Raw genomic sequence first — 144,179 nt, 5'->3', positions numbered from 1 at the left:
CCTCCTCCCTTCTATCAGGGTGCCATCAACTCCGTCCCCCAAGCCAAGAACCCTGAATTCTTTCTGAACTCATCACTAGCCCTCCCCTTTCTCATCCAGCCCCACTGAGGCTACCTGCTAAATATCATTTGAATCTTTCGTCTGTATTTCTGTTGCCACTGGTATCATTCATCATGTCTCTCTCAAATCCCTGAAAGAGCCTCTAAAGAAACACTGAACTTACCCACTTTCCCCTTTTTTCCATCAGCATTGTCTTTCTAAACCGCAAATCTGATTATGCTAATCCTCTGCTTAAACTTGCTAAGAAAATCCTAACACTGCTGGATAAAGCACAAAATCCTGAGCGGGATGTTCAAGGCCCTTTGTGGTCTGGCACCGACTTAGTTCTCAAGCTTCAATCCTCAGTACTCCCTAACTTGTAGGCAGCCTTCATTTCCTCTAAATGATGTCCAGATCCCCCAGCAAATCCTGCCTCATGCACGTCCCTGACTTTGGATGTGCAGTCTCCTTAGCCAAGAACTCACAATCCACTCCACCTCCTTCTAACCAGCCAGGACTGCAGGGACAGTTCACACCCACACCCCCTCCTCTGAAAGCCTAGCTGGACTTCCTGTACTGGGATGAGAGCCTGCCTCCACTCACACAGCATCTGGACCTTCCCTTTCATAACACCCATCCAACTGGTGTAGGATCACTATTCTTTTTTTTTTTTAGGAGATAAAAAGTTTATAGAATACACTGCAAGGGAGCAGCAGACTGGACAGCAAAGGATCACCATCCTGCTTATCTATCTCCCCTTGGAGGTCACAAAATGATTTCTCTCACACGATATCCAGCCTATATATGTATTTTATTTTTCGCCAAACAATGCTTTAAAATAACACGTTAGTTGACAACATTAATAATCAGGACATTTTCCATAAATTTTTTTTAAATTGGATTTTTAGTCTTTCTTAGAACATCAGGCCACGCTGTTCCATCCTCCAGAATAGCAAGTTTTTCCGGAGGTGAGTTTGGATGCCCCTTTCCATAGAGGAATTGCTCTCTGGAAGTGAGTTTGGATGCCCCTTTCCATAGAGGAATTGCTCTCTGGAAGTGAGTTTGGATGCCCCTTTCCATAGAGGAATTGCTCTCCAAAATCCCACAATCCCCACATGACTTTCTTCCCTCACTGACCTTACCTGTCTGGGCTCCGGGTAGGCATCTGACCGTGTAATCTCCCCAACAGACTGTGTGCTCCCTAAGAACAAGGATGGCATTTTATGTCTTTTTCTATCCTTAGTGCAGCTTAATAATCTTCCTGAGTTTTCTTCCACTTGCCACGGTGAGCCCAACAGAGCACTCGGCATCCAATGGGTGCTAACTAAATGCTGCTGATCGCTTGAACCACCGCCCCATGGAAGGGACCAACATGGCTGGGCCTGTGCCTCCATACAGGCTGGCCAAGTGGGCAAGAGGGTGGAGCTGGGGGCATGTTGGAGGACCGTAAGAGAGAAAGGTGGCAAGTTAACACATTCCCGCTCCGGTGGCTCTGGGCATCCCACTCCAGTAACACTGGGTGTTTGGTAAATGAAAGGTTGGCCCACAGCTTCTAAACACAATCTGGAGAAGGAAAATAAATCTAACTTTCCAAGGAGATGACATTTTTCTTTCTCTTTGGAGAACAGACCAAGTTCGAATCAGTTTCCTCAAAGAGCTGAAGTTTTGTTTTGTTTTTTTATAACTGTTTCATATTGAATCTGTAACAGCAATCCATCTTATTCCATTGCCAAGTTAGTCTGTATTATTGAAGAGTAATACCCAAGGCTGTGGCTTTCTGGGAGGGAAAAAAAAAAAAACCCAATTCCTAAGAATAACAGAGTAACAGTTGAAGGGGAAGAAATGTTATTTCAAAGGGGTTCCACATGACCGACCATACAGCCCAGGTGAGCTCATGGCTCTATACTCCAGCCCTGGCATGAACAAGCCAGCAGCATCCCCTTATTTGCCTAAGGGGCGGCTCGCTCAACCTTGAAAGGCAAATGCACTGAAGCCTTGATTCCAAAATGAGGACTGCTCTTTGTCCCTTGTGCCTCGGTCAGCTGGGCCAGGCAAAACTTATTTTTACATTTTTTTATTCTTTCTCACACGCAACACACACAAACCCTTTCTTTCCCTAGCTGAGAACATTGGCAATTTTAGATTTATGCCCTATCCTTGCAGATTTACCTTTCCTTCTTTGTTTTCCTTATGGCTCAGAGATAGAGATTTTGGGTAACGACAGCACAGTTATTTCCTCTTTTAGGCAATATTGTTTTAATGGCATAAGTTTTGAGGTCAGGAAGAACCATGTTCATATCCTGGTGCCAACACTTCCTGGGTGACCTAATTCACATCACTGAATTTCACATCCTAAATTACTTATGATACATCAGTTTGGTAAACTATTGTGCATTAGACAGAGTAAGTATGGGAATTATGAAATAGGAAAAATATTTATAATACTATATGACCACAAAAGTTCTCTCATTATTAGTAAAACTAGCATTCATAGAATGTTTTTTAGTTTACAAAGTCCTTTATACATAGCTTATCTAAATGAGATAATAAATAATACCACATACTGATCTTAATAGCGTGATACGATCATAAATTTTATTTTACAGATCAAGAAACCCAAACTGCCAAAAGTTAGGTAACTTGTCAAGAGTCGTACACTTCAGAAATAACAGAATTAAGACTTGGCTTCTGGAACCCATGTGATAGCTATCATCTTAAAGATAATTTTAAAAGTCAAACAACAGGGGTGCCTGGATGGCTTAGTCTGTTAAGCATCTGACTCTTGAATTCCTGCTCAGGTCATGATCTCAGGGTTGTGAGCTTGAGCCCAGTGCCGGTCTCCAGCACTGGGTCTGGAGCCTGCTTAACACTCTCTTTCTCTCTCTCAAGAAATAAAAATAAAATAAAATAAAAGTCAAAAAAGAATATGATATCATTATAGAAATTTTGGAAGATTTAGAGAAATTATCTCAAGTCCTGTACTAAATAAATAAATAAATAAATAAATGGTTTCTCCCACTGACCACCCATCCACCCCATTTATTTCATAGAGTGGAAGTCCTTTCTACTACTCTTCCACCACTGTCTAACCATCCCCCCATCGGTAAATTCATGCCATCTTCATACCATTCTCTTCTCTCTAAGGACATCTACCAACTCCAGAATTTTAACTTATTTTCATTAAGGAGTAAATATTTATTGAATATGTGGTGATAGTGTGATGAGAATTGGATAAATGTTCTATGAATCTGGCTTATGATTTCTTTGTTACCCCATTATCTGCCAAGACATCATCATCTACATACCTGCCTGATAATTTGTCCATTTCTTCTAACTTTCGTGACTGCATGCTATTCCATTATAGTTGCACACATTCAAGGCTATTATTTCTTGAAATAAATTCTCTTTTGGAGTCATTTCATTTTTAAATGGCAGAAAACTCAGAGCCTATGGAGTCCAACACATTTGAATTTAACTCTTGAACTTAACACTTACTGATATTGTGACATGGACAAATCAGTTAATAGTAGTTATCCCCCGTTTGCACATGCAAATTGGGAGATGATTATGATTAATATTTGATCCTTAATGAGTCAATTTGAAGTTATATCCAATGATAGAATTTCTGTATCTTGAATGAATCTCAGTATGGTCCAGTCTCAACTAAATGTGGTCATCAAAGCAACAGTTCAGTTATAAAAAACATTACTAATATACTTGAGTGAATTACATTCATCTCTTAGAGAAAACGTAGTCAACAAAGCAAGGCAAATTTTTTTAAGTCCCCTTCCCTCCTTTTAGTTCTCCCAACCTATAACTGTTCCAAAAAGGAACAGTTCTCCCTTTTTTTCCCTCCCTCCTGCCATTTTGCCAGATTTTTTCCTCCTTCCTGTGTCCCTCTTAGCTCTTTAATATGCACGTTGGCCTAGCTTCATTGATATTTTCTTTTGAGTTTCACTCTCTGCCTGACCTAGCCCTCAGATTCACCACAACAAAGGAGAGTCTGAAGAATTACTTTTTTCCATTTCCTTCCACCCCTCCAGGCCTGTCTCTGTCTCTTCTTATTTTCACAAGTATGCTTTAAAAAAAAAAAAGAAGAAGAACCAGAATGGCCGGGATAAAACAATCCTCACTGAGCCGGGGATGTGGTAGAACTGATGAGTTCATACAAAATTTTGGATGTATCGGAGGGGAGAAAGAAAAAGTTGGAGAAAACATATATGCCCAAAGGGAGGGGCTGCCTAAACTTTAATTATCCATTTTAAGGGTAGCAAACTGTGAAATTGCCCTCTCTGACCCTAAGGTCCCATCTTGAGAGCTCTTCCTGCTCTGTACCCAGTGTGACTATAGGCACTCACTTCTTCCTATTTTCCCATATTTTAACCTTCTCCTGGCTTCACTAATCTCCTAATCTGGCCTCTCCCTAGAACCTTAGAATCCTTATTCCTTCAAATAATTTTGTCTTTCTTGTTATATCCAAAATCAAGATGTTCCTGGGCTCCATTCTTTTTTTTTTTTAAGAAAATTGTGCTAAGAACACATAATATGAGGATCTACCCTCTTACATTTTTGAGTCTATAGTACAATATTGTTATCCATAAACACAATGATGTACAGCAGATCTCTACAACTAACTCATTTTGCATTCCTGAAACTTTTACCCGTTGAACAAAAACTCTCCATTTCCCCCTGCCTCCAGCCCCTGGCGACCACCATTCTCCTTTCTGCCTCTATAAGTCTGACCATTTTTAGATACCTCACATAATTTGAAACAACCTAAAATCCATTGACGAATGAATGGATGAAGAAAATGTGTGTGTGTGTTGGGGTGGGGCGGTTATTCAGCCATAAAAAAGAAGGAAATCCTGCCACATACAATAACATGGATGAACATTGAGGACATTATGGTAAGTAGAATAAGCTAGATTCCATTCTTATAGCTGACCTTTGAGTGCAGATATTTCACAGAGAAGTCTTACTTGTCTTTGTGTAACCATACGTAGAAGACACTTAATAGTGTTGAACACATACATGATGGGATGAATGAATTTGTCTCTACTAAAATTCCTACCACCAGACCTGTATTAGATGTTGCCTGATTGATGATAATATTTGTGCTCATCAATAGCCAATTCCTTATTAAATGTCCATAGCGACTGTTTCAACCCTTTTACGTACCCCTCCATCCTATGCCATTTCCCCACCACCATCAACCCTCTTTTAGCCAACCTATTCTCTCCTCTGAAGTTCCCTGGTAAGAACAATCTTTGCACATCAACATTTAAGGTTATGCTTCAGAATCCCCAGCTATACATTGGGTTTTCTGCTGATAGAAACTTCTTCCAAATCACACTATTGTGATTAAGTCCACACTTTTTCCTACTGAATATCTAAAACACATTTTGAACCACATGGGACAGTTTTTAAACTCAATGTTTTCTCACAAAAGTCTTCATTCCTCTTCAAGTTACCAGCCTCCAGGACTTGCCTTATGAGAAACCGAAGAAAAAAGAAAGAAAAATCTATGCAAATATATCAACCAGTGTAGTCCGAAAGTATTTGCTTCTAGAAGTCTACCAATTTCAAAAACAAGCTCATCCACATCAAGAAGTCTCACACATTCTTTCTGGGTTTTAGATAACCTCTACTTTCCTATCAAACTGTGGAAGGATAGAAGGAAAATGGCATTCACAGAGAGGCACAGAGGTATCAACCCTGCAGAGGTCATTCTTTTAAACAAAGAAGAGACTGATTTCCTTTGGGTGAAAGGTCCCTGGTAATCAAGCAAGTTCCCTGGGGCCATGGCAGAACGGAGGAATTTTGAATTGACTCAAGATAGAAAAAGACACTTAGGCAGCTTCTGCAGGAATTGTTGTCAAAAGATTTTAAGGATAATTATTTTATCTTGGGCCCTTCGCTAAGTATCTAAGGTCAGGATCTCTAGAAGCAGGAATTGAGGTGGCCAATAAATGTGATTTATAGAAGGAACACTCTTTGGGAAGAACCTCTAAGGAAGCAAGGAAAGAAGAAAGAATGTTGAGATAAGGTGTAGTCTTGGCCTTAACCACCGTGGCCCCCTGGAACATAAATTGCATCTCAGAGTAATCCCCCATTAAAGCCAAGGTCAATCTTTTGTACTCCCATATCCATCAGTCATTGGCTCCAGCGGTATGTACCCTTCTGGTCTAGGTGGATTTCCTTGCCTGGGAAAGGGGCAAGCAGTTGTGAGATGTTTACAGAGCATCCTCACAGTAGTTGGGAATGAGAACAAGGAGAACAGAAACCAATGTGTATGGACCACCTTCTACCAGGCAGTATACTAGGTGCTTTGTGTATGGGGTCTTGTGTAATCTTCCCAAACCTATTATAGCCTCATTTTACAAATAAGTAAACTGAAGTTCAGAAGAGTTAGATAAATAGTCTAAGATTATTTAAGTGGTTGGGGTAGCTGAACTGACATTCTAGAGAGTTCCCGAATCAATCTTCTCTCTAGATTTCAGGACCCAACTCAGTCATTGGCAGACCTCTGAGTAGGCAAAGACAAAAATATTCTTTAGGAGCCATTTTTTTTCCTAACTCACATCTCAGAGGTAACTGAAACTTCCTGCATTAAAGAGATGGGAGTCCCACAGTCCCCAAAAATAGGTGGGAACTCTCCTGAATGAGTAATTTGATGCTGAAATCCTTTAAATTGGAAGTTTACAAAATTAACCTGACTTCCCCTGGAGTTGAGCACTGATTTAATGCCTATCAACAATAATTATATATATAAAACCTCAATTGGTTTCTGAGTCCATTCAGGCTGTCAGAACAAAATACCATGGACTGGGTAACATAAACAACAGAAATTTATTTCTCACAATTCTGGAAGCTGGGAAGTCCAAGATCAAGACACTGGCAGATTCAGTATCTGGTGGGACCCTGCTTCCTGGTTCATAGACGTCCTTCTTGCTACTTCCTCACAGTGTAGAAGGACCTAAGAAGCTCTCTGTGGCCTCTTTTTTGAGGACACTTACTGCATTTATAAAAGCTCCACCCTCATAACTTAATCACCTCCTAAAGGCCCCACTCCAAATACATTGAGGATTAGGTTTCAACATCTGAATATTGAGAAGACACAAATGTTTAGTCTAGCAATTGGCAAAGCTTTGTTGACTGATTTCTATCAGCCAAGCATTATGCTAAGCCACCACACACAGTGTTTTATTAATTTTCACAGTCATCCTATGAGATAGGTTCTAACATTATCCCAATTTTATCAATGAAGAAACTAAGTCCAGAGAGATTGAGTTTTCCAAAGTAACAAATAGTGGGAATGTCAATTAGCAATAGGAGCAACAAATCCATTGAAAATTGCAACCCCCTTGATTATCTATCTCGGAGTCCGAGTAGAAATGTAGACTTACTTTGCATTTTCCACTAAGTATTTAGAAGACAGCACATTTGTTTGCTGCTCTGGGAGGTATTATGGCAGAAGTGACTATCTCTAACTATCAAACCCCTAAATCCTTCTGTTTTTACACTCCTATAGTTTTGCATCCTATTATCAGTCTTGTCCAACTTAGGTTTTTTATAGATCTAAACTCTACTGAGGTTAGCCAGATGGTTAACATGAACTCCATGTTCATCACTGACTGCAATCATACAGTGTTCCAAAAGGCTAGATGTGAAATTTGCCAGACCAGATGAAGGTGGACTATATCTAGAACTGGCAGTGTTACTCCTACCATATTCTGTTGGCCAAAGCAGTCCCAGGACACTCTCAGATTCAAGGGGGCAGAAAACTTAATTCCACCCTTGGTTGGGGGGCTTAGATGGTAAGGTCACGTTGCATGTGGGATGGGAGTTGTTGTTGTGCCATTTTGAGAAACTATAATCTGTCACAGTTATTATTACACATATGCAGTTAAGTGACTTGCTAAAGGCTACAGACGTGGTAGGTGATGGAACCGTATTTCAAACACAAACACATAATCCCTACACTCTACCGACCATACACTCAATTTACACAGTACACTGCAAACATCTGCTTACCTGCCTCTCTCTTCTGGGAGATGATGAGCTCCTTGAGGGCTGTGTCTAATTCCTCTTTATATTCTTGCCAGTGTCTGGTACAAATCCTGCTACAGAGTGTGTTTGCAGAGATAATAATTGAATCATACAATGTCACTCATTATCAGTTCCACCAAGCGAGGATGGAGTTCTTTTCTGGGATGACTTGTTTTCTAGCCCATCTGGGTATAATGATGCTAATGAGAAAGGAATTCCAGAAGCAATCAGCCAATCATCCATTTGCAAGTCACTGTGGAGCACAGATATGACCCCGTACTGAAGAGCTTGTAATATTTTTATTTGTTCTTATTGCAAATGTTGACAGTAAAAATAAAGAGCTAAAAAAAAAAAAAAGTGGGCCTTTGCTGGAAAAAAAAAAAAAACAGCTTTGCAAACTACTCTAGTTCCATGTGTATAAAATTATACCTGAAAGTAACATTTACATTTTTCGCTCAATTCCTGAACTCTAGGAGGTACACTATATGCTACCATATGCTATATGCTCTATACCGTTCCATCTTGCTCAGGGGCCAAAAAGACTGACCTTTGTAAACGGCATCTTTGAGTTTCCTTTCTCTCCAGTTAGTATTGGCCAATGGGAAGCAGGAGCAGGAGAGGAAAGGACAGGAGAAGAATGAAGTTGGGACAGTTATCCCCCTGGAACTCTTTCCTGGCAGTTCATGGGTAGGTAGGGGCCAGGTTCCTCTGTTGAAGCCACTTCACTGTTCCAGGCAGTCAGCCTTCTCCTCCAGGTGTAGCCCCTTTTCTGGATTCCAGTGTTGGCTCCCACTCCTCGGTCTCCAGGCTTAGGGGTCAGGTTAGGGTTCCTGCTGGCTCTGGGCTACTTTACTCTTCTGAGTTGGTTTCCCTTAAATCAACTCTTACCCTCATCATTAGTCCATTCATTTAACTCACCTCAATCATCTTGTTTGAATCTGTTTCCTCTAAAAGCTTGACTGATAAAAGTGGTGTTAAGAATTTGAAGATCTGTAAATGCCTTGGAATGCACTTCTCATGAGTTACTCATTACTTTGGTTAATGTTCTAAATCCATGTTACAGAGGGAAATTAAGTGAACAAACATTTATTTAGTAGATACCATGGGCCAAGCACAAGATCAAGCTCTGAGAATAGATTCATTGATAAAATACACACACACATATTTTATAACAGCTTTATTGAAATATAATTTACATACCATTCTGAATTAAATGAAGTGAAATCGCATTGTTTTCTGTAGCAAATAAATGCAAATAACTTGAATGCCCATGAATAATAGACTAGAATAACACAATAGTTGGATAAATTTTGTAGTACATATTCCAAATCGGGATCTACTAAATAAAAATAAGTTATATCTACAGCTATTGACATGGAAATATATTAGTGATGTATTGTCAAGTAAGAAAAGCTATTGGTAATGTGCATGGTATTTCATTTTTTTTATTAAAAAACATAGCCAAAAACAACTCTACATGTGGTTATGCTCTTTGTGGGAAAAAAACATAGAAAATACATATTAAGGTGTTAATATCAATTATCTCTGGGGTAATTGGGATAGAGAAAAAATTTAACATTTGCTTTATGTAACTTTGCACTTATGCAGTGAATGTGGTATGAACATTTTCTTGTCATTTAATGTATATGTGTAACTCTGTAGAGAAATTTAATAAGAAAAATTTTAGGAAAAACAAGACACAACCCCAAAGCTACAGCTGTTCCTGAACTCTTTTCTGAGCAGAAATAGCGACTCTACCAGCTTACATTATCTGCCTCAATGATGCATGGAAGGTGCACTAAGAATTTGTAATCTATTCAGTTAAGTAAGGCAGAATCGGCATGCAAATAGGATTAGAGTTGTTTAAAATAGTGTAACTAGTTTTCTCATATGTAAGTATTTCTCTCAATGACCAAAAAATTAAATAAATAGTGCTGACGGGTTGACTATATTTTGCTCCTGCTTCCTGAAGCAGACAGTGCAGCTGCATGCTTAGCCTCCATTGGACCTGCCCCCATTTTACTACAAAACAACCACTATTGCCAAAGAACGCCATTTCCAGCATGGCTTAGGCACCAGCTACACATCCAATCCTGAACCAATTACTACAGGAACAAAGAGGGGATTATATTCACCAACTTAAGCTAGTCTGGACCCACTCCTGGAGCTGGTAGAGTCAACCTCTTCCTGTTCACGTGGCAACCATGGTTGATTCATGAATGTACTCATGTCTAAATTGATCATAGGTAAGCAAAGGACTTCAGTTAGATGGTAGAGAGAAGATTCCCTTCTTCTTTCCCAGATGTAAACAAGAAGACATTTGGCTTGAATTGCTGCCAGCAGCCAGTTTAAACCACGAGAGGACTTTTAATGCTGTTAAACCCTTGGAAGGCAAAGCAGAACAAGAAAAAGAAACTGATGCCTTGGTTCCATCATTGAGCCACTGATCAAACCTAGCCTAAAGTACACACTAACACTGGACTTTACAGTTATTTAAATGAATACATTTTCTTTATTATTACAACAACTTGAGTTTATTTTTCTGCTATGGGCAACCAAAAACATCCTAAAAATTACTCCCCGCCGCCACACACACATGCCATCTGTATGGGCCATATCTTTTAAAAACATCATCAAAGTTGTATTTCCCCCCATAATGTTGCGAAAGTCTGGCATTTTTCTAAAGCACCTTAAAGAACATGTCCCACTCAAAAGAAGCAATGAAGAAACAAAACCTGAACTGAAGAAGGAAATGAAAAAGAACCAAAACCTGGATAAAGACCATGATGGATTTTTTTAGGGCCGACATCCTCAGAGGGCACTACAACAGCTGGGATGTGCTCTCCACCAGTTTTATATTTTACTCACTCAAGTCCTGTTTCTTGGCATCTGCTTTTCTCAGAAGTAGGAAAGGCCACAGACAGAGTCCTTGGTATGTCATAAAACTCCTAGGCAGGGCAGGTCCTTGTCTCCACTGGTAATAAACATTTCAGCCCTCAGCCAGCAATACCGTTCTGTGGGAAGGAAAGTCTGTGTTTGTTAAACTCATCTTCTCTTTGGCTTCCCAGGTTACTAAGTTTCACCCCATGTTTGGTCTGAAAAGCACACACACACCGACAAAGCTCTCCCAGAAGGCTTGGAGGCCATGGCTGGAAGGCAGGAACCTGGAGACGGGTTGGCAACTTCTCAGCAAGTGAGCACCTTCAGCAGCTTCTAGGTGGAGACTGGTTTAATGCGATGAGTGGAGTCTCTGGAGTCAGACATTCCTGGGTTTGAATACAGCCTTCACTTCTTACTAGTTCTGGGACACGGGACATGTTTTTTTTAACCCATGCATACTTCACATGCTCATCTGTAGGTAGAGATAATAATACCCACCTCCTGGGGTTGCACGACTTTGGCAAAGTGATCTCCCTAAATCACTTAACACGGGGCCTAGTAGGTAGTGAGCACTCAAGAAATGTTGGCTATAAAAAAGTAGGGGAGGGGCGCCTGGGTGGTATAGTCAGTTAAGCATCCAACCTCTTGGTTTTGGCTCAGGTCATGATCTCAGGGTGGTAAGATCGAGCTCCATTAGGCTCTATGCTCAGTGGGGAGTCTGCTTAAGACCCTCTCTCTCTCTCTGCCTTACCCTTCCCATACATGCACGTGTTCTCTCTCTCTCTCAAATAAATAAATGAATCTTTAAAAAAAAAATAGGGGGGCACCTGGGTGGCTCAGATGGTTAAGCGTCTGCCTTCGGCTCAGGTCATGATCCCGGGGTCCTGGGCTCGAGTCCCGCATTGGGCTCCACACTTCTTGGGGAGCCTGCTTCTCCCTCTGCCTCTGCCTCCCTCTCTCTCTCTCTGTCTCTCATGCATAAATAAATAAAATCTTTAAAAAAAAGTAGGGAAGTGGAAATAATAATAGAAATCTCCAGCTCCACTAAGATGATTAAAAATCTGGGTTAGGGTGACTTCCAGATGAGTGACAGGGAGCAGGGAGTACAGATGTTTAAGAAATATTACTCAGACCTCCTCATAAGGAGCCTATACTGACATTTTTTACCTCATCCTTTGCCAATTCTTCCACATTATCAATATGAATTTGCCTATCCCACATGTGAACAATCAGATCAGGGTAAAACCTTTCAGGCACTTCCCTCCTCCCTCAATAAGTTGAAAATGCTTTTCCAGTGCCCAAACACACACACACACACACACACACACACACACACACACGAGTCAGCAGCTTATTGAGGTATATTTTGTGCATGACAGTGAGTAAAGAGAAAAAAGAAACTATTACTTAAGATCAAACATTGTTTTCAAGTCTAGGTTAGCATTCCTGGAAAATCCATCCACAGTATTTTTCGGGCAGGTTAAAATCTCTGAGCTGTGATCAAACAGTGCGCCAAGAACGTGGTTAGACAGAAAGGCTCGGAAAACTGGAAAGGAAGCTTTGTTTCCAAATGAAAAGTAGAGCATGGTCACAGCCGGTATTCTGGCGTGAGGAGCTCTGTGGGCAGGAGCCTGCCCTGGGGTGACATCAATCAGTTCGGAGCCTGGGGCCCGTACACTATCAGGGTGTGACTTGAGTCTTCTCTCAAGGACTCACTCTTCTCTCCTTCCGCAGTTTTAAAGAAAAAACTTCATTATGGTGCTTTTTGCTCCCATGGGAGTTGGTTAAAATGGTCAAATTTGAATCAGTGCGGATGGCACATCTATGCTCTGTTACTTAGTTTTGCTTTTCCTACCTCGGTTATGACTTTGAGTCTCATGACAAATGTTGTCCCTAAATCCTATGAACTGGATGTACCCTCCCCATGAAGATAGGCTTCTACTTCATCCAGGAGTTTTTCCAGAAAAGGCTAGACGGCCAGACAATAGGACTGAGAAGCCTTAGTCTTCCAAGAGGCATCACAGAAAGAAACTTGGTTTCAGATTTGGTAAAGAGGACAGATCTTACTGAGCAGTGGTTTACGCTAGGACCTAACCAGTCCTCCCCTACCTGGCAACCCAAATGTGCCTGCAGTTCTAGGTTTTTGCTTCAGCAACACAATATTTAAAAAGTAGAGCATGCAATTTAGAATGAAACACACGAATTTGACTCCTGATTCTCTGTTTGCTGGCTGTGTAATTTGGGTTGGAAAGGTTACGTTCTCTGACTGTCAGTTTCATCAACTATGAAATGGGAATCATAAGAATGGCCTCATAGCATTGTAGACATCAAATGAGAGAGTGGAGGTCGTTCTCCTTTGCAAAACCAAACAAAATAAACACAGCTAACATTGAGATGTTTATGATTATTATGCAGTACACTTCCAATTTCTATTACCAGTAGCTGCCAAAATAATACTTTTCCTTTGAAAATAGCACTTTAGCCACACTGATTATGTGCACTGTAATGTGAATGAAGAATAAAAGTAAGGGGTGAAGAGATGAACGAAGAAGGGCCCTAAGAAACAAAAATGTGAAACTACACCAAAAAAGCAAAAAAGGTGTGCCTGGGTGGCTCAGTTGGTTGAGCGGCACACTCTTGGTTTCAGTCAGGTCATGATCTCAGGGTCGTGAGATAGAGCCTCGCATCAGGCTCTGCACTCAGCACAGAGTCTGCTTGAGATTCTTTCCCCCTCCTTCTACCTTCCCTTCTGCCTCTCCCCCTGCTCTCACACATGCGCATGTGCTCTCTCTCAAATAAATAAATAAATAAAATCTCTTTAAAAAAAAAACAGGTCAGTTTGAAAGCTTAACATAAATCTTTTCAAAACTTTTCCACGCAGCTACTAGGTTAGCTTTCTTTTCCCCAACAGAAAAATGTAAAGGATATGAACCTGAAGTAAAAAACTAATGATGTAATGTATGGTGATTAATATAACATAATAAAATAAAATTTAAAAAAATTGGGTATTTATTGAGTGGCTACTAAGTGCCAAGCACTGTTATAGATGTTGCAGATATAACACACAGACTCATCAACTGACCTTGAAGCCAACAATTCACGTTGGTGGTTGATACCATCTAGAAAAGATAGTCTGGGACAAAGCCCCGAGGGATTTCCCTATTTAAGGATTGGGGATATGTAAGAAACTTGAGGAAGAGGGTGAAGAGAGCTCTGTGGAGAAGCAGGAGGTGGTGAGAAGAGATGGGATCCAGAACAAGAGTGGCCATCTATCTTAGGGAAGAGAAGGGTAGCCTCTCTGTTTATAAAAGGAATCACTCCATTTTTTCAGCATGTATATATCTGCGCTTACTCTAACCTAGCCCAGTTCTTCAATTCAGTTATCAAAAGACAGTGTTTCCCAGGAAGCAGACTCTGAGATGGAGATCTGCATGCAGGAGGTTTTTTTTTTTCTTTTTTTCTTTTTTTAAATTTTATTATGTTATGTTAATCACCATACATTACATCATTAGTTTTTGATGTAGTGTTCCATGATTCATTGTTTGTGCATAACACCCAGTGCTCCACGCAGAACGTGCCCTCTTTAATACCCATCACCAGGCTAACCCATCCCCCCACCCCACTCCCCTCTAGAACCCTCAGTTTGTTTCTCAGAGTCCATAGTCTGTCATGGTTCATCTCCCCCTCCGATTTCCCCCCTTCAGTTTTCCCTTCCGTGCTTTTTAAGAAGTTTAAGATCAACACCTGATAAAGGGAGAGGGTTGGGAGAAGCAGGGTTGGACAGAGAGACGGGTCAAGCTGCAATGCACAGCCAGTGACAGCCTCAGCAAACTTCACAAGGAGCCCTGTTGTTAGAATGGCCCTTCAGACTTGTCCCCATCTGGGCTGAGATGGCCACATCCACCAGTCCTTGGATGGGAACCTTCCTGGGATGTGGACTTGGCAAGGTGTCTGTCTACCAATGAGGCCGTCATTAAAGGGGCTGACAGCCGAAGGTCATCTACTAACAGTACTCCCAGCATCTCAGGGAACAAATCCTTCAACGATGGAGAATTGGGGAAGACACATCACCATGCTCACCCCACGAACTGTACAGTTTCTGCTCCCTAAAGCTCATGGTGTCCCCAGAGGTACAAAAGGGAAACAACTGGTCCAGCAGATGGCAGCATTATGACTATGGTTGGCCAGCCTGGATTAAAAGAGTTTGTTGGGTCAGGGTTCTTGGATGCAAATGACCAAAACGGACTCTGGTTACCTAAATCATAAAAGGATTTATGGAAGGGCATGAATTCATTCAGAAAATTGATGTGACACCCTAAGAAACAAGCTCAAAAATGGACAGAAATACTGGGACACCTGGGTGGGTCAGTCAGTTAAGCATCTGCCTTCGGCTCAGATCATGATCCCAGGGTCCTGGGATCAAGTTCCGCATCAGGCTCCTTGCTCAGTGGGACGTCTGCTTGTCCCTCTGCCTGCAGCTCCCCCTGCTTATGCTCTCTCTCTCTGTCAAATAAGTAAATAAAATCTTTAAAAGAAAATGGGCAGGAATAGCAAAGAGGGGATGGGCGTCTAAAATCTCAACCACGTTTTTGCCAGGGAAGTAACCTGGAATTGGGGACCACTTCTGATGCCAATGCACAATGAGGTTCACCACTTCTGCCTCTGCAATAAATTCTGAGCTGCTCCCTGCTACTCTGAATCACTGCCTCCAGATTCAGGGACTCAGGCAGAAGCATCTCTTTGAGCAAATACAGGCAAGTGCCCATCTTCTAGCTGCCAGGGCTGAGGATGGGGAAACATCTGGCCTGTCAGCTTCCTTAGCAGGAGGCAAGTTCTTACCTCCCACCTCAACTTAGGAGAAGGCGCATCATCAAAATCAGAAGGTGATCAGATAATGAACTGATGTGAAAAAAAAATATGCAAAGAACAAAGACTTATTCACCTTGGCTCCCCACTTGTAAGAAGTGATAAATGAGTCATGCAGACGTCAGGGCCTACCTACATATGAAAGGGAGACAGATAACGGGCTGATAAAACAGAACAAAACGAAACAAAACAAAACAGAGACAGAAACCCTATACACCAGGCCATGTCTTGGCGAGAAGGAGTTAATGAGGTTTATGCAGATGCCAGGCCCAGCTGCACAGATGTAGTGCAGACAGAAAGCTTCACTCTCAACTCAACGAAGTAAGTAACAGAAATGCACTCAGGAAAAGAGGCTAAGGGCCAGGCAGAAGGTGGAGAGTGGAGAGGAGAACTGAAGCCCAGAGAGTGGGCAGACCCCCAAGGCCCACCCACCCACCCCAGCACAACACTGGCAACAACCCTAATTCCAAATTCTTTTCAACGGTAAGGGGAGGGCCCTTAAAATATGGCCACATTTGGCCAAGGCCAAGTAGGGGCTAAGTCTTTGAGTTGAAAGTTTTGTGTTCCAGCAAATAAGTGGGGCTGGGCGGTGGGGGGCGACACTAGGAAGATAAATGACTCAGAAAGAGCCTGGAATAGCTTTCTTCTCTGTATCTCCATCTCCTCCAAGAGCCCTCCCCCAAATAAAAAGCAAGTAACATTTTTTTACTGTCAATGATGCTAAACCTGTGCTAAGTGTTTTTGCAAATATTCCCCCTTTCAAATCTAACAGAGAAGTCTGCGATCCTCATTTTCCCCAATGCACGAGCTGAATGTCATAAGCGTTAACTAACCGTCCTGACTCTCACAGATTCAGGATGCAAATCTAGTCTACCCGAAGCCAGAGAATGTTCCTTTTCTAACAGCTGAACGCTCTCTCATCCTTCCCTTTATTCCAGATCCTTCATTCCTCACCTGACTCTGACAGCACTTTGTACTTCTCAGAGTCATGCTTCTCAAACTGGAATTTATATTCTTATAAAGTTTAAGGTTTTTGGAGGTCACGGACTTAGCATAAAGCACATTCCTACAATGACAATTTTACTTGAGGATTTTGCAGGGCTTGGGGGGGATGGTAGAAGGCTGAATAGTTTAATTGGTTAACGTTTAAAATATTTTCTCACTAAAACAAACACGGGTGCATTCAAGATATAAATATTTAAGGGGCACCTGGGTGGCTCAGTTGGTTAAGGGTCTGCCTTTGGCTTCTGTCATGATCCTGGAGTCCTGGGATCAAGGTCCACATCGGGCTCCCTGCTCAGAGGGGAGTCTGCCTCTCCCTCTGCTTCTGTCCCTCCCCCGCTCATGCTCTCTCTCTCTTTCTCTCAAATAAATAAATAAAATCTTCTAAAAATATATAAATATTTAATACAAAATAGGTGATGTCGAAGAAATTTCAAGCTACCTTCGACTACCTGCAGATCCATCTGAGATATGTTTCGCTCTTGTCATTTAGGATATATATATATGTATATATTTTCTTTAAAGATTTATTTATTTATTTGACAGAGAGAGAGAGAGCAGAGGCAGAGGGAACAGCAGAGGGAGAGGGAGAGGGGCCCTCCGGCCGAGCAAGGAGCCTGATGCGGGGCTTGATCCCAAGACCCTGGGATCATGCCCTGAGCTGAAGGCAGCTGCTTAATCGACTGAGCCACCCAGGAGCCCCTAGTATATGTTAATAGCAACTCATAAGAAATACTAGTTATGAAAAGAAGACCTGGAGAAAACTCAGCTAGCCTCCCCACTACCTTCCAAGCCCTCCTGCGTGTCAGTCTCCAGGCTTCATGCTGGAGGTTCCCGAGCTTGGAGACGGTGAAGCACTGGTGAGCATTCCAAACAGCCAGGGCTCTGGGGAAACTCCTCAAGACTGCCAGCCTTTGGGAAGAGTAGAAACGGCTAGAGACCAAAGAATGAGTCAAAGTTGCAGCAGCATAAAGGAGGACTATTACATGAAATGGAGCAAAGGAAAACTTTGGCTTGGGGTTGGGAAAATTTCCAAGTAGTAAGAACTATTCGGTGGCCGACTCATGGAGGAGGGAAACGAGGAGTGCCCCGACACTTGGCTCATCGAACCCCACGGAGCTACAGCAGTCTCGTCCACAGGGAGCCACCTGTCCTAGCTCTGGAAGGGCAAGACGGCCAAGCAGGCCCTTTTTAGCTCTTGTTTCTGTGACTCTATGGAACAGGGGTGATTCAAACCGTATGTCTTTAAAACCACTCTTCATCTCAGTGGTTTGGTTGTTTGGGTTCTTTTAAAGTACACGTGACAAAGGCCCTTGTGACAAAACAAAGCACTCTCACAAACAAAGTTTGTTCAAACCTAACTCCCTGATCTTCTCTTGCCCATGCATGTAAAGTAATGTGCTTTCTTTTAGAACTCATTCCAGGGTAAACTGGATTGATGTTGTGCTTTATGTAAACCGTGAGGCCAAAGAACAGAAGAATATGAAAGATCCCACACTGGGTAGGATCAAATTTCAGGGCAGCCTGGGGTTCTGAATCTGACAGTGGTACCCAGGGACATGTGGTAAAAAAAAAAAAAAAAAAAAACACCGGTTCCGGTTGTTGTTAACCTCAAAAGGGCAGGGATGAGCTCTGAACAGACAAACACGCCTATCTTGTGGGCAGACATTTCATGGATGTTTTGCTCCATCTCTAGTAAAAACAGCCTGGCCTGCGGAATCAGACAAACTGGGTTCTGACATACCCTGTCACACAGAAAAAAGAGACTTTGACAAGTGACTTTATCATCTCTGAGCCTCACCTGTAAAACGAACACAGTTAAACCTACCCCAGAGCACGGCTGAGAGAATGAAATGAGAAAATGTATATACAGCATCGAGTGCAGTCACTGTTGTATAGCTGGTGCTCAATGAATTTTGACAAGTAAAATGATGGATGTTCTATCTATAATTCTCCTAAGACCGTAGGTTTTCTCAATTCCTGGTAGTTGAGTTGTATATGAGATCCAAGCCATTACTATAATCACATTCCTTTAATGAATGGCTTCCCACCTTACCAAGAGAAACCTGCTGCCTTCTTAGTCCAAAGCTGTCTCAGTCTTAGTCTGCTCAGGCTGCTCTAGCAGAATAGCATGGACTGGGTAGCTTAATCAACAATTATTTATTTCTCATAGTTCTAGAGGCTATAATGTCCAAGATCAAGGTGCTGGCTGGCTAGTTTGATTCCTGGTGAGGGCCCTTCCCCACTAGGTAGATGGCCGTCCTCTGGCTGTGTCCCACATGGTGGAGAGAGAGAAAGAGCTCTCTCATGTCTCTTCTTAAAAGGGCACTAATCTCATTCATGAGGGCTTCACCCTTATGATCTAGTTACCTCCCAAAGATCCCACCTCCAAATACCACCAGAAATTAGGGCTTGAACATTTGAATTTGGGGGTGTGGGGAGAGGGGGACACATTCAGTCCATAGCGGAAGGGAATATTAATGTTTTCCCATTATATATATATATATAATATATGTACATATATTATATATATATATATATATATATATATATATATAATGTTTCCCCAACTTTAAACTACAAGGGAAACTCTGCTCTGTTCATTTTTGGTCCCTAGGATGGTCTTTACACCTCAGACTTCCTTTCTCAACCCCTTCCCGGATCCTAAGGGATTAACCTATTCCCTACCTGCTATGAGTAAACTTTCCCCTTTTATGGATTAACTGAAACAAACATAACACTCTCTAACATCATCTGCCATTTATATAAGAGATGTTTACTCACCTGTTGCAATGAGGATGTCATAAGAGTTAAGAAGAAATGTGTTAAGAGTTGTGGTTGCCTTTGCAGCCTGTTGGGGTCTGCCAAGCAACGTCTTTTCTTTCCATTGCTATGTTTTTCATAAATCTGGCCTATAAATTTGAGAATGCATCTAAGTGAGTGAATTAGGGGCTTGCTTTGATGAGGAGAAAGTCAACAGATCTCAAGTTCCTGACTGGAGGATCCAACACATTTCTTTGTGTCTACCAGTTTTAGAGCTGTGGCAGAAATGGAAAGATGGCCCTGGGCCCCTCACTTAGTGACCAGTCCTAATCTATTATACAGTTGCTCCTCAGTTCACTGGTAATCACTTGTAAATAAAATCAGATTTTGTTCATTTTTAAGGAGTGGGGGTATCCGAGATGTATTCCTGCCAACACAAAATGTCCCAGTGTCACATATAAACAGGGAAAACAGAGAATAAAGACTACAAGGAACAGAGTCAAGGCCACAGAACAGTAGGTCCCTGTCATTTATATTTGCTAGCCTATCACTGAGTCATTTCCTTCACTGCAAAGCCCCAGGCTTCTTAGGGCAAAGAACAAGGAAGTGTTTTCACACGGGGGTCTCAGTGGTGCAGAAGTGCTCATTCCCCTCAATCTCCAGCTACCTTGCACTGATCTGCCCTAAAGTTCAAGTGCCTGAACTACTCAACCCCATTAGGTGTGTGTACTCCTAGGACTTATGAGTGTTGTGGGGTATTTGTTTGACTAGCTAGAGCTTGGAATGCAAATTACAGAGACAGATTCTGCCTAATTCAAGAAGAAAGGGGATTGACTGCAAAAGCACTGGATACCTTACAGAACTGTCAAGAAGATGTGACAACTGGGAACCAAAGGAAACCTAGCCAAGGTCCTGCCTAGAGACAGTCTGCCTAGAATGCCACTCTTCTAGGTGGAGTGTTCCTTAGCCACCAAATTCTTGCTATAATGACACTGGACTTGTGAGTTTGCCACAGTCTGCAGGAACTATTGTTAACTGACCATGCTACTTGCGGCATACCCTCAACATTTAAAGTTTGATGCTAGAAAATCCCATTGGCTACACATGGGTCACAGGTCACTGTCTTGGCTACTAGATGGCCAAGCTAAGGAGAGGACGGTCCACTCCTTTCAGTTCTGTAGAGAGAATCACCTCCCACCTCTCTCAGGATTTACCCCAAAATACGGAGGACATTCTTAGACTCCAGGCAGCCAAAATGACTAATGTTCATCACAGTTCTCCTCTTTGCCTAACATCTTCCCAGATTCTTCTTCCCCTTCTCAACATCCAAAAATATCGCTTCTAACAGAATGGCAACCAAAGGACAACCAAAATCTTACCACCTCCTAACAGGAGGCAAAACATGGCCTCGCCTCATCTAGTACTATCGCCAGCTCCAGGTCCACGATCTTCAGATGATGTCGATTCTTCTTCCTGATATTCTGCCACCTGGACTAAACTAAAAGCCAGCCCCCGACATACACAATATGTTCATACATATAAAGATGGGCTAGAGTGAGAGAGCAGAAAAGGGAAAACAAGTACACACACACACACACACACACACACACACACACACACACACATGCACACTAAGGAAAGTAATTTGGTTTCAGGTTACATTTCTCATTTTTGTAACTGTGATGAGGCTATAACTGGTGCTACCTGTTGGGTTCTTTGGGAAGTAGATTCTGAGATGGTATTTAGTTTTCAGGATCTTTATTTAGGAGAGCCCTTGGGATCAACACCTATGGAAAAGTGAGGAAGGAAGCTTAGTAGACAAAAGAGTCAAGCTGCAATGTGGGCCCTTTGTAAGACCATGGGTAGGCAATGAGTAGGTGAGTCATACATAATTAATCTATTTCAACCTTCCTATCTCTGGAAGTCTGAATTCCATTTCTACAACGGAATTGGCATCTTTTTCATGTAGCCCCAGATTTCAGTCAACAAAGTGAACAATTAGAACCACTCCCAGATATTCTGTCTTGTACAATGAGCCCACAATAACCAGGAAAGGGACCAATATCAATAAATTCAGCCTGAAATAAAATCATCTTCTTCTATCCTTAATAGGACACCCTCAGAATACATTCCTGCATATATATCTTAGATTTCTGTCCACATAAATTAGTAAATTCTTGTAATACTTTTTGGAGTAAAAGATTTCTCCTCTCAGATTTAATTTTTTTTAAAATTTACTTTTCTATCCCATGTATTCTAGGAGCAAACTTCACAGACAGAAAGTCAATGAGTTTGGTGGAAAGAGGACAAAGGGAGACTTGGCTTTCCCTTGCAGGAGTTAGGGAGTTAGTCACAAAGTCTTCCAGCAAGCTTGGAAAGGGAGACGCTGTTTCAAGTAAACATGAAACTCACTTCAATATACCAAATTCTCCCACATATTCCCATTCTAATCTGGGAGTCTCTTCCTATTTCATTGTCCCAGTTTTAGGAGTAGTCTAATAAAACTTTGAAGTGAATTGATTGTAATTTGTCAAACCATAGAATGAAATTGGTTTTTGACCTATCCCAGTCCTAAGCCTCCAAGAGATAAGGTCATTCTTTATTCATAGAAAATTCCTCTCTTTCAGGTTGTTCCTTGAGCCAAGAATGTAGGAATTTGAATTGGTCAGTCTCTTCCAAGCTATCTAGTGTCATTAGAATTAGTTGTCCTGTGATGTTTAGTCTCCATTTGCCCATCCTGATCTACCCTTCATTTTTTCCCTCCTGGCTCTTTGTCCCAGAAAAGTGATCCTGTACTGTATCAATCAGGTGACTTTAACTTTACAGCCTCAGGTTGGGTCTGAACGATGAAATGCATGAGAGGAAAATCAGATGAAGATAGGGGGCAGTTTATTCCCTGACCCCCAACCTGCCAGACTATGCGTTAGCAGTGGCTGAATTCTACCAAAGTCCTCAGTTCCTATCAGAAAACCTTACAGCTAAAGCGGCAACTATCGTTATCTCTAGGTTCTAGTTATTGCACCTTGCTCTTTCAGGCATAGGGGGCAGTAAGGGATCTTGTAGTTCAATTCCCTAAGATCCTTGCTGATTTTTCTTAGCCCTGCCCACAATATTGTAAATAAGCCCTCTGTTAAACTCTCCTCAAAAATCCCACTTGAGTGTACCATCTCTTTCCTGCTGAGATCCCAAATAATACACACCCCAACCCCTAGTTCTCAAATTCCTGTGGGTCTTTATTCCATTCTAGGGCATTAAACTACTCAGTCTACCAAATTCTTGCCTTTAATGGACATTTCATTCCAGATTACCAGGGATAGTAACTTAATTGGCAGATTCCCAACTGTGTGCCATGAACTTCCAGATTGTCCTCCCTGAATTCGAACTGAACTTCGACTGCTTTTAATTCTAATTGATTCAGATTGCCCCATATTTTTCACAATTTCCTGACATACACCTGCATGTACTCATACCAGTATCTGCACTGGTCAGGGTTCTTGTTTATAAATGACAGACGGTAACACTGAATAACTTAAGCAAAAATAGTAATTTACTGGAAGAAAATTGGTAGCTCACAGAAATGACAGGAAAGCTGGAAAATGATGTTCCAAAGAAAATAAAATGAGACAAAACAATCAGAACACCATCACCACTACCACTGACGTCACTGCCATAGAATTCTGTCATCATAAATGGCAGCAGTGCCCCTGGACTTGAACCCTTCTGCCATTGGCTACTCAACTCCACTGCAGCTGTCCCAATAACCTGTAACTTCATGGCCGTTCTTTCACCAGTCCATTGGCCCCAACATTTTCACATCAGCCACAGATCAACCCTGGTACTCTTCTTGGACTCAGAGCTCCATTGCCTTTCCTGTCACCTCATTTTTGTCCATTTCTTTCCCTTTAAGGCATTCTAACATAAGACAATTCATTCTACTCTCTTTCTCTGACAATAGAGTAAAATATAGCCTGAGTAGGTATTTGTAAATCAGATGTTCATAAATTCATTTTTCCTATCTAATTGTTTAGATTTCTTTTTTAGATCCATTCAGTATTCAACTGTCAGAACAAATGTCTGTTCCCATACAGAAGGCTTATTCAAATATCTGTGTCACCCTAAGGCTTTCAACTTTTTCAGCAGTCTGCGACACTATTATATCAAGTTGCCTTGGCAGGCAAACATTAATTTGTTCTTAGTTTTTGCTATGTAAAAAATCTGAGGACATATCTTCCTGACTTCTTGATTCCAGGAAGAATCATTTAAAATGCCTCTCTAAAATATATAAAGATAAGGTGAGTAGACATTATTAAATTGAATTATTTGGGGGGGTATTTGCCAAAACACTTCCCCTCCTGACACTCTGTTGAATCAAAGACATTGCTGTGATTAGATGAGAAAGTTTGCACAGAGGTTAAGGAACTTTTAGATACATAGGTGGTAGAGGCTTCATCAACTTCCATTCCAATGTTCAACATTAAACCCAATTTGATAGATTACAATGATGTCAACCTAAGTCCACCAAAGCCTTCAAGAGGGGGTTCACAGTGAAGAAAGATGGAGCCTGGACTTAAGATTTAGGTTCAAAGCCAAGGTCTACTGTTCATAAGAAGAGCACTAATTTTTGCTAATGTTGAATTCTTCGTGATCCAAGAGCCACTATGAACAACTGTAAAAATAATGTCTTCCCATGAGAATAAACCAAAGAGCTATAACAATTGTAAATTCTTTAGCAGCAGATAACAATGAGGGAGTCAGATTGTTCTCTCTTGAAAAATCACTGCAGCAGGTACAGGAATCTAGACCAGAAATACCATTCTGCTAAAGCAACTTGAGATGCAATTAATTTGAATATCAAAAAAAATTAAAGAAGGAGCTTCATTTATACCATTAAGCTGGTAAGGCAGATCATCTTTGTTAAATGAAACTTCTACCCATAAAAGATTTCCATCACAGTCACGTCTTATTCTTTATAGAGCCCTCTCTGTCTTGGGAGGAGAAGCCTGGTATATGTATGATAAGGTGATACACATTTGGATTAGTGGATCGGTAAGGCCACCATTGTGCTGACAGGAAGATACACCAAAGTTCAAACCTTGAAGAGCCAAGTCATTGTCTTTCATGCCTTTTCTATCCTCATTATGCCTGCCTGCCTAAATCTGTCATATGGACATTATCTGCTGCAAAGACTGAACTGTCATTTGTTAAATGAGTATATTGTAAAGTTTCACCATGTAAGTCCTCATGGTTAAGTATAATAAGCACTAGACTGGGAATGAGTAGACCAAGTTGATTCCCAGACCTCATAAACATTTAATTATCTGCGCAAATATGGACAAACAAGTTACTCTCTTTAAACCTAGTCCTCATCTGTAAAACCCATAAAATGGAAAAAGCAAGGCCATTCTTGACTACAACCCAGAGTTACTATGAAGATCAAATAGGATAATGCATGTGACATTACGTTGCAAATTGGATTAAACAATGTATAAATGTGAGAGGTGACCTAATTCATCTTCAAATTTTAACTGGTGAATTTGGAATTGGCAAGTACTCATTTGAAATAACATTTCTCAGAGGAGTTTGGGGCCTCTTGATCATCAGTTCCCCAAGGCTTTTAGAGAGAGTCACAAGGCTAAACCTCCACCGCCACACTCAGTATGAAAAGCCCATTTAGCTGTCATCCCCTGCTCTTGGCTGACTTTCAGGGAATGCCAGCAAAACGTCTGAAATTGGAACGGCAACCCACCAAGTATATCCAAATCTTTAATCAAACTGTGCCTAGTTTAGAAGCAATATTATGTTAACATTACCCCCACCGTGGATTATTTCTAATGAAACCAATCTGCCAAGGTGAAATGAGAGCATGTGTTACGGAGAAGCATAATTGGATTGACCTGAAAACTGAATTTAAAAGTAAATATCCTTTCAATTAAAGATGAGCAGAAAGATTCCAGAAAATATGAAGACTTCTGACTCCTTTAAATCTGTGGCCTGTCCCTTAGACCAAAATATAATCAAATCTTTTAAGGTTTCTGAATGTCATTAGAATAGAAATTTGCAATTCTGCTTATTGAGTCAGAGTCCCCTGATGGCTAAGCTCTCCTAATTGCAGGCTAGCAAACTTCAAAAGCAGATCCAGCTCTTTCGGGCTAGCACAGTGCCATTCAGGATGTGGAAGATACCACAGCAGTCTTTAAGTTCAACCTCTGAATTGTCATCATTTCCTTCCTCTCCTTCATTGCTTCATCATCTCCTACCTCCCTTTGTAGCTACCTCCTCCTAGAGCCCAGCATTTTCTAGACACCATAAGGGTTCTAGGAATATAAAGATGATTAAGACCCTGGCATTGATTTGCTTTCATCCCAACCACCTCCCGTGCTCATTCTTTCAGTCTCAAGTCAAATACCTCCTCTATGATCCTTATTCCCATTCACCTAGGAAGACTTAAAAGTTCCTTCTTTATGATTTAACAGCTCTTTGAACGTAAGCCCATTCCAATATTTATGTTGGATCCATTACAACTGTTAATTTGCATAGTTCCTTGAAATCAATAATCAAGTCTTTTCATCTTGGTACCACAGGACACCACATAATATCTGGCACAAAACAGGTATTAAAAATATTTGTTGAATAAATCATTCCCCAATCCAATTATTCCCAAGTCACCAAACATTCATTTCTACCTAAAGGTGGTTCTGCTTCCCAAGTCCCTTTTCTTTACTGCTGTTAGTGCCCAACTTTGGCCCTCCCATCGCCTTTTACTATATCTGTTTCAAGTACATTTCTCATACACTTTTCTTACATACCTCAGATCCATGTCTATCCTATAGAATTATCGAAAGTGTGTGTTTCAACCATCTTACTTCATTCATTACGTATTCTCTTCTAATTAGACAGTAAAAAGATATGGTCTAATTTACATTCTCCAATCTATTTCTGCCCTCTCCTACCAAGTTCCCTGTGATGCTAAATTATTTATGCATATTTGATATCTCTATGGCCTTGCTCATATGTCCCCAAAGTTTAGTCGGCCCTTCTACCCATGTTGAAAACCCAACCTACCTTTAATAATTTAGCCTGAAGATCCCACAAAAATCACCAAGTACAGGCTAGTAAGAAACTCATCTTTCAAACTTACTAAAATATCTTGCCACCATCAAATCTAAAGGCAGAGCTAGAACTAATATCGAAGGCTCCTAACTCTAAACCTCTTTAAACTGGCCCTGTGGCCTTGCCTATAAACAGGGTGTTCAAATCACGTGTGGTTCAATGTTAAAGAGAGTTAAAGAGGGCATGATGAACAATCACACTGTTAATAATTACACCCACACAACAAGTGTAAATCAGGACCTATGGTCAACCTACATCTAAGCCTCCTTAAGCTATGGCAAAATTTCATGATCTCTGTTTAATAAAAAGCTCTACATTATCTAAGTTTTTCTCCTAATTAAAGTCCATGAGATAATTAAGATGATTTGAGCCTTTAAAGTTATTTTGTATTCTGGTTCCCTATTTTAAAACAAAAACAACAATAAACATACACACACACACACACACACACACACACAGGGCACTGTGAATAAGTTGTTTTCCTAGTAACTGCACAAGCTTTTGTATACCAGGTATTTCTTGGGTTCTAGAGTCAGATACACCCATGTTAATGTACATAACTCTATCACTTATTCTGTAAGCCTCCCCATGAAGACAATGGGGCCTAACAGGACTTTTGGTTCATTCATTCTACAAATATTGGTAGTGTGCTTAACAAGTTTGAGATAGTGTGCTGGATACTGGGGATACAATGCTGAACAAATCACTGCTCTCCATTACGGCCTAGTCAGACAGACAGATATGAAGCCCAAATGAATGTGCTATCCCAAGCAAAGATGAATGCTGCCGACACTATACTACCACATAAGAAAAGACTCTGATCTATATTGTGAGGTCATGAAATGCTTGAGGACATGATTATCTTGCGGGCTTAAGAGTAAATTTGACTGAACTAGGCAGAAGAGGAAAGGAAGTTTATCCCAGGAATAGGGAATAGCATGTGCAAAATCCCTGTGTCCGTGTGGGACCCAACCTAATCAAGAAACACAAGAAGGGCCTGTGTGACAGAAGCACACAAAGTGAGGAAAGAAATGGTGGGTGATGGAGCTACAGGGACCAGTACAAAAAATTGATTCTGTTGGTTATATTAAAGGTCTGTTTTTTTGGCAAAGAGCAATGGACTATTAAAGACTTTTACGTAGATAGTTGACACAGGGAAGAGGAAGGAGAAGACTGGTACCCATAATTAGATTTGCATTTGGAAAGATCACTTCTGTTGTTGCATGAATTGTGGGTTAGAAAAGGACCACAACACATGCAGGGAGATCAAATAGGAAGCTCTTACAAAAACTCTGGGAAGCAGCAATGGTTAAACAAGAAAAGGATGAAGGCAGACAAAGTGCCAGAAGGAAAAAGAAAGGGGGCTAAAATTGACAGGTTTAGTGATGGTAGAGTAGATCAAAGATAATGGCAAAATTGACTCAAGTTTCTGTCATTCTTTGAAATAGCAAACACTATTTTGCTATATGAGCTTAGGGAGAGTTTACACATTGTCTTGGATACCATGAGTCTAAGGTGGCCTTGAAACACGTGGGTGGTGATATTGAATAGAAATTTGGATATAGGGGCACCTGAGTGGCTCTGTTGTTTAAGCACCTGCCTTTAGCTCAGGTCATGAGTCCAGATTCCCTGTTCAGCAGGGAGTCTGCTTCTCCTTCTCCCTCTGCCCCTCCCACGCCACTTGTGCGCGCGCTCTCTCTCTCTCTCTCTCTCACTCTCTCTCAAATAAATAAGTAAATAAAATCTATTTAAAAAAGAAACTTTTATATACAAGTGTAAGGCTCTGAGGTAAGATCTGGACTAGAGACTATGTGGGAGGTTGTCCCTGGTTCCGTGCTAAAGGCAGTCACATAATCAATGAGATTCCTGAGAGAAAAAAGAGGAAGAAAAAAAAAGAGAAGGGCGCCTCAGGTCAAACCTTGAGAAACCTTAATATTTAGTGGCAGGTTAGAAAAGCAACATGCAGGGCACCTGGGTTGCTCAGTCAGTTAAACGTCTGCCTTCGGCTCAGGTCATGATCTCAGAGTTCTGAGATCGAATCCTGTCTCGGGCTCCCTGCTCGGTGGGGAGTCCGCTTCTCCCTCTCCCTCTGCCCCTCCCTACCCGACTCATGCTCTCTCTCTCCCTCTCAAATAAATAAGTAAAATCGTAAAAAAAAAAAAAAAAAAAGCAACATGCTACAAAGAGAAAGAAGACTCAGCCGAAGATGGAAGAGGCAATCCAAGAAGGTGTGGCATTTCGGAGTGATGGCGTAGGAGACAGGCCGTGGTATCAAACACTGCTGAGAGGTCAAGAAAACGTGAACTAAAAAGTGGCCATTGAATTAAGTAGCATGAAGATCATTAGTGGACTTAGTAAGCTACGTTGGAGGAGTGAGAGGGCAGAAGCAAGGTGCAGGGTACAGTGGAAATGGAGGCGCCAAGTGTAGACAGATTTTTTTTTTTTTTGAGAAATTTGGCTCTGAAAATTGGAAAGGATTAGACTATTGGAAGAAAAATAGTAAGAAGAAGCTGTAAGAGAAGACATGTATAATATAAAAGGAATTTTAATTTAATTTAATTTTTTTTTTGCAGGTTGAAGAGAGTTAAGTATGTTTAACTATTTATGAAAAGATCCCATTGTGGGGACTCATTGATAGTGTAAGGTCTCTGTAAAGACAGAAGAATGCAGAATCTGAAGCACAAGGGGAGGGTTTGACCTTAGGAGGAGGAACACCCCAATCACATAATTAGAAGTAAAGATGGGTTCTGCCATTGAGCAGTTACAGATTTGCTGTACCATATTGGAATTTCAATCTGATGGTTTCACCTGCCACTGAAAGTAAGAGAAGAAATCAAAAGCTCAGAGCAAAGGGGCTTGAAACATGGTCAAATGTTGGGGCAGAGTGATGGTAGTCATTGTAGAAGGTCGTTAAGAGAACTGATGGCCCAGATGGAGAGCTCATATGAGGAACGATCATGAATGTTGTGACTCCACTATGTCCCTGTCATGTGGCTTTCTCCAGGATCACCACACTGCTCAGACACAGACCTGGAAAAGCAGAAGGTAAGGTTAGGATTTTGCCATATCAATGTGGGACAACGGCAGGTGATCAAGACAGTGGGAAGGGGAGAAGAGCAAGTCTGAGGACTGCCACTGAAGCTCTCTGCTCTACTGAGTAGCCCTTTTCCCGACATCCCAGAATTGCAATGAAGGCCAAAAGCTGAGGACTCAGTCGCCACTTGTAAGCCACATTCTAAAGGGAGTGTCTACCATAGGCAGCCAACAACTGGGGCCAGGCTCTTGTCTCCCTTCCTTTCCCTACTTCTACCACTAGGACTTATTAAGAAGAGATGGAACAAACCCTAGGACCATGGGACTTCATTCTTAACCCCCATCACTACTACCAAACATATGCAAGCATCTATACACACCTCATCATTTTAAAAAAGAAAAGACTGAACAGGAGAGGGGTAGACTTTCTGGAGGATGCAGAAGTGGTCAGGAAGTTCTGGTCTTTGGTCATAGAAGGTGACTTCGCCTGGTCTTCTGGCCATAGAAGGTGACTTCACCCCCCATGAGTTATCTCTCCACTTCAACACATCAGTTACATCAGCCACACGTGACCCGTAACATGCGGGGTAGCCTGAGTTCACATGAAGCAAGTGTTACATAAGGAACTGTGGGCTTTGCTGAATAGCCCAATCTATTGTTGTTTTTCCCTTTCTTAGGCTTGTGTCCCTCTCTCATGCTTCTGTGTCAATAATTGTGCTTTCTCACTTCCCAAACTCAGCAAGTGGAGCAGAGATATGGGCCAAGGGTAGAAATGTCTAGCAAGATTCTCTCTTACAGCTGCTTTTCATCTGCAGCTCACATTTGCCCAGATGAACCAAGTGACAGATGCTCTCCCCACCTTCCTCTTTGCCAGTGTGGTGGGACAGAAGGTGAGGCTGGTCCCCTTTTTGTCTTAAGGGAATTGGAGCTTCACTTCACAGACAGCAACTTGGTCCTTGGAGGCACAGGAGGTGTTACCTTTGGAAGGCTTACACTCAATATTTTCTGACTGCAAGTACGTCACCCCATTCCTGGATCTGGGGACATGGCACCTCTCCCAGCCTCAGAAAAGAGCAAGGGATTACTGCCAATATTTCAGTCCCACTGGTGTGATGAGATCTCACCTTAGTGCAAATCCATCACTAAGCTCCAAAGCAGTGACTTCCTCTCCCTTTTCCAAAACCAACACTCAACTATTTGATGAGTCATTGGTTCCCTGACATTTGTAGAATATCCTTGAACTGCTCCCAGAGGGAGGAAAATTATACTGTGATCACACCACACTCTGACTCTCCTTTGCCTCCCCTTCCTCCAACCTCTACAAGTGAGGAATCTACAAGCTTCACAGTGGAAGCCTCTGGAGCACCTCTCATCTAATTCAGCTGAATGAGCTGGTCTGTGGGTTTGCAAAAAAGAAATGAACTAGGTCTCTCACCAGCCTCACACAGGATCTGGACACTAAAGTTTATACTTATAACTGAGAAATCTCAAAAGGAATACAATGGGACTAGTTGCTAGATTAGTATTGGTTATGTGTTTGTTCATTGCTGCACTTGAAAGGTGTGGGTGGCCAGATTAGAGTTACTCAAAGACCAGTAGGCACTGATGAGGGAGCCAGGCACTGGGAGGGAGCTAGTAGGAGGGTATGATTGTGACCAGGAAGGACATAGACGAGATCAGTTAATGGAGGTGGGAGTGTGGCAAAAAGAAGTTGAAGCAAGAGCTCTGAGATGAAGCCGCTAATGACAGAGGTGAAAGGGCGCTGTGTTGCTAAGACTGTTTTCTGAGTCTGGGATTGATTCATGTAACTTAATCTGGAGAAGGACAAAATGACCAACTCCTGTGTGAGTCTGAACTCTTTCAGTTATGTGTTAAATTCGAGCCCAAACTAGCTGAAGTAAAAAAGACATTTGTTGGCCCATGTTACTGAAAAGATTAGTGGGTAATGCACACCTAACATGCTTGCCTTAGGGGGGAGGCAGGGGACCCTGGTTGTTTCTCTTTACCTCATTCTGTGTCCACTATAATACACCATACCTGCAGTGGTCTTTTCTCCAGGAAGAAAGAAGAATATCCCGGTCCAGCTTTACATCCTCCTGGGTTCAAGTCTAGTGGGAAAGAGAATCTCCTTTCTGGATGTTCCAGCCAAAGCCCCACTGTGTCTCATTGGTCCTGATTAAGTCACATGCCATTCAGAACCACACACTGTGCCCAGGAAAAAACAAATCACAATTGGTCAGACCTGAGTAACATGCCCATACAACTGGAGTGGATCCATATCACTCAAATTGCATGAACTCAGAAAGGGATAAATGAAGGTGGTATCTTAGAAGGAGATTGGAGTGCTGCTACCCAAAGGAGTAGGGGTAGATCCCAGCAGCCAAAGACACTGTAAATTTTCCTCACAGTTCATTGAGTCTTTTTTATAATCTCTATATTCTGATAGCTTCAAAGAAGATCAAAAAGAGTCAATTAAATAGTCTGACTTATGTAACAGTTTGAGTTGGGGTGTGTGTGTGTGTGTGTGTGTGTGCAATAGACACTGCTAACCTTCATGTCAGCTTTATCTCAGTTATCTAATAGAATTCTCATAATGATCCCTTGAGGTAGGTGCTTTATTAACCCCATTTTACAGAGAGGAAAGTGAGGCTTGGTGAAGTTAAGTGACTGTTGCAAGTTCTCATTGCTAATAAGTGGACGAGTCAATATTCTCAACCAGGCCAACCTAAGCTAGAGATCATGCTTGAAAATTAAGAATCACAAAATCTGGTCCAGAGTTTTCACTTTAGAGATTATTAAGAGAAAATCCCTGGGGGACAAGATGTCTTGCTCATAGTCAGGCAGGGAAGATGTGTAAAGGACCTATATAATTTAAAAATCACATATAAGAGCTATGGTGCCCAGCTCACTGCTGAAAATCCCTTGAATTTATTTTGTCTCAAAGTTAAAGGAAAGCAAAAACTTGACTACAAAGACAAAATGTCACTGGGATCTAGAATCCAGTCCATCCTGCTGGGTGAGTCAAGTCTCTCCAAGTAGCCAACTAGGAAAGAAGAAATACAAAAGGAATAAAGGTCAAGAGGGAAATGTGAGGAGAGATGGGTATCGAAATGTCCAGCCATTGGCAATGGCCCTGGGCAGCAAAAATCTAAAAGCAATTTATGTTATACATATTTGGTTAAGTAAGGTAATTTGATGTTCTTCTCTCCCTATGAAAATCATTTAAAACTCCTTGTTCTTAGGCATTCATCCATTCCTGGGACATTTATCAAGTTCTTAGTGGACAGTAGGAATACACTGATGCATAATGGAGATTTTTTTAAAATTTAAATTCAATTAGCCAACCGATAGTACATCACTAGTAATGGAGATTATGATCCAAATAGCCCCAGCCAGGGAGGAACCAGTGGCAAACAACTCGCTAAAAAGTGGCAAGATAAATGTCATCTCTTACTTTGATAGATTGGGATGGGAACACAAAGATGGGAGTAAATAACCTTGACTTTGGAACAAACTATTGGTAAAGGTTATATAAAGAATTCTACATTTAAATTGAGCTGACAAAATAAATTAAAAAATAATAGAGTAGACAAAGATCCAGAGATTAGGGGTGGAGTGGGATATAAAGTTTAGAAATTCAAAGTTACAAAATTCTAATCATTGAATTAGACTAGCGAGATCATCCAACTTGCTCTCATTTTACATTTGAGACAAGGCACATAATTCCAAAAATTAGTGGCAGCATAAGATGAGAACCCTAGTTTTCAAATTCATGATTTAACCTCAGGCTTATCTTGCTGCTGATTCATTGAATCAGACATAATACTAGGTGCTGTATATTCATTATCTCTAGTTTTCACAATAGCCAAAGTGGTACCTATGACCATCCCTATGTTACAAATGAGCTGGCCACAATGTGAGAAACATGTCTGAGAACCAGCATATGGTGGAGCCCAGACTTGAACCCACATCTGATTTCAAAGCCATAGGGTCTTTCCTCATGTTGCTGATTCAAGCTGTTTATGCAAAAGGGGACAGCGAAGTGGCTGGACTCATTTGACCAAGTGGGAAACCGGGTTTCAGCAAAGTGGGGGAACAGGACAAAAAACTTCAGGTTTCTGGCTGAGGTGTTTTCATGGCCCAGAGTGGATGTCACCAACACAGAGAAGAAACGCAGTTATCATTTCAGGAAGCCAGAAGTTGTGAGTGAGTTGTGGGCCTCTAGATTACCATTAGACCTTCATCTCAGCCCAGTTTTTCACCCATAATGACATTAACTATCTCAGAGGGTGAAGAGAGAATAGGTTCATCAGTCACTCATCTATCACTTGATGATAAGAGACCCAAGCGAGGCACTATGTGAAGTGCTCTGAATAGATAATCAACTAGACAAGATCTGCCACTTTGGAGATGGGAGAGATAAAGAGATTAAAGTACAACACTGGCTGAAGTTACTACCGAGATGGCAAACAAAAAGCCCTATGGAAGGAAAGAGATGAAAGATTATTGAAGATAATTAAACGAGCTATTTAAAATGGCAATGCCTTTCCAAAGGCAAAGTACTAATAGAAATGTAAAAATAATGTAAACCAGCTCCTCATGGTTTGCCCAAAACTTTCCTGGTTTTAGTACGGACAATCCTTCAGTCCAAGGCATCTGGTCACTCCACATGGGGGTCAAAGTCAAATGCCTAAAGACAAGCAAAGTAAATTGATGTAGTAGGGCAAGTTGGAGAAAAACAAATGCAAAACACAATTAAAAATGGAACCTGTACTCCACCTAGAGTGGAAAGAACAATGGGATGGGTGGTGATCCAAAGCAGCAGTTAGGAACTATCCAGCCAGCCACCTGTTTGTATCTGGCCAAAACACTAAGAACAGTGAACATTTTTCACGGTTGGGAAAAAACCCAAAGAACAATATTTCTTGATGCATGAAAGTGAAATGAAATTGAAATTTCAGTGTCCACAATCAAGTTTAGTGCAACAAAGAAAAGGTCTTTCATTGATGTAGTGCCCACGGCTCCTTTGGCTCTGTAATGGCAGAAATGAGTAATTAGAGACTGGATGGCAAAACCTTTTATGGAAAATATTTATTTGCCAACCCCTGTTCTAGAGAATGATTGCCCTAAGGGCAGCCAAATAGGCTTCCACTGATTGTTGACAGAAACAATAGCTTACAAGGACTAACTAAAAAACTTCTAACGTTTTAAAAGAAGTTAAAAAGCTGGATTTTTATGTGAAATTTGTTGATTTTCAAATTTGGCATCTAACTCATTTTTTAAAATATCCCATGGGCACAACAAAGCAATCTGTGCTCTGTATCCAACCTTCAGGCTACCATTTTGCAAAGTGTGATGTACATAATGTGTTCTATGCTAAGACTTACCCCAAGAGGTAATTCTATTAGTTCCTCAATTTGAAGGCAAATCTATTACTGCTAACTCTATCAATTGCTTTCAATTGCAAACGTGTTTGCAATGCAACTGCTTTACCCATTAGTGCCTTTCCAGGATTATCAAATCTTCTCAACAGCCTGTATGAGCTTTTTCCCATCCTAAATAGAATCAAATCCTCCCTCAACTCTACCCCCCCAGCCTGCATTATTGTCTATTTATCCTATTTCTTATTTCTTCAAAGAGTAGTGTCTACTCACTGCCTCTGGTATACTCTCCCATTCTCTCCTCAACCCAGGGCAATTTGGCTGTTTTTCAGGCCACTTCACTGTGCTTCCAGGAAGGTCAGAGATGACCACCTTATTGCAAAATTCAATGGATGCTTTCAAATTCCCGTCTAACTTCTCTCTGGCTTTTGATGTCACTGACCACTTCCTCCATTTTGAAAGTTTTTATCCTTAGGTTTCATAATACCCACTGTTTCCTACCTCTCAGGCTGCTCTTTCCATGTCTTTTTCTTTTTTCCTAGCTCAATTTTATTCAAATAATATTTATTGAACACCTGGCAGGTAGCAAGCATGGTGCTAAGCATTTTCCAAATGTAGCTGGTATATATCTCACTGCACAAGAAGTAAAACTTTATTTCCCTAAAATAAATTTCATTTCTAATCTATGTGTCCAACTTACATGGCTTATGTCATGTTTTCATTCAGTCTTTCTTGAGGTTCCCGTCATCCCCCCCAGGGTCATACCAGAATCTAGTAAATGAAAAATGATGTGAGTTCAGTTGGCATGCATGTCTCCACTGTGCATGTGTCTAGGTCCCTTGAGGTTTGTTGATCTCCTGTTTCCAAGCTCTGGCCAGGACCCCCAGGGCCTAGGGTCCAAATTCCCCAAAAAGATCACATAGCACATCCTGGAATGTGACCACATGCTCAGACCCACAGACTTCTCTCCAATTCTGAATCCAAGGAAAGGTCCCCCCACTCTTCTCTCTCTCTCTCTCTGTCCTCTCTCTCTCTCTCTCTTTCTCTCTCTCTCTCTCTCTCTCTCTCTCTCGGCACTCTAAAGGCTATTTCTTTTCACCTCTTCAGTGGATTTCTGTTTCACAAAAGACAGGAAATCCATTCATTTCAGACTGCTTCTGCTTCCCACCCCTACTCTGCAAAAAGATCCAAAGCCAAGAAAATACTTTAAAAGTGTATGCCTTCCTTGGTGGGGAATGGAGAAAAAAAGGAAGGGAAAAATTTACCAAATTATGTTTCAACGAGATTTCCTGCCATAATTCTTACACCAACTCTGAGAAGTAGGTATTATTATCACTGTTTTGCAGATGAAAAAATTTAGAGTTGCTGTTGCCCAATACCATGTAACTGCAAATCTCCAGCTTTAAAAAAAAAAAAAGAAAGAAAGACTTTATTTATTTGAGAGAGAGAGTGCAAGTGGGGGAAAGGGCAGAGGGAGAAGGAGAAAATCTCAAGCAGTCTCCTCAACCAGCGCAGAGACCCCACTCGAGGCTCGACCTCTCAACTCAGAGATCATGACCTAAGCTGAAATCACGAGTCAGATGCTTAACTGACTGCACCACCCAGGCGCCCTGGCACATCTCCAGCTTTTAACCGTAGCCTGATAGGGCCTGTTCCCTTGCCTCCAGCCTGAAATGCTGGTGGTCTTCCTTTTCCAGAATGCTGCTGAAGGCTTCAAGCATTCAGTCACCCAATGGAACACTGATCAGCACTTGAGGCTTTGTGGGAGGAAATACCTAAAGGTAGGGAAGGAGCCATCTGAAGGAATTAGAGGAAACAGGGCCCAGTGTCACACAAGTACTGGAGTTTTGCCTGCTCCCAATGGCCAGAGTGCAAAACTTCATAGGTCAAGGACATCATTTCCATTTTCATATTCCAGCCCAAACTGAACATCCCTGCCAAGAGGGGTCAAGGCCATGGGCTTCCTAGAAATGCAGCCCAAACAGGAACTCCCGCCTCTTTTGGTGGGGCCTCCAGCAATGCTCTATTTACCCCAGCCTACAAACTCAAACATCTAAATCTTGTTCCTCACTGTCCCATACCGTCCCTCTACTCAAAGCCATGGGAGAATCCCCATTGCCTTTACCACTTCCCACCCACAAGGCAGCCCGGTCCTGACTCAGCACATAGTGAGAGACAGTTGGAGGGAAAGAAATCCAAACAGGAGGAATCATCTGGACCTCACTGTGGCCATCCTCTTCCCAACGGCCACAAGGAATAATGGACACGGGATTTGGGGGTTGTGGCTCTTGGGCAGTTCTACAAACCCAATTGGCCCCAAACCTTACTTTTGTTCAGAGATTTTTTTTTTTTTTTTTAAAGTCGACTCTCCTAAAAACAATTCTGAATGTTTTTGCTCTTGGGAAACTATGTGGCTGTTTTCCTGGTTTACACTATTTACAATGAGCTCATTTTAGAGAGGCAGTTTCGGAATTCATCCGCTAGCACAGGACCACCATGCTAGCAAGCCGTTGGCAACTTGCTCAATGAAGGCATGAATGGACTAAGGTCTCAATATAAAAAAATAACAAATATCCCCAACTTAAAATAGTCTTTCAGGCCTCATTTTAATAGAGCCCCTGTCCATTCAGGGACTCTTGTAAATAACCCCACAATTAATGACATGTGTTTGTCGGCAAAGCCACTCACCTGAAACACAGAGTTGTTGATGTTCTCTCTGGGGATGAAGTTTATTTATGAGAAAGAAAGATGTGACCTAAGGATAAAAATAGAGCAGCAGGACTCGACTAAATTTGCAACTGCTCACCCCAAAAGCCTTGCGTATAACCTATTTTGAGAAGAGTTCACTGTGAGGTGATATAGAAACCTATCTAACTAAGCAAGAGCTTGCAACTATTGCCACTATTAACGAAAAACAGAATTGACCCTTCTCTTGTAATGTTACTGTTGGGAAACAGCATTATAGCACTTAATAGGTATCAGGTGTGTTTTCTGTGGAATTACGTTTAGAGCATACCATGTAATTGTTGCATATCTATTCAATACACTGAAATCATAAATCAGATTCTGCCACACCTCTGCTTGACACTTCTTTATTGTCCATTGCACTTAGAACCGAATCCAAATGCCTCAGTGGGCCTCGAAGGATCTGCTCACCTGGTCCCTATCCACCTCGCCGCTGGGCTCAGGTACACCTGTCTTTCAGATCCTCACACATTCCTAGATCTTTCCCACCCCCAGGCCTTGGCCACGCTTTTCCATTTGGCCCCTGCTCTCCTCATCTTCCAAGTCTTGGCTGTAACGTCATCTGCAAGGCTCTTCTCTTTCTACCCCCTTGTCCCTCTGCACCTGTTTAATTCCTTCATAGCACATATCACAACCACAACGTCTGGAACCACGTCTATCTTTTACAGTGTTATCCCCAATAGCAAGTATAGGTCCCAGCATGTAGCAAATGATCAATACTTCGTTATTGACTTTCAAGTGAATAATGAGTCATACTCCAATTCACTTCTACAGTATTTTCACCCTAGCCCAAACTACAAAGCCCAACGCGAGCATTCTTCCCCACTGCTATCCTCATTTGTCTCCTTTCCATAAAATCTTCCCTGAACTCATTTTTCGGTGTTTAGAGACAAGGCATATGAAGGGTCAGAGATGTGCCTAGAACACAGAGGGCGCTCAGGAAATACAGCAATCTTTAGTATCATCGTGTTCACTTCCTCCCAGGAATTCTGACAGCGGGTGTCCAATCATCACTTTTTTCTCTTACCACTGTCGTCATGTTTCCCATATCCTGGTAAAATTTCTCCTATTTCTGTTGTAATGTGTTTTTTATTTGACACAATGTTTTCCTTCTTAAACAAATTTATTTTTAAAGGAAACTTTATAGAAATTAAACACCCATTTCACTGACCATAAAAGGGGCATTATGTAAAAACATAAAACAAAGCAATATGCTGTCCTCTTTTTTTTTAAAGGCGGATTAGCAACTGTTAGAGATATGAGGACACTAATGTCATCCTTTCTCCAAGACACAATCAGAAGGACTGAAAATCTCTGAGTGACTTCCTCACTCTGTGTCTCATTACTTAAAGCTGTGTCCATCTACAGTCACCCCCACCTCCCCTTCAGGCCCCCGTCATATTGTATTATTACTAACAATTTTCACTTGGCATTTGTTATTTTCTACCTGAATGGGTTAATTACACCTTTATAGCTATACCCCATCCCCCTGTCTTATTTCTCTTTATATCTTCCGTAGTTCATAAGTTGACCTCATACCAAACACATGCTGAAGAAAGTCTCAGTTGAGTTGAATATTTAGAGCTTTGAACAAACTTATCAAGAGAACCTACTCCTCCAAAAGTCAAAGTATTTTTAAAAGAGATTGGTGAGAGAGAGAGTATTCAGGAGATCTTCTGGTTCCCCTTGTCCTCTGCCCTCCTGATTTCTCAGAGATGTGTACCCAAACTATCTCATCCAGGCCACTGTGGTTGAATATCATGGATGTCCTTTTGACTATACGTATTCTATTCAGCAAGGAAGAGGGCTCAATACAAAAAAAATGTATACCTTTCATGCATGAATATACCAGAAACAAATACTCTAAGTGAAACGAAGGCCAAGTAAACCAGAAAAAAACTGGATGTGTGATTTATTATATTTAAGATTGGTCTATAAGGCTTTAAATATGTCTGTCATAATTAACAGTAAATGAATGCAACTTTACAAAATCAGTATTTTGATACAGTACAGGACTAAATGTGGCAACAGTGCATTGGAAAAATTAATATTTCCTCAATGCAAATATCAAATTTGCAGCACCATTTAGAAGCTTCCACTAAAAATGCAAGCTGCAGTATTTATTACAAGCTCTACTCAGAACACGAGACTACCTAAATCAAGCATTAGAGAAAAACAGTGGAGTCATTCAGGCATAATATGTCAGATTTGGTACAGGATTAAAATACTAACTTTTTTTAATGTCCTGGTTTCAAATTAATAAATACAAAAACAATATAAAAATATACACCAGTTGATAAGACTGTACTGCAGATGATCAGATAGTTAGATCTCACTCTCGTACGTATGCAGGTATGTCTTTAGTGTTAGAATTTCTGGATAGCTGCGGCTCGTCTTTCGGAAGAAATCCAGACTGGTGAGCTGTTCGATGTCCCGCACCCGAGCTGTGTGCATCTTTATGAGTTCTTCCACCCACTGCGACTCGTCCTCTGAGCTCTGCAGTGGAAACAGAATACAATCAGAGCCAGACTCTTCCAGAGGAGATTCTCCAAGTCCACAAATGAGCCCTCCATACTCCTGCACCCAGAGCCAGTGTGTCGTATTCCTTCCTGGCTTCCTCGGCTGCTCTACCACATTCCTGTTGGGAACGTGCCACAAATACCTGCCCTTGGCTGTAAACATTTTCAACAGCAATTAGCTGTACCAAACAAATGAGACATGTGGTGTGAAAGGGCATTTGACTCAATAGGTTTTCAGAACATAAATCAAAATTACAAAAACCAAAGGTCCTGGAGAATTCAGCAATGTGTCTCTTTCCCGCTGCCGTTGAACTACACCGGGGAGCACAGAGCACGAGTAATTTGAAATGCTCTTCTGACGTCTAAGGGAAGTGAAGAGCTGATGCCTAATGCACAAACTCTCATGGGTGCATTCCTGGTCTTTTGGAAGAACCCACGATATCAAGTACGTCGTCCATCAAATTGCAATGAATTGATATTTGAATGATGAGTTCCACTTAAAGCTGCTCAGTAGCTACACCTGGCACTTTGGAGCCCAAGAGGCCTAGGCTGGAATTGTGGCTTTATGACTTCCTAGATAGGAGACCTTGGCCAAGCTACTTAACCTCTCTAGGCTTTCTTCATTGGTTCACAAGGAAAATAATGCTTACTTCAGCAGCTCCCTGGACAGTAGGAAGAAGAGAAGAAAAAAGGGGGGTGGGGCAGACAAAAGATAAAGTAAGGAAACAACGTCGTGGAAAAAAGGAAGGAAATCTCTTTCTGTCTTAGCTACTTGCCAAGATGGCCCCATTGGCACAAATTCCAATGAAAGACGTCCGGATGTCCCACACTAAATAATTTATTCATATCTAAGATGAAAGTAGAAAGTCATTCAGGAGGAGTAGTTCTTTACATTTTAAACATATCTTCTTTCACTTTTGAAAGAAAGAATAAGATCTGAGAGCCCTGAGAATTCTGGGGGAAATGGCTACATTCATTAGTAGACCTGAGGCAGGAGGGCCTTTGCCCCCAGAATTTCAATGGCTCCCAAGAGCCATTCTACAAGTTGAAGGGTGGCTGTGTGTCTGAGGGCTGAGTATGTTCAGAAATGCCCTCGCCCAACTCCTTCACCACCCATGGTCTCAATGAACTCCCCACCAAAGCCTGAGAACCTGCAGTGGGTTTTCTCGGAAAGCTCCAACCCACACAGACCTGGACAGGGAGCTAGAGCAGCTTTTGCCAATGCTAAATATGTACCACGAGGGTGTTGGTTCAGGAAACTGATGCCTGGCTATCCCGGGCAAAATGAAGAAATAGGAAGAAATTGCTTTGCAGGCTGGGGAAGTAAGGAGTTTAACCCTGCATGCCCCACCCTCCCAACCCAAGCTAACCAAGTTCTCTGCGATTCACAGGAAGAGACAGATCTAAATATAACTCTGCCCACAACGGGACTGACCAATCCTCACTGTGACCATATAATTAACGAAGTAGGAGGTCTCCAAATGGATCAGGACCCCCTCAGAGTAAGCAGAGTGAGCATGAAGCTATATTTTGGGAGAATTTTCATATTCAACTCTTCATTTGATTTTTCAGTGGCCTAGTTTTTCTTTTGTAAATGCAGTCATCCAAATATACAGACAAAGGGGTGAAAAGGTTTTTCCTAATTTAAATAGTGGCCAGCTGGGATTATAAGAATCCATAGAAAAAAGAAATTGTCTTTTGTTATTTCTTTCCTTGGAAAGTAATTTGCCAATTTCAATTGAAGGGCATTTTCTTCTGGTTCTCACATGCAAAAATCTCGCCAAACACTAGTCATTAGGAAATCCTGGCCATGCAACACAGGAAGAAAATATCTTCTGCCTGATGCAAGCTGGCAGTCTACAGAAATATTTGCTAGAGGAGACTCTGGTGTAAAATGCAAAACTAATAACATTCAAATAAAAGCTCATGCGCACCTAGGGAAGGGAAGGAAACACTTTAAAAATAAATAATTTAGAAGATAAATGCAAAAGCCCACCCGTCAACTTGCTTATTGTCTTTCTTGCTATGGACATTTACTCTTCACCCGCCTTTTCTTTCTGACTTTCTCCTAAGTAAGTTTGTGAATTCAAGCCCCAGCAGTTTTAAGGTGACCTTCAAAGCAAGGACAGGTGTCTGTGCAGGCAGCATAAGAATAAGACATATGCTTGCCATAAACTCTGCAATAAATATCTCTAAGTTCTAAGCAGAGTCAGGAGCGAGAAAGGAGAGGAAGACCTGTGAGGACATCTGTGGATTTCATTGGTCAGTTCTACAATTTGGGAGGCTGAAGAACGCCTTTGAATTGAGTGTCCCATCACCAAAGTCCCTTGACGACAGACACACTTGAACATATACTTCCCAGGAATCTAGGTGTACCTTAAGTGGCCTACTATCATCTGGAATGTCCCTGTAGTCTTCTATCTTAAAAATGCATGGCAATTTGCAATTTCACTCTATAATATATGGTTTAATTTTTTTTTTTTTTTTTTTTGCAAAAAAATTCACCTCCCCATTAGTTTTTAGTAAAACTGAAGTCCAAAGAAAGTATATCATGCTTTGCAGAGGCCTTACATCCCCCTGGTACACCACTGGCTACTCTCGTGGTTATGAGTAAACAAAATGGGGGAGGTCAAGCCAATAAGCTGACGTCAGCTTGCCTTTTACTTGCAGTCCCCCCTGCTTCTCCACCTCCGATCAAATTATTGACAAGATCTTACTGATCCTTCAGTATAATACTGCTGCCTTCCACTTTCTTTTTTAAATTTCCAAGACCACAACCTCACTTCCGGTTCTGTGACCTCAATCCCGTGAATCTTGCCAAAGCACTTTTTTCATGCTTGACCCCTTCCAACTTAAATTTATCTCCCTGAAGCAGAGCCCAAAATGCTGCTCTTAGGCGTTGGCGTTTTCCGTGGATACCTAATGCTGGTGTGATTGGGAAAGTTTCTAAGGTCCCAAGGTCCTGCTATGGAAATCTGATAAACTTTAAGGAGGATGGGCTTTTGAAGTCAGAAGCCTTGAAGCTAAAGTTCTGCTCTCCTACTAACTAAGCAGGTAACAACGTATCATACTTTTCCTTTATTACCTAGAGCTTTCACAACAGTGAACACAATGGGAGTGGGGGGAAGACCATATAAGCCTGCCTGGGGGAGTAAAGAGATGATTAGAAATAATCATCATATGTGGAGGACCTGCGCGGTTCTTGGCTCACAACATGGACTCAGAAAAGGGTTGCAATTATTACCTCTGCCACTACGGCTACTATAACCGCTACTTTTATTTTAAATTTGATTCCAAGCAACTTTTAAAACCTTATGTCCCCCTATTACTCTCATCCCCAATATTCTGGTCAAGCTTCACTAGCTTTCTTGGCCATATTTCAAATTTCCATTTTTTTTCCTGTATTGCTTTCTTGGCTTTGGGCATATCCACAGCCTCCATCTTCACCCACAGCTGAAGCCATAGTCCAACAGCTACCTTGTCCATGAAGCTGATGACCTCTGGCGAAGCTACTTTTTTTAAATTCGATTAGCCAGCAGATAGTACATCATTAGTTTTTGATGTCGTGTTCAACGATTCATTCGTTGCGTATAACACCCAGTGCTCATTCTTAGGGCTCTGTGCCTTTTGTAGCCATTTCTGCACCTGTTTTATTTGCTCTGGCCCATTGCAGACCCCTGGAATAGTAAGTACGTTTAATAGACTGCTCTTTCTCCCAGAGCGCCTTACACCATTTAGGAACCAAGTGGGACTTGTGACTAAATCCCTCTCCGGTAGATTACATCCCTGCTCCTTCTATTCTATAAGGCAAAATCATGGGGACTATTACTTCTAAAATCAATCTTGGAGCACAGCCTTTCTGTCACATTAAAGAGATCTGGGGAAGGGATGTGATCTGTCCCCAAGTGTAGGCAGAATGAGTACAGGGCCAGGAGCCCACTGCATGGCTCCCATCCCCACCCAGGGCTTTCTCATGACGCCTTCTTGCCTCCATGGATGAGTCATCTGTGGTATTTGAGAATGGGGTGACCTGTTACAACTGCTCTCATAACTAGCAGTAGATGAAAAATCTGATTTATAAAGTATATATGCCTGTGTGTCTTTAAAAGAAGTTTTTATTAGAGACACTTTCAAACATCCACAGAAGTAGAGACTAATATAAAGAACCCCTGTGAATTCTTACCTAGTTTCAACAATTATCACAACGTTTGCTCCTTTCATCCTACCTTTACAAAGTATGTCTCTTGCAAAAGCAAAAACATTTGGGGACTCTGATCATTTGACAAAATCACACCCCTAATTAGAACTACAATAAATGTACACCCCCATGCTCCTCCTCCCCACACCCTTACACTGAAAATTGAAAGTTCAAACACAAAGTTCCCAGGTGATAAGCAAAATTGTCTTTGGGTCTTTTCTTCTTTCTACTTGGTTACACTGTATAGTCCAAATGGCTTACAATAAGTGTGTAAGAGTTTACCAGTGGGAATCTAAATTAAGAAACAAAGATGACTCATTTTAGTGGACTCTTGTCTTTGAACTCACATTGCAGCTCTCCTCATTGTCCGGCCTGTGAGGGATGATGAAGGAGGAAACGGACAGGGGGCCGTCACACTTGTCGGCAGGCTGAGTGAAATCCAGGCAGCTGGTGATGATGCTGTAGTAGTGAGTTGGTACGGGAATAGAACTGCCCTCCACATACCTGGAACAGGAAGGAAAAATAGAATGACCATCAATGTAGTAGCTTTCTTTTTAAAATGGTGACCAATGAATATTGCTTAGGTCACTAAAATTAACTCCCCTTCAACGGAATCATTTTTCACTTCTAAGCACTAGCCTACTCCTGTATTTTGAACATAATGCTTTTGCTGCCTGGAATCCCCTCTTTCTCTGAACCTGGCAGAGTGGAAATGAAATTCTAGGCAAAGAAAACAGCTTGAACCAAGACTTAGGGGCTGGACATGATGAACAGATCAAGATAGTAGAAACGTAAGGCTGGAAGAGTCAATAAAAAGCCATAATTTGGGGCCCCTGGGGGGCTCAGTCCATTAAGCGTCTGCCTTCGGCTCAGGTCATGATCCCAGGGTCCTGGGACCGAGCCCCACATCGGGCTCCCGGCTCTGCCTCTCCTCCCTACTTGCGCTTTCTCTCGCTACCTCTCTCTCAAATAAATAAATAAAATCTTTTTTTTTTTTTTTTAAAGCCATAATTTGGTGGCTTCTGAGGGCCAAGTTGTGGGATTTGGGCATTATTGTTTAGGGAGTAAGACCTCATCGAACGTTTCTTGCCCAGAAGAGTCATCACGAGACCCCACGTTTCAGGAAGATAGCTTGCATAGGATTGTAAAGTGGACCTGAGGGAGGAGGCACTGGAGCTAGGGGAGTACTAAGCCCTTTCAAACCACAGTGAGATGCTGAACTTGGTACAGAGAACTCATTTACTCAAGGAAATACTAAGGACTGATGAGCTAGTGATGAACTTAGAAATTAAAAAAAAAAAAATCCTTTCCAGTAAATTGAAGTACAGAAACTCACAATTCCTTACCTGGTTTTCTATTATCTTAATTTTAATCATTTTCAAAATATATGATTGAAATGATAATTTTGGCTAAAAGCTGTTAACAATATCAGCAATAAAATAAATGTACGATTAAGATGAAATTTCTCTTACAGATGATGAGAAAGGGAGTAAGATAACTCCTCTTTTATTAATTATATATATATATATATGAAAAAATAGCTTTTTATTCCTAATTATCTGTGAAGCACAATTAAACCCTCTCATATTTTGTGCCACTCTCTGTTTCATACATGTATAAAGTTAAATGACTTCTAAAGAGGGGTGCCTGGGTGGCTCAGTCGGTTAAGCAGAGGACTCTTGATTTCAGCTCAGGTCATATCTCAGGATTCTGGGATTGAGCCCCATGGCAGGCTCCCTGGCAGGATTCTCTCTCTCCCTCTGCTTCTCCCCTGTATGCATTCTCTCTCTCAAATAAATAAATACATCTTAAAAGAAATAAATGACTTCTTATGAATTTTTTGTATTTGTATCTTCTTGCCTTCTCCACCAAACTTTAAGCTCCTTCTGAGCAAGTATGCCTTATCTTTTTATCTCTCCAACAGTATCATGGAGAAGGATAGAAACAACTAGATTTGACCAAAGTCTATATAGAATTTCCTATTAAGATATACTGAACCAGGGGCACCTGGGTGGCTCAGTCGGTTAAGCGTCTGCTTTCAGCTCAGGTCATGATCCCAGGGTCCTGGGAGTGAGCCCCACATCAGGCTCCCTGCTCAGTGGGGAGTCTACTCCTCCCTCTCCCTCTGCCCCTCCCCCTCCATTCGTACTCTGTCTCTCCCTTTCTCTCAAATAAATAAATAAATAAATAAATAAATAAATAAATAAATATCTTTAAAAAAAAAAGATATACTGACCCAGAAAATCTAAGGGATTCCAAAAGTCCCCCCCAAAAAATGGAGATGAGGGAAAATTATCATCTTTCCACTGAAGAGCTGTTAAAGAATAAATGACAAATTTTTAAAAAATCTTTTGGTACATTTCTCTCATGGAATGGAAAAGTGCATTTATTTACCGCAAAACTCCATTCCATTCCAACCACCATTACCACATTTAATCAAAGGTCCCAAAGCACTGAAGAAATCACAAGGAGATTCAAAGAGCAAAAGATTTCACAGGTATGAGCTCTTCTTGAGCGTGTGAATATTTGAAAAAAAACAAAAAAAGAGCCTTAAGTGAGCTCTTAGAATTTAAAAGTATACACTGAGTAGAAATGACAAACTTACTGTTTGATTTTGTCCTGTGTGTCATGTAAGCCATCATAGTCATAGTCAAAAATTGGTCCACTTATCACATTAACTCCATTTCTTTCCGAAGCATATTTCTTCACCAATACCCTTTGGAAATAATTCCAGATTCCTGTTGGGGGGGGGCGGGAAATACATTCTTCATGAACAAAAACTCCTTGCTGTGGTCATATTCTCTTTTAGGATGCATTCTACAAGCCAAATGTCACAAGCCAAGAGACAGTAGAGCTGTTGCGATTCTTGAAAAGAATTTGCCCTGAAATACCAGCTGTGTGTGTGTCATTTATGAATCAGCAGAGAGAAAGGTATGGAGACATTGGTAGGGGAATTTAGCTCACCTCGCCCAATAAGTCAGGGAAGGGTTCCTCACTGACGTGGCTCCTGAGTTCTGAAGGATAAGTGGGTATTTTCTAGGCAAAGGGAACCGTGTGTACAAAAGAGAAAGTACTGTGTTGGTGAGAAACTGAAAAAAGGCCTTAGTCTACCTTTCCTTCCTTCATGATCTCATAGATAACGCTTATTTCCAAGTTTGTGTCTCTAGCCCTGACCCTTCCAAGGAGCTCCAGGCATGTTATTCAACCACGCATTTCATGGTTCTCTTGAATACCTAATAATCATGTCTAAAAAAATTATCCAAACAGAATTCTTGGTCTTCATTCCCAATCCTGCTCAAACTCCTGGCTTCTCCATCAGTTAATGGCACTCACTCACTCACATGTTCAGGTCCAAATCCTACGAGTCATTCCTGATGTGGCTCCTTGTTTCATATACACATTGAACAAGCCCTGCCGGGGCCACTTCTGTAATACTCTCCCATCACCCAAATCTGACCACCTCTCACCATCTTCACTGCATCCATCCTGTCTCAGCTACTATCTTCTTTGCAAAGAACTACCGCAAAAGACTACTTCCCAGATCCCAGTGAGAAACTCTTACTTCTCCGCAGGCCATTATATAATAGCCATTTGGATCATTCTGCACCGTAATTAGATTGTATCACATTCTTCCCAACTTCCTGTTCCTAACATTCCAGATGATGTATCACTGCAATTAGAATAAAGTTCCAACTTCCCATTGTGGCCCCCCTGCCTACCTGCATGGCTTTACTTCCTACTTCTTTCCCCATCAGGTACATGGGTTTCTTCCTGCCTTCCTATTTGCCGAACTTGTTTCAGACTAAGCTTTTGCATTTGCTCCTCCTTATTTTGGGAAAACTCCCTGATCTGTGCACGTCTGTTTCTCCTCCTTCACTCATTTCTCATTTTCAAGGTCATCCCTGAAGAGGACTTCCCTGCCCGCCTTAGCTCCAGTTTATATCATGGTCAATCAGAATGACAGAGAGGAGGAGAGTGGGGGAAAAGGAAGGGCGAAAGAAGGGAATGACAAGAGGGCAGGAAAGGCACATAGTGAGTTGGTTCTGAGATGTTAGGTTTCACTTAACCACCCTCTACCCTACATGGGGGTTGTGAGGTTCAGGCTATCACTTCTTATCTCCCTTATTAAAAAGCACTTGGCTGTTTTTCTCATGGTGCTTCTACTGTTCTTTATACCTTCTGATACTCTACCCTGAATGAGAAAGAGCAGCCCACCAGAGCCAAAATGCCACAGTTATTTGTAAGAAAGAAAGGAGGACAGTGGGAGAGAAGTTCAAATGTTAAGCATAAAAATTGGGAAGGCAGAGAGAGAAAGAAATAACAATGAGAGCAGTCAAAAGGCCAAACCCACAGACATGTGGCATGTGAAAAAACCATTCCCCTAGGGAAGAACAGCAAGCCTTCTGTGAGAGGCCTCTTGCCATGCCAGCCTCAGGGTGGTACCGTGTGTTTCCTTTATTACTGCTTGGTCAATAAAGCATCAGTAAAGAATAAAGAAATCCAGGAAACCCTGATTTGTGGAAATTAAATGAAGATGCATTCCATGTAATATTACAACAAATATATCTATGTGGGTTTCTGAAACATTTTTCAGTTGGGCCTAAGAAAAAAACCAGGAAATCTCCTTTCAAAAGCTTACTTTAATTTTTACTCATAAGCAAAGGATTCTACCTTTGAATAAACCTTCATTTACTAACTAGGACATCAAATAAACATTTTTTTTTTTTCTCTAGACCATGTTGGTCATTTCACCAACATCAAGTTGGGGAAGCTTGCCACTGTTGACGACACTCCACAATCACATGTTTGGATTCTGAGACTGTATTTCAGCCCCAAGAGTCCTGTAATACAGCCAGTGCTCGTTTGCCAAGTGGAAGTAGGTAGAGGTGCTTCCTTTTCCTACCTTTCCTATAAGCATATAAGTCTCTTCAGTGTAAAGGGAGGTAAAAGTTATTCCAGAATGCTTTCTCTATGTTTGAATACATGGATGAATAGATGGATCGATGGATGGGTGGGTGGGTGGATGGATGGATGGATGGATGGATGGATGAGATGGATGGGCAAATGAGTGAATTCTTTGTAATCGGAAATAGAAAATGGACTATTCTGGTCATTGGACAATTAAGTCATAAATCCATATAAGCCGTAGAGATCATACAATCAATTCTCATAATTTTATAAATGAGAGGTTAAATGACATTTTTATGATTACATAGCTAGTGGTCATACTCTGGGGACCAGAACTTGGTTTTGGGGGCTGGGATCTCTGTACCTCTACCATTCACAGCATCACTATTATCCACAAAAATATTTATGTTATATAACAAAGAAATTATGGGTGTTCAAAGAAACTAGAATACTTTGCTAAGCCCTAAGACCATCTGAATTTAATACTCTCATAATTCAGAGGACCCTTTAAACTCTTTCTGGGTTTCAAGGTCAACATTCAGAATATATCATCACCATCTACCCTAAAAGAGAGAAGTGCTAGTGGCTTTAAATTTAACATTCAATAAATAAATATAGGTGTTTGTTAAATGTCAAGTGGCCTCCAAAGCACAAAGAAGACCCTTCTTACACCAATATAATGAACGCTGAAATAGAAGGAACACCAGTTTAGAAGCAAAATACAAACTTGCTTTAGTACAGTTTCTGTCATTTATGAATTGGGTCATTTCTTGTGACTTTCATTTTTCAATTATAAGCAAGGGACAAACAACCTACCAACCTCCCTCACAGATTCATATTTTGGATTAATGGTAGAGAATTTACATGAAAGTTCTTCAAAAATTTGGGCACCTGGGTGGCTCAGTTGCTTAAGGGTCTGCCTTTAGCTCAGGTTATGATCTCAGGGTCCTGGGATTGAGCCCTGCATCTGGCCCCCTGTTCAGTGAGGAGTCTGCTTCTTCCTCTCCCTCTGTCCCTCCCCCCGACTCATGCTCTCTCTCTCTCTCTCTCTCACTTTCGCTCTCAAATAAATAAAATCTTAAAAAAAAGAAAGTTCTTCAAAAAATATAAAAGCTAAACACGTGAAAGACACTATTATTATCAAAATTAACATAGAGGTAGAAAAGGTAAGTGGCAAATTTAGAAATATTTCTTTTCATAAATAATAGTTTACTAGGTAAATATCAGACTTACGTTTGAAAGCAGGGTACATTGGAACCATATTGGTTACAAGGAATGCATCATATTTAGCTTCCGGTGAAGAGCTCAGATCTAAATATTAGGCAAACAAATAGTGTCCATTACTTACCAAAATCTACACCAATGAAAAATCAATCTTCTAAAATGGTCCAAACATCATGAAGTGAATGGCGAATGGATCTACTCCTTTTATTTCTACTTGGTCCCTACTTGATAAGCATTTCCTCCTTCTTCTCCCACCCAATGTCTTTTCTTTACCAAGAGCTGTCTCCCCAAAATCTTTACAATGCTTTTTCTTCCTACCTAGTCTTGGGTCAACTCCGTATTATGTAAAAGAATTCCTTGATTTCACTAGCATAATTTGGACTTAAAACATGTCATCAAGCCACTGAGAATAAAAGAGCTTCCCATATTCTTAAGTGATCACCTGTATAGTATTTAAAACATTAATGTCTTAATGATACACTATTTCACTTTCAGAGTCCCACTTAATGATGTGAGGGGGCTCACTGTATACTGCCTTGTACTTCAGAATTCTCCTAGAGAACAGGATTTGTGAAAAGTGGTCTCTCTTATGACCGATTTTGGAAGGATCCCATAGCAGTTCACCTCTTCAGTCTCTTGAGTTCCTCTCTTGAAGAAAACCTGAAGACCACTGAAATCCTAACAGTCCAGATTCCAGAAAATAACATCCCTCTAGAATGGTCAGATCCTGATATTCTGTAACTTACAAGGAGGGAAGAGAAATCCATAGGACATCTGTTTATCATTTTTGTAGGCCAAACAGCTTTGACTGAAACTCGGAGACACACGGACATCAGGCCGGACACAGTTGGTCAGGTACTCGGGGACACTGGAGACTTCTGCCTGTAAGGTGAGTCAGAGGTAGTTAGGAATGCCATCACAAAGACCATGCTAAAGCAATGTGGAAATATGGAAGCCAGGCTGCTCTATCATGAACAGCCAGAACCAAAACCCCTCTAGCTTTTACTAGAGCTCATACTCTGATATCCTGACTCCAAAAACAAAGCCTCAGTTTTAAATACAGTAAGCCAGGAATTTTCAAACTCTTGTATTTTTTTAGTGGCAGAACTCTTTTATCAACATCTTAAGTAAAACAACAATATGAAAAGCAGAAATTGGACTGCTGAAGTAATGGATAGGATTCCATGGAAGACAGCTTAAAAAATAACACTCTAAGAAATAATATAGACATATCATCTATAAAAAGAGAGACTGCATATACATCTGTATACCAGGGCAAATGCACACGCACGGGGTACAAACCAACAGGAAGCTGGGTTTGCAGCACTGGATGTATTCACTTGTAATCGGAAATAAAAACATGCCTCAACTGCCAAATACATTTTTCTTATCCAGATATAAATTTACCTATCTCATCTTCACCAAAACTGAAACCCCAGCATAAAATCTTTATTAAAAAAAGAGGATGTTGACAGTCAGGGAGGCTGTGCAGAGGTGAGGCCAGGCGTATATGGGAATTCTCTGTGCCTACTCAATTTTGCTGTGAGCCTGAAACTGCTCTAAAAAAAAATAAAGTCTATTAAAACAAACAGCCAAATCTGGGTGGCTTCGGTAACTATTGGGCAATGGCAAGCAGAGTCAAAGCAATGAAAAGCATTAGTATACTCCCTTTGATACGTTGATAATTTAACATATTCCTGTGAAGTTATTAGAACACCGAATAAAGTGTAGTTCAAAATAACTTGCAATCGATTCGATGTAAGATTTCTTTCATCAAGAAAAATTAAAATCTTTTCTAAGACAAATTTCTGTTAGGTAAGCAATCATTACATTAACGCAAGGAATGTAATCACATGAAGAATATAAAACCAACTTTTTCAACGACCTGTTTGGAAATAGTGTATGATGTCCAGAGAGGCATTAGGAATATTTCACTATAACCACTTTCAAAGTCAGTGTGATATAAGATATCATATCTAGTCCGATAAAGTACTGCGGGCCGTCCATAGAGGAGGTGTCTCTCTAGGAAAGAGAACATAAACCATGTTAAACATATATTAAACTACAACAAATGTGAAATAAATATTGGAAGAGTCAAGGTGTCCAAAATTTGCTTGTTTACTTATTAATAGTGTAGTTCCTCCTTCTTAATTTAATCAAGTTAGTTTTCCTAACACTTTGCCGTTTATCTGACCACCTAAGCATGGGTCAAAGCTTACTGTTAGAAAGTATAAAGTAAATGCCATATTCGTTTTAATGCTTTAGTTGTGAAGAATTTTAATCTGTATAGGAAGGAAACATTATAATAAATATTGAAATGATTCAGCTGAATGGGAAGTCAATAGGATTGATTTTTATAGAATTCGTTCATTTGACCCCTGAAAAGGCTCATCAAATTAACCAATGATTTAATTAAGAGGAAGGCACTCTTTGATCATTATTTGCAAACTGCAACTCAAATAATGCATTATTTCAGCATAAACAGTGAGTAGTAATGAGCATTTAAGTAAGCAGCTTTGTCACATGGAGGAAAACTCTTTAGGTAAGAACTTAAAGGAACATGTATAGATAAAATAAGTGGGCATTCAAGAGGGTCCTTTGAATACAGAAGGGGGAGGGTCATCACATACCAAAGAACTCAGTTAAGACCCAAGAATGTGGACCTCTAAGAGAAAGCTCTCCTCTTAGGGGTTAAAAAAAAAAAAAGTTCTGAAACCTTACTCTTTTAAGAAGAAATGGGAGTTTAGTGCGCAAACCTTCATTCCACACCCACAATAAATGCCTGGAGCTTGAGATGCCCATTTTGGATAGGCTAAAGTCAGAACTTCCATAGATTCTTGGAAATTGGGGTCCTACAGACCAAAATATTTAGAGATTGAGGCTTAGGCAATTCACAATTCCCTAAGTGATAATAAAAAAAAAATTTATGATTATTTTTATTAGAGAAAATCAGTTCCGGCAATCACTTATTAAATTATGTATACATGTTGCTTTAATTAAAGTATTACCATTCTATGCAAGTAACAGAGAAAATTCTTCGTAGAATATTTTTGCAAGACTTTCCCAAGTAGAACTGCTGATTTGAGGCAAAGTGACCCACACTGCTATCGCAAAAGCCTGTTCTGGGTCATTTGGCTTCTTCAGCATTGCAGTAAATGGAGAAGCCTTGTTTAAGCTGCCAAATTTGGGGACCCACCCTAAGAATTAGAACATAATATGATAACCTTATATAAATGAAATATAATGAACAAATAAAAAGCCAGCAAATCATAACAGTAGTACTTGGGGGCAGTTAACCAAGTCAGACTTTCCTTTAAAACTCAAACCAAACCTTTTCTAGGTTCAAAATTTCCATTAATGTTTTCCTTGTTTTCATTTTTGTTGCCTCTGAATTTCCTGGTTTCAGCTGGAAGCAGAAGTATCAAAATTCTTTGAGAAGCTATTTTCTTTTTATCATTCAAGTTTTAATGCTTACCAAACACATTCCTCCAAATTCAAATGCAAACCTACCATCCAATCTATTCCATTAAGAGACAACAAAACAGCAGTCCCGTTTTTCCTTGCAACATCCCTCCTAAGAGCAGCCAGCAGCAAAACAGTCTTGGGCAATCGAAAGATTCCACCAAGTCTGGCTTTCTCTTTAGTCCTCATTTACTTCTGCGAAGGCTGGTTTATTTATAACACTCTGGTCATTATCATCCTTAGCAACTCTATGCTGATTCCTTTTCTTTCTACCAAAAATGGCTTCTCCAACAGTCCTGTCACCCTTCTCCCTTCCAATTCTTCATTAATGTATTCTCCCTCATCAAAACATTTACTGATTATCTTTTTTGTGCCAGGCCTTGGGCTATAGTAGAGAGATACTGGGCAAAGATAATTATGAGAGCGTTCTTAACTGATGGAGGAAAGATGTTAGGGTTCAGAGCCGAAGGCCAAGAAAGAATTCTTGAGACATCTTTGGTGCAAAAAGGTGGTTTTATTGAAACACAGGGGCAGGACCTGTAGGCAGGAAGAGCTGCACTGGGGTCATGAAGAGTGGCCCCAATGATATACTTTCAAGTTGGGAGGCGGTTAGGGAGAGCATAAGTCTTTAAGGAATTTGGAAGCAAGGTTTCCAGGACCTTGAGGGGGCTGGCTGTTTTTAGGAAAAGGTCATTTACCTAATAAAACCTTAGTCATGAGACCCTTCAGATGTATATCAGTGGGTCATATGCTTGGGGGATGGTTGCCAACATGTATCTTGGAGGGTAGAGATAAAGGAAGTTTCCAAAGGGATTTTTATATGTTAAAGTAGACTCACAGGATCCTGGGGGTCAGGCCAAGATTGCCTGGTGCCCTTAGCAAGGTATTAACTTTGAAGCAGCTGAGCTCCTAGAGGAATGCCACTCTGCCCGTTTCAAGGACTTGTCAATGGGCTGTAAGTAGTAAGGAAATTTACTTTTTCTTTTGCCTTTGTTTCCCACATCATTACCTTCAAAAAGGTCACAGTTCAATGGGAGAGACCAACATGGCACAAATAACTCAAGTGCAATATGGTATGTGCCACATCAGAGAGACCCACAGAGTGCAGTGGGAACACAGAGCATGATGAATGCCGTGGATGGGGATGAGACGGCATCAGAACAGGCCTTAGAGAATGTAGGAAGCTAAGCCCGCTGCCCTGGCATAATTGTTAACAGTGCCCCTTTCCATACTCAAATGTGCATGACAAATGACATGCTCACATAGTCCAGTCCCCTGTGGAAGAGAAATGAAGGAGAGAGGGAGAGAGGGACAAAAGGGAAAGAGACATGTTAAGATTCACTTTCTTCTGAAAGATTTCCCCAGTTAAGCTTCTCCATCTCTATTCACTCTTTTGCTCTGAATGTGTAGAAATGTGCACTTCGGGGCACCTGGGTGGCTCAGTTGGTTAACGGTCTGCCTTAGGCTCAGGTCATGATCTCAAGGTCCTGGGATTGAGCCCCATGTCAGGCTCTCCGCTCAGCAGGGAGTCTGCTTCTCCCTCTGCCCCTCCCCCCACTTGTGTGCACTCTCTCTCTCTCTCTCAAATAATTAAATAAACTCTTTAAAAAATTAAAAAAAAAAAGAAATGTGCACTTCATAGCTCTTCAGAAATGTGCGCTTCATCATAGCTCCCAAGCTAAGCACAATTGCTGTTTTGGGCACATTTGTGCTGAAGCACAAATATATCATTATGTGACTTTTTCTTAACTGTCAACAGGGCATATATGGCATGAAGAAAAAAACAACACAGTGGTTTTGACAGTTTCCTAAAATCCAACCAATTTCCCCAATTAACTCAAAGAATTTACTCAGGTCTTCCTGAAGAATAATTGTTTCATCTAAGAAAGAGGTGAAATAGTCTTTGCAGTAAGAAACACAAATTTTATGGTCCAGAATCAAAATTTAGATTTTCCTTTTTCAGTTTGTCAGAGTATCAAAGAACCACTGATTCTTGTTCACAACCTGACTCTGCTACTCTTTGTGACATCTTGGGCAAGCCATCCATTGCATTTCTGTTTAGCAGAGTTCCTGCTTAAGCCATAAAGCTGTATTTGAATCTCAGTCTCTGGACACATAAGCTCTTCATCTTGAGACCAGCCACCTCAGATATGAGCCTGCAAACCTCTACTTTTGGAAATACGCTCCTCGTGACTTCTTGATATGGGTCTAGCGTACTCCAGGTCTCCTCAGGCTGGGTTCCTGCTGCATGGGATTCCACACAGTCTTCATCCCATACCCCAGTTCCCTGCTTACAGTAGTCTCTGGCATGTTGGGTACATGCCAGGATTCTCCTCCAGATACCACATTTGGCAAAATACTGCGAGGCAAATCTTTTTAAGTGGTGTGGACTTCCCCAAGGCTCATTCTTTTGTCTTCCAGAATTTGGTCATCCAGATGTTGAGTCTGTCTTTCTTTTCCCTCCTCAGCTTCCTGATTCATATTCTCACATATTAGCTGGCTGACTTGAGAGCCACATGAAAATCTCTCTTTTTTGGTCTTTTTTTTTTAAAACATTCACTCCCACATAACATACCATTGGATTTTACCACATAATCTCTATCTAAGGTCTTTCCTTTTCCTTCATTCTTTCTCCTTTCCCTTGCAAGTGCCTGTTATCATTTATGGCCATGTCAACCTCCTCTGAGATTTGATTCAATGCCTGTTAATGTCCCATTCTTTCTTATCTTAACCCTTAAGACACCATGCTGTAATTCATCAACCAGCTAAATCTCACAATAAAATAATAATTTAATGAGGATAGAGATTTTCTCTGTTTTGTTCATCATTGTATCTCTACCTCTAACAATACCAAATGCATAATATCTACTTGGTCAGTACTCATTGAATAAATGGATGATTGTATTATTTTTTTAAAACACTGTTCTTTATGACTCTCAAGAACTGACTTTCTATATATAACCTGCCTATTAAAACCCCGACAGATACACTAGCCAGATCAATATCATCTTCATTTTACTAATGAAGGAACTGGAGGTTCATGATTTGTAGAAGATAATTCAGCTACAAAGCAGTACCCAGAATGTAGGCCTCTATCCTCCTGGTCCATTATTCTTCTTTTGCATTTTGGGCAGTCTCCAAGTCCATGCTGCTAGGTTATCTAAGGGTGGGCACACTGGAATGAAGATCCAACTACTCCCAGGCATGAGTTCTGCCTGAGTCATGTTTGGCGAGAAGCTAGTAAGAACAGCAATGTGCCTTGGAAAAGAAAAGCAAAACTGGAGGCATCACAATTCTAGACTTCAAGTTATACTACAAAGCTGTAGTAATTAAAATAGTATGGTACTGGCACAGATCAATGGAACAGAATAGAAAGCCTAGAAATGAACCCACAACTATACAGTCAATTCATCTTAAACAAAGCAGGAAAGAATATCCAATGGAAAGACGGTCTCTTTAACAAATGTTGGGAAAACTGGACAGCAACTTACAAAAGAATGAAACTGGACCACTTTCTGTCACCATACACAAAAATAAATTCAAAATGGATTAAAGACCTAAATGTGAGACAGGAAACCTTTAAAATCCTAGAGGAGAACACAGGCAGTAACCTCTTTGACATGAGCTGTTGCAACATTTTTCTAGATATGTCTCCATAGGCAAGGGAAACAAAAGCAAAAATAAACTATTGGGACTTCATCAAAATAAAAATCTTCTGCACAGCAAAGGAAACAATCAACAAAACTAAAAGGCAACCTAAGGAATGGGAGAAGATACCTACAAATGAGATATCTGATAAAGGGCTAGTATCCAAAATATATAAAGAACTTAAACAACTCAACACCTAAAAACAAATAATTCCATTTAAAAATGGCAAGAAGACATGAATAGACGTTTTTCCAAAGAAGACATACAGATAGACAAGAGACACATTAAAAGATGCTCAATGTCACTGATCATCAGGGAAATGCAAATCAAAACTACAATGAGATATCACCTCATACCTACCAAAATGGCTAAAATCGACACAAGAAACAGGTGTTGGTGAGGATGTAGGGAAAAAGGAACTCTCATGCACTGTTGGTGGGAATGCAAACTTGTACAGCCACTCTGGAAAACATTAGTGAGTTTCCTCAAAAAGTTAAAAATAGAACTACCCTAAGACCCAGCAGTTGCACTACTAGGTATTTACCCAAAGAATACAAAAATGCTAATTCAAAGGATACTTGCACCACAATGTTTATAGCAGCATTATCTACAATAGCCAATATGGAAAGAGCCCAAATGTCCATTGACTGATGAATGGATAAAGAAGATACGGTGTATATATATATATATATGATGAAATATGACTCAGCCATCGAAAAATGAAATCTTGCCATTTGCACCAACACAGATAGAGCTAGAGAGTATTATGCTAAACAAAATAAGTCAGAGAAAGATAAATGCCATATGATTTCATTCATACGTGGAACTTAAGGAACAAAACAAATGATTACAGGACAAAAAAAAGAGAGGCAAACCAAGAAACAGACTCCTAAGTTTAGAGAACAAATTGATAGTTACCAGAGGGGAGGTGGGTGGGAAGATGGGTTGAATAGGTGATGGGGATTAAGGAGACCACTTGTGATGAGCACCGTGTGTTGTATGGAAGTATTGAATCACCAGATTGTACACCTGAAACTAATATTACACTGTCTGTTAATTAATGGAATTTAAATAAATTTAAATAAATCTATTAATTTTTTTAAAGAAAGAAGAGCGATTTGTATCAAAGCATCCAGTACTTCAGAAACAACTTCTAAACCCTGAGAAGCACTGAGATTCTCTTGATATTTTCTCTTCATATCAGCCCTTAGAATAAGAAGCATTTACAGAGAAAAGCACAAGGGCTTTAGTGCCACATAGAACTGGAATCAAATCTCATCTCAGCTTTTGAAAGTTCTGTGATTCCGTAACTTAACTTCCCAAAGCTTCATATCTCCCTGGGGCATTGCACTGTTCAGAGACAAAATAGGTAAAGCACCTAGCTCAGTCTTGACCCAAAGTGGTTGTAGTTGTAATTGCAGTGATTTTGTAAAAGGTGTATGCTCTCCTTCAATAACAGCAGGAATATTGGTAGGCAGAGGTTATTAAAGCTCAGTGACTGTTCCATCTAATTCATCTTAGATCTTACTATAAATCATAAGGAATTATACTATTTATTGATTTCTTTCAAATCTTCCCCAGCCCACACATAAGGATACACACAGAGAGAAACACAAGTATATCTCCTTCTTTCTCTAGCATAGCTAACATCTCCAGAAATAACAAAAGTTAGAAAGATCTCAGCATTGAAAAGAGCTACACAGAAGATTTCCTGTCTAGTCTAGTCCCTTTTGGCTTTGTTTTTTTCTTTAAGATTTTATTTATTCATTTGAGACACAGAGATACAGAGAGAGAGAGAGAGAGAGAGCGTGAGCAGGAGGAGAGGCAGAGGGAGAGGGAGAGGGAGAAGCAGGCTCCCTGCTGAGCCAGGAACCCAATGTGAGGCTCGATCCCAGGACCCTGGGACCATGACCTGAGCCAAAGGCAGACACTCAACCATCTGAGCCACCCAGGAGCGCCCCCCACCCCCCCGCCTGTCTGCTTTAAAGTTCACAAGAGTTATTAGTGTTTCAGTCATTTTTCTATCCAAACTAACTTCTTATTGTATGTGATAAAGGCTCCAATATATTTGGGGTTAAAATGATTTTTAATTCCTTTCTTCATGAAGATGATAGTGAATGTTAACCTAACAAAATATAAAACATTTTTATACCAATGTAAATAGAGGAAAGACTAAGGTAATAATAAATAGTATAATTATTCTTAAAGTGAAAATTATACGGGGCTATTGTGCCCAAATTGCTTGCTATGAGAAATTTAAAATTTTCCACTTTGTTCATTCATTCATCTATTGACTCAATGGCTCAAAGAAATACGTTTTCATTGCACAGCAAATTTGTTAAGACACGACATACATGTGATTTGGAAACAACAACAGTCATGCAATTAAAATCCGGAATTCACCACAAATGTAGAAATATTAAGGCTTTAGCAAGCAGTTTAGATCACTGTTTTTGAAGGTTATGTACTTTTTCCTCTTCATTATAGTGAAAGACTCAATCCTATAACAGTTTAAATATTTATAGCAAAATACTGCCTAAGATTAATAGACCTCCAGTATCCCCTGGGTTGTTTCACTGTGACGTACAGCTTGTACACATGTATTATGTGTGAGGGAGTTTGCGGCATTTGACATTAAGATAGACACACATGAAGGTTACAAATGGAATGTGCATAGTACGTGGTTTCTTATGAAAAAAAATCAGCTAACTACAGATGTGTTTAAAAAAACTAGAAATTTAAAATCTTTAAAAAAATAAAAGGGGGGCTCCTGGGTGGCTCAGTCGTTAAGCGTCTGCCTTCAGCTCAGGTCATGATCCCAGGGTCCTGGGATCGAGCCCCGCATCGGGCTCCCTGCTCTGCAAGAAGTTTGCTTTTCCCTCTCCCACTCCCCCTGCTTGTGTTCCCTCTCTCACGGTGTCTCTCTGTCAAATAAATAAATAAAATCTTTAAAAAAAAAAAAACTAGAAATAAAAATAATACAACTTTATATTAGTATAGAATTTTAAGTCTACAAAATGCTTTAAAAGCCTCAATATATATTCAAAGATATCCAGAAGGGAGAAGTAATATTCTGAACATGACATGTGTGTGCACTCATACACAGTGACTCAAATTCATGAAGTTCTACTGTAGTGGAGCAGACACCCAGTATTTCAAGTGGGAGACTAGATTTATGACCCAGGAAACACCATAAAGACCAGAGATAACTCTGACCAAGAAAATGTCACTTTGTGGCTTCATAAATGACTGAGATAAGACCCTTAAGGGCATAGCCAACGACCGAGAGACAGAGATTCAGGAAGACAGGGGAGAGACTATGGAAGCTTACACATTATCCAGAATCTAAACAAGGAAATGCTTTGCACATAATAAGACAATGGTGTATAATTATTTTTATTCCATGTAATAGCTCTAAAGTCTCTCTTGTACCATTAAAGACTGTCCCACTAGGTCAGAAGCAGACCAAAGAGATAGGCTACCATGATCTTCCCCTAATATTTTCTGTCACCATTGTGACGCCCATATGCAGGAAACTATCAGCGACACAGTGGACAGAACCAGATGATGTCTCAGAGAAATCAGTTCCTGTCCCAGTAGGCACTCAACTCACACCTATGAAGGTCTAGTTCCATGAAAGCATATCAACTTCAAGCTTCGGTAAGGTGAAATCATCTTGAAATAAGACACATTCACCTCTGAGTGGAGCAATGGGGAGGAACAGTCACTAGCTATAGCTCCTTCCAGCCCCAAAAGTCAGTGCTTCGCCTAAAGGTACTTATTTTCATGCTCAGAAGTTTGAGACTACTGTTTATGCTGAGTCGTGACATTGGTTTTGTCACATGAGAACACTGCCACCAAGTTAAATGCAGGATTTCTTCCCAAAATGGAAATGCCTTAGTACCATGAATAGCCAGAGCCTGAACCAGCAAAAACACAAGAGTCCCTTAAAAGTTATCATTATTAACTATTTTATTAGTGCCTTCTAGAAGAGAAACATCTCGATGTTATTTCTCTGCCTTGTTGACTGGATATTTGAAAAACTCCCATCATAAGACTCTGTACCCCTTGACCCTGGCAACATTTCCATTTTTCTAAGTATAATGACACTGTAGTTTGCCAGCAGCTAGGTATCAAACATTTCAAATCACTTTTAGAGTTTGTGAAGGACGTGTGTGCCTTCTACCAACTGAGTCCTATTTTCAAAGCTGTTTATCCAATTGCATGCCCAAGAGTCTGTGTGTTCCGAGATCAAAGAGAGAAGAGGGAGGGTGGGGAGGCAAAAAGGGAAGGAGGAGGAAGATGAAGATCTTTATCACAAGGGAAATTAAGGGGGGGGCGCCTGGGGGGCTCAGTTAAGCATCTGACTTCGGCTCAGGTCATGATCTCAGGGTCCTGGGATCGAGCCTGAGGTAAGCCCCATCTCGGGTTCTCCGCTTGGCAGGGAGTCTGCTTGTCTCTCTCCCTCTGCCCCTCTCCCTGCTCTCTCTGTGTCTCTGTCTCTCTCTTAAATAAATAAACAACTTTAAAAAAAATAGGGAAAATAAGGGGTGCCTGGATGGCTCAGTCCGTTTAGTGTCCGACTCTTCATTTCCGCTCAGGTCATGATCTCAGAGTTCTGAGATCAAGCCCAGACTGAGGCTCTGTGCTGCGCATGGAGTCTGCTTAAGATTCTTTCTCTCCCTCTGCCCCTCCCCCAAGCTCTCTCACACTCTCTCTTAAAAAAAAAGAAAAAAAAAAAAGGAAAACGAGTCAAGGAAATAAAATCTACTGGTTTCCTTGTCCTTTACTTAATCAGATCGAAAAGAACACATATGATAAATAGGGCCCTATATAAGCTAATAATTCAAAAAATGCCTCTCAGAATTCGACAGTGTGTATCTTTGCTGCCTGACTTGGAGAGGCTATGTTTGAGTTCCATCTGCTTTGCTATGTGTGAGGTCCATCTGCTTTGTAATATACTTGTCATTCCTTTGCTGTTGCAAGATTTGCAAGATGCCAGCCCATCTCCTGTAGTATCCTACATTGGAGCCTTTCCCTCCCCTTCTATTTTCTTCTCATTTTCTGGAATTTCAAAACCATAAGGAAGAGCTTATGTGGTAGACTGCATTATTGTTCCTTCTCTTTGACTGCCCTTCTGTAAAGGAGTATATATGATCACGCACTGGCATGTGTCTTGCAGGCCAGCATCCCTGGGGAAAGATGACTTCCCTACTCCCTTGGTTTCAAGTGCTCTGATTTCACCAGTCAACTGGGAATGTGATGACAAATGCCTCATAAAAGCAGAAGCATTGAGAACCACTGCATGGTCCTGCTGTTCCTCTCTTCCCTCTGCCAGGAGAAGGGCATGCCCCAGCTAGGGGCTGTTCCTTCAGCCTGGATTCCAGAATAAAGAGTACCCACGCCACACTTGGCCTATGGTCAGCATACCAAAATGTGAGCCAGAAATGCAGCTTTCTTGGTACAAACCACTGACACTCTCTTCTTCAGTCACAAGCTTGCAAAAGTTGACTAATACATGCACGTTATCATTGTACATTGTATTTTGTCTACATAAAATAGGAGAATGAGTTAGAGGGCTCCAGATGATTCTCATGTAAAGAGGGAGTTCAGATTGGTTCCTTCTGAGTATCTCTCCCCACAACGTATTCATTGCCTCTCCAGGTACATAAGCGTCATCATAGGTACCAGCTGCTATTATTTATAACTGTGACTTCCAGTCCCTTCATAGAAGTCCCCGTCAGCACCTTCACTTATGACCCATCAGATCACAGTGCTATGCCTGTTTTTCAGAGAGCCTAAAAGCTACTGAGAAACAAAACAGCTGGCATCTTGCATACATAGAATAAACCAATACCCTTTGCCAGATGGATATGAAAATCACATCACAACCCAAATTTTAATTTTCAAAAATATTGTGCTTACACTATGAAGTAAATAAGAAGTATCTTCAATCTCTGAAAACTAAAAACAAAAACTTAACTGATTGTTTTTCCCCATCAACTCCTCACCTTCTGTAGACCCTTTTATATGAAGGCGTCTGTTGAGTTCATCCAATTTGTTCTTCATGTGTGAAAACCAGAAAAGGAAAGGAGAAAAAAAAAAAAAAAGCAAATCAGAAATGTCCTGTCTTTCCTGCATGCTTCTTTCTACTTAGAATCTTACTAAATTCAAAACAGGACCCTAAAATCCATAAGTTCTGTAGAGGAATTCCTATTTGATCTCAAATTGATGTTGTAGGCTCCACCTCCTAGGAGATCAGTGGTCACGAGCACCTTCTTTAATCTCCCCATGACTTTGTTTCCTTTCCCTAAAACTGTGCATAATCATGGAAGCAAGCTCCCAACTATGGTAAGAATGGTTATTTGGGCACATATATATGTAAACTAATTAGAATACTACCTCAATATTTCAGATTAATCCTAGGTACACTAAAGTGATTCCCAAACTAATTAATGAAATCACTTTTTCCAAGGTTGGAAAGTAATGGCTCAGCAACTGGCATACGTGTACGAGAACACTGGCCATAATGTCTACCGCATCCTTGTTTGGAGGAGCTAACAACTGGAAATTACCAAATATTCTCAAATAGGAAAATGAATAAAATCATTATGGTATATTTATACAAATGTTAACTATTAGAGTAAAAAATGAATGTGCTAAAACTCATGTATTAATGTGCATACATCTCAAACATACAATAAACAAAATAACTGCAGGATACATATAGTACAACACTATTTATTTATTTATTTATTTTAGCACACTATTTTTTTTTATTATGTAATGTTAATCGCCATATATTACATCATTAGTTTTTGGTGTAGTGTTCCTATTTACACAGAAATGTGTAATATGCAAAACTGTACCATAGGTTATTTTAGGGAACTATATTAAAGATTAATTAATATATTATTTAAGAGATATATATGTATGGAGTAAAAATATAGAGACCTGCCTGGCAATTATGTACACTATATTCAAGATAGTAATTACCTCTGGGGTAGGGAAAAAGTGGGATTGGAAGGGAGTGTGTACACATGGAGCTTCCACTGAATCTGTAACATTTTCTTTCTCATGATGTGTGTATTATGGTATTTTATTTTATTAATCTGTACACCTTCTCAGGATGTCTGGATTTTTTTTTTTTTAAGAGAAGGAATGTAGTCTTTTGGAGAAACCCATAGACAAAATAAAGACAATCCAGAATTTGTCTAAAATGGTTTCAGATAACAAATCCCAAATATTTCTTGTTTTCCAGCAGAAAGGTAATTCAGAAAGCAAGATACAACTACCAGATTCCTCTAAAGTTATACTTGGAATCTACCTCAAAAGCCACTTCCTAGTGACTCTGGCAATGCAACACCTCCAGCTGAGGTCTGAGAAATTACCTGCCTTATAGTAATTAGCTTTGTTGGTTCTTGTCAGAAGCAAAAGTAGGAAGGAGAAATAAAAGGGGTTGGGGGAAGAAGAGCAAACTGAATTCCTGCAGTGGTGAGCTTTTCCCACCCTGTGGCTCCCAGAGCCTTAGGAATCCCGGAAGGCAGCACACAGTAGAAGGGGACAGGGTAGGCAGGAGAACTATGGTCCATTTTCCAAGGTCTAATAGAAGATTCACACATTTACCGATAATAAAACCACACATACAAAAATAACAGATTTTTTTTTTCTTTGTGCTGGAATCACATCAACTCAGTGTGGGAACACTGATTATTTCTTGCTATCAGAGCACTGACTGGTAACTATAAGGGTCTTAGATCAATATAAAATTCAATAAGCAAATTATTGCTTAACACTTGTAGTTTGGTGTTCAAAACCTGTCCAAACACAATGTGCTGGGTGGTTTTCTATTTGTACCACCCCCCTCCCCATCCATGCTGCACCCTCCTCTCCCCTGCTCTGCACCCTGGGCAACTGACCTTGTACCAAAGAGCCAGCCTGCTCCTCCAGCTCCCTGCTGGCTTCCACCAATGCAAGGCACCAGTGAGCAATTAGAGGAGAGACAACAGAGAGTATTTACTCCCCCAGGTTGCGGTGTACCAGCTGCACCCATCTACCAAATCCCATAGTTCCCCCCTATACAGTTCTCTCTCCATGTTCTAGTCCCTTTATTGTTCACAAGGATTGACACCTTGTGAGCCCCCGGGTGCTATAGCATCGCTCACTACCTTGCCTCTACCCTGCCCAGCCTACGTAAATAATCCTCTCAGGAAACATGATTCACATAACCCCTTTAAACTCTCTTTAAAAACCTTTTGTGCATAGGCCATCTGTTTCCTATTGGGACCATGATAGATAGACACGTGATCCAGGTAGAAAAAAAGAAAAAGCCTTTGGTTGGGAATTGTGACTCTCCAGAACAGCATCATGAATTCTACTTTTTTGCCCTTTGTTCTCTACACCTATGCTCCCCAAAATGGTAGCCACCAGCCATATATGGCTCTTTCAATTTAAAGTAATTAAACAAAATTTAAATTTTCATTCCAAGTGCTTAAAAACTATATCTGCCCAGTGACCAGCCCAGAAATAGACCGTCATCACAGAAATTTCTAGTGGACAGCACTGCTCTACACCCAACAAGCTCCTCCATGATAAACATAAAGATTATTTCTACCTTTTGCTCTACCTTATCATCACAGTTACAGCCCAGGTCAAAATCAGACTGAAGGTACATAATCCCTGGATAGTTAGGTCTGGTAACTTCCTCTGGCATGGTTGGCCTGAAGGTATTAGTGCGCAGGAGATGATTCAAACTTCCGTGGGTCCCGTTATTAGGAGCTGGCTTCAAGCCCAGGAGATCTGGTGAGAAGAAAGAAAGGAAGCCAGGTGCTTTATAAATATTTTTTGATGAGATACAGTAAGAGTCAAAACCTTTCATGTTCTAATGGTCTGAAAACTCTGAACACAAATCTGAATTGGATAAAGCCAAAATTAATTGTAGGCACTCCTTTCTTAGTTCCTGAACCATGCTAGCTGACCATGTCTTGCCACAGCTTTCGGAAATAGCCATGGTCGTTGCCCAACTATAGAGAGAGAGATTCCCAAAAAGAAAGAGGGAAGGAATGGGGTCCTGCCTAGCTACTGCTTATGTCTCTGACTGCGACAGGGACAACACCTTCCTACGGCGCTGAGACTTTTTATCCCACCTTTTGGAATAGGACTTATAATCAATAAATAACCTCTAGTCTGCCCTCTAATGCACTCCACAGAAGTATGGCGAGAAGAGGAGGCTTTGGCCCAGTGCCTTGAAAGGCTGCTGTGAAATGAACAGGCTGATTTCATAGCAAGTGAACAGTTGCCAAGCAGGCACACAGTGACTCGCCTAAGCTGAGAGGCAGGACAGGGGAGAGCGAGCAGCCAAGATGGGAAAAGAACCCAGGAGACCCGACTTTCAGACTCCCCCTCTAACCACCAGACTGGCACTCCCTTACTAAATAGGAAAAGTTGTCCTCATTCAGCAACTAGAAGCTCAAGGAAGAAAAATAATTAGGAGCACATAAATAGCTGGCCAGGATGCAAGCTGGCAACATTTTAACTGCGCTGCAACATGAGAGATGAAGGTGGGAGAAAGCTCTGTGAGGAACTCTTCTTGCTTCATCGGGTCTCTGACCGGTGGTGTCAAACTGTACTGTGATGTGAGATCAGCCAGAGGCTGCCAACAGCAACACTATGAAAACTCCCCATTAGTCAACTGTTAAAGGAAGACAAAGAAGCCTTAGAAGGAGATGAGACTCTGTCCTTCGAACCAATGGGCACGTTACCACCATTTTTTTTTTTCCCAGGGAGGTGAAGTGGTCCTAGAAAACAGACACCTCAGTTCTTTCTCTGACCTTATGAAGCATCTGAGTTATCATATGATAACTCAGCTTTGATTAAGTAAGTGACTTACCACACATAACATTGTAAAGTTCAATGTTTTCAAATGGAGGCACTTTAGTCTTGTACTTAAACGTTGGGCCATAACCTACAAAAACAGTCTTCCAAAAGAAAAGAAAACAAACAAAAACAATTAGACATTGCTAATATCCAGTAGCAACCCTTCCCCTGTTCATGAATACTGTACAACTTTATTCACACCCTTCTTCGCCAGCCCTTCTGAGAATCACTAAAATACATTTTCAACTCACAGGTCTGTGGTCATACCTGCATGCTGTTGACCTTGTTATCAAATCCATGGTCTCCCTGGAAAAAACATTTTCCTGATGGTTTCTTATATACATCCAAAGGTTTCCTATATCAAAATAATTATAGGATTAGTCAGGATTTCTCATGAAATGCCTCATAAAAAGCCAATTTGAGCACACAAAATATCTCTAAGAAGTTGATTTTACAAGCATATTTGTCTCTATTATAATTGTATCATCCCTGTAGTGTTGAAAAGATGATGCTATTCATTTTCCCCAATTGGCTTTATTTTGACAACTGGCCCAGGACAAATGGGGACCTCTGAACAGAAGTCAGTTACCCTCTCCTCGTACCTCATGCTTGCACTGAGCAAAGCATTTGTCACAGGTCGTGTTCTGTCTGCCCATGTGCTTCACTAGCCCCAAAACTAAGATTCACCACTCTGGGATCATGTTTGTTTGGGATAGAGGAGTGAACAATGCCAAGCACATGATAAGCACTTTTTTAAAAGATTTATTTATTTATCAGAGAGAGAATGAGAGAGAGAGAGAGAGAGAGAGAGAAAGAGCACACAAGCAGGGGGAGCTGCAGGCAGAGGGAGAAGCAGGCTCCCTGCTGAGCAAGGAGCCCGATGCGGGACTCAATCCCAGGACCCTGGGATCATGACCTGAGCTGAAGGCAGCCGCTTAACCAACTGAGCCACCCAGGCATCCCCAAAGTAGGCACTTTTTAAACATGGGATACTTCATCAATGAATGGAGATCTGTATTTTATAAAAATGTTTGCACACAAATTTACCTATCTGTGGAATACAACTAGAGAGTATAACTGAGTGGGAAACCTAACATATAATAGTGACATATTTCACAAAAGCCCAGACTCACCTAGACAACATCTCTATTTAGAAATAGAAAGTGAAAACATTGCTCTCTAGGCATCAAAACCACTTAAACTTCCTGCTGTGACAGGAAAATGCCTTTTGATCAAGTGTCACGCAGCCCTTTTCCAAAAACACTTTCATGTTTATTAATACAAATTTTCCTGTGGGTCCAATTTCTATGGATCCTTGTAAGCACTTACAGGGTCTACTGCACTGAACTAAAGGGCTTGGTGGAAATCAAATTAAATATTTGGGGCCCCACTCTTAGGAAAAGCACTTTCTGCTTGGGATAATGAGATATGTGTATATGATAACTCAACAATGCAAGAGTTGAATTAAAAAGATTTACTGATGATTAAAATACCTGGCTTTGGTCTCCACTAATTTGGTCAACTGTCATCATCTCTCACTTCTACTCAACGCCCAGTTTTCCTTCATATCAACCAGCTGCACCGAATTTGCTCTCTCTACCATGTCACCCCGTATGTAAAAGGCCCTGCAGACGACACACTCGGCCAAGCCCATATCATTCACATCTTTGTAACTATTCCATGAAGATGCCCCATGTCCATTCTAAATGATTTCAATAACTTCTGGTCTTCATACACCTCTTTACATAATCCTACATATTTAACTCTGTGTAGCCCCCTGACAATTACCATAGAATATTTATGTATTTGTCACATGTCTCTCGCCGGGTGTTTCATACTGATGTGAGTTTCTAGAGGACCGCCATCTTCTCGTCATCTTTGCTCCCTTGGTAAACTCACTAAAGTACCCAACTAGAGTGTATATAGTAGTTCGATTATTACCACAGACCAGCTCACAAAGCTTTTCTTAAGGAGAAAGTCAGAGCAAGAGTGAGCGGAAAAGGGCTTCTGCCAGGTCTGTTTGAGAATGGATAAACTTTTAATGATTAATTCTGTGGAAGTGCTTAGAATTTCCGGACACATTCTACACCAGATTCAAGAGCAAGAAATAGTCTCTTAAATATTGGAAAGTCTTTTATAGCTCAAAAGAAGGCAAACATCTGAAATATTTAAGGCAATATAAAACGTGCCTACAGTAACAGAAGTTTTAAGATTAACAACATTTTCTAAACTCCTCTACAAATATTGCTACAGGGTAAGTCTTGTCAACCCAGACCAAATCAGTCCAGCTGTGGTAAGCCAATGTCCCAGGCACACTTTTGACCTAATAAGTAATAAGAATAGAGGCTAGGGTGTAAATTTAAAAAATGAAAGGAGAGAGAAAGAGAGAGAGAGAGAGAGAGAGACCACACAGAGATGCACTGAGAGACTTCAAAGAGACACCAAGAGGCTGGGATACAGAAAACAGAGATGTGTTGGCTCAGCACTTTGATCTAGCATAAAAAGTCTTTGCAAATGGTGGGATTTCCAACTGAGATTTCTTTTTTGTTTTTTTCTTTTTGATGGCTAAGGATCTTATAGCACTCCAGTTGCCAAAGAGGTGGTTATGAAGATCAAGAAGAGTCCCTGCCAATCCCCAAGTTACCTTGCGACGTGCCATCTGCGGTCCACCAATAAATGGATGTCCTCAATTCTTCTGTTGTTGGCATAGTGCAAGCGTTTGGGAAGGTGCTGCTTCATGTAAGGCTTAAAGTGCTGATCTGGTTTTTTACACTGAAATAGAAATGGAAATTGGACTTTATATGGAGGATTTTCTAGAAAAAGTCCTAGATATTCTCTCTCTAGAAAATCAAAGGAGGTTTTAAGCCAAACAAAAGGTGGGTTAGTGAATAAATGGAATTTGTCATCCCCTATCAAATAACGCAAGCTGAAAAGAACTAGGTTCAAAGGGGATTTGATAACTTGGTAGATGACATGGAAGGTTATCAGAGGGTAGTTGGGAATTTTTAAGATATATTCCTGACTTGTGAGACTATAGCTATGAGCAACTCAAACTCTAAAGCCTTTTCCAACTACTTCAAGTCAAGGGTCGGGAGGTGGGGTGGGAAGGGAGGACGAGGCACACTTGGGCCTGTGTGATTACATCCTGCAGGGGCGGGGGGGGGCGAGGGAACAGGGTGATGGGCAGATCTGGTTCAGAGAGAGTAAGGATGTGTTTACTCATGAATGAGTACTTTTCAGTTCTAATGGAAAGATCAAATATTCTCAGTTTGTATCACTGCCAAGACCATTAGGGAGCCTGCAGCTGTCCACAGTTTTGAAGTTTTGAGAACTCTTAGAGAAACAAATACATGGGACTGCCGGGCAGTAAGGAAAATGTTCCTTCCGCCCCACAGGGTAGGGGATCCTAGGAAGTGAGTATGTGGAAGCTACTCTGAGGGCAGAGGCTGGGTGACCTGTAATACTTACCGTGAGATTAGCAATAATGGCTTTAGGGTCATCTGTTCAAAGAGAGAAGGAGAAAAATTTCAAAAGAGATGACAATAATCACTGAGAGAAATAATTTTTACAGCAAGACTCAATTCTTTCTCTTCCCCCCTCCCCAGAAGAGATATCACTTTAAGCTTTGTCTGAAATATATATAAAATTGGGGCACCTGGGTGACTCAGTTCGTTAAGCATCTGACTCTTGGGTTTCGGCTCAGGTCATGATCTCAGGGTCCTGGGATCAAGCTCTGTGTCAGGCTCCCCTCCCTGTCAGCGGGGAGTTGGCTTGTCTCCCTCTCCCTCCCCCTGCTCTCTCTCTCTCAAGTAAATAAATACATCTTTAAAACACACACACACACACACACACACACACACGTATATGTAAAATTGTGTGTGAGTACTTAATATTTTGGTCAGTGAAATGGAATTACGTAAGTGGAAATACTCCTATGGTAAATTTCCCTGCTAGATCTGGTTCTTCTCTTCTGGAAGGGAATTCCTCCTCCCAGAGCACAAGGATAATGCTAGATAAACATCCTTAAGTTCCCCCAAATGGTCCCTCTGGATCTTGGCTTTAGCTCATTTGCACTTCGACATCAGGAACCAAACTGGGCATTTGGGGCTTTTAGCGTAACGTCCTATTTATCTGCAGATCTTGGAAACAAGTTATCATCCACTTTAAGATGAAACTTCTAATCCACTGAGTTATTTTTTTCTACAGGGAGTTTTGTTGCCTCAGTAACACCATGGGTCTAATCCATAGGTAGCTGTCCCTCTCCAGCCACAGACACACATGTATGCGCCACCTTTATTTTCACTACCAGTGAGCAAAAGATATTTTAGTCAGTACCCTGGACGAGCTAAAAGCAAAATTATGTAAATGATGGCTGTGTATAAACTGCGGACAGGATTTTATCATCAGAAGGCCCCCTTTTCGGGGGGTGAAGAGAAACAGCAGATTGTAGGTTGGTTGAATTTTGTTTTCAAAAAATTTGCTTTAGTGTGTCATTATAGAATCAGCAGAAAAGGAAAGCAGCGTACAGAAGAGACAGCAACTCTCATGAAGCAGTCCTCCCTGAAATTTAAAAGTCAGTGGAGTAGGTCATGTCTATGTCATTTCCTGCTGTATCCCCAGGGCCTCATTCATACTAGGTGCTCAATAAGCATTTGTTAATAAATACAAATAAATATTTGTTCTTATTTGTTGAAAATGCATGACTAAGCTTGCCTTGCAGTGTAAGTACACACTCTTCAAAGACAGTTTTCAGAATCTTGGTTCTAAAGCTATGAAATCCAAAGCTAAAATGTGGATCCCATTCTACTTAAATTGGGGTTAAATTTTAGGTTTATCTTTTTTAAAAAAAGATTTTATCAGGTGCGCCTGGGTGGCTCAGTCGTTAAGCATCTGCCTTCAGCTCAGGTCACGATCCCAGGGTCCTGGGATCGAGCCCCGCATCGGGCTCCCTGCTCTGTGGGAAGCCTGCTTCTCCCTCTCCCACTCCCCCTGCTTGTGTTCCCTCTCCTGCTGTCTCTCTCTCGGTCAAATAAATAAATAAAATCTTTAAAAAAAATAAAAAAGATTTTATTCATTTGAGAGAGAGAGAGAGAGCACAAGTGGGGGGTGGGTGGGCAGAAGGAGAGGGAGAAGCAGGCTCCCCACTGAGCAGGGAGCCTGATGTGGGTAGGGCTCAATCCCAGGACCCTGGGATCATGACCTGAGCTGAAGGCAGATACTTAACCGACTGAGCCACCCAGGCGCCCCTTATTTGCATCTTTTAATGGAAAGCAAGTAAGTAATAATTGTAGCAACAATGGCTAACCCAAATTGTGTCCCTCTGATGTGCGAGCTTTGTAGACACTTTCTCTCTGGTCCTTCACAGCTAACTCTGGGAGGCAGGTGCTATTAGAATTTTCACCAAGCCAATGGGCATTTAGAAGAGGGGGGCTTGCCCACTGGGACTCTGGCAATCTGACTGAGCATTCTATGCTTCGAAGCTCCACACTCTGTGGACTCATAAACCACAGTCCTCAAAGGGACCATACCGGGTAAGTTCACGTTCTTTGATAATGAAGAAAAATAAATAGCACAGGGCAATCTTGTGCTCAGATAAATCAGAGAACGACTGGAAAATAATAAATGCCCAAGTCCATGCTTAGGACACCAACCCTTCAGTTCTGAAGTTCTCAGGCCTCTCTTGCCGACAGCTCCCACTTTGCATGAGGGGAAGAGGTCCCAAGCACAGGCTGGTGCTTAAGAACCGGTGAATCTGGGTTCACATCCCAGCTCTGCCACTGCCTAGCTCTCACCCTCCTAGCCAGTGACTTCACTTCTCTCTGGGCCTTGATTTCTACTGTCTGCAGAAGGGGATAGTAACACTTGGCACATAGGGTTATTAAAAGGAGTAAAGAAGACTGTGTGCATATTTAGCTGAACTAGTGAGACGAACAAGATGTCACCATTGCAGCTAACATTAATACAACTTTGACTACGTGCTGAACACTAATCTATGGGATATGCAGGTAATCCCTCATTAATCTTTCCAACAATCCTACTTTATAGATGAGGAAACCAAGGCTTGGAGCATTTAAGTAGCTTGCCCAAGGTCACAGAGGGACCACCTGGCAGAGCTGGGATTTGAACTCAGACATCCTGCCACCACTGTCTGTGTTGCTCACCACCCCCTCTACTGACTCTCACCAAAGGAAATCACGTATCTGCAAATACTTAATTATTGGTAGTTATTATTTCATTGGCCCCAAGAAAGTTTTCCTTTTCCCCTAAAAGAGCCTCCCCATTACATTTACTCATGTCCTGTTCCCCTAAAACAGCCTCCCCATTACATTTACTCAGCCTCCCCATTACATTTACTCATGACCTTTCAAAATAGACAAAACCTTTCTTGCCTAAGCCCGAAAATGCAAGTACTAAATCAAAAGGTACCCTAGTGACTTGTGTCCTGTCTCTGTCCAGGGCCTGCCTGTCTCAAGTGAGCAGAGGAGCGGGGAGGACACGGAGGAAGGAAAGGGCATGAGGAGAAGCAGCAGAAACACTGATCACTTGTTTATTTTACAACGTTGCCTGGAGCTGACCTTGGAACAGTTCCCATTTGTGTTGACTCAGGAACACAGTTTGGGAAAAACTTAATTTTCCAAAGCTTTACACTTGTGTCAATGGTTTCTTATTCCCAAGGCTAAAACCTCTAAAAGATTTTTTCCCCCCAAAATGCAGCATGTCTCCAACAAGACTGTGGACTTCTCAGAAGCTAGGTGGGCACCACCTAAAACATCGTAGTCTATAAATAAAGGCTCTTGTCAGTAGCATATCATAACCTGAATGCATACAACGTAAGTGACAAGATTGTTCCTGTTCATATCTAATCTTCCAGAATGGCTGCCATCTCCCAAGGGTGTAATAATTCTCCTGCGTTCTGTCAATCACTTTCATAAAGGTGAAGAGTCCCCTTCAACTGGGCTCCTAGGGACATTCGGGGTCTAAGTGTGGCTCTGCCAACCTTGTCCTAGACTCCCCAGCTTCCGCTAAAGAGGGAGCCTGAACCTCTTGTTGAAACGTCCCTCTCCTGTAAAAGCTTATGGTTATACGCATGTCTCAAATTAAGTATATTTTCCACATAAAGAGAACAAGGGTAAATAGTTACATGATGCTACCATGTGCCAGGACCTACTGTAAGAGATGTACACAGATTTATTTTCACAAGAACTCAAAGCCATAGCCGTTATCATCATCCCATTTTTCAGATGAAAAAAACTGAGACTTAGAGTTTACATGACGTATTCAAGGACACTCAGCTAAGCAGGAGCAATATTAGGATTTTTACCCAAGTATTCCACCTTCAGGGAAAAAGCTCTTCTGTACTCTACTATATTACCATTCTGACAACTTAGTATTTTAAGAATCAACTTACATTTAGCATTATTGCTAAATTTAGACCGAATTCTTCCTAGAGTTCCAGGCACTAACGTAATGTCATCCACATTAGTCAGGTAATTGCTCAAGAACTCTGTTCTGTCACATGTGACATCTTCCATTCCTATGGGGAGAAAAAGAAGTGTTTTCAGGCAATTGTAAACTTAAAATCCTAACACAGACACTGAAAATGACATCCAGGCATCTCCTTAATTCGTTTGTAACAACTTAATGCGAGGATCCCTCTCCTCTGAGATGTCTTAGCTTGACTTTAAATTTTTTAATGCTTCGTTATATCACCTTTTCACCAGGTTTTGATTTAGTCACATCATCTCGCAGTGCTAGAAGATTGAAAATGCATCATCTCAATGATCATCTTCAGTCATTCAGCAAGAACAGCAAGACAAAGGAAGTAACTATGATCTTTCTTTTAAGCTATTTACATAGCCATTATGAAAAAGATCTACTCTAAAAAAAAAAAAAAAAAAAGAATCCTAGGTTGCTTCAAACTCTTCCCAGCTGGGGGTGGTGTAAATAACTGGAATATATAGTTCTGTGTCTCTTATTATAAAATGTCATTTTCCAATTCTCTCTCTCTAATATATCTCCTGACTTGAGTACATAATCACCAGTCCTCAGCTGGCCTCCACTGGTGGCCTTGGATGTTACTGACAAAACAACATTGGCAACAAGAGATGAGAAAAAAAAAATGTCAGCCCCAATGACCACCCAAACTGAAAAACAAAATATTGCTGAAAACAAGTTGTAAACAATGTAATCAGTCAAAACTGAAGGCTAGTGACTAGAACACAAAAAGGGTCTAGGTAGGGGATTTTTTTAACCAACAAGTATTCCTCCCCCATGCAAGATTTGTTTCCTGTCCCCATCCAAAAAAAGTCTTGATCAATGTTAAAAATAAATAAATTAAAAAACAACACAAACTCAAATTTCAGAATAACAGACAATGAAAGCTGGTCATTTTGAAATTTCTCAGACATGGAAGGTGAAAGTTTAATATACTGCTTTGCACAATCCAATAGATAGATATTCTCTAAGAGGGGGGAAATAAGGGATTCTGTAAAGGACGTCCTAAAGTTTTGGAATAAAGAAATATAACCCAGAGTGGTATAGACCTGATAAAATCCAAATTATTCCCTTCTGGGAGTCCCAGATCAAGATGTCTCCACCTCTTTTTCAATACAAATTGGAATGAAGAAAGACAAAAACATATCCCAACATAGCACAAAGGGTATATAACTTGTCTTTTAACATTTAAACTCTCAGAAAGAAAAAGTAAAACAATGAATAGCTACTATGTTTTCATACACTGTTAACTCAGGAAGAGAAAGTCTCCAAATCCATATTACTGGAAGACTGGAAGGACCCTCTGTTGGGTACATGTCTAGGAAGTCACTTCTGTGGCCCCAGGGGTAAACCACCTCTCTTGCTTTCAAAGACTATATGTGAAGTGCTTCTCAAGGATCATCCCCTCCATCCTCCAGACTAACTCTGTGTAGATGGTGTTAGTGTTCTCATTCTACATAAGAGGAGGCCGCATCCCATGGCTCTGGAGTGGCACAGTGCAAGTTGAACTCCACTGAAATCCATTCTTACTCCAAAGCCCAGGCTCTGAAACACTAGACCATGCTACCTTTCAAGAAAGGGATGCTATGGCTCTCCAAAGTCAAAGCAATCTACTCATCCCGGAAGCCTGCATCTGGTAAGACAAGGTTTTAATCAAAGACCTTTACAGTGCTCTAGCATACGACTCACTGGGACCCGTCCACCTCTTAGACAGCAGGCTCCAGCCTGTGACCAAATGCTCTTGACATGTCTGGGCAACTTAAATTGAAAAAGCTGTGTCCCATGCTCCAGATGCTCTGTCTTATCTGTAGCTTTCCACCAAGTCAAATTCATGGGGCATGATTTTACAGAGGGTTGCACTTAGCCCCTGCCAAAGAGCAAGTTAGTCCCACAATTTTTTTTTTTAAGTTTCTCCTAGATTTCCTAGAACATTCTGGAAAGAAAACTATAGGCCCAAAGCAGACCTTTGACTGGGGAGACTTGCCTGCCTTTCTTAACAAAACTCCCAAAGAATCTACCAATTTTTCCCCCCAAACCCTCTCCTAGAATGGAATGTGAGACTGCATTGCAGGGTCACTCTTTCAATTTGATAGTTCTAGAAGGCAGGAGGCACTCTCTAGAAATCAGGGTGCACAGCTAGGAAATAAGAATGTTCTCTGAGGATCCCCTCCCAGCTCTCTAATACCTAATGTTTATGATGTTCAAAACGTGGTCATGAATTTTTCTACTTTGTACAGTGCTTTAGAAAAACACTCCTTCTTCCTCTCTTTAACAGTTTCTGTAACTGAAGCAGGGCCCTCTGGTTTGGGTCTCAAATTCCCTCAGTGAATACAGGGATATCATTTTACTTATACACCTCTTCTTTGATAAAAATCCTATGTCTCTTCCCCTTTATCATATTTAGGTTTATTTTTTTAGCCACATAAACTCTGTAGCCTCCTTTTGGGGAGATGAGGTAGTAGGACTTGATATGTCACATTCACAGAGGAAGTGATTAATACCACAAGCGAACTGTCTGCCACACTTCAGTAAGAGGCAGAATTTTGGAGAAAGACTTTCTTTCCTGCAAAGGAAAGGAAGACACAGGAAGTCTCTGGTTTTGATCAAAATGATCCAGGGTCATCTCAGGTCATCTCATACTTTTGAGTCATGGCCTGACTTCTTTTCCTACCCTGAAGAAAGAGGGAAGGAGGTGAAGAATACAATCTGGGATTCTGAGAGCACGGGTTCCTCCCCCAACACCATCAGAAACATGATCTATGTAGCTGTCCTATTAGCAAAGAAAAAACAAAGCTTTACCATGGTCTCCAACAAAGATGACATTGACACAGCGATGAAGCTTCAGCTGTTTCAGTCCATCCATTAATTGCCCCACTGTTTTGTCAATTTCCCTCAGAGGATTTGTCATCTGGAAAAAGGAGCAAATTAGTCCCTGCAGGTATTTTTTTTTTTTTCCTTTCAGTTTCTCATAGATCTTCTATCCCTAGAACATTCTGGAAAGAAAGCTTCAGGCCCAGAGGCAGAGCTTTGTCTAGGGAGATTTGCCTGCCACTCTTAATGAAAATCTGTTCTGAGCACTTTTATTTGTATCATTTCAGGAACATAAAACCTCTCCTCATCCAATCCCTTTCAAAATTCTGTGATACAAAAATATCAGAAATATTAAGGGCAATTCTTTTCTTTTTTAGAGATAAAATGACCTTTCTAAAATGTAACAATGTTTTTTAAATCCAAGAATTTTAAGAGTGAGCAGAAAGTCAGATGGATAGTTTAAGCCTCTTGTTCGCTAGGTGAAATCACAACAGGTTTTGAACCATAGTGAGAAGATGGAGGCTAAGTGAATCAAAAGCAATTCTGAGGTAAAATGGTACCCTTCCACTGGATGCTAAATCAGAACATCATTAATACAATGGAATCCATCTAATGTTTCAAAGAACTTAACTGTCAATGTCTGAGAACAATAGATTCTTGATAGAAGACCCTCTTCTAAGAAACAAGCTACTGCTTCTCAATTTAGTCCCTTTCAAAAGCTGATTTTGAGTAAAAAAAAGAATCTACAAGAGTCCTAACTTCATAAGAAGTGAACCACTGAGCTTGTTCTAGATTTCTCATTCAGCCAAAGGAAACACAAAAACTCAGTTCTCTGAAGAACATTTCCAAAGCCGAAGAAATGTAATCCATCTCTCATATTCTTGCTTCCAGTGGAAGCTTCTAACAGCATGAATGCTCCCACACACTAGAACCTTCCCCTCTCACTGTCATCTCTGTGCAATGGAAAGATTTCTGAGAAAGATCTCATCAAACACTTGAGAGTACTTCGGATAACGTTACAACTTAGCTGCAGCCACACACATACACCCAAGAAGACTGGTAAGAACAGCAAGGTCTGCATATCATTTTTTTTTTTATTTCAGACATATAATATTATCTTCTACTAGCATCTTCTCAGATGACTCAAGACCTTTCCTCATATCATGTCCTCAGCAAAATCAGGTGTAAACTTGTTTTTCTTCATGACAGGAGTCAGTATTTCAAACTCTTTCCCAAGGAGTCAGTCACAAGTGGAAATCTTAGGATGGTATGTGCAAGCAGCATCTGAAGGGCTAACATGTGTGGGACTAACTGGTATTTGCTTCCGAGAAAAGCATGCTCTCCTCTAAGACCTTTGCCTCGACAAAAAAATACCAAATGCACAATATATGTCAAACCCTGGCAATGATTTATTTTGACCAGAAAGCTCTGCTGAAATCCAGGACCTCCTCAGTGATTAGCTCAAATAGTCCTAAGCAAGACGGTACCTCAGAGGTATCTGAAGGTTTCAAGAGAAGTGACAACTTACAGACTGTTCTGAATGTACTGAAAAGAGTAAACATCACTCAGGTCTCTATGAGAAAATACACACAATTCCAACTCTCCATTGTTTTCTCTTTCTTTCTGTCTCAGTTATTCCCTTGGCTATAACCTAAGACCTTTTCTGAACTCTGAAGGTACAAACCACTAATCTAAGCCAATTTTCTGTTCAGTTATAATTTACATTGTCTTTGAAGAATCCTCTCGCTGCTTTTCTGGATTGTTCTCAAGAACCAAGCCTACAAAGCATTGTAACAGATTCCATGAATAAGTGCAAGCAAATCCAACAGCCTTCCTAATATTCATTCAAGCCTAAATGTTAATACCAGTTTTAGGGCAACTAACTCTAAAGAAAGTAGAAGGTTCTTTTTTCCTGTCTTGTTGAAAGTTCAGGAGGTCTTCACATTAATGTTAACCTCTGAAGTATCAGATTCTTCTGGACTCCAAGCCAAGGATGACACAACCAGAGTTTTTCTGAAACTTATTCAGCTGATTTTCAAACCAAGGCACTGAAGGAAACCTTCGACTCAGACCTGCCCGCCGCAAAGCTTTGGAACAATAGATAAACTTACTTTGTCCTGACGAGTTTCCGCAGCATAATGATCCATCCTATGTAATTTTCTTCTTCTTTTCTTTGGAGGAGCAACTGGTCTTTCCTGTCTCCTCTTAGGGGTAACCTTCCTCTTAGGTCTCTTAGCCGGAGTAAGAGGTGAGCCATAACTACTCTCCTGTACTGGCGGATAGAGATGTCTGGACTCAGAAGTCGTCTGTCCCTCTGGGTCAGATAATAAAGCTCACACTTTGCCATCTGGGGTCAGAGAGCCTTAGTTAGAAAAACTAAGGCTCTTTAAGTGAGAAAAGGTGGGCATGAGGAATGATTCAGGGAACTCTACAGAGAGAAGCCTCCTAAATCCATCTTGACACTGCTGTCAGTTTCTTCACCGAGAGCAAGAATATGGTTTAAGAGAATCTAGTCATGTGGGTTTCTCTTGGGCTGAGGAGCCTACTCGTGGTTACACCTGAAGGTGACATACAGTTCTGCATTCCATAACTCTCGCCTTAGGGAGAGACTGGTCCTTGGTTATGCGAAGCTCTCCATTTTTAAAGTACTAGAAGAAAACCAAATAGAACACTAGCCATTTGGTCATTTCAAGGTGACAATGGGATTTATGTAGGTGGCTCCAATTCAGAATCTGATGGATATCTGTTCACACCACCAATGTATATCAAAACAAGGTATTGGCGAGGATTAGGGGGAAAAATTTTTTAAACCAAGGAGGGAGTGAAACATAAATAATAAGCAATCCTCCTTGGTCATGAATGTGTACCTAAACAAATCAGGACTTTCAGCAGGAGAGAGAACGTCTCACTGATAATTTAGGTTTTCGGTAAAGAGGAATTTTAAGCCAAGAGATGAACATAAAGAAAACTGTCTTTTAAAAAATTATCTTGTAAAATTAGGTAAAATGCAAAAAATCATCAAGATCTCTTCATCTTGGTCTACACATGAAGAAAGAATCTATGTGCTTATACTCTTCCTATCAGAAACCCCCTTCTTGGGAGGAGTGAGTGCTAATACTATGCATCCTGTTTTGAAAAATCTAGAGAGCAGTAAAGGTTGACACAGAAGCTGAATAAGGAAGATAAGTCCCTTTTGGGACTTCCAAACGCTAGAGAAAAACAGGCCCCTGATTTGCTGATGGTGCAAAGGTGAATTAAAGCAGCAAGCCCTGAAGTCTCCCTAGCTGAGTCTCTCTCGGTGGGACTGCTCCGAGAATCATTCAGATGCGGGAAGGGATGGAAGGAGGAACAATGTTAGTGTATCCAAGAAGGAGGCCATCCGCCATGCCAGGTCACCGTTTCCAGAGCAAGCGACTGCAAAGGCTTTTCTACCGCATCCTCTCTCTCCGGCAGAGCGATGGGAAGACCCAGCCCCACGGACTCCGGTTTGGTTTGGTTTTTTAAATGTGTCTAGTATTCAGGCAGTTCTCCATGAGAAGAGAAGCAAAAGAAAAAGAGGGTTTCCCAGTTCATGGTCACTGAACACATTTCAGCTAGCGCTCGTCTGCCCATCAGACACTCGGCCATTTGCAAGAGACCTCAACATTCAGAAGACTCCACAAGCGGGTCCTTCTGGTTGCAGCAGGTTAGAGGAGCAGCGGGAGAGAGAATTTAGCCAAAATGAGTTTTCATCCAGGGATTACATCGCATGTAGTTCCTTCTTCGAATGTTAGAGGTAGACGAAAGCTAGGATTTCACTGACCAGCCATACTTTAGTCTGACTTTAGAAGATTTAGCCTGAGGTTATTAGGAGGATGGAAGGTAGAGGGGCAAATTTCCCTGCTTTTCAGAAGGATACTTTGCCATCTGAAGATAGTAACTAGCCAGCCAAAGCTCTGCCTCTAGGCCTGGAATAGCAGCCGAACGAGGAGTCACAGAGAAAGCACAGAAGGTCAAAGAGAAAAAGGTTGCGCCAATAATCAAAAGCAAGCATGTTTCTGAACATTCACCATTACACTATGAAACCAGGAGCAATACACCATTTCTTGAAGCTATTAGCCCAATGTTTGGTCATCTCATTTAATAGCCTTTGAGAATAGTCCTAAAAAAAGTATACTCGGATATTAAGCGAATAAAGCACAGATTTCAACTGCGTTGTAGCACATAACACTCTGCCAGATTGAATTTTTTTTCAATTAAACTTCAAATGCAAAGTATTTTCTCATTAGATGTAAATGATGACATGTTACTGATTTTATGAATAATATTTCGGCTTGTAAAGTCTTTATACACATACCACATGTATATAATTGATAGAAACCAATTAGTTGACTACAGAAGAGAGGTTTTACTGGCTTGTTTCGGTTGCATGTTTTTAAAGTGTAAACGGTTTTGCTTTTTGTTCAGTAAAAATAAGATTCCTAGAACCAAACGAAAAATAGTTGATATCTGAAAATATTCCTTGCTTTTTTAGAAGAAAGTGGTCAGCTTATCAGGTTATCATAACTGAAGATACATTCCAAGATATCCAATTAAGAGTGTTTTACCCAGTGGCTACATGAGAATATCCCAGTTTCCGAGAAGTATTAATACTAGAAAGAACATAGCATGAATACTTCCAAGTCTTACCTCAAAAATTCTAGAGGGGAAAAAATTTTTTCTATATATGTCTGAGCAACCCTGAGCACAGCACCATCATTACAACAAATTCAAGCATCCTATATTATGTTCCATATATCACTGCTCAGTACTTAAAAAAAACTTTTCAGTTTATTTCTTGATTAAAACAAACACACATACACTTTCAAGTATGTAATTACAACTAAACTACCATATTAGAAATCCAGAGATGTTCCTGGGTCAAGAACGCTTACTGCTGAGTGGTATAACTTTTAAAGAACTGAGGATTATCAGAGTTCCACCTATTTATATTGTAAAAAGCCAACTTTTGACATAAAGAAAATCTTCCATCTGAATTGAACATTGTTATTTACCTGATCACTCTGCTCATCTCCTAAAGGTTTAAAGGGTTCCATGGGAAGAACCCAGGCGCTCTGAGATTCTGCCTCTAAGTCCATTTAACGACCAGGTGACCTGAGCCACCCCACACCTCTTTAGGCACCAGCCTCCTGCTTTTAAAAGAATGGCTATACCAACCTCTGGCTTGCCTACGCCATACCGTCTTTTAGGGGATATTATCTAAGCAAAGTTCAACTTTTAAATAAGGCACATGGAACTGCTTAGGATTTTTTTTTAACATTTTAATAAAATGTGGTTCCTTTGGTTCATTTTAGATTAATCTCAAAGAAAGTCATCCTAAAGATAAAACAGCCATGCTTGCACTGGTGAGAGTAAGATTTGTGTTTCATGCAGATGTTTATCTCAAGTTATCATTTGTGTTTCATAATCATGCGACACTCGTTAAACATCAAAGAGATAGGAAAAAGAGCATCAGACTTATATAACTGCAATGATTTAAGGCAAACTAAGAATGCTTTCACATAGCCATTACTTTCCAGTGTTTGAAAAAAATCACCACAGAATTGATGTTAAAACATTCAAAAATACTTGGGTATTTTTGGTGTATTTGGTATTTACTGCCTTTGGCTAGATATGCAGCATTTTGCTCAAAAATATTTAAACCAAGACACACTTCTCTGTATTTCCTACTCAATCTTATGCTGAACACAGTGAACTTAATTATCACCAATGGTGCCATCATAAGCTATTAAAGAATGGGAGGCAGTTTCCATCAGCAGAGTTTTTTAAATGATTTGTCCTCCCAAATCAAGTTTGAGTATGTTGATGTAGACCTTACCACTCTAGTTAGAATGAGAGATGGAAATCATGTTAGATTTGCAAATCCCATCCTGTTTTAAAATGATCTAGGCTGCAACACCAGGAAGATTTCCATCTCCAGATGACTGAGGGACATCATCAAATACAACCATCTCTTTCCCATCTCTGAATTTGAAATTATACTGGATATCATCTAACAAACAGATGGTTTTCAACCAAGATTCCTGACTGTTTGATAAAAGAGCATGACATTGCTCTGCTAAATAGATTCATTCAGTAGTGCATTTCTCTTATTTAAGAATCAATTTCCTTTTTGGGAGTGATGGATGTGTTCACAGTCTCGAGTGTGGTGATAGTTTCACAGGTATATATATCTATGTCAAAATTTATCAAATAAAGGGGCACCTGGGTGGCTCAGATGGTTAAGCGTCTGCCTTAACCTAAAGCCTGAGTCTTCGGCTCAGGTCATGATCCCAGGGTCCTGGGATCGAGTCCCGCATCAGGCTCCCTGCTAGGCGGGGAGCCTGCTTCTCCCTCTGCCTCTGCCTCTCTCTCTCTCTCTCTCTCTCTCTCTTTCTGACTCTCATGAATAAATCAATAAAACATTTAAAAAAATTTATCAAATAAAGAAGCGTCCAATGCTAGAACAGATGCCAGGTTGGTTGTACCTGCTAAGGCTGTTAGAGCTAGTTAGCTGACCTACACTCTCTGAACTGCATAATTATTTTAAAGAAACTGAAATTCAGTTGGAGTGTTTTGTTTTGCAGGTTTCAACTCCAGATGCCTTTCCATTCCTATCCCAGGGATGGCAAATGCCAAACCTTCCTGATCCTTTGCCTTCTGACTGATGCCTTCAGGGATGGCATATACCCTTCCTATGAACACCAAGTTTAGGATATATCTGAATATCAAATCAATCTGAACTGAAATTCCTGCAAGAGAAACAGGTATGTTTAAGATTTTTAGTCTTGTAGTTCTTTGACTATGTATAAACCTTGCAGATGCAAATACCCAAGAGACTTTGTACAAATCCAGAAATCCAGCCAGTAGCCCAGGGGCTGAGGTTCTCCTCGGGCAGATGATAAGCTACTAACCTCAGGGCCAAAAGGGCCATATTTGTGTCCAGAGAAATCAGGCTGTTCGGAATAGAAGGCATAGACTGAAGGCCTATGGGAAAATTGGAAGGTTCAGAATCTCCCCCAATCCACATATAACAAAGAATATCAAGTTTCCCTTACACATTGAGGAAAAAGTCCTCTCAAATCATGTTAACTAATTTCCCAACCACTGTTCGTCTTAACATGGAAAATATCTCTTTCTTGTTTTTGGGGGGCCGGGGGGCAGATTCTATTCTTCCCACATCCACCACCCCCCACAGTACTCCCACTGTGCTAGCTGCCCGGTACCACCTTCAGGGAGCAAAAGTCACAAAGGATTATCTGAACACATACTCAGGTTTTTGATCCTCAAGATAATAGAGCCCAGTGAAAAGTCACATGGACCTCGTGGCCTGCGGCCTGAAAGAACATCTCCATTAGAGTGAGAAGTCAGTCTTACTGCTTCCCCAGTCCTTGGGATGCTGCTGCTGGTTCATTTATCAAAGCCAGGAAGCTCTGGAGCTAGAGCTCTGCTCTAGCGGCCAGGATGAATGGCTGTACTAATCCCTGTAACTAAACAGTCCCCAGTGGCCTATGTCTGCCATATCCTTCTTAGGGAAGTAACCCTCAAGGCTGAGAACCACAAAAGTTAGTAATACCTCACCTCGACTGTGCCCATCTAGTCTTCACCCAGTTCTAACCTAGGATGGAGATGTGCTGAAGAAAGAAGAGGGCAAGTCAGGGGGACAGAAACAAATACCTTTCGTCGTCTGGCAGGGTGAGCCACTGCAGGATGGTTAATATTCTCCGCTCATGAGGGATGACCCTGGGGGGGGGGGGGGCATGACAAGCAAAGCATAATGTGAGGTCGCAGTTCCACAAACTCCAGCCTGCTGAGTGTTTGCTCCGGCACCCAGGCCAAGGGCTTTCTATTTACCACCATCTGTTTTCACTTCCTTGTCGTAAAACACCCTCTTTCGAATTAGTGTTTAAACTTCCACTCCATTTGCAACATACTGTATTACTCAACCTCAGCCGTAGACAATGAAGACTGGAAACTTGATTCACAGTCAAATGAGGAACCTGCCCTGTTGATCAGAGGCTCTGCTACAGGCAGAAAGACCCTGGCTCAGAAGCATCACCATTTAGTGAGTAAAGCCTTTAGCTGCAGCCACAGAGGGACCAGGACTTATATCCCCAATTGGCATCTTGCTGGTGGTGTGACCTCTCTTGACCTCTATGCCACTTTGACCTCTCTGGGCTTCAGTTTATTCCTCAGTAAAGGAAAGATAATAGCAAAACACACTGCACACAACTTGATTGTAAGGATAACATGAGACTGTTAGGGGCGCCTGGGTGGCTCAATCGGTTAAGTGTCTGCCTTCAACTCAGGTCGTGATCTCAGGGTCTTGGGATTGAGCCCAGTGTCGGGTTCCCTGCTCCTCCCCCCTTTCATGCTCTCTCTCTTAAATAAGTAAATAAAATCTAAAAAAAAAAAAAAATGAGACAAGACAGGCAAAGGGCATGTACAGTGCCTAGCACATGGTATGTTCCAAAAAAACCTTTATTTTTATTAATGATCATAAGGAGTTATCACTCTATCTCTAAAGACCTATATGACTTTAGAAATGTTATTTAATCCAAAACTTTACATTCTTCCTCTATAAAATAAGGGGTTAGGAAAGGTAGTCTTGAAATTCTTTTCTAGCTCTACAAAAATCTATCAAGAATAGGCACATATAATTATGAGACTGACAAAAAGGGTATAATCTTCATCCACAATGACTTTTGTGTTTAAGTCTCATTCCTCTGTTGAAATATAATTACCTGAAATCTGGCAATAGCTTCAAGAGCTCTCAGCTAACATGATACTACTGTAGCCTGGGCTGAGTTTCATTAAGATGCTCACAAGTAGAGTGATGTTTTTATTTATGGGGAAATTTGCTTATACTTTCCTAACAAGAAGCACAACATGACTGTCTGCTCCCTATCTGAGACCGGACATTAGAGCTTGTTTATGATGAACTCAAACTTTAAAGCCCAAGTTTAATTGTGGTTAGTAAAAATTATTGTGGCCAAGAGTGAACCCTAGTATAAATTATGTTCCCTGGGTGATAATGATGTGTCAATGTAGGTTCATTGGTTGTAACACACACACCACTCTGGTGGGGACACTGATGATGCGGAGGCTGTGCATGTGTGGGGGCAGGGGGTATATGAGGATTCTCTGTACCATCCACTCAATTTGCTATGAACCTAAAACTGCTCTAAAAAATAAACTCTCCTGAAAACTTACTGTGGGATGCTGGTGAGCCAAGTAAACTTTTACTCTTGGTGGCTGTGAACAAGAGCAAGCCAGGGGAAAGACAAATCTTCAGAGCCATGACAGAAGCCTCGAGTTGGCAGGAGCTCTAATGAAGGAGCTCTTTCCCCATGCCCACCCACACCAGCCACCCCCACCAACTCTCATAGATTGGAGATTTGTCATTCCTCTGGCCCCCTCTCCGTCTAGAACGATCCCACCAGCCCAGAAAATCATGTTGACCATAAAATGAGTCCTAATTTAAACAAAATCCAACACTCTTGGATAAATGGGACCCTGTTTATTATATCCTATAATTGAATTAGAAATAGGCACAGCAAAGCCGTTAATCACTTCAGTTATTTAATTCATCAGCCTCAGAAATCCCTTGGATCTGAACAAAATAATTACATATTTAGAATTCTTTCCTAACTTAGAAAAAAGCAAATGCCATAGCCCTTCCATTTTACCTCACTTAACTACCTACCTACAAGCTGCTTTATATTATGTAATTGGTGTTAAGTCACAAAAATGGACTCTGATGGACTTGCTTGATGCCAACGGAAAAATACAAGCTAATAGAATTTGTGTGGAGCTCAGAGCACGCATCTTCTAACACCTCTGCTGGATACAGTGCTTGTCCAGTAGCGGGCAGGGAATGAGTGTCTGCTCCAAGGCCAGAAGGCTTGGGTTGAATCCTGACTCCAACATATGTTGGTGATGAGACTTTGCCAAGTTACTTCACCTTTCAGTGCCTCTATAAAATGAGGATAATAATAGTTCCTATCTCACAAGGTTGTTGTAAGGATTAAGAGAGAGAATACATAAAAGCATTTCAGATAGTGCCCAGCACATCAAGTTTAGAGAACGTTAGCTTTTGTCATTATGTACTGGATTCATAGGTCCACAGAGACAACACACTCGTTCATGAAATATTTGTTAAATGTATATTACGTTTGAGGTTTTTGTATGAATGTAAATAAAGATACAAAATACTCCTACTAAAAAGACACAGAGGAGTCACTGTTCTCTGCTTAGAGAGGTAAGCAGGTGATTGTTACTTTCTGGGCAGGGCCTGAGTAGCGTGTGTGTGTGTGTGTGTGTGTGTGTGTGTGTGTGTTAAGAACCAGAGAGGGGGAACTGTAGAGGCCTGAGTATCCATCCTAAGTGTGACCCTGGGCACAACACCTTACCTCTCTCAGCCACAGTGTTGTAATCTCGCCAGTGAGGAGTTGGACAAAGTGGTCTCTAACTTTCCTAGGAGCTCTAGATCATCATTACGAAATTGCCCCAGGAACCAAAAAGACATGGCCCTTCGCCATTAGTGTTTAAGATACAACACAGAGACAGCACAGACATGGCAAAGGAAGAGGGTGTGTCCAAACAGAAAGGAAAATGGAGCTCATGCGGCTGTCTTCACTATCACCGTTTGACAGACAACTTGTCATGAGACCAAGTACATCAGATATGGTCAGAAAAAGAAAAAATTGAAAAAAAAAAAAGGAGGAATGGAGAATGAAGGACTAGATGAGGTATTTAGTGTTAAAGAGGAACAAATTATCTTAGGACACATATCGTCATTGTATGGTCAATGTTGAAAGAGATGATGTGAATTAGAAAACAAATACCATTTATCGGTTGCTCTCCATGTACTAAGCACCCTCTGAGTTAGCCCATGCTATCTTCACAATACCCTATGATAAAGATGCTATTGTTGCCATTTTAAGATTATGACATTAACTTATTGAGAGATTTCATCACTTGTTCATGGTCAGCATCTATGAAGTGTCAGGGCTGGGATTAGAATCGATCTAAACACTCAGACATACAGGGAATTGCTGCCTTTGAACATGAATTCACACACACACACACACACACACACACACACACACACACAAAGTCATGGTGCGTCAGCTGAGGATTACTTTGGGATAAAATGCTATCATTTAAAAAGCAAGAATAATTCGAGGTTGCAGTATGGAGCCATGTTAAAAAGATGGCCTTCAAAGTCTAAATCCGTGGTCTTTAAATTTTAAAGTTAAATTTAAATTTAACTTTAAATTTAAGGTTTTAAATTTAAGAATTTTCAGAATGTACCATGTGTTGATTCTCCTGACGTATACTCCATTAAATAACTTAAAGTATGACACTGGTTTGCTTTGTCTGTTTGTTTGTTTAATTATAAAAAGATTTTTTTTAAAAAAGAAAGGAGAAAGCTAAATCCAAGTCACTCCCAGAATACGGAGGTAAAAGAACAATAGCCCGAGAAGCAAAGCAAAACTAAGGACATCTTTAGAGCACACAAAGCTACCTTCCTATAAGTAGCTTGAAATGGATGGAGAAAATTGCCATTCCAAATCAGAACACTGGGCCTTTTCAATGAAGCTCTGCAGCAGTTTTGGGGGGAGGGGGGTAAGGGTGGGGACTAAGTATTAATTATGTTGTTGGCCCCTCTCCATTCTGCCCAGCAAATATGTCATGGGGCAAAAGAAATCATTTCTGTAAGCATCCATGACAGTCAAGGGTTAAATTGGTAGATCAACATGTCATTTACGTGTCATTTCTAACATACCCACACTTAATTCTCAACTCAGAAAACCTCTGTAAAAAAAAATAGGCGGGAAAAGGAGACTTTTACAGGGTAACTCTGTCTTACCTTCAAATCACCAAACCCAATTGCAATTTAGTCCTTCAAATCTGAAAAAGCTACTTTTATTCCTGAATTTGGAGAATATAGACAGTCCCATTCTGGATTAATTTGAACATGTGATTGCTCTCAGCACACTACTATTATAGAATAGTCAGATTTTTGTTAAGGCATAAGAAGCAAATATGGAAACAGCTTTAGGTGGTTAAAAAAAAAAAAAAGATGGAAAGAACATCTCAGTGGGAACAAAATCCCCATGAAAGTTGAAACAGATTCCTTTTCTTACTAAGGAGCCTTAAAAATAATCAACATGTTGACACTTTTATTAGGTAAGTTTCATCTTAAGACTATTTTATGAAGATTAACTACTAATCCCCCCATTACCTCTGTGGGGAAGAGAAGTAGTTCCATTTTTCTTATTAGGGAAATCCTAGAGTTCAGTGGAAAATGGAGTGGAAACAGAGGCTTCTCCTTGTCTCCTGTCTGGAATTTCCAATCTCTAGACCACTACATCAGCTGTCTGAGACCACACTAGACTTTTAATGTTGTGACCCAAAATAAATATAGCATGTTATAATATGTTTATAGAAAATGATAATGCAAACCACAGCAATAAATAGTCTAAGAGAAATATACATTCCCTAGGAGGTAAGTTACCAAAACCTATCAACAGGGACAGAAAAATCTTAAGGATGACAAGAAGAGAAAGTCTTCTTTACATTCTATTAAGAAAAGATGGGGGGAAAAAAGAGAGGGAAGACCTTTAAAAAAAATACTTGGAAGATTATTTTCAATCAGAAAATATTCAAAAGTTCGAGTTCTTTTATATTTAACTGAAATAAAATCGAATTGAATTCATGTTTCATAAGCTAAATCATAATTGTAATTTTACAAACATTGACAAAATAAAGATAACTTACACCGACCAGAAGAATGTCCCAGCTTTCACCCCTTGCTTGGTGGCTGTAATCCATAGCTAATGAGGAAAATATAAGAGGCTTATAATGTGTTCTGAGTTTTGGTCAAAGAAGAAAAGTTTTTAAAATATATTAGATCAAATATCTTATACTTTACCCACACCCCACGATAAATTTCATATTATTTGCAATCATTCTCTTTTCACATCTGGAAGTCAGAATCATTATTTCCATAAGTGTCATTCAATACATTCTCTGCAAAAGCTTTCAAAAGCTTTGCTATGATTCTAGTGGCATTTTTAACTCTTATTTCATCTCAAAAGTCTCTTCTGTACCTGTCTTTTCTGATCATTGTTTTGAGTATTTCACTTACATGACGGAATTCTGCTCATCAAAGGACCCAGGAGTGGACCATATGTTTCCTGTACTATTGAAAGCCTACAGAGGAGAACCCCAATTTGGCACACAGATGCCAGAATCTTGGAACCTAGCTTTGTCTTGTTTTGTTTTAAACCAGGTAAATGAAAAGGGTGAAAAAAGCTATTTTTTATTCTGAAATTTTCCCATGTATCTTTTATTTAGCCTTTCAGTAAATGGAATTTTAGGAATAAGCTCCTGGGATAAGTTAGGTGAACCAAGCATTTCATTGAGGCTTTTAAAATATTCTTTCCAGTGCATGCTTTTGGGAGGCAGAAGATTCGGTGGTTAAGAACCTGAGCTCTACAACCAGATCGCTGGGTTTTAAGCCTTGCCTTTGTCACCCACCAACTGTGCAGTCCTCCAGTAAGTTCCTTAAGTTCTCTGGGCTTCAGTTTCCTTTACAATGTAGATAATATCACCTAGCACATGGGATTATTCTAAGCTTTAATGAGTTAATACATTTAAAGTCCTTAAAGCAGTGTCTTAGCATTTGGTGAACACTGGATCAATTTTAATCTTAATTATTATGCAATGGAAAGAAATATAATCCAATTATTCTAGGAACATTAAAAACAGCTTAGGATGGCCAGTGTCCCACTGAACATAAGTCTGTAAGAAGAACCTTCCCCCCACCCCTCAGGAGGCTAACAGGAAGAAATGTGGCTCGATTGTTCTAAGACCCAAGCAAAAATGGTATAGGAATTGCAGCCAGCAGGAGCTTTTCTGGTTTCATTGTATCCAGACTTCCAGAGTGTCTTACAGCCTCCGGTGAAAACCGGTGAAAACCTCTGGGTTTCGAGGAAAGGGGAAATTGGGATGTGTGGGGCCTCCATGAGGTTGGCAATGTTTTCAGAAGGGTCTGGGCCGCCGGCCTGGGGGAATTCTGCAGATTCCCAAACCCCTGCAGAGGAAACTGAAGATCTCCAGCCTTGCAAAATCACAGCTGCTGCAGCGGGCAAGTAAGGGATGGGCAGGAGAGCATGGAGAGCCCTCTCAGACTGGAGGAGGTGTGAGCTGCCTAGTGAATTTCAGCATGGGGGAGGTGGTGCCCTCCTCCCAGAGGGATGGGTCATAGAGATAAGGATCTCAGATTGCTCTGAGCGCCCTCCCAGAGTTTGGTTCAGAGTATCCTTCCATTTTATGGACAAATTCTGGCACGCTGGGAGTCCCCCGGCCAACCACGATTCAAAACGTGTCCATTCATTCATTTTTTTTTCTTGGTGATCACATTTTTGAAAGGGTTAGGGGAAAAAATGCCCTTTAGTTTATGAATTTTTGAGTTATCTGCCAATCAATTCATTTTGGGAGTGGAAGAATCCTTGGTCATTTCTTAATATCAAAATTTACTTATGTTTCTCTTTTCTTTGTTGTTTTTTTTTATTTATATGGATTTTTTAAATTATGTTATGTTAGTCACCATACAGTACTTCATTTTTGATGTAGTATTCCATGATTCATTGTTTGCATATAACACCCAGTGCTCATTGCAATACATGCCCTCCTTAATATTACCCATCACCAGGCTAACCCATCCCCCCACCTCCCTCCCCTCTGAAACCCTCAGTTTTTTCCCCGGAGTCCATAGTCTCTCATGGTTCCTCTCCCCCTCTGATTCCGCCCCCCTTCATTTTTCCCTTCATTCCTCTGTGGTCCTCCGCACTATTCCTTATGTTCTACATATGAGTGAAACCATATGATAATTGTCTTTCTCTGCTTGACTTATTTCACTTAGCATAATCCCCTCCGGTTCCATCCATGTTGATGCAAATGGTGGGTATTCATCCTTTCTGATGGCTGAGTCATATTCCATTGTGTATATGGACCACATCTTCTTTATCCATTCGTCTGTTGAAGGGCATCTCGGCTCCTCTTTTGAATGTCTTCTACATTTGAAAATGCAATCATGCAAACAGTCTCCTATATTCCATACATGATAAATTCTTTGTTTCAGCCAACTCTTAATGGAGGGCACCTAGTACACCATCTCCCCAGACAAAGCATCAGAAATATTCCGTTTTATTGATTTATACATCTCTTCGTATGTTTCCTCTTCAGTTTCTATAGTAGTCACAATTTCTTCCACAACTCCCTATGTCATATTTAAATGCTGATCATAAGCATGTAATCTGCCTGGAAACTCTCTGTCTTTTCTTATTTTCATCTAAATTTGCTCATCCAGGCTGAGCCTGATGAGATCCAGATCCAGATCCAGATCTAGAGTGTTGGTAGTTTGTTGCTGGTCCATGTAGTCCGCCAAGTTTCAAGCCCTGCACTCTATCCCACCTCTCGAGAGAGAACGAGAGCCCGCCCTCCACCCTCCCCAACTGCCTCTGGAGACGGGAAAATGCAATGCCGGGCAAGTAGAAAGAAATTTTCTATGCACCGTCTTGCTTTGTAGAGTTTGCATTGGTCGTTTGAAACTGGGGCAGAGCTTCAGGGGGAGGCGTAGGCTGGACCTATAAGGAAAGGGCATCTCCAGGCCTGGGCATGTCCATTCTTTCTTGTTGCAGGACCTCCAGTATCAAGAAGATGCACTAAAACTAAGTGTTGGGCATCCGGCAGGTGACTCAAAACCACATCAGATCCCAGAAAGACCAGTTTCTTGTATATATATATATATTTTTTAAAGATTTGTTTGTTTGTTTTGGGGGGGTGCAGAGGCACAGAGAGAATCTCAAGCAGACTCCTGCGTGAGCTTGCAGCCCACACCTGCCTGCTGGATCCCGTGTCCCTGAGATCATGACCTTGAGCTAAATCAAAAGTCAGATGCTTAATGGACTGAGTCACCCAGGCACCCCAACGAGTTTCTTATATTAAGTGATCTATTCCCATACTTATTTTAATTTCAGAGACTCACCGTGTATTCATATCCAAACAACTTCATACAAAATCTAGTGCCTTGCTATTTACAAAGAAGTTGTACTAGGCAATATTTGGCAGTTATGAAATGTGAGATTAATCTGGGGTTTTCTAATGGAAATTTTTTAATGCAGTTTTGTCAAATGATGAGCCTGCACTTTCAAAAGTTATGTTGCGGAATTATGCTGATGTTGGCATTATCTGGGCAACAGGAAGTCCTATGGGTAACTTTTAGCTTAGTAATCCTCACAGGAAAAGATCACCAGAAGGGGTCTTTGCAATGGTATGAGAAAAGGGCACGGGGAGAGAGGGTGGCAGAAGTGAGTGTACTAAAATATTCCCAAAGGCAAAGTCAGGGTCATGTGCTCTTTATACTTTTTCTGTACTTCCCCAGATTTTTACAGTGACAATTAACATCTTTGTAATCAGAAAAAAAAATAGCCAATTGTAAAAAGCAAGTGAACCATGAAGACAATTAAAAGATTAAAAAAAAAAGTTATTTCCGGACCACCTGGGTGGCTCAGTCGGTTGAGCGTCTGACTCTTGATTTTGGCTCAGGTCATGATCTCAGGGTCCTGGGATCGATGCCCGTGGCAGGCTCTGCGACCAGCGGGGAATCGGCTTGAGGATTCTCTCTCCCTCTCCCTCTGCTCCTCTCACCACCTCCGCAACACACTCTCTCTCTCTCTCTCAAATAAATAAATGAATGTTTTTAAAAAATTTATTTCTTCTCAAAAAAAAAAAAAAAGAATCAAAAACATTCTTCCTGCTTTTTGGTACAAGTCATATTGACCATACTTTCTAAAAGAAAAGTAGGAGCATGGTCAGAAAAGTGCAAAAAGTGAACAGATGAGAGAATATTTAAAATTAAAAACATTAAAAAATCTCAAACTAAAGAATCCTAGCAGTCATGAAGCCATTCTATCAGGGTTTAGGCAAATGGTAGGAGATTGAAGCATGATGTTCTTAAGTTAAATCAGATCATAAATAGTTCTAAAGGTTCCTCTGCAGGGCATATGTATACATTTTATTTCTGAACTCAGAAGTTAAATCTAGTAATCACAGAGAGAAAAAGTCACTAAAACGTTGGTCAAAAAAAAAAAAAAGAAAAGCAAGAACAAGCCTCTGGGGTTATTAGAAAAAGAGAGAGAAGTTTCTAGTTCCTTGTTAATTCAGAGAAAAGGGAATCAGTATTTCTCTGAATTTGAACGTAATATAAATTTCCTCAAAGATTGGTAAAACAGCACAACAAAAAGAACCTGACAAGACACTGGATTTGGTTTCCCCACCTTTAATGCCAATATTTCTCCATTGCTCGGCTTTATCTAGAGGCAGTTTCCAACATTTAGATCTCAGACACTACATTTTGAAGAGGGAAAAAGTGGGAAAACTATTGTACCTATTTGATACATTATCGGGAATTAAAAAATAAAAAGCTTTCTCACTGGAATCAGAAGGATTTAAATGTGAAATCCAACACTTTCTCACATTAAATAAAGTGTGCTGCTATAGGAGAAGGGGAGAAGTTTTGAAAAAGAAAATAAGCAAAGAACATTTTTCAAAAACGTGAGCTACTATTGTAGTCTTTCTAGCAGTTCTTTGCAGGGAAATTATTCCTTTGCATTCAAAAGCACAGAGCCAGGATAAATAGAATTCTGGGAGACCAGAGAGATGCGTGGGGCTGTAGCATCAGTGGCAGGAAATCACTTACTGAGATTCAAGAGTCAGAACAAGCTAAGATATGAGGGTTGGGGCTGCAGCAGAGTGGACTGTGGGCTAGTGTGGCTCTTTGCAGGTGGTTAGGGGCCTGAAGAAGGTAACTGGCAAAAGTATGGGGAAAAAGTAGAGGCAAACACACCTCAGATACAGTGCAATCCAAATTCAATCCAAGACACAGTCGTGGGACACCTGAATGTGTCAGGCTGTGGATTATGGCCTGAGACTAAAGAGATTCTACCCCCATGGGGCCCACAGTCTGAAGCAGGTATGTGAATAATTTCAAAAATATATGGTCAAATTTATGACAGAAATAATGTGAAAACCCAAAGGAAGGTCCCTGAGCTTAGCCAGGGCTGGAAGAGCTTAGTGACTACCTGGGGACAGACAGTTCAACTGAAATTTGAAAGATAAATAAGAGTCTGGCCGTAAAGCGGCCAGGTGAGAATTTAGAGCACCCTAAGTGCAGAGCAGAGTCCACCCTAAGTACGTTAAGATACAGTAAAAAGAGAGAGGGTTAACCCAGATTTATAGCAATCTATGGAAAAGAAACAACAGAATAAATAAAAAGTAAAATTTTCCTGAAAAGAAAGCAACACCTCCCACTAGCAGGATAATAAAATGGGCAGGAAGAGAGGTAAGCAATGACTTGCACTTTCCATCAAGTCAATCCTTTTGGCCCGGAATGCCACGCCTGTTCTAATGTCATCCAGCTTCTCTTTGGCGTCTGTTTCTCGAACGTGCCATGGTTCCTGTGTTTTCATGCTACAGTAATTCACGAGGATGGTCTCAGGACCAACTCCCTCCGTCACCACTACTGGTAGAAATAGCTGCACCCCAAGCCTCTTGAAGAGCGAGAAGAATGTACCTGCTCCTCCTAGAAACGCCTTGCTCTGGAAACTGTGGCTTTGGAGGACTTGCATCATGGTGGGGTGTTGGACTTCTCAAATCTCCACGTTTCGTGGGCCCCTTGGAGTCTCAAGCATTCTCCAATTTGCTGAGTCCAGATTTAAACCGAACAGGGAATTTCCCACTGAGATATCTTACTATCAGAAATTGCAGGATTATAGCAGAGAGATTTTGCAAAGAAATAAACATGCTTAAGGAACTTCAGAAAAAGTATGGAACATACTGTTGTAATGAGAACAAAGTAATTTTGAAGCAACGACAACAACAAAAGGAATCCCATTAAAATATGTATGAGAATTGTAGCATCATAAAGTGAATGACAACTTTTAATAACACATGGTGAGGATTAACAAATGAAAAGCAGACCCCAGGTTGCTAAAATGGCTATATCCGTGTTACCAAAAAGAAAATAAAGGGGGGGGTGAAATTAAATTATAGAAATTATTTTTGGAAGCCTAATGGTGAGATTCAAATTTTCAGATGGATGATATACAAATGCCTCATCCCATCTATTAAATTTTAAAGTAGGATTAGAGTAGTTCTTATTCACCATTTACTCTGACTCCTTTATTATTTAGCCAAATGTCTTTCATGGTTTCATCATTCAGTAAAAAAATAAGGTGAGTTTAATTTAATTACCTAAGATTTTTATAAATATTTTCTTTACCCCAATTATTTTTTTCAGTGGTTGTTTTGTGAAACGTATCAGGCTTTGAAAAGATGAGGTAAATGTTAAGAAATATTTATTAAGGCTCATCTTTTCTTATATTTATAGTTTCTTATATTCTTATTCTATAGTTCCTTATAGTTTCTGTCCATATGTTCTTCGTATGTGCTAAATTTCAATAATAAATATGTTTTTAAATTATAGCTACTATGTTCCTTGAAACGTTTATGGTGTCCCCTTGTTCAGGAAGAGAGAATTACAGGGGTGCCTGGGTGGCTCAGTCGGTTAAGCGTCTGCCTTCGGCTCAGGTCACAATCCCAGGGTCCTGGGATCGAGCCCCGCATCGGGCTCCCTGCTCGGCGGGAAGCCTGCTTCTCCCTCTCCCACTCCCCCTGTTTGCGTTCCCTCTCTCGCTGTGTCTCTGTCAAATAAATAAATCTTTTTTTTTTTTTTTTTTAAAGAAGAAGATAGAAGTACGAATCAGTTTCACTGTAAATCTTTGTCAACACTAGGAAAATACTAAACTTGGTCAAATCTGTCAACGTTGAGAGTTAGTCAGGAAATAGGCAAACAGAATTGAAAAAGTCTTCACTCCATTGGGCAAGTTAGCAGCATTCCCTCTGCTCTGTTTCTGCAGAAGTTAATGAATATGTGGACTCATCTTCTGAGTCATGCCAACCCAGAGGGAAACTAATGTCAACACTTGGGGTAAGGTGATCCAATTTGATAAAATTACTATTCATCTCTATCTCCTTTGTGGGTCTTCAGGCGAGTTTGCTTCCATGACAAAATTAATATAAAAAACCAACTAGTGACAGCTTGACAGAACTCTAAATTTCAATCATTTTATTTACACATAAAATGTCCCTCTATCATAAACTTTGTGAAATCCACCCTGTAAACAAATTTCACTATGCTCACAACTTAGGTCATCACAGACTTCTGGGAGTCCAGCCTGAATAAAGACAGCAGAATCAGAACCTCTACTATAAAGAAACACTTCTACAGACATAGAAGTCTTCCAGTATTTATTTTTTTAAAAAATGAGAAGCCCATGTTTAACTTTGCATACTGATTTGTTAGGCATGAATATATTTTTGTACTCACAGATGACCTTTTATCAAAGAGCAACACCATTTTCTTCTGACTTTATATTCTCTAGCTTGCCCATAGATTGGAGCAAACATTTCCAGGTATGGGATCGCTCAGGGATGGTAGATTCGTGGATGTGTACAGACACTGCCCATCTTCATGTCATGGCAGATAGACAAAGGTCTCAGCCCTCTGTCCTAACCAGTGCTCCAGGGAGTTGCAGCCCCCAGTCAGAGTTGACATAAGGTGGGACCGTTTGCCGTCCTTCCTCTACATGTTTTTCATCGGCTAGGTATACTGGGTTGTGCTCCTGTGGGGATTCTGGCCCTTCTACCCAGGGGCACCCTTGGCTCAATTCTGCCCATTCAACAACCATGGTTTCATGTTGTCATTTTGCTCATGTCTGACCGAATCAAGTTGCCTAACCTTGCACACAGTCATAGGAAAAATATGATGTAGAAAGCCACCTACATCCTTTTTTACTTTCTGCCCATCCATTAGATCTGAAGTAAACAGGATGAGTTCTTTCAAAGTATTAATTTGCTGGTCTAAAATGAAGGTAGGGTTCCACTTACACGTAACTTCCAAAAATTTCAAAAAAATGGATTAAACAAAAGAATTCATGAATTTCCTGTGGGTTTCATTGAGCTCCTTTTTATCAGCAAGTTTCCCTGTCTCTGTTCCTATGGTACCTGGGCCAAAATTTTGGGGTAGTCCTAGTCATTCACTTCTCTTTTTCATTGTACCCCTAAATCTAGTAAATCAGTAAGATCTGACTGTATATTCTTTCCTCAAAATGTTTCTGAAATTTGCCCTTCTGTCACCATTTCCTTCACCATCATCTAATGAAGACATTTATCATCTCGCACATTTATAATCATTACCTCACCTACACATACATACACACATATGTATACACATAGAGACATACAAACATGCACACACATACACATTATTTATACATATATATAGATATTATGTGTGTGTGTGTATATATATATATATATATATATATATATAAAACACTAAAGGACAGAAACTTTGCTAAGTATAAGGAAATTATATGCATCTTTTTTGCAGGTAAAAATTTGGGGATGAAATATTTCAACGCACAGACACACATACATAAAAAATACAAAACTTACCGGTTGACCTCCCCACCATCTATGATTAAATTTCTCTCGCCCTCGAAGATGGAAAGTAGCATCAAATACAGGATCATACATTGAATTGCCAACAATTCCATGTGATTCTGGATACAGTCCCTTTGTGTAAAAGCAAATTTATTGTTAAAATACCAAATGATAATCTGTATATATTAGTTCTATCATAAATTTTCTTATCATAGGAGGTTTTACAGCAATATTTAATCTCCAAATTTATGTAAGATATATATAGACTTTACGTGTGTCTGAGCAAACATGAATATTATCTATGGATTAATCATAAGCTATCTGAGAGACTTAACATGATGATAAGAAATTTAATATTTGGGTTTTTTTAACTGCTGCAATTTAATAAGATGACAATAACTTTTATTACAATAAATTCAGCTGGAGATTGAAATTTACCTATGTGCCTCCAAAGAAGCTTCTATTTATAAATACACTTTTCCTTTTCCCTAAGTTCTACTTCTACCCCAGAACCCCCCAAATTCATAATAATAATAATAAATAAACAAATTATGTTTTTAAAGAAGAAAGCAAGGTAGAATTGGGAGTATCTAAAAATTAAAACAAAGCAGTCAATATTTTTATTTGAAAACTCAGAAAATAGACAACAGATCCTGTGGTATCTGAGAGAAGTTTAATGTACATGTTCAAACAGAATGGCACCTGAAAAAAAGTTTTCAGTTTTGAAGTGACAGTGAAGTTCAGTCCCCCACAAAGTTAGTAAAAGACATGTACTGTGAACAGCTCACTCAGATAAGATAGAAAACAGATTTTCTTGGAACACTGAGAAACATGTTTTTTAAAATCTCCCTTTAAGTCATTTCAGGATGAAATCTACATCCACACCCTTTGGATCTACACCATTTGAAAAAATACTTACAGGGGTGCCTGGGTGGCTCAGTCGGTTAAGCATCTGCCTTTGGCTCAGGTCATGATCTCAGGGTCTTGGGATTGAGCCTCCCCTGCTCTGCAGGGAGCCTGCTTCTCCCTCTCCCTTTGCCCCTCCCTGCCCTGCTCACTCTCTCTCTCTCTCACTCTCAAATAAATAAATAAAGTCTTAAAAAAAATACTTACAGTGGCCAAAGTATATAAGTTAGGGAAAGTTTTTGTTGGGTACACGGGTCTCATGTAGGGAGAGTGTGTGCCGCAAGACCCTAGGAACAGAATTTCAGACATTAGAGCAAGAGAACCAACAGAAGTCACTTCACGTATGGGAATCCACTGTATAAACTATCAAACACTTGCATTACCATCACTTCTGTATTTCAAATAATAGAACACATTTAAAGCCACATGTCCATAGCTCTCAAAGCCCATAGCTGAGTGTGTACTGTGCAGATCATGGATCCTGATGAGAATATAGTATGAAAAGGACTTACTTAGCTTTTCAATGTGAGGCATGACTTTGTTGCCTTTCTTCATGTATGACGCACGGAAACCATCCACCGAAAAGATGATTAATGGAGGGCGAACAAACCTTAAACAGTAACATAGTAAAGCTTTAGAAAATGTACTGCCACAAAGTTTCCATTGTGCCTAGTCATTCTCCACAACTGGGACCAAGAATTTCCAAGATGAATCTTCAAGTGAGGCTATCAGGACAAGCCTGGGCTGCCAGCCACATAGCATTTGTGACAACCAAAGTCCACAGTTAAATGACCAAGGTCATAAAATGGCCCGGGAAGGGACTGGACTCCAGATTTCCCCTGCTGCCTCTCACGTTACAAACAAGGTTTTTCACGGTGTATAAAGTTGTTATATTTGCCTGGAATAGGTGTTTTCCCATTTGCTACCTGGAAAACTCCTCTTCATTCCTTAAAACCCACCTCAAGGTTTCCTCTTCTGTAATTTTAGCTGCTCACACTTCTGAATTCCTTTAAGATATTCATTCATACCTCTTTTGTCATTCATATACATATTACATTATTTCGATGCACAGTCTACATCTTATTCATCTTTCTATTTTGTGGACCTAGAGTAGAGCTCCAATAAATGCTTAGCAAATACATGGATGAATGGGTGAATGAAGAAAATGAGCATGAAATTTATAGCAGTGGCACTCCCGTCCCTAAAAGTTATAAAAGAATTCTTTTAGGTTTAATCATAAAATAACTTTAAAAATAATCAAAATTGATGAAGATCTTTAAAAAGTTCATCAATAAAGGATCAGACAATCCATTTAACTAGGGCAGGATCTGAAGAAATAGGTCCTTTGTTATAGTCTAAGGATAGAATTGGCCGGTCAGACTTGAGAATACTAAACTATGTGCAACCATTTTTTTCCTGATAGTTTGAAGATAATGCAGCAAGCACAGGCTTGAGTTTATTTGAAGCCACATAAAAAATAAGGTATATTTCAAATGAGTCACAGATAAAGCACTTAGAATAATACCGTAGATGCGTTCTTTATTGTCGTGACTGTTACCACTTGACGGGGCTTCTACCACTAGACTGCTTTGTCCACAAAAATAACTGAACACATTTTAAACAGCCGTTCTATTCAGAAAGTCCAAAGGAGTTCAAGTGCCTCATTAAAGCCAAAAGAGGAGATGAAAATAAAGACAATATCAAAATACTTGGATTTTGTGTCGCAGGCTGTGCTGCTTAAAAACAAAAATCCACTTGAACAAATACATTAATGAAAACATACTTGTTGAAAATTTGTTTTCTGCCAGTGATTTTAAGGGTCCATGAATTTTCAACAGTTTCCTGGAAGGTGTAATAAGTGCCTTATGTGGGTCACACTTGAGCTGTGGGGTGTCACTCAAGTCTGGCTATACCCCAGCAAAGCAGTTTTCAGTAGTTTGTCAAGTTCCTGCAGCATCTGGTAGGAGTTACCAGTTTGGATGATATTTTTGAGAAGTTTTATAGTCCTCCCCACCTCCCCCCCCCAAAAAAAGGCAGAAGCAGCCCTTCAGGAAAAAACTCTGAAAAAAAAAAAATAAATCAATGCCAGAAATGTTTCTTTCCTTCTCTGGTGATATTTAGATACACTTTGTAAAACGTTCAGCTATGGTGAAGTATAGAGGATATTCAGTCTTCAATATGTGCAGAGGCAATAAAAGAAAAGGTTTTAAAAACTCACTACTTTGGGGCACCTGGGTGGCTCAGTTGGTTAAGAGCCTGCCTTCAGCTCAGGTCACGATCCCAGGGTCCTGGAATCAAGCCCCGCGTCAGGCTCCCTGCTCAGCAAGGAGTCTGCTTGTCCCTCATTCTCTGCCCCTCCCCTCTCTCTCAAATAAATAAATGAAATCTTTAAAAAAAATAAAAACTCACTATTTCAAGATGTGCATTCTAGCTTTCAACGGATTAATCACTTATAAGTACTTGAGTCTAAGTTTACCTGTATAAGAGGCTCTTGGCTTTACATTGTTTGTCACCATTTATCCATCCAGATCCTGGGATATTTCATCAACTAATACACAAAACTTCATCATATTTATAAAAGGCACTTACCCTGCAGGGCATTCCGGGGTCTTTATTTCCTCACAGTTGTCATCTACCCAGTGTGTCTCTCCTATAAGGGTAAGTGGGTAAATTCACTTGTGAATCTAATTGTCAATACCAACCAGAGCCCTAAAGACCGCAACCCCAGGCCCCATGTCCTGTTGGATACTCGTTGCTTATGGGACACCATCTAAACAGAAACTCTGAAATAAAGTCTAGTGTTGGTTTGGCTTACTAAAGTACACCCATACATAATGGGAAAGCTAATATTTAATAGCCCCAAGTGGTGTTTATGTGAGCCTTCTGAGTCTAAATGGTTTGTAGATAAAAACACCAGTGGCGTCAGTGAACAAAATTTCATGTTTGTTTCCCTCCAGAAATAAACTGTTCGGTCATTAGATGGAACATTCTTTTCTCCACCACCGAACATCTCAAAGCCATAGAAAGTATGGCACAACTTCCCTTTAGTTGAGGGGAAAGGCTTAGAATACTCAGGGATGATAAATGGAAGACTGCAACAGAGAGAGATTTGCCAGTGGATCTGTGTTCAGCCCATGAATTTAGGAAGAAAAATCAATGATGTCTTTCACTTTTATCTTCCTCCAAGGTCCGAGAGCTTTCCTGAGTTATCCCATCAAGAATGGAGAACAGAAAAGAGCTCAGTTTAAAAATAAAGAAACACAAAAACGAGCCTTCCTTAGGAGAAAATGAAAAATATCAAAAAAGCATTTGCTTTAAATGGTCTTAAGGCAAATAAACATCACATGTCTTGACCATACTGGAAATCTCCCTGGTCAACAAGAATCTGACTCCTGGCAATTGGGTACGTTAGTAACATGCTCTTTCCTTAAAGTGGGAGAAGCTTTACCACATATCTAGTAACCCAGGGCTCACACATGGGCCTCACAAAAGTACTGCAACTAGAATTTTTAATCAGCAAAAGCCAGTGTTTACTGGTTCAGTGACCAATGACAACTAGGACTTTTTTATTTTCTCTTCTAATAGCCTCTGTGGTTTATTGTTACATTTACTACATAGGGGGGAAAAAGGGAAAAGGAATAAAATTCTCAATCAATTGTATGCTTTATCAAAAGTTACAATAATTGCTTGGGCAGGGGAAATTTTCCAAATTCAGGATTAATGGAATATCTTCCTGCCACAAACTGAACACTAAAAACATCTCAGAACCGATTTGCTTTTTCCCCTGAAATCTTTTCATGGAAACTCTTCTTAAATGTTCCGTGTCACAGCTAGGAAGAAGGACTTAATTTTGACAAAGTTTACGTAAAGATTCTTGGATCTTTCCATTAACCTCTGTAAGTGGGTGCTGTGGTAACTTCAACTCCTTGAAGAGAGAAACATCATCTTTTATATTTTCGTTAGTCCACCGACTACTATTTACTATTAGAATAAAACCATCATATTCTGCAATCGACCATAAACAGTGAACAGATATGCACATATAGCTTTGGGAGCTACGGGCGCACTGACCCTCCTTACCAGCTAGTACACCCATCTTTAGGCCGCTGCTAGTGCTTCAGTTTACAGCTTATATCCAGTAGGTACAAAAGCCATGCCCCCCCCCTCCACCCTGCCTCAAGGGTAAAAATGCTGCAATTTACCTTCCAGTAAACAGGCCAAGGTGAGACTTCCCCTAAAACCACGTCCCTGCTGGCCACCCCCCTACCCTGGTTTCCCTGGCTCCCTTACACAGTTTTCCTGCAGAACATTCCCTCAATACATTTCATGAATGGAATTCCGTCTCAGGCTCTGCTTTTAAACGACCTGATCTCAGACCAAGACAGGAAATTTAGAAATCTCTTCATTATTATGATGCTACCACATTCTGGAATTTGGGGTGATTTCCTTGTCATTTCAGATCAGTGAAATGCAGGGAAGCAAAACTAAGAAAGAGGCACGGGAAATTAAAAAAACACAACTCCTTCCCTCCTCCCAAACCCATATCCAAGGTGTTGGAGCCACAACATCCAAGATTCCTGGGAGCATCTCCAGTTTTTATTCTTTTAAAGCTCCAGCCAACCAACCCACGGACACCTGTACCTTTGCAAACCACTTGGTAATTAGTACAGCAGTCTCCCCTGGCCAAGCAGTCCTCCGAGCAGTGACAAGCATTGTCTTCATTTCGTACTTCTCCGCATCTGTCCTTGGTACACTCCCAGCCACCAGCTGAAATCGGCACAATATAACACTTAACACTGCTTCTCACAAACCAAATGAAAGGGGCCACAATTGCTTACAAGTGTTGCCAACAAAAAGAGCTAAAATCCCACATCATTTAATCTGCTTGTGAAATTAGAGTTGGCCTGAGGCCTAGATGATATTTGGAGGACTTACAAATAGGTTGAATCCCTAATTTTTCAAATCAGAGTCCAAAGCCAAACATAATTGGGCTCCTTTGGGAAAATGGAACCCTTATCATTTGTATACTGTACTAAAAAACAAAACAAAACAGTAAAATGTATGGTATGTAAAGTTTGTGATAGGAGTTTCTACCATCGTAGGCATAGTCACCAAAGCTGGGCTCTTTTATTTCCCAAAGTAGCTTTACTTGACTTTAATGTGCTTGATTTAAATACAAATGATAGTGCAACCAAATCCTCTACCTGCTATAAGTTGCAGCTGAAGGGTCAAGTCCTAAACAGACACGCAGAGTTTAAAGGGATATGAAAAAACACTCACAGTTCCAACCATTGACCAAAATGTGGCCCTATCTACAAGGAGAGGTCACAGCCCCTCCTTTCCAGGGGGCTAGTAGATGGGTTACAGATTTCTGTCTGAGCATACTTGGTCGAGAGCTCATGGTTTAACTCTATCAACAGGAAATATTTGGACAATATTTTCATCTAGAAAAGAGTGCTATCTTTTTTTGCTTGCCTTTTCATCCACTAGACTGTAAACCCCATAGCCGGAAAAAAAATCACATCTCTCTTTTCACCATGACATCTCCAGTGCCTGAGACTGTGCCTGGCATGTGTTAGGTGTTCCATGAACATTCATTCAATCTGCTTGCAAATTACCATGAAAATAAAATGTGACTCTTTACATTCAAGACTGATACACTGAGAAACTTCATAATGAATTCACTTATTCAATAAATATTTCTATTATGCTTTCCATGCTCTAGGTGCTGGGGAGGTCATGAAGAACAAGAGAGACAAGACAGGCCATCTTCATGGAGCTTATATTTCAACTGGGAAAGAAAGACCATAAGCAAGTAGACCAGTAGAAACAAGGTAATTTCAGCTTGTGCTAAGTGCTATGAAGGAAATCATAGGATGGTACTGATAGAGAGTGACAGGGTGGAAAGCGCATGCTACTTGACATAGAATGGTCAAGAAAGCCCTCTCTGAGCTAAGGACACTTGAGGTCTTCATCTCTTAAAATATGTCATAAGTGGAAGGCAATGGTTTTAGGAAGCAATGTTGCTTCTTAGTAATATTCTGCCAACGGACACTTTGCTAGGTGAATAAATGGATAAAGAGGTACTAGTTGCCATGCTAGAAAACCAGACAACTACTGTTTAATTTCCACTCTTTTAGAATTACCTTTGTATCCAAATTCTATTCTCTGATTTTTTGATATCTCCCCTTCCTCTGACTTCTCTTCCCAAGCAGATGAAATGCTTGGAATTCCTTTATTCAGGACCTGCTATTCCCAATGGTTAGCAATTTTCCAAGGTTGCTTGGACTGATTTTTTTTTTCCCAAATCAAGGATAACTCTTTAACCAATATACTTTTATTGCTGCCCTAGTTCCTTAGAAAATCCCTTTGTTTACAAAAAAGTATCACTATTGACAAGCTAAATTTATTGAGGAACTACCAGCTTTGTGTAAGAATGGAATTTTAAAAAGCCAGGATTCAGAGTGAACCACAAGCAAGGTAGGAGTCAGTCAACTGCACAATTTTGAAAGCAAACACAGAAATAAACAGGAAAAAAAAAACATTTAACCTTATGGAAAAATAGGAGAGTTACCTATCAGATCAGATAAAGACTTTTTTTTAATGAGAATATATATTTTAAAAGTGAGGATATGTTGAAAAGGGAGTGGTGAAAGGCTCTTGTGCCCTTTGAGAGGAATATAAACTTTGAGAAGTGTTAATTTTGTAATATATTACATTTTAAAATTTAATATATTTAATATATTTAAAATATTTAAATTTAAAAAATGCACACTTTGATTCAAAATCCCACTCCTAGGAATTTATCATAAGGAAAACAGACAAAAATATGAATATGCATGAACGACATTCATTGATACATTGTTCATAATAGCAACAATTGGGGAAAATCTAAATGCTGATCAGTTACTCAGTGAAGCAGGTTGTGCATCTGTTCAATGGAATACTATGTAGGCATTCAAAAGGATGGTGTGTAAAGAGATATATAAGTACAGACACACCCCCTCCCAGGCATATACATATACACACTCGTATAAATACACATACACGCACATATAGTGGTGAGGGTCTATGCTGAAACATTGTGCTTATCTCTAGAAAATGGCTTGTGCTATCACAGTAGGATCTCAGAGACTTTTGTTTTCTCCTTCAACCTTTTGTTATTATTTGATATTTGATTCTTCCACATTTGGCATACATTATCTTGGTACACAGGAAAATAAACTGCTTCAAAAATGTTATTATCGTCCATATTTATTACACCTGGAAAGAGAGGCATGAAGGACATTCAGAGAGAGCTAAGCTGGAGTGAAGACATCCACTAAACTTTGCAAGGAGTTCTAAGATCAGGAATCCAGACTGCTGAGATGACATGTCAGAGGCCAGATGCTCATGGTGCAGAGGACACAAGCATCATTTAGGTCCCCGGGGCCAAGCAATCACAGGCTGCTGGTTTGAAATAATGTTTTAGAGCCAAAGAACTCTACTAGAACATCTGTTCCATCCATATGTTCAGTTTTACAAGGTTCTCAGCATTTAAGTTTGCAGACCCACAACTAAGGAACCTGGGAGAAGTTCCAAAGGAAAGTAACAAGAAAAAAAAAAATGGCTACATGCTTGGAAAATGTATTATACAGAAAACAGCCTAATAAAACTCTTCTTGTTTGGACGGGGGGAAAGCAAACAAACCAGAACTAGTAAGAGAGCTGGCATCGGTTTTCATATAAATCAAGGGCTATTTCTTTAGTAAAGGAGAATAACGTCTGTTTCTAATGATATCATTAGAAAGATAAGGCTAATATTAGTGATAATATGAGTCAGATTTTTGAAAGAATCATCTCAATCACAAAAGTCCAAAAACAAGTAATAACTTGTCAAGGAAGCTGTCGAATCTCTGCATTTAGTGATCTTAACAGGGTTGACGGTCATCTTTGGCAGAGTTTGCATACGATGTTGCCCAGAGGCGTGCTGGAGAGCCTACAAGGTATCTCCAGAGTCCTGTCTAAAGTGTCAGGCTTTGGAAACAGAGCAGGTGGGGTGGCAAATGTCTACAAAGGTGCTTCTTCTCAACTCAAGAGTATTCATTCTGAAGTCCCTATGTTCTACTGATGGTTCCAGTATAGAAGACATGGAAAGAAAGGCCAGGATGAGTGAGAGGAATATTTTAGAGCTACCCTGAGCATGTGACCCCAAGTAGAATTCCATAACAACTTTCCACCTGTGCAGAGAATGGGGAATTACATCAGGGTGGGCCAACAGTTACTACATGATAAGATGAAATAACACAAATGCTGTACACTGAGCAGGCAAGCAAAAATTTAAAAAAATGAAAATTAAAACAGAAAAGCCCCAACCCTTAAGAATGCTCACAGTCTCAGCCCATGTGCCCTAGCAGTGAATGTGGGAATTGACAGCAAGAGACAGAAATGATGAATATGAGGGGGGGAAAAAAAGCACCTGAACATAAATACTTCCAAAACTAATAAAATAATGATTGTAGTTGCAAAGAACATTCTTTGGGTAAGCCTGGTATGCAAACAATAGTCACACGGGGTATACTCATAATACAATCGATAATCATTCAAGAAACAAAACCAACCCGCACAGTTTGGTTTGGCCAAAGCAGGGTGGCAATGTCAGGGAGAAGAGCAGCCAAGGGCCTTCAAGCCATCCAATCAAGTCTCCAGAGGACTCAAAAGTTACCCACCTGTTTTCAAACAAAGCTCATCAAAGTCATGGCAGCAACTGCTGTAGCTCTTACATAGGTTATCACAACGACAATCAGGGGGTCCAACCTCTTGAAGTTCAAAGCATCTGCCCTTGCATGATCCAGAGGTGTTGGTCCAGGGGGAGTCTGATAACACTGCAAGATACAAGAGGCAAGGGCAATGGAATTGGGAAGTGGGTCATGTCATTGTGGAGAGGGGACAAGTGGGAAGGAGCGCAGAGTGGTGACATAGTCAGGCTCTAACTGAGCAGCCTGGAGCCATCACCTGCTAGCTGGGCAGGTTGCCATGGACTCTGGGCAGGTTGCCATGGACTCTTGGCAGGTTGCTAAACCTCTTATGCCAGTGTCCTCATCTGCAAAGTGGGGGGATTAATGAAAGTAACTGGAGATTATAATGAGAATTCGAGGAAACAATCCATGCAGAACACTTAGCAGTCTGTTAGACACAGAAAGTACAATGTATGTTGGCTGTTGGTTTTATTGTACTGTTTACAATTATTATTACTACAAATCTGGGACGGTTAGCATCTCTGTGGGTGCTGATGATGCCAACAGAGAAGAGAACATTGATGTACACACTTAGAAAAAAGAGTTCATTTCCCTCTTTGAAAATCCGTAACTTTTTGTAAGGAGATTTGAAGCTAAATGTTCTGAGAACAGTCTGAACATAGGGAACTGAAATAGGAGACTTGTAAGATCTCTTCCAGCCATTAAATCTATACCCATAACTGGAGTAACACAAACACAAACATCACAATCTCAGCTTGTCAAAAATAAACTCTCTTTATTTTCTATGATACAACTATATATCTAGAAATCTCAAGAATCAGTTAAAAATTTTGGGGGGGAACAGACAAAAATTCTACATGTTTGTATGATATAAGCAATTAAGTTCAAAAATTCAATGGAAGTTCCATTCATCATAGTGCCTAAAAGATATGATATCTAGGTATAAATTTCATCAGACATGTGTAGGACCTACCTGAAGAACACATTAAAACTCTACAGAAAGATATTTCAAAAGATTTCATTACATGGAAAGATATACCATCTTGGAGATAAAAATAATTGATATTATAAAAATATCAGTTCTTCCTAATTAAACTTGAAGATTCAATGCAACCACAATAAAAACATAGAGGAGTTTTTTAAACTGGAGAGGATATTAAAAGTTTACAAAAATGAATATATGAAATGAAAAACACTGGAAAGGAAGAGTAATTTGGTGAAGACTAGATAGTAAAGTATACTCTGAAGTTAAATAATTAAAACAGTTTGTACCAGGAAATAAGTAGATCAGTGCTGAGGGTGGGGATGGGAAATAGAGCCGAATTTATTTATAATGAAAGCAATCGGAGAAAGAAAGAAGGATTAATCAGGAGGTGAAAGAAGGATTAATTAGTAAGTAGTGCTAGAATAACTGGCTGACGAGAAAAAAAAAGCTGTATCCTCATTCTAGCTTACAAAATAATTAATTTCTGATGAATGGAAAGTGTAAGCAGTGTCCTACCTGTTGCTAGGAATGAAAATTTTTGTAAAACAGAACACAATTTGGAAATTCATATGAATCTTTCACCCAAAAATTCCATTACTAGAAATTCACTTCTCGTGTATATTTGCAAAATTTTGTCAAGATATATGTACAAGAATCACCGTATCCATAAGTGGAATATTGCCCCAGCCCTTAAAAAGAATGAGTCAGATCTGTGTAGGCTGATATGGAAAGATCTACAAAATATACAAACATGTGTTTTTAAAGAGCAAAGTGACAGAATAGTATGATAGTATTAAATATTATGCATTATATTTTGTGTCAAAAATAGAGGGAAAGAGAGCAATGAGGATATAAATAAATATAAAAATAAAAACAGAGCCAGAGAAGGGGGGGCGGCAGAGGCATTGAGAAAAGGTACAGGTGTCAATAACCTCCGTCCCCTCCCCCACCCTCCCCACAAGAAACTCTTTACAGGAATTATATTTGAGCAAAATGACTGAGAAAGAGAGAAGCAGAGGGATTTTTTTTACCTTTCTGTAGTTTGAAACTTCTACAATTTTATAAATGTCTTTTGTTTGCTTTCTTCTATCTCATATATATATATATATATCCCTGTGTGTATATATGTATAAAGTATATATTATATAATATATATTATATATAAATACCTTAACAAATTTCATTGATGACATGCTATGTATAATCTTATTTCCTTATTTATGTTTATGAATTTTTCATTTTTTTACAATGAGCACACATTACTTTTAAAAACAAGCAAACATAAGCAGGCAGAGAACAGAAGTTAAATAACATTTCCAGGTTCACTGAAGCCATTTATCTGAACATCCCGTTCATCCCTCAGTCTCTTGTCCTTTTAAAAGTCAGAGTCACCCAATCCTAGTCTTTATGGCATCAGATCAGTTCAAGTAAAGCAAACAGATTCACTAGACCATGAGATGTGAAACGCTTGCGCATGGTTGATTCTGGGATGTTGAAACACGTACAAACCGCACCAGCTCAGTTTAGGAAATAATGTCAGGTTTCCAATGCAGTGCCTTACCCCTGGTTCAAAAACCACATTTTTCTATTCATTTTGGCCAACCTATCAACAGTGCATGCTGGGCCATAAGACACTGTAGGAGGAGGGGGGGTTGAGATGTGCAAAAAGTAAAATAGAGAAAGCCCTATAGTAAAAACAAAGACAAGAAAAACACTTATAATTGAATTATTCCTTTTTTTAAAGGTACTGCTTAGCCAGAATCAGTAGCCATCTAATAAATTCTGAGCAGAATTCATTCCCATGAGCTGCATACATAAATATGCTCAGCTATGCTTATCGCTGAGATAATGCTAAGAGGTCCAAAGGCACATTGTTCGCAGTTGTTGACTTGTCCTGTCTTCTCTTCTTTATGGTGTCCAGCCTGCATTCGAAATATTCCTCCAATCATGCCCTTTGCTTTTCCTTCATCACAATCTCTTCCCTATTTCTCTCTTTATTTTTAAAACATCTGTGTGGAATTTTAGCCATTTTAAACCTTTCTCCATCCATGCTGGTCACGTGATTTTTACTATATTCTTACAGCCTTGATTATTCTCTGACTGTATCCCCCACTTTGTTTTTGAAAAATAATTGAATCTCACTCAATAACTTTCACCCTAATGATAATCTTCTTTGCCAAACCTTAAATGGAAGACAGCTTTGTTAAGGAAGAGTTGCTCTTACACTCATCATGCAAACACACAGATCATAAAAAGTGTTGGACTCGATGTTTACCAACAGCTTGCAAGTAAGAATAAATTCTAGGGCCAGTATGGACTAGGGACATATATGCCAAATTCACTCTTGGCTGGCTTGGACTCAGCTGACAATGGCAACAAGAGAAATGGGAAGATGAATTGATCCATGTAGTTCTTCCAATCCAATAATCTCAAGAATTTGAACTTCTGCACCTCTTTTAAATCAAATTAGGTGATAGAGTCACATTCACTTTGCCATTCCAGGGCCCATCCCACCCCCGCCATCTTCCATAACAAGCTCTAATCCCCATGCTTTTCTAGCTCTGCAATCATCCTCCACGTTTGGCTTTTTCATTCCACGCCCATGTCTCATGTCCTTCCCCCCACACCAGCCTAAGGACAGATTTGAGGTCTTCACTTTTTATTGGAAAATTTTAATATAGAAAGATTCTCTGACTTAGTATACGTCTAAATTCTAAAATCTGTAGCTTTCCTTTACCTGACCTAAATCAAGTTCTATAATTTATTGAACAGTGTGATGAAAACTGCAGGATCAGTGGGTTTGTGGTGTCTCATAATTACTGAGACTTCCATAAAAGCTCAGAACCAACAAGGAAGACAGAAGACAAAAACAAACACCTTGAAAGGATCAAGACAAAAATGTGTGATAAGTATGGAGGTTTAGAATTTCATACGAGACATTTGCCAATACTTTTATGAGATTCAAATTCTATCACTGCCTTCTTAATTACATATTTAAATAATGTTATTTGGCTTAAAGATGCAACTCAGTTCCAGAATCTTAAAAAATAACTCTTATAGTCTACACACACATTTTCTTATAATAGGGACTTCAAATTTTAAAACACATATATATGTACATATATGAAAGGCATAAAAAAGTGCTATACATTCCTTATTTTTCACAGAAGCATTTCATGATTTAAAAACCACCAACATAAAAACATGATTTATTACACTCAAATTCATAATTCTCATAGAAACAAGTGAAATTATTTTCACTTAGTTAAGTAAAATCTTATTTCTAAAACATTCCATCGGGGCACCTGGGTGATTAAGTCGTTTGAACATCTGACTATTGATTTCGACTCAGGTCATGATCTCGGGGTCATGAGATTGAGCCCCACATTGGGCTCCATGCTCAGCGCAGAGTCTGCTTGAGATTCCCTCTCTCCCTCTTCCCTCTACCCCTCCTCTCCAACCACTCTTTAAATAAATACATAAAATCTTTCTAAAAAGATAAAAAATAAAACATTCCATCTTACCATACATACACAGAGGCGGTGTCATAGAATTCTGGTGCCATTTATATGGGGAAAAACTACCAATAATTTAATAGACCATTGGAAAGAACGTAATTCATGATAAGAGTCGTGACCTACTCGTGAGTTCATCCCAGACCCTCAGTCCTATTTTCCTCTAAATCCCTCTGCAAAATGGAAATTTTCTGATTTGGGTGATGACTGGTGAGGGAAGCAGTATTTAAGTTTGAAAACCTTTAGTTTCCTAAAGCTGGGAGACTCTTTCTTCTAAGCTTTGCGTGGTGATCCTGTGTCCAGGGTTTGAGAGATGGCACCCTATCTGTTCCTCCTGTTCTCTGTGGTCCTCCGCCCAAGTGCTTCCTAAAAGTGAGAGGAAAGCCTTGCAATGGGCTGTGGGCTGTGGTTATGCCGCCTCCTGTTGAAGAACACTGACACAGAACTGGTTTTCCTCTGTCTGCCTGCCGTGTCTAAAGCAAAACCACAGGGAAAGGAGGTGGTCAACGTGGACGACATTCAAGATGCTGACCAACTCTAACATTTAATGCCGTCTTATGCCTCTTCTGGAGTATATGATTCATCCTTTATGGTCATACTTTCTTGTACCGCAGTGGCCATGTGTTCTTGATACCATTGACCTCAGCCCATAGTGAGCAGCATTTACATACTGGCCTCTATGTTAGTATTCTCTGCTTCCTAAAGACATCAGTTCCCATAAATACCCCTACGGTGGCATCCAGTCTCCTCCTCGTCAGATTCTGGACCAGCTTTCATGGACAACTTTTTCAGTAAATAGGTCTACCTGGGAAGTTTTCAGGCACCTGCACTTTTAAAGCATTTATAAACACAACGTTCTCATGTAGAAAGATCTTGTAAACTAGAAGAAAACAGTTTTCTATGCAATGTAAATAAAATAGATTAAAAACTTTAGTTCAACTTTTAAACCCCTCAAGTAGCATTTATGATGGTAGTCAGTAGAGTATGTCTGAATGGTTTGCAAATCTGCCCCCAAACAATGAAATGCTGTCATCAAAATCACAGGTACTGGCAACTTGAAAAAGTAAAAATTTAGACACTGGTCTTGGAACATAAGTGAAGATAAATTAAATGTATCATCATATATTTAACACTTTATATTCTCAACAACCTTAATATTGCATTTTGTTCTCAAAAACCTTTTCTGATAAAGAGGCAACATTATTCCTGTTTTTCTGGTTGGAAAATCAGAACCCTCAGACTAATCCGAGCTAGCAAGGGCCTGGCTAAAATTTTAGACCATCTGAATACAACTATAGCACTGTTTTTGTTCACAAAGGATTTTTCCAGATTCTGCACACAGGCTATGAGTTTGATGAAGACCTGATTTGGAAAGGTTTTTTGGTTCAAGAATCTATGTGAGTAACTATTGAGGACCGAGATTTCTGGTCACACAGACAAGATAGAGGATTCTGTATAGTTTTAAGATAAATGAAAAACCTCTACTCCAGAGCTCCATTTAACAAAGCCCTGAAAGACCTGTGCCCTCCTTAGACTCTTCTTCAGACAATTTTCTTCCATTTACTTAAAACACCCTATGACTCAAGGCGCCTGGGTGACTCGGTTAAGCAACTGACTCTTGATTTCGGCTCAGGTCATGATCTCAGTGTTGTGAGATCGAATCCCATGTCAGGCTCCGTCCTGTGCGTGGAGCCTGCTTCATAGTCTCTGTCTCCCGGTCCCTCTGTCCCTCCCCTCCTTGTCTCTCTCAATAAACAAACAAACACCCCTGACTCTACGTTATATTTAACATCAAGTCCCATCAAGTCACGACAGAGTTTTCCTTCCAGAATCACGGCTGTTGTATTTGTCAGCTTTGCAGTTTCCTACATGCTATTCTGCCATCATTGAGACAGTTTTTCATTGTAGAATGAGATTCCAAAACTTTATCGGATGAACACAAACCTTCCCATTCCTCTTAACCATTGTTGTTTTCTCTGTGATTCACAGACTCACTTTACTCATAAAGCTGTGAGAGGCCCTCCTCCTTTTACATTTACCCATGAATTTCATTCACATTCACACACTTCTAAACTTTGGAGCCACTAAAAATGATGACGAGTTGGTTGAGGCTTTCGAGTCTATATTAGCCAGTTTATCCACAAGCTCACAAATTTCCCTGTGTCTTCCAAGTATTAAGTCGCTTATATTTCAGAGGCTATCCCATTTCCATCTGGAGACTGAAAGGGAATCTATCACAAACTTCAGTAAAATTACCTCCATTCTCACACCACAAACATACACATACGCACATGTACGTGAGTGCACGCACACACACCTGTATACACATAAATTCTCTTGCAATCTTAAAGGTTAATCAAGCTGGCTACACCAGATGTATGAACAAAGATGTCGAACTGATGTGCACTCATTATTTACATTTTCCTTGAAAATGTATTCTAGCCATCCCAAGCACCTGATTGTCCATTATATTTACCCAATAGAATCATAATTAGCTCTGCTCATTTCATCTCTCCTAATAAATCCATAGATCTTTTATCATCTGGTAGAAAAATCCTATTCTACCAGTACTTTCGATAGATCACTAGGTCCTAACAATATATCCAGCCAACAAGTGTGCTAGTTAGTTAATTATAACAGTCTGTTTGCACTGCCACAGCCTTGAAACTAACACCCCAGTCCATAGTACAGCAGTGAGGGTCTGCCCTCTGTGTAGAACATTCTCACCTGTTGCTGAGGACTGTGAGAAACTACATTTACCAAGCAAGGAAGTACACACTTTTGAATGGGAGATCTTGCTCTGGTCAGTCTGCAGCTAGCTAGCCATATATTAATACCCTTTGTGTTCCATTTGGTCAACAGTCTTGAAGCACTGAGCTTCTCAGGATTTCTTTGGAACATGAAAGCATTGCTGAAAATAGGCATGGTTGCCTTTCCTTTTTAGTATCTTGTCCTAATACATATATAAAAGTTTGCCCAATGCTTTCTGATGTGAAGGCCTTGCTTACAGAATAACCAACCACATGCATTATTTGAGGGAGGCCCTTTCTAGGCACATACAACATTTAAAAAATGAACATGCTTAAACTCTCTGCCCTATGCTCTCAACCAGTTTCCAAAGTACATCTCTGGTCTATATTCCAGAGAAAACAACCACTAGTGCCTAAAAAGCCAGTAAACTACAGCAACAGAAAAATTAAAAATAAAAAGTGTTCAGGCATACCCAAATCCTAAAACTCAGACTTAAATGGCATTGTATCCCAACTAAGCTTCAAAGAGGTAGAATTTCCACTAAAAAATTATTTTAGAAGATACCATAAAGGCCTAAAATAATCAATGATTTAATTAAATAATTCAAGAAGCAAATATTCTGTACTACATTTAAGATCACTCAGATGTATACATTATAATATAGATTATATTATTTTTACAGAAGTAACATAGACTCAATAGTTCTTAGAGCTGTTTCTTATAATGTATGGAGATAATTATACACAAAATACATTTAAGGATTAATAAATCTGTTCTATACTTTTCAAGTTCTCCAGTAGAGCACATACAAATTCAAGAGTCAATGAAACAGAACGGATGGAATCACGAGCTTTTCTTTTTAATCCAGAAGGAAACTTAGAAATCATCCAGGCCCGCTTCTCGTTATACAGCTAAGGACACAGACGTCACAAGTGACTTGCCCAAGGCCACACGGCAAATTCTATGGATCCAGGTTGTCAGTCAAGAACCTTCATGTTTCCCAAAAAGAGTCAACTTTGAAAATAATGAGTGACTTGATTTTACACATTCATTAAGAAAACAGTTTGTCCTCTCAGTTTGGGCTGAAGTAATATAGGACTATGAAACAGAAAAGAAGTTCCTTTTAGGATGCATTGGAAAGAACCAGCAGTGGGCTCTCAAGCTGCTAGCTTGCCCATATGAAGATACTAAGAATCCAGTCCCCCTTCCCGTCTGTGCAGTTATAGTCAGTGCTAATGGGTATCATACTTGTCTGGAACAAGAAAAAGAGGTCTTTGAAGACAGCATTTGTCACCAATAAAAACAGGATTCTCCAGCCCAGTGATCTCCTCTCCTCTCCCTCCCCAACAGAAGACAACTTATTTTGTCCATTTGGCTCACTGGGGGTGCAATTTTTATGATCTATTGTCTCACTTTTCACCCCACCCACACCCCACTTTGACTCATTAAACTACTTCTAATATTATTCTTTCAACCTTCTGGCATGACTCAAAAGCAACTTACTTGATGCAAGGAAGACCTAGTATTCCATCAATATATGTATCCTGACTTGGTTAATAAAAGTTCATGCTGGCTGAGCAGAGACAGGTGACCGTCTTTTAGATTAGTCAGGTCAAAAAATACAGAGAAATTCAAAATCCGCAGGAAAGCAGACAAACACACTGAGATGTCAGAGAAAGTCAAGAAAATATTGCCCCCTAGAGTACCCATTACTTAATATGTAATTTTTATTTATAAAACCATCAGCAGCTCCAATTTCCAGGAAATTAACCAACTCATTACTTAAGACCTGGTCAGTTAAGCCCCCTTGGTCTGCACAAGGAGCTCCTTTATAAGAATTCCCACACTGCTTATGGCGCAGTGTATTGTAAAAGGAAACTCTTTCACTTTGGTTCTATTAGTTAAGTCAAGGTACACTATTAAAACTTACCTTTCCTTATGCCAAAAGAGAAAACTGGGCGCAAGTCAATCCTGTAAGGTCTTCAAAGCACCTCTTCTGTCTTATATTTTCCCTATTTTAGGTAATTCTTAATCTCATCTCATAGTCCTAAATGCTGAAGTTTCAGAAAGACAGTTCACTGCTTTTTTCTGCCACTCCTTTTTTTTTTTTTTTTTTTTTTTGGAGATCAGAAGTTTCTGGAGACAAATATTACATCCTATGTCACATGACAATAAATCAAATTCATGTCTCTCCAATATTAAACCAGCACCTGTTCCCACCACTTCTATCTTAGCCTTGTCTGTTAGCAAGAGTTTGAATTTTATCTTAACATTTATAAGTTCCAGAGTACAAAGATTGAAATAGCCTGTTAATCACAGAGCAAGCGTACATGTTCTCGTAATTAAAACCACATCCTCTCACCTGAATTACACATAGAGCTATTTTTACTCCAAAGAAATCTAAGACTCAATTAGTTATACTGCAAGATTAGCTTAAAGATGAGTTTCTTCTGGAGCTTATATTGATTATCCAGTGCATAATATTTTAAAAGGACTGAGAGTGCGAACAGTCGCTACACTTACCTGTAGGAGGGCCTTCATCCCATCCTTCTGCCCTCTTAATTCGATTTGCTGTGAATCCTAAGCAGATATTGACTCCAACAGCAAAAGTGAACAGCGATATTACCTAAGGGAATAAGGAGATCAAGGTGTCAGGCCAATTAGTCAAATGACATGAAGGCAATTCAGAGGACTTCAACATCAGCACCCCATCCTACAACTTCCAAAAAACTTCCGTAACGTGCTGTCTTCGGTTTTAAAACAAAAAGAAAAATCCAAAATCAGGACCTGCTTCTCCACATCAAGTCCTTCCCCCGGTGATGCCATCATCTATCCTACCTGATCGGGCCGGAACGGGCTTCTCCTGGCCATGGCAGAGGGTTCTTGGAAAGCCTCTTGCACTGTGTTCTCTCTTGCCTACACTGAATGCACTGCTTTTTGGGGCTCTGAGTTCAGTCTATTAACTACAAGTAATCCCACCTGGGAAGTTGACAGCCTCCTCTGATTTGTCCGGAGCTGGATTTCATCAGGATTGGTTCACAAATGGCAGCTCTGAGCCTAAGAGGCTTGAAACATCCCTCTGCTTCTCTCCACCCCCTTATCGGTCCCGCCCCTCACACACACACACACACACACACACACACACACACACACACACACACACACACACACTTTCATGTGGTTTCCTCTGGTAACATGAGGGTTTCTTATGTTGCTGTGGCCAATAACAGTGCATGTTCATTTTCCTTCCCTCACAAAAACATGGTTTTAAAAAAGAAACCAAATGTATTTGATCCGATAAAAACAAAACAGAACTGTAAAAGGGTTTCCACCAGCTTTAAGCTTTTAAGGTTTACAATGTAGTTATTCAATGTAGTCAACCTCACGACTTTATTTAAAAAAAAAAAACAAGGAAAGTTTTATAATTTATAAACCTAACAACTTTCCCTGTCTTTCCCATTTATTTATTTTTTCTGGCAGTTTAAATGACCCTGTCCCTACTGCCACATTCTCAGCTACTCCCAACTACTCAAATATTTCTCACGATAAAATCTCCCAAGATTGTAACTAACACAAGAGATAGCATTATTTTTCCTCGTGGTGTTGTTAGCCTTTAGAGAAGTAACTTTTATCAAAATACTGGGAATGCCAGCTAAGCAGCAGAGAGTCCTTCTGCCCTGTGCGGAAGGACAAAGTATCTTCAGCCTGTCTCTTCTTCCTGAAAAAAAAAACTGTCAGCTTGGTTTTTATTGGGGGGGAGGGGAGGGAGGACAGAGGGGGAGGGGCTGGATGGGGAAGCTTTATTAGTGATTGAATTTAGGAAGGAAATCTCAATGGCAGCAAGAAGTTAGCTTTAAAAACAGTTTCCCTGATTATTTTCCAGTTGCATGGTCCTCTAGCCCCCAAACGCTGTCCTTTAAGGCTGTTGTAAATGTTAAAAGTTTCTTTATGAAGCATTTGGCAACCAGGAGTCTTCTAAAAGAAATCAAGGTCTCTAAATCTGAAAGTTATTTAAATATTGTCTGCTTTTCAGATTCAAAGGAGGGAAGAAGGCTGGCCTTTGGTTTCCCTTGCGCCAGGCCCGGGGACCATCAATCTTGCGCTGAGCATCTGTGTGTCCATAAACAAATACAGCGCTTACCATGCAACACATTACTAATGGGGCAGTGGCTGGGCTCAAATCAAACATGATAGCACAAAAGCAAGACCTTGTTTACAGTGGATTGCACAGTAGGCCTGGGTTTCATTATATATTCTAGAATTCAGTAACAGCTAATTGAGAAAAAGAAAACACACTGCCAAACTTTAAGTTGCCTTTCTAGAATCCCTTCAACTTTGTACTCTTGCAAAGATGGCAGGCTTCTGGATTTTTCTACAGGAGTCCCTTGCTTTAGTTTCTGTGCCATACTGAAATGATTTGGAGTTGGGTATTTAGCAAGGCTTATGAAAGATGTTAACCCCGTGTAAGAGTCTTCTGCTCTTTGTGTTCAATTTCAAGATGCAGCCTTGCTTTTACAGCAGAAAACTATACACCGAAAAGGAAAAGCTCAAGGCAAACCTGGGATTTGCCTTGCATTGTATGCCAATGGTGTTCCGAATGTTCCCCAAAACCCTGCTTCCGCTTCCTTCTAACCTCGCTGGCCCTTGCCAACAACTTTAGATTCTGTCTGACATTTGATTGTAGAAACCCAGCTTGAGGATAACGAAGGCTACCCTTGGGAAAAAAAAATAGACTCAGAAGCTGACCATCATCCATTAATTTTTTTTGACATGCAGCATAGCTGTGCAAGGAAAAAAGCCTTAAGTGTAATAGTCGATCCATAATTGGCTTCTGTACAGCACTTGTTATCAATTATCTAAGAGGATTGAGCTCAGGCATTATTTCCATCAACTGTTCTGTCAAGATTTGTCTTCAGGTCATTGTGCACACGGAACTCATTAAAACACACATATTCACAAGAGCACATGTGCACACACACATGCATACACACACACACACACACACACACACACATCTAACCATCGTTAAACAGAATTTTACTAAAAGACATCGTGATGAATTAACTCTCAGGGGGATGACCAAAGTCCCTACCTTGGGCATTAAATCGACTACAAAACACAATTACCTTTCATTACCAAAAACTGAGATAACCAAAAAAATCTGGAAATGTATACCATAGGTCTAGAAACTCAACTAAGTGACTGGAATGTGGTCCCCAACCTTCTGTAAACACAACTCAATTAAGAAAGTCTACCTGATCTGGAGTTTAAGATTTTGGAATAATGTCACCCATGGTTGGGTCAGTAAACAAGAAAGTATAGGAAAAAGACTAAAATTAACTTCCAGAATGTTTTTTTAATCCAGCCATATGTCAGAGAGAACACTGCCCCCTGGCAGAAAAAAAAAAAAAAAAAAAAAAACCCAGAACTATAACAAATCTTGGGACAGTCTCAGGCCTTAGTAATCATTCTGTGGTTCTCAAGCTTTATTGGGCATAAGAATCACCCCAGGAGCTTGTTTACAATGTGGATGCTTGCAGCCTACTCCCCAAGATTTGGACTCAACAGGTCTAGGGGGCAGGGAGAAGAAACAAGGATTTTAGAGGCCAGACAAGAACTTCACAATAGGTTCTTCTGATGCAAGTAATGTAAGGAGCACATTGAGAGAAACAGAGCATTGGAATAAATTACTCTGAGTTAATTTATTTATGTCCTGCGTGTTGAATTGTTTGGTGTCATTCATAATGTAATTTTAATATATTATTAAGAGCATTCACTATTAATTGGACATTAAAGTCGAGATCTCTTAATGACACACCATGGCTGTTGCTCCATGAGAATCATCTCCAAACTGTAAGCAGCAGAACAGTATTTTATTTACTTTGCTGGTGGTACAAAGCAGCAGTGTGTGTGTTGCCTGATTGCGATACAGTAGTTGCATTTATACTAACTAATGCACAGTCTATCTTTCATGAAATGGTTCTGTGAATCCTTGTTCCCGAGCCCTGATTAAGGTAAGAGAGCTTGAGGTTCGTAGTGAGATTTGAAAGATACATAATTGAAGGTTGTCATTCTTGCCTCCTGTGGTAACTACAAAATTTTCATGAACTGATTCAGACTTTACCTACACCCACTTTCTCGTGATGCAGAATTAACTGCCTAATGGTGTCTTGACTCGACTTAACACTATTCCCGGAATTCTTCTAAGACTTTCCGTGTTAGGCAATTACTGACCACCTGATTTTTCAGCAGTGTCACTTAGCAGTAAATACAGCACATATACTAAGAAAGTAAGAAAAGAGCACCCACGTGGATTCTCCCTATTTTAAAACTCTTTGAGCTGAGTCTTGTTTTTAAAATCTGCTGTGGTTGCCAGCTATTAGAAAATTCAGGAGGAAAACAGGACAGCAGTCTTTGCGAAAGGGGTTTACCAATCTAAATTGAGCAAAAAATTATGGGAGCTAATGGAGGAGCAAGCTGGCTCAATTGCTCCTGCAAGTCAGGACTGCAGATGTGTCTAAAGTAGACACCACTTAAGATTCTAAACCACAGATGCAAGGCTTTATGGCCCCAATCTATGGCCCCAGGAGGTTCTCTGGTGGAGAAATAGCATACATCTATTCAAATGTGAACAGGACTTGTGTTATTCGTTATTACACAATTGAAAGCTGAAATCAACACTGGCACATCTTTCAATGACTACAATTTATATAGCAAATCTTTATGCATGACATTAATTCCCAGTGGAATCTAAGTATACGCCCCCCCCCACCAGAACATTCTCTATCCTCTAAGAATAGTCATTCATTGGACAAATATTCATTAGCTCCCACTGTGTGCCAAGCACTGTTCTGGGCACTAGTATTATATGGGGAGCTGAACCAAGCATAGTCCCCTGCCCTCCACAGCAATCAAACAGACACAGAAATAAAAGTAAAATTGTAACTGGCTAAGTGTAGAAATGTAGAGGGAAATGTTGCTGTGAGAACTTAAGATTTTGGACTGATCTCGTCAAGAGGGTCATGGAAGACTTTGTGGAGTATCAGTGGAGCTGAGATGTGTAGGGTAGGTGGGAGTACCGAGGTAAGAGAGGAGAAGGTTCTAGACAGAGTGAACAGGATGTGCAAAGTTCTGTGTAGGGTGGGGGCTCAGCGCACCCATGATATGGAAAGACAGCTGGTCTGACTAGAGTAGCAAGAGCAAAAGTGAGAATGGCGTGCAATGAGCCGAGGGATTAGTAGGGGCCAGCTCAGGTGGGGCTTCCTCTGTCATGTGGGGTGCTGTTGTCTTTGCTCTACGAGTGATGGAAAGCCTTAAAAGGGCTTATGCAGGTGAAAGTTTACTCAGATTTTGAAGGACGAATCTCTGAATAGTGTGAACAGAATGTGGAGGGAGTCAAGGACAGATATGGTAAATTAGCTGGGAGATGACGGAGTAATCCAGGAGGAGGCTAGTGACCCCCGGCACCAAGCAGGTCATGGTGGTGGAGAGGGAGAACACTGGGAGAGTCAGGGGAGAGACCCATTAATGAACTGGGTACAAGGATCGAGGGGCAGGAGGGTGTAAAGTGTGACTCCTGAGCTAACGAATTTGGAATTGGATTGTGATGACCAAATACATAGAGTACTCAGTAAAGTCACTCCTTCAGTTTTAATTGGATTATAAAACAGAGGTGGAGATATGTACCCACTTGCTAACACTCTAGAATTAGTTCAAATTAAGGGATATGGCTAATAGCTTTAACACATTTGTCAGTAGTTTTAAAAATCACCAAAGCCAGTTGCTTTAAAGTTACCTTGGGATTTAAATACTGAAAATGCACGTATTCATTATTGAAGTTTAAAAGGAATTGCTGCCAGGAAATAAGTCTGCTTTGTTGCTAACTCTAGCTTATAATACAACATTTTAAAACGTAAAAGTCAGTTTGTCTACTTCTTTACCGCTACTCTGAGAGCTGCACGCTCAATTTCCAGGCGCGTGGATGCAGGACATAACAGCTGGGCAAGAGGGCTCCCCCGCATGTGCAAGAGCTCATGCGAGTTTTCACGGGCACGTCTGCTCCGTACGGAGCTCTGTGTAACGCACAGTACAGATGGGTGGGTATGTGACTGCAGAAAAGACGTCCACCCCAGAGCTGAAGGCTCATCCTTCACCTTCCCATCTCTCACCCTGGCAGGCTGTGAAGTTACTGGCCATTCCACTCGCAGATGAAGAAATGGAAGCTCCAAGAGTAAGTGACATCTTCAAGCCAGGTCTCGGAGCCAGGTCTCCGAAGCCAGCTTTGTCCCCTTCTCACTCTAGCATGACGTCCCTCTGTTACACCACACGAGGGCCTCCACTCGACACGTGCAGAACGCAGCCGCCCAGACAACGAGCTCACCTTCCAACTTCACTCCTCATGAAAACCTGCGGCAATCCTTCCGTCTCTTGTTCCTTACCAGACACCGTGTCTGTAGGGTCTAGTTATTGATTCCAGCTATTACCATCCTTTCTCAGAGCTGGTTGAGCGTTACTAATATCTAAATTGTCTTCCGATGTGAATATTTTAGATTCTCCCCTCATCTTCATCCTTCGGGACACGCATGGGCAGTTTGTCTCACAATGGCTCGACCTGTTTGCACCCTCTGCCCCCTTCAAACACCTTTTCTTTGAGACCTCTCTTTTTTTTTTAGTAAGATTTATTTATTTATTTGAGAGAGAGAGCTTGAGGAGAAGGAAGAGGGAGAGGGACAGAGAGAATCTCAAGCAGACTCCACACTGAGGGCAGATTCCAAGGCAGGGGCTCAATCTCAAGACCCGGAGATCACCAAGTGAGCTGAAACCAAGAGTCTGCCGCTTAATGGCCTGTGCCACCCAGGCCCCCTGAGGCCTCTCAGTTCATTCCCACTCATTGCCCAGAGAGCCCCGCATAAAGTGCAAATCTGATGATTTTCCTCCCAATCTTAAAACCTTCAGTGGCTCTCTACCACAGCAGTTCTCCAAGTATGATCCTTGAGCCAGCAGAGTCAGAATCACCTAGAAACTTGTTACAAATGCAAATCCTTAGGTCCTATCTCAGATTTACTGAATCAGAAACTCAGGGGGTGGGGTGAGGTGAGTAGAGCCCTGAATCTGTGTTAACAAACCCACCGCACAATTCTGCTGCAAATTTGAGAACCACTAACCTAAAGCATAAAATCCAAACTCCTTGGCAAGGCAAATAGGATTCTAAATCCAAAATTAAGTTCCCTGGATTTAGATCCCAGCTCTACTACTGTTTAACTGTGAGACCTTACATTACCTTTTGGCGAACTGCTTCTCCACCCTAAGACTCCGTTTTCTCATCTGTATCCAGCTCATAGGATTCTTAAGAGTATTACATGGAATAATCTGTGTAAATTGCCTAGCTCAATGCCCGGCACAGAAGAATGTTTAGTAAATGGTAAATTTCTTAATTAGAGAAATATTTGCTGTTCCTTGATTAAGTTATGCCCTCTCACACATCCATTCTTTAATATATGTTGTTGCTTTGCCCTAGAATGCCCTTCTCCACCAAATCTCCCTGGCAAACCCCAACATATTCACGATAATTCAGGTCAGGTGTCACTCCTCTGTGAAACCCTCCCTGATTTTGCCTCTCCTATACAGAGCAATGGACTCCTCTGCTCTGATCCCTTATTGTCTATCAATCTTTTTTAGGCCTCTTTGTCCCTTGTGATCTCTTTGAATTCAGGGACCAGTCATCCCTGTACTCCACAGAGCTTTGCATCTTTCCTGGGATATAATAGGCAGACAATAAATGTTGGTTGAGGAAGTCCTTGGTATCAAGAAATTTAAATTGGAATTTCAACTGAACTTCAATTCTTGCTCTCTTACTAACTACTACCTGGGCACTTCAAGCCCATGTTTCTGCATCTATAAAGCAGAATTATTGGGTGAATTTGGTGGTTTGTAACCTTTTTTAAGCATTAAAACCTTATTTTCAAGTAAAATCTCAAAATGAATATCAACATCTAAATTTGGAGCTGCTCTACTTTGAGTGGGGGGATCCTGGATCATGTCCCACCCGCCACCGCCCCTTCTCCAAGGCCAAGCTAATTTCCACACATCTCCTCGTGCTGTTTCTCAGCTCTGAAGTCCTCCTCTTTCCATGGTGCTCATCCAAATCTCAGTCAACTTATAGCCTCTCCCAAGGCTATGGATTATTAACAAAAATAATATGAGTTCTTATATACTGGGTTGATATGAAGAACAACTGATAGAATACATGTTAAGCAAGTAGCTCACTGCTGGAAACATAGAAAGCATACAAATGTTAGCCATTATTACGTACAGGAGGCTCAAAACTACATCTGTTATCATGTTCTCAGCATTCAGCAAAGAGCTGAGCACCTAACAGGTGCTTAGTAGTGACATAGCTTCTAGGAAAATTCCTTTACTTTTAGAGAGATTATATGTAGATTAAAGTTGGAAATGTTACAAACCAGGCTTGTCACATTCTCTCTGACCTCAAGAGAGAATGAGCAGCATTTATTTGGCAAAGGGTGGGGTGACTCTGGAGACAGCCTTGAACGCATGAGTTTGAACTACAATGACAAAGACCCTCCATTTGGATTGGAAAGCCCCAAGAATTTGAGCTGCTACTCAAGAAATTTGTTTGAACACAAACCTCAAAGGAAGTTTATGCTTGCCACTGGAATGGCATCATCACATGCTTAGCAGCACATCCATTGTGCTTAGCAATCCATCCATTCTCCTTTTGGAGAGGAAGCAAAACTGCTATTTCTGTGATTCCCCTTGCAAGAAAACAAGAGCCAGTGACATCCAACAAACAAGGAATAGAAGGGAGTTTCCTCTGCCTGAGAAAAGACTTCTATGAAAACTTACAGCTAACACCATACTTAATGGTGAAAGACTGAATGCTTTCCTCCTAAGATCAGAACAAGACAAGGATGTCTTCTCTCGCCACCTATTCAACACTGCATTTCTAGCCAGAGCAATTAGGCAAGAAAACAAACAAAAGGCATTCCAATTGGAAAGGAACAAATCTAGCCATCTCTATTCACAAGACAACATGAACTTGCATATAGAAATCTTAATGAGGGGCGCCTGGGTGGCTCAGTCGTTAAGCGTCTGCCTTCGGCTGAGGTCATGCTCCCAGGGTCCTGGGATCGAGCCCCGCATCAGGCTCCCTGCTCGGCGGGAAGCCTGCTTCTCCCTCTCCCACTCCCCCTGCTTGTGTTCGCTCTCTTGCTGTGTCTCTCTCTGTCTCTGTCAAATAAATAAATAAAAATCTTAAAAAAAAAATCAGTTGTGTTTCTGTACACTAGCAATGGACAACCTAAAGGCAAATTAAGAAAACAACTGCACTTACAATAGTATCAAAAAGTATAAACTACTCTGAATCAATTAAACAAAAGAAGTATTAGATTTGTACACTGAAAACTAGAGTGTCATAGTAATACATTATGGAAGACCTAAATAAATGGGAAGACATCCATGTTCATAGATTGGATGACATTATTGTCAAGATGGCAAGAAAGTGGAAAAGGTGGTCCACAGCATGGGAGAAAATACTTGCAAATCATACATCTAATAAGGGCCTAGTACCCAGAATATATAAAGAACTCTTGCAACTCAGCAGTAAAAAAAATATAACCCACAGTTTTTAATGGATTGGCACAGACATTTCTAGAAAGAAGATATATAAATAGACAATGAGTACATGAAAAGATGTTCAACAGCATTAGTCATTAGGGAAATGCAAATCAAAACAACAATAGAATACCACTTCACACTCACTATGATAGCTAAAATTAAAAACATACAATAACAAGTGTTGGAAAGGATGTGAAAAAAATTGGAACCCTCATATATTATTGATAGGACTGTAAAACAGTGCAGCCACTTTGGAAAACAGTTTGGCAGTTCCTCAAAATGTTAAACATAGAGTTAGCATATGACCCAGCAATTCCACTCCTAGGTATACCCTAGAGAAATGAAAACATACGCCCACATAAAACCTTGTACACAAATGTTCATAGCAGAATTATCAACTGATGAATAAACTAAATGAACTATATCAATACAATTAAATATTATTCAGCAACAGAAGGGAATGAAGTCCCAATACATGTTATAACATGAATCAACTTGGAAAAAATCAAGTGAAGGGGCGCCTGGGTGTCTCAGTTGTTAAGTGTCTGCCTTTGGCTCAGGTCATGATCTCAGGGTCCTGGGATTAAGCCCCCCATCAGGCTCCCTGCTCCACAGGAAGCCTGTTTCTCCCTCTCCCACTCCCCCTACTTGTGTTCCCTCTCTTGCTTTCTCTCTCTCTATCAAATAAATAAATAAAATCTTAAAAAAAAAGAAAAAATCAAGTGAAAAAAGCCAAACACAAAGGCCACGTATTGTATTATTTCATTTATATGAAACATCTAGAATAGACAAATCCATAAACAAAGAAAGGAGATTAGTGGTTATCAGGTGATGGGGGAGTGACTGCTTTGTGTATGAAGTTTTGTTTGGGGTGATGAAAATATTCTAAAATTACATAGTGGTGATGTTTGCACATCTCCATGAGAGTAATAAAAACCACTGAAATGTATAGTTTAAAAGGGTAGGTTTGTATGGTTTATGAATTGCTCAAAAATTGCTGCTTAAAAAAAAGAGAGAGCGCTAGTGAGATTATCCCTGCAGTGAAGCAAATTCCAAAGCATCTGGACCCACAGGAAAGGAACATTAACCCTGACCTTCAGCTCTCAGGTCAGTGCCTTCCAAGCTGTGTACAGAGTCACCTCAGTTACCCTCCAACCCTTTCAATTAACAGGGACTGAAGCATCTGAGTCCTGGTGTGGACCTATTTTAACCAGTCCCTGTGTGTGATGAAACCCTTCACATTCCTAAAAATAGGAGGATCTCTTTCAGAGTATTTTGGGGCCCCTGCCATAGTACTTTAATCAAGTTTCCTGTTTCCTTTTTACTTTAAAATAAAGTGAAAACCCAGTTCTCGCCTACAGATCTCAAGGGGCTTGAATCTTAATGGCAACAAACCATAATCAGAGTTTGTGGGACAGTTGTGGGAATTCAAGAACAATGTCTTGGAACAACATGGATGGGCCTTGAGGACGTTATGCTCAGTGAAATAAGTCAGACAGAAAAGACAAACACGGAATGAACTTACTTAATAGGTGGAATCTAAAAAAAGCTCATAGACCCAGAGGCGGGGGACGAGGAGTAGGCAAAATGGGTGAAGGGGGTCAAAAGGTTACAAACTTCTAGATATAAAATAAATAAGTCATGGGGATGTAATATAGAGCATGGTGACAATAATTAATAATACTGTATTGCATATTTGAAAGTCACTAAAAGAGTAGTCTTAAAAGTTCTATTCTCAAGAAAAAGAATTCTGTAGCTATGTTTGCTGACAGATATTAACTAAACTTATTGTGGTGATCATTTTGCAATGCATACCAATATAGAATCATTCTGTTGGACACCTGAAACTATATAATGTTATATGTCAATTACACTTCAATTTAAAAAAATGCCTTGCATTTGAAGAACACTTCTTTAAAAAGAAAAGAAAAAAAAAAGCCCTATGAGAAGAACCAAGGCTCACTCACTCTCCCTACTTTGTGATCAGGAAAACTGAAAGGCTGCTCATAGGCGAGGTTGCAGAGCTAAAGTACCTCTGACTGGGAGCGATCATGACAGCTCAGACAGGGTGGAGGGAAAGGGAAAAGCAAGTATGTATGAATGGTACCACACCTGGCAGGGACCAGACACTCCATAAGTTGTAGCTAGTAATTTCCTGCTCTTTGCCAGACAACATACTAGAGACATTTATATACATATGTATTGCCTTATTTAACCTTCTTTAAACTTTTCACGGTATTATCATTGTCAATATATGAGAAAACAAGCTCAAGTATATCAGGCAACCTGCCCAAGTTCACGTACCTATTAAATGGGGGGGTCCTCTTTTCTCCATGATTTCCTAATGAGGATTATAAAACTGGCAAGATCTAAAAGGAATGGGAATGTTAACTATTTGCTGGGAGAAACATGAGTCTATTAAAAGTAGAGAATCTGATAAATGTTTAATAAGTCTTAATACTTGATAATGTCTCCTAATTCAGAACATATCAGAAGCCACAGATTAACTTCTATTCTAGGCTGACCTAGTTCTCACCCAAAAAACGAATGAGTTGGTAATGAGGAAGTGACTGACCAGAACCGTGGGTGTCGTAGCCATGTCATTTCAAGGTTCCTAGGAGATCAGAGAGAAGGCCAGTCATTGTCAGACAATTGCCCTCAACTTTGAGAAACCAGAGTTTTACAAATTCATATAATCTTGATTCAAGGCAGATTTCACGAGCACTCACTACAACATAAGCTAATGGTTATCAAAAGCGTACTCTGTGCCGGGGCTATCAGAGATATTGAGATAAAAAGCAGGTTTTAACTGGGAGATGTGGAAGTCAACAGTTTGTTAAGCACACTCTGGTGAGTGCTGTCATAAGAGGTATGCAATGGGTATGTAAGAATTGGCTCACTCAATCTCTGTTCCACTCTACTCCCAGGGAGCCCTCGTGTCTTGCAGATTTTTTGTTGGATGCATTATGGATACAATTTATATATTCTTCCAGTTTTACTCCTAATATTGTCTTTCTGCACATGATATTTGAACAACAGAATGGAGACAAGATCCATCTTCCTGCCCCTTCAGCTGTTTCTCTGATAGCAATTTTTGTAAAAGAGAGCTGGGAGTTTTTGTTACCTGCAGATTCTATAGAAGTCCATGCTTGACCACAGCTCTCAATGACCTCATTATATCTTGGGTTCCTTTAGTAGACAACTACTGTCCAATCCAGGAGAGAAAAGCTCAGCTGAGCCAGGCACAGACTGGACTCCCATCTGGATTGGGTTCGCTTTGGATGTCTCATTTCAGTAGGTCACTACAAAACTAGATGGCATTGAGAAAGCTTGACTAGGATGATGAGGAGTCCATGTTACCTAACCCACTCATTCATTTGTTTATTTATTCAACAAACTTTTACTGAGCACCTAGTATGCATCAGGCATTAAGGATGCAATATGAATGGAACAAAGCCTCTACCTCAAGATCCCACACTCTAGTGGGAGAAGAAATGTTAACATAAGGCCAGGTATTTGGTAAGTGATAAGGAAAACAAAATTGAGCAAGAGAACAGCGAGTAAAGGGAGCAGCTATTTTCAGTTGGATGGTAATGAAGGTCTCTCTGCAGAGATGACTTCTGAACAAAACCCTAAATAAAGTGAGGGAAGAACCAGGTATCTCCTGGAAGGAATAGCAAATGGGGAGTCCCTAAGATAGGAGCAGCCCAGTACATTCAGGAAGGCCCGTATGGGCAGAGTGGAATGGGAGAAAAAAATCGCAGACGATCTCAAAGAAGCTATTGGGTGGGGCTGGTTCACGCAGGACCTCACAGGTCACAGTGGAGCCTTTCTGTTTCATTTTGGGGGTGATGAGAAGCTACCGGGGGGAGGAGGAATTTTAATCAGGCAGTGGTATGATCTGATTTGTTTCAAAAGGCTCATCCAACTGGTGAATGGATATTTAATGAGCTCCCCAGTGGCCAGGGTTAAAGAGCCTATGCAGCCTGGGTGCCTTGCGTGGATGATAGAAGAAGGTGGGTGTGGTTGTCTTTCTCAAATATTCTAAGGGCAATGCAAGACCTATGAGTTTTATTTTGTGTACTCCCTCGGGCAAAACTAGAAGTTGCTGAGAAGCATGTTTCACCTCGTATGTGGAACTTTCTAGCAATCAGTGCTGCCAGAGTTGTCTTACAGAAAATGAACTCATGGTTACGATTCATGAACAGACTGCTGTTAAGGAATTATTGTAAAGAAATTCAGAGGAAGATTGGCTACACAACATTTTACATCCTTTACAACTCTAGGCTTCCATTATTTAACTCTCTCCTTCAAACTCTTCTAGGGTGGGGTGCCTGGGTAACCTGGTCAGTTAAGCATCCAACTCTTGATTTCGGCTCAGGGCATGATCTCAGGGTTGTGGAATCGAGGCCGGCATGGGGCTCTTTGCTCAGTGGGGAGTCTGCTGGAGATTCTCTCTCCTTCTCCTTCTGCCCCTCCCCCCTCAAATAAATAAATAGATCTTCAAAAAAAACTCTCTTAGGGAGCTGAGTTCTCTCTCTGCAATGACCAGCAAATAACTACTCAAATTAAATTAAATAACCAGAATTCACTTTTACTTTTCCTGAATAAATCAAAAGGAAAGGTAAGGATCCTGATACACTTTGTTCTTACTATTTCATCTCCTGAAGGAAATGTATATATATAGTTGTAGGTAGGCATATAATTTGCAGGCACAGTTTAATTTATGCCAATGAAGGAGAACATTGGTCAGGGCTAGGCTAAGAAAAGGAGAAACACCTTTCACAAAACCATTTGATGGACTTAAGCAAGAGATGAAGCAATCTACTCTGGGTAGATCTAAAAGACAGGCATAAAATGAGCTGACCTTATACTGCCTCTCCTAGCCTTATAGGTCTCATAATCCCTCGTAAACAGAGAGCCACTGCAAAGTTGAAATACAATGACCTTAGCTTGCCACTAGAGTATTATGCAAGAGAATGCAGACGTTCTGGACCTTACATCGTCCCACTAAACTTCTGTGGCTCTAATGAGAGATGTTAAACAACTTGTTAATTACTAAAATCCTTGGCTGTCGGGCTTAGTTAGAGTCATAACTCAGATGCTCACTAGCTGTGTGGCCTGGGTTAGGAAACCTCACTAGACCTCTGCTTCCAAATATGTAAAACCTCCCTCTCAGTTGTTGTGGGGATTAAGTAAAAAGGTCCTTGTGGTATTAATTGTTAATAATAACAGCTACCATCTATTGAGCACATAGAATATGCCGGACATTGCACAGAGATTCTCTCAACAGTCTTGCAAAGTACATACTGGTTTCTCTTTTTGACAGAGGCTCACACAAGTTTAAGTAATTTGCCCAAGTTCATGCAAATTCATTCAAACTCAGGTCTGCCTGTCCGGAGTCTAGCTTCTAAGAACTTCTATTATAGTCCACTATGTTATGATACATTTAGTTTATTACTTTTTTAAAACGTCATCCAATCTCACAAGTAGAAGGCAGTTGAGGGGTTTTTCTCTTAGTGCCTTTCAGAGTTCAAATACAGGGGTGCCTGGGTGTCTCAGTCGGTTAAGCATCGGACTCTTGATTTCGGCTCAGGTCATGATCTCAGGGTCATGGGATCAAGCCCCAAGTCGGGCTCCGCATTCAGTGGGGAGTCTGCTTGAGATTCTCTCTCTCCCTCTCCTCCTCAGGCCCTCCCCCTGCTCCCTCTCTCTCTCAAATTAATCTTAAAAAAAAAAAAAAGAGGTCATATACAGAACAGACTCTGTAAAGAACAGTTTCTCATTTTGGCACCAACTGCAGGTTGAAGCCATTCTACCAATGCATTCTTTTTGTGTCCCCTGACCAAGGTAGCTGGTTTTGCATGCCTTCAAGGTTTGGAGCTGGCTGAGCTCAGTTACAGCCTTGTAGCCGATGGCCTCAGGTCACAGAGCACTTTGCAAAAGATGCCGTTTTCTCCTTTTCCCAGTCTTCTCTCCCTTCCTGCTGCTGTTTCCCCTTCTTCCTGAGAACTGACAAAAATTCTCTCTTATTTTTGCAGTTAATCTCATGTGACCTTACTACTGACAATGACCCAGTTGTTTTACCCAACGACAACACAGTTGATGAGATGCCAGTGCTAAGGACAAAGATCGCCGCCTGACGGAGCTGGGAGTAAACTTTCTGTATTGGTTCCTCTCACTGCACACAACACATTCTAATAATAATAATGGCACTGAGCACAGTAACCCCTACCGGGAGTCAACCATGGGCCAAACATTTAACATAGGGGTTAGCACACATTCACTCGTTCATCCATTTAGGCAGCAAATACTGTTTTAGGCAGAAAAGACACCAGCAATTAACAAAAGAACCCAAATGCCCGCTCATGGAGCTTATATTTTGCTGGATGGAAAAGACATAAAATATACAAATATGTCAATTAGTGATAGGAGGTATGAGTAAAGAATAAAACAGGGTGGTGGGAACGATGAGAGATGGCAGTTAGCCCTTGAACCACACAAATAAAGCCATTTGGATTATCCTATTTTACAGATGAAGAGTTTGAATAATTTACCAAAAGTCATCCAGAGTTAAAACAAGAATCTGCCATATTCTGATAATGACAACAATAGATATAACGATTATAATAATTAACCATCTAAGAAGGTAATATATAATGACCTGATATAATTGCATGAAGTAAAGGATCCTATTTTATGAGTGAAGAACCAAGACTCAGAAAGATGAAATAATTAGCTCACAGCCCGGGAAAGGATTTTCAACCAGTCTGAATGGCTCAAAGTCCCTGATCTTTCCACCAAACCCTGTCCCCTCTGTTGTATTTGTTCCGTCCGAAATTCTCACTGAACTGAAAGTTTCTTGAGGACAGGGACTGCATCTCCACCACCTCCTGCAAGTTCTCCGGCATCTGGCACAGAAAGTGTTGAGCCTTCTGCATCTGGACCAGCCGCATTCCCCAGAGAGAAAGATGGCTGCCCACTCTAATATTCAGTCAGACTTTCTCAACCTTGCTTGGCAGCAGGTCCCTGTGTGTAATTAGCATGGCGGGCAGTATTACCCTTGAATCCCAGAGCGCCAAGTGACATTCAGAGCTCACAGTGCAGTGGCACACTGCTTGCATCAGCCCAACCTCTTGGAAATACCTGCATCCCCAGGCAGACTTGTGTCTTGCATTGCCTCATTTGCCTCTTTATTAGACTGCTGTGGAAGGAGTAAACAAGTGGATGCACATGGCCTGCATTTTAATGAGGGCCAATCCTATGGAGTCAAGGGGGCATTGTGATGAGTTTGAAGGGCATACCGACTCGCGGCATCATGCCAGCTCCAGCCGAACAAGGCTTTCCTCAGCACTCACCGCAGTGGTGCTCAGAGCTGTGCTTTGCACTTACATGCACAGTGTGGCTGACCCCTCGTTGGTGATCAGATTGGGTGAACGAATGAATGATTTTCGTTCGTATGGTTCAAGTTGCTTCGTGGGGAGTCCAACACAGCTGAATGGAAACATTTTGAGAGCAAGTGTGATTCTTTCTTGGTGACAATTTAGGGAAACGTAGATACTTCTTAGAGTCCAGCTTGAACCTAGGTTCAAACTTCCGTGCTGCCACTTTCTACCTGGATGAGCACGGAAACTAACTCATCAGACTCGTCTGCTCTCGCGAGCCTGCCGTTCTCAGCTCAGAGAGGCCTCGGCCACGTTGCTTGCTCCCTGGTCTCCACTCACCTTTTTGTCTTGCAATACCTACCCTAACTCCTGGCACGTGTGCCTCTCCCACTGGACTGTAAACTCGACAATATTAGCGAGTCTGTGCCCTTTCCCTCTTATCTCCAGAGCCTAGCATGGTGCCTTGCATACAGAGACATCTCATTAATATCGGTTGAATAAATTAGCAAAGGAAGAGGATGGTGGAGAAAGAGGAAGGAAATTGTAACCCGAGTGTGGCGCGTTCAGACAGAGGAGAAAAGGGATCAGGTACAGGTCCTGCAGCTTTACGCTCTGTGACATAGTGGCAGGGTTGGCTGGGGCCTTCTCCTTCTGTCCTTCCCCAGCCTGGCCCCCAGGGCCAGAGTTCTCAAGAATTCTCTAGATCCTAGAGGAGTGTTAAGCCTCAACCTTAGAAAAATAATGGCACTTTCTTGTCCCTGTCCCCACACACTCAAGACATGCTGGAGAAATTGCAAACCCCTGCTGCTGATGTCCACACACACTTCGACCTCTTCACTTGAACAAAGCCTCCAGGAGCCTCGGCCGTGTCTTCAGTTACTTCAAAGTGACTAGCCATTCAAGCACTTGTATACAATGTTGAAAATTTTTCCAGGCTTTTCAAGACTGCCACCCCCATTCCTCTTGGGGAACAACTCTATCCCCTAATTTCCTCAAAAGATCAAGGCTATTCTAATATGCTTAATACGTTCTACATACAAATTTTCTTCCTAGTAATTCCAGACACAAAATTTGCTTTGGAGGGTGAGAATACTAGTAAAAACTGGGTGTTTTTTTTTTTCTTGTTTTTGCCTAAGGATCAAATTATAGATTGAGGTGTTTCTTAGGAAAAGTGCTTGTCTTGTGTTATTTAGGAAGGTCATTCTCTGGCAGTCTGACTACATGTTTAGTCAATTTAGAGCCATTGGGAGTGAAAGTTAAGACTATAAATAATCAGGGGTAATAGTAATAAGGGGTTTAGGATCCAGTGAGCACTGGATGAACATCCTGTAATATCTCACAACACGTCTTCCTGAGGCAAACTGTGAGACTTTGAGCTGTGAGACCTTGCTGAGTTATTGAACCTCTTTAGGCCTTCACTTTTTCTCATTCTAAAAAAGAGAATAACAGTAACTCCTTCAAAGGGTGGTGTTGAGCAGGTGCAGGCAAACTTTATCTGTTAAGGGCCAGATCATAAATATCTTCGGTCTTGCAGGCCATGCAGTGATCCCTATCATAACGACTCAACTTGCTATTGTAGCATGAAAGCACACACAGGCTCTACAGAAACAAAGGGGGGTGGCTGTGTTCCAATAAAATTTTATTTACAAAACAGGCAGCAACCAGATTTGGCCTACAGGCTATAATTTGCCAACCTCTGGTTTTGAAGATTACACAAGATAATGTATGTGCTTTGCATGATCCCTAGCATACAACAAGTCATCAAAAAAGATAGTATAATTATGGTTTCAGCATGAGATGACCAGTGCTTTCAAGTTGGGTCAAAAAAATCCCAACCAAAAATCAAGTAAATTTAACATTGTCAGGAACCTCTGAAGCCTTAACTTGGGTAATGTATAAATTTCATAGACTTTTTTTGAAATATTGAAAAATTATCAACACTCTACCCCTAATATTACTTTATAGGTAGGGCTACCAGAGACAATCGTCTTTTAGTATTTTCAATATTGAGCACACATTTACACTAAAAAGGTATTCATTGATTTTTGAAATTGAAATTTAACTGGGAATCCTGGGGTTTTCTCTTGTTATTGTGGCCTGTTTTGTTTGGTTTGTCTGTTTTTTCCTAAATCTGACAAACTTACCTATGGACCTCTATGATTCCACAATTTGGAAGCCACTGGTTTTGTCCCCTAATAAGAATAACCCAACACAAGCAACATTTTGTTCCTTCAGGGAGGAAAAGAATTACATTCCTATGGAATTATCCCCAAGGTTCAAAACTCATAAGTCCCCTGGGTAGAAGCCACTGAAAAACACTAAGACAACCAGTGCGCTGCACTCACAGGTGCCAAGAACAAGCTTAGGTCACCCAAGGAAAAAGTGCAATAATCTTGCATTTGTTCCTGCTGATTAAAGTCAAGCAGCTTCTGGAAATTGTGAGGCAGCCCTCACATCACTCTGTTGAATTAATATCTGAGCAGTATTAATGATGGAAAAACCCAATTATATCCAACACGTCCAAAGTTTTGCAATTGGACTTGTCAGCAATCAAACTGTGTACTAAGAAAGCCCAGTTGGTCACTAAACAAAGCTTCTGAGTGGAGAAGAAATATTCTGCACACATAAACACAGGCGCCTAGATTCCTGATAAATATTTGATAATGAAGACGTGGGAGGGGTAGGTGCCTTCAGGCATCAGATATCTTCCAACAAGTAGGATTATAAAATCTTTCTCAGGGGATTTAGAAAAAAAAAGAGAGAGAGAGAGAGAAATGTGGCTCAGCATGCCACAACCCATGTCTTTTCAAACTTTAAAGACAAAAGATGGTATTTGACATGCCCATGAAGGTGAAAGTAATAAAGTATTTTGTATTTAGTTTCAAAAGGTCTATGTTTGAGTTTCAGCTCTACCACTTCTAACCTGTGCAACCTTGAATCTCTCTGAACTCCAATTCCTATCCCTGAAACAGAAATATAAGAATTATCATCTCTTACGCTTTGGTCAGGGTCAAAGGAGGTTGTGAATATGGAAAGGCTTTGCTAACTGGGAAGAGCAATACATGGTCATCTATCATTCCTATGAGTAACAGCAGAGTCTCTGGTGACTGAAGAGCAAAATAATGTATTGAGTGTTACCAGCTGAAACCATGCCAGGGAACTAAGCGCTCATGAAATCTGTAATTAATTTAAGTCTGTATTAAGCCATGATAAAGTATCACATACTGAATGGCTTGAGTAACAGAAATTTATTGACGCACAGTGCTGGAGGCTGGAAGTCCAAAATCAAGGTGTCGGCAGGGTTGGTTCCCTCTGAGGGCTATGAGGGAGGGATCCGTTCCAGGACTCTCTTCTTGGCTTTGTAGATGGCCATTTTCTCCCTGTGTTTCTTCCCAACCTCTTATATGTGTATCTCTGTGTCAAATTTCCCTTTATATAAGGACACCAGTCCTATTGGATTAGGACTCACCCTGATGATCTCACTTTACTTTGATTACCTCTGTGAAGACCCCGTGATGGTTAGTTTTATGTGCCAATTTGACTGGGCTAAGGGATGATCCAATAGTTGGTAAAACATTTCTGGGTGTGTCTATGAGGGTGTTTCTGGAAGAGATTAGCATTTGAGCCAGTCGAGTAAGGATCACCCTCAACAATGCATCATTCAATCCACTGAGGTCCTGAATAGAACAAAAAGGTAGAGGAAGGGCAAATTTGCCCTTTTTGCTTAAGCTGGGACATCCATCTTCTTCTGCCCTTATACATCTATGCTCCTAATTCTCACACTTTGGACTTAGACTGACACCATCAGCCTCCCATTCTTTGGATTCAAACTAAATTACACCACCAGTTTTCCTGATTCTCCAGCTTACAGACAACAGATCTTGGGAATTCTTGGCCTCCATAATCGTGTAAGCCAATTCTTACCTCCAAATAAGGTCACACTCTGAGATATTCGGGGTTAGGACTTTAACTAGGAGGTGAGGGAGAGACACAATTCAACCCATGCCAACAACTTTCATTTATTTTGTTAAGAAGTCACCAAACTGATTCATAGTGTTTCCTAATCAAGGCTTGCTTCTCAGATGAAAACATTGAAACATGAAAACAAACTCTACAAAGGATACCTACCCATTTGCTGAGTGTCTAAGATGATAAATTATTTACTTCAGAATAAGGATCTAAAGCCATGCCATATACCTTCTTTAAATAGCAAAACATTAGGTAGTGTCCTTTTTAGAGAATTATGTTTATCCTGTAACATACTTGTCATTTTTCCTTATACTTAGCTTGGGAATAAAAATTTGTCACACTGATATTCACAGAGATGCTTAAGTTTTTAGATTTCAAACTCAATTCTTTAAGAAATATATTTATAGGCTATCTCTCACGTCTGCATCAAGCTTACTGACTGTTGACACATTTCCAAATCAGATGCTTTCATTAAATTAAAAAAAGAGCTGGTAAGTATATACACACATATAAATAAAAAATCTTATATATTATACATCTATATAACATGGAATAGGAGCGAAGTTTTTAAAAGTAAAATTAGGGGCACCTGGGTGGCTCCCTTGGTTAAGTGTTTGACTCTTGATTTTGGCTCAGGTCATGATCTCAAGGTCATGATTTTAGGTTCAGGAGATCAAGTCCCATGTCAGGCTCCACACTCAGTGGGGAGTCTGCTGGAGATTCTCTCTCTCCTTCTCCCTCTGCCCCTCCCTCTGTACTCGTGCTTTCTCTCTCTCTCTAAAATAAATAAGTAAATCTTTAAAAAAAATTAAAAATTAAAAAATAAAAGTAAAATTAAACTTTTTTAAAATTCTTACCTTCTTAGCAACTCAGTATCCTTATTTTAGTCATAAACCGTCTTGTCATTTTAGAAATTATAAATGTTCCATATAGAACAGATAATGGGTGCATGGGCATCTGTCTCAGGAGGTAATCATAACATTATTTGTACCATAAAAAAGTAGAAACAGCCTGATCTCCACCAAGAGGAGTTTGTTAAAGAAATCACGAGACAGCAAAATGGAACGCAATGCACCCACTGAAAATCATGTTTTTGAAAAATATATAATGTCATGGGGTAATACTCTACTCCTGGTATGTTGTTAAGTGAAAAACAGGTTACAGAAGGATTTGCATGACTCTGGTTTTAAGACTACATGTGCATAAAATGGATATTCACCTATGTGTTAATATGTTTATCTCCAGGTACTGAGAATGTAGACAATTTTTTGTTTCTTCTGGGTACTTTCCTTATTTAACTTTTTCCTACAAAATGCATGCATTCCTTATAAAATGAAAATATGACTTTTTTTTAATAAATGGAAATTTCCTTCTGAAAGTTTCTTGCCTTAGACCGAGCACCATTCATACCACAGGGTTACTGTATGTTTCATAGATGTTAGGACTGGACTTCTTGGCGATAATAGAAGGAGCCCAAATAAGTATAAAAACAATTATGTACTCAACATTATAACGCAGCCTAGGATGTTAAAGGAAGCCTTGATGAAGGACTTAGCATTTGATTTAGGTCAGACCTTGATGAAAAAGTATCTTCTCAATGAGGTAAATAGGGTGGACAGCGGAGGGGTGTTCCTGACATAGGAAAGGGCAAAAGTAAACAAACATGCAGCAACATGCCGAGTCTCCTCTGAAAGTAACAAATAGTTCAGTATGCTTCGTTCCTAGGGTTTCTAACAGGATGCCAAGGGAACAAGGCAGGAATATTAAGTCAGGGAGATGAATGCTCAGAAAATTTATTGTTCAAACTAAGACCCTTCAACAGTGAATGTGGGAATTCTCAAGAGCTACCAGGAGATAGCAGGCCAGCACTAGGACTGCTCAAGGAAACTAGGACCTATGGAAGCCCTACCAAGCCCCGGATCACACCAGCCCTTAAATGCCAGGCTGAGATATTGGAACTTCACACACTGAATCCTGGAATCTCAGAGCTGGAAGGAAATATCAGTGCCCACCCGGCCTAGCCATCTCTCTTCCTGCCTCTCCAACTCTTCCAAGAATAGTTACCAAGTGTTTGTCTTTGTTCAAATTTTTTGTCAGGAACACCCCTCCTCTGTCCTCTTGTCAAATATATCTGTGACAAAATGCTCATTGCCTTGGAAGAGCTCGGTTAGAAAATTCCTCCTTGTATTGAGCTGAAATTTATCTCCCTGTATCTCCCACCCATTTAGCCCAGCTCTGCCATTTCAGAGAGATAAGTACAATGCTAATCTCCCTTCCACATGAGAGTGAAAGATGGAAAGACAGACATCAGAGCCCTCTAGGTCTTCCCCTTGGCCAGGAGAGGTCCTGCAGCCACCTTCCTACAGCATTCCTACAGGTGATCACTATTTGCTTTACATCTCCTCATGAGCTTCTGAAGTGTTCCCCTCTTGTCCTCGTCCCTCTACCATGGGGGGTGGGGCCACCATCCTCTCTTGTTTATGTGACCACCACACCTCCCTTTCATCAACCACCCCTCCAGCTAGAATGATCTTTCCAAAACTTAAAACTGATTGGGACCGTGACCTGCTCATAGTGTTAATGATTCCCTTAATGGTCCCTCCTTAGCGATAGATGACAGCTCCGCCACATGAAAAATCTAGCCCCTGCCACCACTCTATCTCTTCTCTCTCATCCCCTCATTTCTCTGCTCCCCCTGTTTCAGTTCGGCCTACTGAAGGCACTGTCACCTACGTTTGGAACTCTCTTCCCTCCACCACCTGCACCTTGAGAACCCTGATTTAGCCTTTGGGTCTCAGTTTAAACATCACTTCCTCTAAAAAGTCTACCCTGGTCCAACTAAGTCTGGATTAAATATCCCTTGTTAGGTGGTTCCACAGGGACCTAAGCTTCCCCTATTAAAGTAAGTATAACATTGGATTTAAATCAGCTGCTTATTCTTCTAGTACCTTTGCTATATTGTGAATTCCATGAAAGCAAGTCTATCTTTCTTAATACCATTATCATCAGCATCTGGCACAATGATTGGTACATAATATATGCTTCAAAAAATGCTAATGGATTAATATGTATCACCCAGAACTAGATACAACTGTTCTGAGATGGTCTGCACAAAGCAGAGGAGAATGACTGTCACCTCCCGTGTTCTATATTCTATACCTTTTAAAATAAAACCTCACATTATTTTAGAGGATACATCTCACTACTGATTTTATTGTCAGTTTAAACTTCTAAACCTTAATTGTATGAAGCCATGACTTTTATCTTAAACATTCCCTCTCTGTCACTTCCTGCCCCCTGTCTCTCTGCCCCTTCTCTCTTCCCCTCTCTTTCTCCCTCCTCTTTCTCTCTATTTCTCACTCCCCCACCTCTCTCCCTCTCACACAGATACACCCAATGCTTTGCAATTCCCTTTATAACCCTTGCACAATACATTTTATATCTCTTTCTGCATACTTCCCCACAATATAAAAAGCCAAAATAGACTACAACTGATTAATAGCTTTTGGATCCTTAATCCTTATGCCTTTTTTCTAAGCAAATGTGATCAATGTATTATACTTTCATGGATCAATGATAGTGAATAAAAGAGGGTTAAGGACAAAGCCCAGAGCATTCTACCAAAGACATCCGCCTGTTAATCCAATAGCCTTTAACAATCGCATTCAACCAGGTAGTAATTTAACCCACATGCATCCTCCTAATCCAGAAGAATATCGTAAGTTCTGGGCCCTTCTTGAAATCAAGGTTTTGAACTGATCGGTGATAAGTAGGCATGACCATGTTCCGGGTGCTTTATTCTAGTTAAAATTTCCAACACCTATTACCCCTTTTTAATACATAATACAACCATGATTCAGAGAGAAAGTCACACAACTAGTGAGTGCCAGGGCAGGAATGTGAGCCCGGGTCCTGTGACTCCAGGTTCAATACCACACATTACACTGGGATCCTCTCAAAAAAGAAAATATGCTTAATTGGATGTATGCTGGCTCCTACTAATCACCACCTACCCTCCCAAATATCCGTCGAATGAATTAATCCTTTGACTAGAGATTTTTTTTTTTTTAACCTTTGACTAGAGATTCTTAACCTGAGGTTCATGTCAACTCAAAGGAATCCAAGAGTGGACTTGTATGAACTTCCTGAAAGTTTACAGAAAGTGCCCTGTGCTGCATCTCATCCATTTTTGCTGAGAAGAGTAATGTCCATCCAGATCTTGAAAGAACCACGGCCCCAAACAAGAACAACTTGCAGTTTCAATAACTCTCTATAGAACCTAATCGTCACTCACCTCTGTCTGGAGTTTCAGACGCACAGACTTCTCTCTTTGGAAAAACCAAAGCTGCATTTTCTCCTCTCTAGTATCCCAAACCTCTACCACACTCAAGCCAGCCTTAGAGATCTCGTCTGCTGGTCCCTTCTGAGGCCTTGCAGACCTGGTATCAGAAGATACCAGCTTGCGTCTGCGGTAGCAGCTTATCAAAAGGCTCTCCTAGAAGCCCCCTAACTTCCCCACGGCCCTCTTCCCATGCCGGGTTCCAGCTGGAAAGGAGTCCTTCGCCTTCACAAAGCCAAAGCAAACCTGCAAAAGGCTTTTCCTGCAGCTCTTCCCGATCTTGAACAAGGTGAGGATAGATGCAGGGAGTAATCAGAGAAACTCATGAGTTGAGATGTGGATTGGAGAGT

General features: G+C 40.5%; 1 protein-coding gene across 6 annotated transcripts; it reads right to left on the bottom strand.

Annotated features, from left to right (window-relative positions):
• Window positions 1–39,752: 39,752 nt before the first annotated feature.
• On the bottom strand, window positions 39,753–119,545 carry ENPP2 (ectonucleotide pyrophosphatase/phosphodiesterase 2). Of its 6 annotated transcripts, XM_088022768.1 has the most exons (27): window positions 119,338–119,545; window positions 119,023–119,125; window positions 109,219–109,374; window positions 105,153–105,278; window positions 103,101–103,161; window positions 101,024–101,121; window positions 100,719–100,798; window positions 99,618–99,737; window positions 90,813–90,868; window positions 85,704–85,769; window positions 84,941–85,013; window positions 80,120–80,275; window positions 77,997–78,105; window positions 75,112–75,237; window positions 71,172–71,203; window positions 70,348–70,475; window positions 67,971–68,058; window positions 67,717–67,804; window positions 66,442–66,626; window positions 63,839–63,890; window positions 54,049–54,123; window positions 52,603–52,739; window positions 51,464–51,599; window positions 50,727–50,804; window positions 47,191–47,323; window positions 44,933–45,089; window positions 39,753–40,364 (listed from the first exon to the last, which is right to left on the bottom strand). In XM_088022768.1, exons 1-27 carry the CDS (start codon window positions 119,368–119,370, stop codon window positions 40,194–40,196), a joined length of 2,823 nt encoding a protein of 940 aa, XP_087878894.1. In that variant the 5' UTR covers window positions 119,371–119,545; the 3' UTR covers window positions 39,753–40,193. The 6 variants fall into 6 exon arrangements, with proteins under 6 accessions (XP_087878894.1, XP_027946655.1, XP_027946650.1 ...); XM_028090854.2 differs by lacking the exon at window positions 54,049–54,123; XM_028090849.2 differs by lacking the exon at window positions 80,120–80,275.
• Between the last annotated feature and the right edge of the window lie 24,634 nt (window positions 119,546–144,179).

Source organism: Eumetopias jubatus, unplaced genomic scaffold (assembly GCF_037043125.1).
Source record: "Eumetopias jubatus isolate StellerSeaLion01/CBP00866 unplaced genomic scaffold, mEumJub1_p1.0 scaffold_4, whole genome shotgun sequence".
Classification (NCBI taxonomy): Eukaryota; Metazoa; Chordata; class Mammalia; order Carnivora; family Otariidae; genus Eumetopias; species Eumetopias jubatus.
This window is presented reverse-complemented; position numbering and strand designations above follow the sequence as displayed.

Coding starts and splice junctions, on each gene's coding strand:
- ENPP2 (XM_088022768.1), bottom strand. CDS start 119,370: ATGGCCAGGAGAAGCCCGTTCCGGCCCGATCAG. Junction 99,738..100,718: donor ACTTATATACTTTGGCCACT/GTAAGTATTTTT, acceptor TTTTACACAAAG/GGACTGTATCCAGAATCACA. Junction 68,059..70,347: donor CGCAGATGGCACGTCGCAAG/GTAACTTGGGGA, acceptor ATTTTGATATAG/GAAACCTTTGGATGTATATA.